We start from the raw sequence: 142,390 nt of genomic DNA on the forward strand, positions 1-142,390 counted from the left end.
CACCACCATTCCCTTTTGGCCGGTAATAATTGTCCTGGGCTCGGGGCGCCTGGGTGGCTCAGTTGGTTAAGCGACTGCCTTCGGCTCAGGTCATGATCCTGGAGTCCCTGGATCGAGTCCCACATCGGGCTCCCTGCTCGGCAGGGAGTCTGCTTCTCCCTCTGACCCTCCCCCCTCTCATGTGCTCTCTCTCATTCTCTCTCTCTCAAATAAATAAATAAATAAAATCTTAAAAAAAAAATAATAATTGTCCTGGGCTCAACCCCTCCTTCGGAAAATGGGAAAACCCAGGTCGGGGGACATTCTGCACCTTCCTTACAGTTACACGGTGGGAATGAGGGTGCCTTGACCAGCATGGGCTGCCCCACAGAGCTAAAAAGCTGCAGGTCTCCCAGAGCCATGCTCATTCCCCAAAGAAGGGTCTGCCCTGTGGTCGCGGGGAAGTGCGCAGTGCCAGGGGTGAAAGCAATGAGGATAAATACAATCTATCGGTATGCTTGTTCAAAGGTTATTTTTGGTGAGGTAAGGTTTAACAATATGAGGAAAAACAAACAGGGTGTATTTCCAAAAAAAACCAGGGACGTTCTCATAATGAACCACGGTATAATGACCAAAATCACAAAATGAACATTGATATAATACAATTGAATAATCTACAAACCTTTATTTAAATTCCAGTTAGTTAGCATACAGTGTACTAGGATAATCTACAAGCCCTAATCAAACGTCACCAATTGCGAGAGGCCAGTTTTTAAGGATTACTTCCCCCGCCCCAGGCCCCCGTCTTGTCTTTCAGGCCTCTGAGAAAAAAGAGACCAGTAGGGGAAGGGAGCTAACATTTTTATTTGTTGTGGTTGTTCTGAACTTTTCTTTTTCTTTTTTTTTTTGTTTTTGTTTTTTAAGGCTTATTCATTTATTTATTATTATTATTATTTTTTAAAGATTTTATTTATTTATTTATTTGACATAGACAGAGATAGCGAGAGCAGGAACACAAGCAGGGGGAGAGGGAGAAGCAGACTCCCTGCCGAGCAGGGAGCCCGATGCGGGACTCGATCCCAGGACCCTGGGACCATGACCTGAGCCGAAGGCAGTCGCTTAACCAACTGAGCCACCCAGGTGCCCCAAGGCTTATTCATTTATTTGAGAGAGAGGAGGGGCAGAGAGAAAGGCAGAGAGAGTCCCAAGCAGATTCCCCCCTCCAAGCTTGGAGCCCGTTGCGGGGCTCGATCTCACGACCCCGAGATCAGGACCTGAGCCAAAACCAAGAGTCAGACACTCAACAAGTTGTACCGCCCCTGGTGCCCTGTTTTGGACTTTTAATCTTCAAATGATTTCAAATTCACAAAAAGCTTTAAAAGTAGTAATATATTTTTAAGTCAAAATCTTGGGTTTGAACTGTTAACATTTCATTGAGATAATTTAAAACTGTATTTTTCTAAGGGTGAGTTCATAATTCTGTACCCATTTAATACATATTTATGAAGTCACTCTGTGTGTCAGTTTTCTAGACCCTGGGGATACACATAGTAAGCTGTTAAACCTCTACCTCAAATCCTACCAGGTTGGAATTTCTTCAGGGTAGACTCAGCTGGTTCTCCTTAAAATCCTATGAGCTGCCCAGATAGTAGTGTCCTTTTTTTTTTTTTTTTGGCTAATTATCTTCACCATTTTCAAATGTACACTTTAATAGTGTGAAGTATTCATATTATTGTGAAACAGATCTCCAGAACTTTTTCATCTTGCAAAACTGAAACTTCGTATCTATTAAGCAATAATTCCCTATTTCTCCCTCCTCCCCAGACGCTGGTCAAGCATCATCCTACTTTGTGTTTCTATGAATTTCACTCCTTTTGATACCTCTTATGAGTGGAATCATACAGTACTTGTCTTTTTGTGATGGGCTGATTTCACTTAGCATAATGTCCTTTGGGTTCATCCACGTTGTAGTAAGTGAGATAGCATTTCTTCCTTTTTAAGGCTGAAGATTATTCCTTTGTCTGGATATATCACATTCTGTTTATCCATTCAATGTCCATGAAGACTTGGGTTGTTTCCACCTTTTAGCTTCTGTGAACAATGCTGCTGTGAACACGGGTATACAAATATGTGTTTGAGACCCTGAGTCCAATTCTTCCATATTTAGACCCAAATGTGGGACTGCTGGAGGGAACTAACAGTATGAAGGGTTTCTAAGTGCTAGGCTTTTGGTACGTGCTACCTTGATTATTCTCTTAATCAAGTCGCCCTTAAACCCAGGCAACTAGAGCTCTTGGTCTGGGTGGCTGCCTTATGAGCCCCCTTCCTAGATGATGAGATCAAGAATCCTAGAGAGTGTAACCACCAAAACCCACATGCCTTCCTTCAGACCACGCTCTGAGTACCTTCCAAAACATCCCCAAAGTCGCTTCCTTGGCCTATACAGACCCCTTCCTCCGTCCACCCTCTCCAGGGTAGGCGGGCTGGTATGCACAACTGTAGACCCAAAGGGGAGCCAACAGCAGCTCTAGCGGGGAGGCATGGGGTAGATCTTCATGCAAACATATGAAGCCCCTCACACTGCAAGACCCAGTATCCTGAATGAAAGGGGGCCTCCATTTGTCCTTTTTCTCTGGACTCTTGCAAATATCAGTAGTTATAATGTTACCACACAAATGAGAACTACTGACAAGGTCTGAAGAACATTTAGTTCCACTATTGTAAACCTGGTTTTAATCGGCTGTTTCTTCTAAAGTCAGTGTTATCACCAGCTGCCCAGTGTAGGAATTTAGTTGGTTGAAGCAGATGAATATGGTTTGTTGCTTAGTAAGGAAGCCTGCACCAGGGTGGAAAACACTGTTATTCATTTGAGTCCAGTCTTTTCCTTTGCATGTGTAACAAGAGGGAGAAAAGACACTGAACTGTCAATGCCACTGGGTAGACACTCAAACAGGCAGTTCAGTAAGTGCAGCTGGGATGCACGACTGGAGGCTCAAAAAGGCAAATGAGCCTGCTGGATGACACAACCACATACATTTGTGGCTGTATGGCTCAGTCCCATAAGCAGCCGAGAAGGGAGGCTTTGTGGGGAGAAGATGAGGTAAAGTCATCTGTATCCTTGGCAAGCCAAAGGATTCCTTTCAGGAATCATCTTCCAACTCAGCTGCTGTGTTTTAGCCATATATTACAGCTCAGTATTGGGCCAGAAACGTGATAGAAGTAAAAGTTGCTTAAGAAGGGTCATAAGCAAGAAGCAGGCCTGGACAGCTGAGAGGCATCCTTCTCTTCCAGGGGTTGTTTCTTCTTCTTCTTCTTCTTCTTTTTTTTTCAGGGGTTGTTTCTTCCAGTACTGGCCAAGTAGACCCATCCCACCCCTGGGGACGGGGGCGGGGGTGGGGGGCTGGGGGGGTGTTAGTGGTGTCAGGCTCCACACTGAATACCTCTGATCTTAGCATTCCTTCACATGCCATTTGGCAAGTCCAAATCTGAAGGCTTCCTCATCACCCTGTCCCCAAACCTGCAGCTTTCCCTGTGCTCCCTGTGTCAGTTCCCTGGCATTATCAACCCACCCCCACCTATCACTCAAGCCTGAATATTCCTCAGCTCCTCCCACATCTCCCCCAAGCCGGTGCACTCTACTCCCTAACCTTTTTTTTTTTTTTTAAAGATTTTATTTATTTATTTGACAGAGAGAGACACAGCGAGAGAGGGAACACAAGCAGGGGGAGTGGGAGGGGGAGAAGCAGGCTTCCCACCGAGCAGGGAGCCCGATGTGGGGCTCGATGTGGGGCTCGATGTGGGGCTCGATGTGGGGCTCGATGTGGGGCTCGATCCCAGGACCCTGGGATCATGACCTGAGCCGAAGGCAGACACTTAACGACTGGGCCACCCAGGCGCCCCTACTCCCTAACCTTTTTCACATGCAGTCAACTCCCTTCCGCCTGTCCCCACTGCAACTACCTATTTCCAGGGCAATTTACCTAAAGGGTCCTGCCTTCAGTCCTCCCCGCCCCCATCATCTCTTTTTAAGTCTCTGCAGCACTCACCTACCAGAGAGATTTTTCTACCATGTGAATACAGTCACGTCCTTCCACTTCTGCTGTTTTTCCACACTACCCCTGATGTGAAAAGAACTTCCAAGCCCCTGCTTTCTCACCCCCACCCCAAGCACCTTCACCTCCCGAACTAGTCAGGGGCTTGCTTGCTTGTTGCTCTCAGGCCCTTTGCCCAAGCTGCTCCTTCAACCTAAAATAGATTCTAGATCTGCCCCTCCATTGCTCTTTGCTCTACTGTCGGTTGTTCAGTTAATAAATATTTACTGAGCATTTACTGCTTTGCCAGACTATGCGCTAAATGCTAAGGTTTTGCAGGGGTAAGAACAAAAAGCCGCCTGGCCACTTGGGGCTTACATCTTGGGGCTTACTGGTACCTCCCCTAACGCAAGGAGAGGGACACCTTCATCTGCCTTCCAGGTGCTTCCAATGCAAAGACCTGTAGGTCCCTTGATTCGGCCCACCTCGTGCTCACTCTTTCCCTAACAGTAACCAAGAGGTGTTAACGGGTGAACACCACGCTCCAGGTACGTTCGGGCCACACTGCGCATGCTCTCTGCGGTCCTGAATGCGAGTTCGCCTGCTGCGCCTCCCCGCGACTGGGAGTGGGAACGTCCGAGGACTCCCGACCCCTTCTGCCTTAATGGTACATCCCACGCGCGTGCGCCCGGGCAGCGGAACCGAGCCGCGGGGGGCGGGGCCTGTAGTGTCCCGTGACGGAAGTGCGGCGGCGTGCGGTTGAGCGGGCTTTTTGGAAGTTGGTTGCGGCGGTGAGGCCGAGGTAACTGTGCGGCGGGGGCGGGGGCGGGGACGGAGGGGGCTTCGCTCGCTGCCCGGGCGTAGGGACTCAGCGCCTTAGGGAGGGAGTGGGTCTGTGAGGACTGGAGGACTGCTGTTGCGAGCTGGCGCTCTGGTGTTTTCTCTGGCCCGTCTCCCGCCGCGTCCCTCGGTTTCCGCGGCTCCCTCCCCCCGGGCGGGCCACCCTCGCCGCCCTCCTGTTCTGCGTCTGAGACATCTCACCCCGTTTCACCTCTGCGGCCCGGTCACGGCCCGCATCGCCAGCCGCTTCGCTTCCAAGTTTGTCTTTACGTGTTGCTCTCGCGGGAGCCGCGGCCCGAAAACCCGCGCGTTTCCCGTCCCTGAGCCGCGCTGGTCTCTGGACGAGAGGTGCTGCGCGCTTCGCAGTCGCCTGGTCGTTCATCTTTGGTTTTCGGCCGAATTTAGCAGATGCGCCCGCTGAGGTAGATTTCAGCGTGTTCTCCCTCTGGCTGCGAGTCTCCCTCGGTCAGTATGCCCTTTCTGCATTTTCTCGGCCCTCCCCAGCCCCCCCACCCCGCCGAGGCCCTGACGGGGGCGGGGGTAGTAATTAAGAACATGGGATCTTGGGGTCTGGAGCTGAACAGGACTGGGTTTCATTTCTGCCTCTCCTACTACTGGCCTTCTAACCCTTGGGACAACTATGTAATCCCTCCAAATCCCGAAAGGTCTTCATCTGAATTGGAACTAATAACACCTACTTCATAGGGTTGGTATGAGGATCAAATTAGTGAATGTAAAGGGCTGGGGCCCAGGGCCTAGGGAGTTCAGTAATTCATTTGTTCAGCCAATATTTATTGGGCACCTATTACAAGGGGGGTCCTGGGGACGCCTGGGTGGCTCAGTCGGTTGGGAGTCTGCCTTCCGCTGGGGTCATGATCCCAGGGTCGTGGGAGGGAGTCCCAGGTGGGGCTCCTTGTTCGGCGGGGAGTCTGCTTCTCCCTCTGCCTGCCATTACCCCTGCTTGTGTGCTCTCTCTCTCTGACAAAATCTTTTTTTTTTTTTTAAAGATTTTATTTATTTATTTGAGAGTGAGAATGAGAGAGAGTACATGAGAGGGGGGAGGGTCAGAGGGAGAAGCAGACTCCCTGCCGAGCAGGGAGCCCGATGCGGGACTCGATCCCGGGACTCCAGGATCATGACCTGAGCCGAAGGCAGTCGCTTAACCAACTGAGCCACCCAGGCGCCCAAGATTTTATTTATTTATTTGAGAGAGAGAGAATGAGAGACAGAGAGCATGAGAGGGAGGAGGGTCAGAGGGAGAAGCAGACTCCCCGCCGAGCAGGGAGCCCGATGTGGGACTCGATCCCGGGACTCCAGGATCATGACCTGAGCCGAAGGCAGTCGCTTAACCAACTGAGCCACCCAGGCGCCCTCTGACAAAATCTTAAAAACAAAAAAACAAGGGAGGCACTGTGATTAAGTCCTGGAGGTTCGGTGGTAAGCAAGACCAGACATGCCGCCCCCTCCCCCCACCATGGAGTTTATAGTCAAGTGGGAGATACAGTCCTAATCTAGTAATTACAAATGTCATGTTAAAGGTGTAGTGAGGGTAAGAGAAATTACTGTTGCCTTGAAAAGATATAATAGGGGAGTATTTAGGGGCGCCTGGGTGGCTCAGTCAGTTTCTGCTCACGTCCTGATCTCCGGATCCTGGGTAGGGCTGAGTGGGAAGTCATCTTGAGATTCTCTCTCCCTCTCCCCCTGCTCGCTCCCTCTCTTTCTCTCTAAATAAATAATTCTTTAAAAAAAAAAAATAGGGGAACGTTTAACCTAGACTGAGCTTCTGGGGAAGTGTAGATTGAGCTGAGATCTGAAGGATTTGTAGGAATTAAAAGACTAGCGGGCAGGGGATGAAAGGAGGGGTATGTATAGAAGTTTCAGACTGAAAGTTAAGTGTAAGGGCCTGTGGCAGGAGAACTTGGGGGTTCGAAGGACTGAAAGCAAGGAGTATATAGTGATGAAGGGGAGTTAGGTGCTGGCCAGACCCTGCAGGACCTTTTAAACTGACTTCTGGATATTGGACTGATAGGAGAGCAGTGGAAAGGCTCCGAAGAGTTTTAAGGTGAGGATGGAGGTGGAAGGAGTGTAAGCCACATAATCTGGTTTCTGTTTCAAAAACGATTACTTTAGTTGCTGTGTGGGGGCCAAGTTAAAAGCTTTTGTAGTAGTTCAGGTGAGAGATGGTGGTGGCTGTGGAGTGATATGGCAGTAGTGGAGCTGAGAAGTAGATTTGAGAGATGTTTAGGGGCTGACATTGCCAGGACTTGTCAGTGGATGTGAAGGATGAAGGTGAAATTGTGAAGAATGTTCTCCAGGAAAGAAAAAAAAGGATGTCCAGGCGTCTGGTTTCAGTAGCTGCGTGGAGGATGGTACATTTTATGGGGATGGGAAACAAGAAGAAATACAGGAGGGGAACAGGTCTTCGCACCAGTCTGCATTTCCCCCTTCCCATTATATTCCCATAGCTGCGCACTAACTCCTGCCTCCCAATAGGCTTCCATTTCATCTCTTCCTTTCCACGCCCCAGAGTCACCACCCTAATACAGGCCTTTGTGTCTATCGCTAAAATAGCCCTCCATAACTTCTTAGTCTCTCCTCTTTGTCCTTACTCTCTCCCCACTTTAATCTATGTGTTGATGCAAGATTGTTTGCTCAAACACTTCAGTCTGAAACAGGCAGAATCTGAATCAGGCAGATTTTCTTTTGCGCCAAAAATTTTGGTTGTTATCATTTACAGAATAAAATCTAAATCCTTTAATCTGTCATTTAAGATCTTGCACAATTTAGGGGCACCAGGCTGGCTCAGTTGGTAGAGCATGTGACTCTTGGTCTTGGGGTTGTGAGTTCGAGCCCCATGTTGGGTGTAGAGAATACTTAAAAATAAAATCTTGAGGAAAAAAAAAAAGATCTTGTCCAGTTTATTCTCAGCCTGTCTTTCTAGCCTTTGTACTCATTGCTCCCCTACTTGAACTTCGTACCTCTGTCCCTCATTTTCCCTAAATAGGTTTTTCAGATTCTCCTGTGAAGAAGTCCTTTGTTCGTGACATTCTCCTTCTCAGTATCAAGTATACCATCTGGTTATCTTGACTATCTAAATTTAATTTCTAAGTTCAGTTCAAGCTCTCTGCTGGGAAGCCTTCTTGACCTCTAGGCACACATTTATTTCATTAGTCTTGTTAACTTCTCATTTGTTTTTATACCATTTATTTTTTTTTAATTTATTTTTTTAGAGAGAGCAAGAGAGTGTGCACAAGCGAGGGGAGGGGCAGAGGGAGAAGCAGACTCCCCTCTGAGCAGGGAGCCTGATGCAGGACTTGATCTTAGGACCCTGAGATCATGACCTGAGCCAAAGGCAGACTCTTAACCAGCTGAGCCACCCAGGCACCCTGTTTTTATACCATTTAATTGGCACTTTGCATTTACAGTGTTGTTGATTTATTCATTTATCAAATACTACTTTAAGCTTATAATACATATTCTTGTGTATATGTTTGTAATTATTTGATATACTCTTATGTGGCAGCTTTGTTCTAGGCAGTGTGCTAGGTAGATGCTAAAACAATATAAAAATGTGGGCAAAAATTATGAGACTACTTGATTAGAATACAAGTTTCTAATATGGAAATTCCAGGGAATTCTCCCCATTATTTTGGCTTAGATAAGAATCACCTACTCATACTAGGGACGCCTGGGTGGCTCAGTCGTTAAGCATCTGCCTTTGGCTCAGGTCATGATCCCAGGGTCCTGGGATCGAGTCCCACATCGGGCTCCTTGCTCAGTGAGGAGCCTGCTTCTCCCTCTCCCTCTGCTGCTCCCCCTGCTTGTGCTCTCTCTCTCTCTCTCTGACAAATAAATAAATAAAAATCTTTAAAATAAAAAAAAAAAGAATCACCTACTCATACTAATGAGTACCCACTGTTACATGGTCTATAATATGTATGAAATAGTTAACAGGAAAGAAAATAATCATTTAGAGAAAATAATTGTTTACTTCTGGAAGTTTCATCCAGCTCTGATACTTTCCCTACAGTTCCCTGATATGTGCAACAATGGACCAGAAAATAATATCTCTAGCATCAGAAAAAACAGCAGATAGACTGCAGGAATTTCTTCAGACCCTGAAAGAAGATTATGTAAGTATTAGGAAGCATGTTCTCCTAAAACCAAATGTCAAGCATGATGACAAATTCAAAGGACATGTTAGAAAAATTATTCTGCCACTACATCTACCTCCACTCTCCTTAGGAGACAATGATTTATTTGATAACAACTCAGATGTAAAGAAATGAGGAAGAGAAGTAGACAACATTCGTCTACAACTATATAACATTTAAACATTTATGCAACTGTATGTATATAAACAAATTAGTGTACTTTCAAGGTTCTTAGAACAATCCTATTTGAAGAGAATATCCAGACTATAGTTACATGTGAGACATTTTGCCTATTGACATTCCTTTATTAATATTTTCCTTTAAAGAAGATTATAAGCAGTAAAATATTTTTAAGTTATTATTTGAATCTTCTTACTCTCCTGATATACTTCCCTTTTTCCATAATAAGTGATCTCAGCTTATTCAGATTCCTGCATGGAAAGGAATCCCTGCTTAACATTAACTCTAAACATTAATATATATGTCTGAACAAGTTAAGACTTTGAGTGTCATGTTTTTAAAGGAATTTTTGCATGCTTGTATTGTGATCATTGAAGCTAGGTATAATCTAGCTTGTAATCTCTGTTAATATGTGACACTACTGGGAATTGATGCAGGGATGGGCTCAGGCTCTGGTTTTGGTTGGTTGGGTTTTTTTTTGGTTTTTTTTTGTTGTTGTTACACAGGATTGCTTTTGTAGCACCTTTTTGAGAATCCATTGCATGAGTTCAACTTGGATCATTCTATAGACATTTAAGATTCGGTTAAAACTAGCTTTTAATTAATGTATTGATTTAGAATTTGTGTTTTATATGCTTCCAAAAGGAGTTTGAAGAGGCTTTAACATTTTAAGTAAAACTAAGAATTAGAACAAAATTCATGATATAAATAGATGCTGTGAATTACTTCTCTAATTCTTACTTATCCCTAGGAAGGATCCCTCTCTCTTGGTTTTTGTAAAGATAAAATGAGTTAATGCACATAAACCATCTAATATCTAACAGATACTGAGTAAATGTTAGCAAAGTTCCTTCACCAGTATGGACACAGTCTTCTGAACATTTCTGTTAACATTTCCATTTTAAGTTTTATACCTTAAATTGAACACAGGACTTCACATGTTTTCTACCACTAGAGTAGAATGCACTAATGTTTCTCTTATTTCTCCATTAATGCAGAATCAACTTGTTGGCCACAATATCATACTGTTGTCTCATTGCTCTTACAAGCAACCAAAAACCCCAACTCATTTTTGCATATGTTGATATTAGGCTAGTTCCTTCATCTCTGAATTTCTATAGTTAGTTTTTAGAACCCACATACAAAATTTTACCTTTATATCTGTTAATTATCTTTTTAAATTAATTTCATTTTACTCCATCAGGATCTTTTTGTATCTTGATTCTGTTGACCAGTGTATTAGTCGTTTTTTTATATCTTCTACAAATTTGTTAAGTATTCCAGCAATATATACTTCACTTTATTTAATAAAATGTCCAAAGAAGATGTGCTTAAAATAAAAAAGTATAAAACACATAAAGAAGTCCATGGCAAGACAGACGTATCCAGCAATAGGAAAATTCACATTTGAAGATTTAGAGAGACTAGAGGAATCTAAAAGGGACTTTATATTTCACACAAATACTTAATGTGATTTTTAACATTCAAATATATCAATGAAGAAGTAGAATCCATAAAATAAGAAGGGATAGATTTGGGAGACAATCAGAAAACTTCTAGAAATGAAAACCTTGATAGTTAACAGTAGACTAAACACTGCTAAAGAGGAAATCAGTGAAAGTGGAATACAGACCTTGGGATACCTAAACAAAGCAAAGATTGTAAAGAGATGGTAAATATGAAGAGTACTTAAAGTATGTGGGAATGCTTTACTAAGAGAATATATCTTCAGGGTGCCTGGCTAGCTCAGTCAGTAGAGCATGCAACTCTTGATCTTGGGATTGTGAGTTTGGCCCCCACATTGAGTGTAGAGCTTGCTTAAAAAAAATAGATCTTTAAAGAAATATATATATATCTTCTTAAACATGTAAAATGTTCACAAAAAATGATCATTGTGTCATATACTAGAGCACAAAGAAAACGATAGGTCCCATAAGGTAGAAATACATAAACCACCCTCTTTGATCACAACTCAGTAAAAACTAGAAATGAGAAATAAAAAGTAAAAAAGTGCTTTGTTTTGTTTTGTTTGAGAGAGAGAGGAGGGGCAGAGGGAGAGAGAGAAAGAATCTTCGGTAGACTCCCCACTGAGCGTGGAGCCTGATGCAGGGCTTGATCCCCAATCCTGAGATCATGACCTGAGCCAAAATCAAGAGCTGGCACTTAACTGAGCCACCCAGGTACCCCAAAAAGGTTTTCTACCTTGAAATAAAATACCTTCTAAAAAACTTTTTGATAAAAAGAAATATACCAACAGAAATTACAGGACTTCTAAAAAATAATGAGAACACTACACATCAGTCTGTGGAATACTTTTAAAAATCACCTAAGTCAATTAAGAAGAAATAAAATAAATGAATTAAATTATTGAAAGAGCAGTAAACAAAAGAAAGACACAAAGAAGAAACTACTAAAATGAAAGTGGAAACTAATCAAGTAGAGAACAGAAAACCAGTAGATCAAATTAATACATCAAAATCCTGATTCTTTGAAAAAAATAAACAAAACCATTATCTAATCAAGAAAGTAATGTGCTAAACACAAATGTACAAAATAAGAAATGAGAAGGGGGAAATAACCTTTTTCTAAAAGATTTTTATTTGAGAGCATGAGCAGGGGGAGAGGGACAAACAGACTCCTGGAGCCCAAGTCGGGGCTTGATCCCAGGACCCCAAGATCATGACCTGAGCTAAAGTCAGATGCTTAACTGATCGAGCCAACCAGGCGCCCCGGAAATAACTATTAATAAAGAGAAAATGTCAAAAATACTAAGAGACTACTTTGTATACATTTATGCAAATAAATTTGAAAATCTAGAGGAAATGGGTAATTAAGAACACAGAGGTTAATAAAATTGACCCAATTTGAGCTGGAAAGCTTAACCAGATCAATTTATATAGAAGAAAAAGAGTTAAGCAGTTAATTCACAAGAAACACCAGGCTCAGATAATTTCATAGGAGACTTCTACCAAACTCTTAGAAATCAGAGATTAGAGATAGACAGTCTCAATGCTACAGAATTTTTTGACAGCATATATAACACCAAAAAAAAGTACATACATAAGGAAAACTTCTAGATGCTTTTATAAAGCATAACCTTGATACCCTAAACCCGATAAAGATAGCATACAGGAGGGGAGCCTGGGTGGCTGTGTCTCTCCCTGTCAAATAAATAAATAAATAAAATCTTAAAAAAAAAAAAAAACAGCATATGGGATACCTGGGTGGCTCAGTCGGTTGGGCGTCTGCCTTCAGCTCAGGTCATGATCCCAGGATCCTGGGATTGAGTCCCACATCGGGCTCCTTGCTCAGCGGGGAGCTTGCTTCTCCCTCTGCCTGCCGCACACTCTCTCTCTCTCTCTGACAAATAAAATCTTAAAAAAAAAAAAAAAAACAGAAAAAGAAAATTAAAGGGTATTTTCATTTATGAACATTGATGCAAAAATCTTAAATACTAGGGAACAGATTCCAATACCACATGAAAAGAAAATATGTCATGACTAAGTGGAATTGATTCCAGAAATACAAAGTTGGTTCAGTGTTAGAAAGTATATTACTCCAAAGACCCTATGATTATCTTCATAAGTTAGAGAAAGCCTTTGAAAAAATTCACCCATTCCTGGTAAAAACTCTGGGAGAAAATGGGAATGGGGGTCTATTTCCTTAACATGATAAAATGTATGTGTAAATCCTAAAGTCAGCATATTAATGGGAAACCCTAGGGGCATGGTAATGAAACTACAGGAACCAGGCAGCCTACTCTTTCCACTGTGATTTAACATTGTCCTGGTCTGTTAGCCAATGCACTTAAACTAGAGAAAACAATGAAAGGCATAAGAATAGGAAAAAAAGATATAAAACCATCTGTCTTTGCACATGTCATACTAGTATACCTGGAAAACCCTGAAGAATCTGTGATCAAACCATCTACAACAAGAAGTCAGCAAGATAGCAGAATATAAAATTATGTAAAAATAGCATTTCGTACACATAGCAGAAACGAAGTTCATATAGAAAAATAGGCAAGAATAGCTAGGAAAACACTGAAATGGAAGATCTCTGAGGAAGGACCAGCCCTACAAGATACTAAATGTACCAAAAATCCTCTCTAATTCAGTGTGGTATTGGTGCATGAAGAGAAGAACAGATAATGGAATAACAAAGTCTCAAAATAGACCCAACTACATATAAAATTTAGTATATGATAAAGTGGTATTCCAAATAATTGGGGCAAAGATCATATTTAATAAATGGTGTTGGGACAACTAGATAGCCATTTAGGAAAAAAATAGATAAAATTAGATTTATTCTTCATATACTGTTCAAGAATAAGCTCCACACGAATCAGGTCTAAATGTAAAAAAAAAAATCTAGGGTACCTGGGTGGCTTAGTCGTTTAAGTGTCTGATTTCACCTCAGGTCATGATTTCAGGGTCCTAGGATCAAGCCCCGCCCCCTCCTTTTCAGGCTCTGTGCTCAGTGGGGAGTCTGCTTGTCCCTTCCCCCTTGTGTGTGCACTCTCTCTAAATCTTAAATCTAAATATTAGAAGAAAACGGTTGAGATTCCTCTTTTTAATTTCAGTGCAGAGAAGGCTTTTCTAGGACTCAAAATCTAGATACACTAAAAGGTTGATAAATTTACCTACATATAAGTAAAATTTACATGACCAAAAACACCATACGCAGAATCAAAACACAGATGACAAATTGGGAGAAGATATTTGCAACATACCACAGATAAAGGGTTAATATCCCTAATTCATAGATAACTAATAATAATTGAGGGGGGAGGCCAAAAATCCCATAGAAAAAGAGCAAAAGGAATGAAGAGGATAATCACAAAAAGACATAAAAATGGCTGTAAACATAAGAAAAGATGCTTCACTCATAAGAGAAATACTAATTAAAATGAAACTGCTACTATTATCTGTCAGAGTAGGAAAAAAATGAACTCCTTGTCTATACACTCTTGGTGAGATTGGGGAAAGAGTCACTCATACATTGCTGGTAGGAATGCAAAAATGGTAAGACCATGATTAGAATTTGATGCTATCTAACAAAACTACTTAAATATATTTCCCCTCAACCCACTCATCCCACATCTAGGAATACCCTAAAGATGTACCACCAACAATATGAAATTATATTATGCACTATGTTCTTGAATCTGTAAAAAAGAATGAAGTTCACTATGGACTGATAATGATTTCCAGGAGATATTAAGTTAAAAAGGCAAAATGAAAAATGTGTATTATTCTACCTTTTATATAAGAAAGAAGGGAAATAAAGCATACATATATCTGTGTATCCTTACAAAAAAGAAACTCAGGAAGAATTCCATAACTATACTGAAGGTGAGGGGGTAGAAAAAAAGAACTAATCCAAGTATTTGACTATATACCCTCAGTCTTGGGCAGAGGACTGAAGAGAGAAATACAAATAAACCATGAAGTTTTTAAATAGGATTATTTAATGTAGTGATATGTGCAAAGCAATTCTGAAATGATTTTAGATGTATTACAGGGTTCAGCAAATGAGTAAATGTGTTGACATTGGGAAGTCAGCATTTTTACTGTGGTAGAAGGGACAAATATAGGATATAGGAAGGCAAGAAAGAACCCTGTGGGGATAAATTAGAAATGGAAGTGTTGATATGAACTTAATGACTTCTCACATATGTGTACATATATGCATATCTACACATACATGTATATTTGTATGTATTTGCATATACATGCATATATATATATATATATATTTAGCTCTGTTCACTGAAAGGCCTAAGATGTGGCAACAAAGATGCCACAGTAGTAACAAGCACAGCCATGACTTAGATCTTTGGTCTCTAATACTCATTCCCCACTAAAAGGAACCAGGGCTTTTCAGAGAAATGTCTGCTTTCAAGAGTGGGCCATGACAGATACAAGATGAGCCTGGAACATCTTGCTAAGCCAGAAAGTAAAGAAGTGCTCAGAAAAAATGAGGAGGGCATGTCACAAGGACATATGATCTAACTCAGAGGGGTTCTATCACCTAGGTCTGAGGCTATTAGAACATCAAAATAATTAAGTTCAGTTATGAATTATAAGACTTTGAAAAATAAATTTGGGATTCCATACTGATAATAAATAAACTTTAGGGAGAAGGAAGGTCTCTTGCTTACTGTGCTAGCATTAGAAAATCATCATTTTGCAGCTGTCATGATGAAGACTGGATCAGGCAAGAAACCAGTGGATGCTAAATCCAGGGAGAATTTTCTTTTTCTTTCTTTTTTTTTGCTTTTTATTTTGAGCTACTTTTAGACTTACAGAAAAGTTGTGTGTATCCCTCCCATAGCATCTTACATAACCTTAGAATTTTAAGAATCAAGAAATTAACATGGGTACAATACCATTAGCAAACCTAAAGACCCTATTCAGACTCTATATGGTAGTTTTTCCACTGATGTCATTTTTTTCCCCAAGAATCCCACTCAGCATACTACATTGCACTTGTTATTTTTCCCTGATTTTTGCAGTTTGCAACATTCCTCAGTCTGTCTTTGTTTCTTATGATCTTGATAACCCTGAGGAGTATTGATCAGTTATTTTGCTGAATGTCCCTCAGTTGGTGCCTGCCTGGTGTGTCTCATGATTGGACTGAGGTCTCATCCCTGGTAGAAGGACCCCAGAGATGGTGCCTTGCCTTTTTCAAGTGTATTGTATCACTGGGCTCATGATGTCTGTGTCATTCCTGGTGGTATTGACTTTGATAACCTGTAATGGTGGTTGTTGCTGGGCTTTTCCATTATACAAGGGGAAAACTAGCAGGATATGTGCATGGTCAAAGTGTCTCCCTACAAACTGCTCACTGGTTGTAATTATAAAGTGGGAAAATCAAGCAAAACATTTGACTGAGTGACCAGAATTAATATTACCAGTGAGGGATAGATGGACATCACATGCCTCCAGGTGTGATACTATGAGAAGGACACAGTATCACCTGTGTTCTGACTGAGAATGCATAAACTCAGTGTAATCATGAGGAAACATCAGACATTGCAAAATGAGGGCTGTTCTATTTAAAAAAAAAAAAAAAGTCTGTATCTGGACTGTGCCATTAACTTGATAGTTTCAGTCTACCAATTAAAAGAAAAATGTTAAAGCGTTCCAAAGTAACAAGGATACATAATCTTACTTCGTTTACTTTTGTTTTAAAATGCAGTAAATGCAGTAAAAAGCATAAAGTCAAAAAGGAAGAGGAAAGATTATGTAAGTGGAGGGAGGAAGGAGAGCAGAGGACAGAGGGAGTAGAAGAGAACTGTTCGTAGAGTACCTGTATGTTAATTCTCTCCTGTCATCTAATTGAATCCTCCTAACTGTCCTTGGAGGTAGGGAAATGGACACACATACAGTGAAATAACTTGACTGAGATTATGAAACCAGTAAATGGCATGGCCAGAATTCATCATCTGATTCTAGGTCCAGTTTTTTTTTTTTCTTCCCCATGCCATACTGCCTTCTAATGAAACTGAAATTGTTTCAAGAAGAGTCAGGGTTTCAATGTTTATAGCAGCAGTGTCCACAATAGCCAAACTATGGAAAGAGCCCAGATGCCCATCGACAAATGAATAAAGAAGATATGATATATATACTCAATGGAATACTAAGCCATCAAAAAAAGAAAAAGAAAAGAAATCTTGCCATTTGCAACGATGTGGATGGAATTGGAGTATTATGCTAAGCGAAATAAGTCAATCAGGAAAAGACAATTATATGATCTCACTCATGTGGAATTTAAGAAAACAGGATCATGGGGAGGGGGGGAGACAAAATCAGAGAGGGAAACAAACCATAAGAGACTCTTAATCGTAGGAAACAGGGTGGCTGGAGGGGGAAAGGGTAGAGGAATGGGGTAACTGGGTGCTGGACATGAAGGAGGACACATGATGTAATAAGCACTGGGTATTATATAAGACTAATGAATCACTGATCTCTACCTCTGAAACCAATAATATATGTTAATTAATTGAATTTAAATTTAAGGAACCGGAAAAAAACCCCCAAATTTTAGAAATGCCATTGGAAAACCTATAGGATTTTTTTCTGTTTCTTTTGAAAGGCCAAATATGAATTAGAAATTTGTGGTGTATTATTTTATTAAAAAAATAAAAGTTAAAAATGAATTAAAATGAGGATAAAAAATTTTTAAAAAAGTAGAGTCGGGGTTTCTCAGCCTTTGCACTGTTCATGTTTTGGACTGGATAATTCTTTGTCGAGGGGTGTTGTCCTGTGCCTAAAACATCCTGTAGGGTGTTTTAGGAGCATCCCTAGTCCTATCCATTAGATGATCGTAATACCCTTCCAGTTATGACAACTGAAAATGTTTCCAAGCATTGCCCAGTCTACTCTGGGGGTTGGGAGGAGGGACAAATTCAGCGCTGGTTGAGAACTACCCTTCTCTGAGGGGTATGTCAAGGGCTGAGTATTCTGCTGGCAGTTCCAGGTGGAGAAGTCAGGTACTTCCTTATTACCTATTTAAAAAGGGAGATATACAGACTCTAGTCAGAAAGACCAGGCCCATGTAGTTGCGGTAAAAAACTGGGGCCTTGCTATTTGTTTTAACAAGCCCTCTGGGGATTTAGATGCTTAATACCAGATTTTCACCATGTCAAGGGCTGGTGCCACCATCTATCCAGTTAGTTGCTTAAGCCAGAACTATAAGAGTTCTTGATTTCTTTTTCTTCAGCACCACCCCCTTTTCACTTCTAAACCATGTGGGTGGAGGTCTGTCTGAGTCCATTCAGGCTGCTATAATACGACAGGGGCGCTTGGGTGGCTTAGATGGTTAAGCGTCTGCCTTCGACTCAGGTCGTGATCTCCAGGTCCTGGGATCGAGCCCCACGTCGGGCTCCCGGCTCAGTGGGGAGTCGGCTTCTCCCTCTCCCTCTGCCTCTCCCCCTGCTTGTGTGTTCTCTCTCTCTCTAATGAATAAGTAAAATCTTTAAAAAAAAAAAAAGAAAATACGACAGACTGGGTGGCTTATAAAGGAGGAACATTTATTTCTCATGGTTCTGAGGCTAGAAGTCGGAGATGAGAGTGCCAGTATGGTCAGATGAAGGTCCTCTTCTGTCTGGTTTGCACGCTTCATGTTGTATCCTTACATGGTGGAAGGGGCTAGAGAGCTCTGTGGGATCTCTTATAAGGGGACTAATCCCATTCATGCGAGTTCTACCCTCATGACCTAATTATCTCCAAAGGTCCCACCTCCAAATACTGTCACATTAGGCATTAGGATTCCAACATGTGCATTTAGGGGAGGACATAAACATTCAGACTACAGCAAAGTCCTATTAATTCGAGCCCTCAAATATATCTTCAGTCTGCTTTTCTTCATCTTCTTTATTAGTTTGCCAGGGCTGCCGATTATAAAAGTAGCACAAACTGAGTAGCTTAAACAAAAATTTATTTTTATAGTTCTGGAGATTCGAAGTCCAAGATCACAGTGCTGGCAGTGTTAGTTTCTTTGAGGCTGTGAGAATCTCACCTAGCTTCTGGTGGTTTGCTGACAATTTTTGGTGTTCCTTAGCTTCTATCACCCTGCTCTCTGCCTTCATTTTCACACGGCCCACTTGTTGTGCATGTGTCTCTGTGTCCAAGATTCCCCTTATAATGATAGTCCTATTCACACCAACTGTAATGACCTCAACTTAACTAACTACATTGGCAAAACCCTATTTTCAAATAAGGTCACATTCTGAGGTCCTGGGGGTTAGAACCCCAACATGAATGGTGGTGATGGGGGGGTACTTTAAAAGTTCAACCAGTAATATCTCCCCTGCTATTTGGGCTAGGCCACTATCATATCTCACTCTTGAACACTATAGCAGTCTCCTAACATATCCCTGTTTCACTCTTAAGCCTCCCACAAGCCATTCTCTACATAAGGAGCAAGAGTGATTAAAAAAAAAAAAGAGAGAAAGTATCCTATCACTATGCTCTTTTCTCTTTAGTAAGTTCTGTTGTACTTAGACAATTGTAGAGTGAGGATACGAATAAATTTCAGTCTTGACAGCCCTGTATCATGTTAAGTTCTACGCTGCTCTATCTCAATCAGTGATATTTGTGATACCTGAAGTCTCTGAAGGGTATGAACCTGACAGATGATTCATATTGGGAATTTCGGTCATTGGGGTAGAGAAATTGTTGCCAGAAACTTGTAGCTTTTTCTTTCTTTGATTGCAGTTGGCTAATCTCCTTCAGAGTCAGGCAGTGAAAGGAAAAGCTGCTGGAGCACTCCTGCGAGCCATCTTCAAAGGTAATAATTAGTGCCACTTCTACCTGCCCGGGTTTGTTAGATTTGTTTATTTTGGGCGCATATTGCTGCTTTTCTTACTTTTGAAGGCGCACTGAGACTTCCCGTGTTTGGGGGTTTTTACAAAATCAACTAAAGCAGCCGTCTCCTTTCTTAGGGACTCAAATAATTTTACTTAAGGGGATTGAAGTGGGCACTTGAGACTGTATCGCTGCTTTGGGGCCTATAAAGGATGCATTTCATAAAGTGCACTTTGGTTTACTCGTGCTTTTAAAATTGTGGAGAAGAGAACAGCAGTGTTTACTACTTAACCTGTGCTTAACAAGGGTCAAAGGAGCTCTGGGGTTTAATGACTTGGAATATCTCTGTTGACTTCTGTATTACGTTACCACCAACACTGAGTGAGGATGATGATTTCTCCATATCCTTGTCAACCCTTGTTACTGTCTGTCTTTTTCATTGTAGCCATAGTAGGCAGTGTGAAGTGGTATCTCACTATTGTTTTGATAAGCATTTCCCTGATGGCTGATGATGTTGAGCATCCTTTTATGTGCTTACTGGCCATTTCTGTATCTTCTTTGGAGAACTGTCTGTTCAGATCATTTGCACTTTAAAAAATTGGGTTGTCTTTTTATTATTGAGTTGTAATAGTTCTTTATATGTTCTAGATACATGTCCCTTATTAAATATATGGTTTGCAAAAATTTTCTCCCATTCGGAGTTGTTTTTCACTTTTTTGATAGTATGCTTTTAAGCATAAAGTTTTTTGACGTCCATTTTATTTTCTTATAGCTTGTGCTTTGAGTGTTTTATCTAAGAAACTGTTGCTTAGTCCAAAGTCACGAAGATTTAAACCTATGTTTTCAAAGTTTTATAGCCTTAGCTTTTACATTTAGATCTTTGATCCGTTTTGAATTTATTTTTGTATATGGTGTCAGGTAGGAGTCCAACATCATCTTTTCTTGTTTTCAGTAGCACCCTTACTGAAAATCAATCGCCCATAATGTGAGGGTTTATATCTAGACTCACAGTTCTAGTCTCTTAATCTATATGTCTCCTTATGTCGGCACCACACTGTCTTGATTACTATAATATTGTAGTAAGTTATAAAATTGGGAAGTTTAAGTCCTCCAACTTTGTTTTTCTTCTTCAGGATTATTTTGGATATTCTGGGTCCCTTGTGTTTCCATATGAATTTTAAGTCAGCTTGTCAGTTTCTGAAAAAAAAGGAAGCTGGGGTTTTAATAGGGATTGTGTTGAATCTCTTTATGAATTTGACTAGTATTGCTATCTTAGCATAAGTCTTTCGTTACATGAACATGGGATGTCTTTCCATTTACTTAGGTTCTCTTTATTTCTTTCAGTGATATTTTATAGTCTTCAGAATACAAGCCTTATACATACTTTTCTTAAATTTATTTCTAAGTATTTTATTTTTTTGATGCTTTTTTAAATGGAATTTTCTTAATTTAGTCATCTAATTGTTCATTGTTAGTATATAGAAATGCATGGGGCACCTGGGTGGCTCAGTCGGTTAAGTGGCTGCCCTTGGCTCAGGTCATGATCCCAGGGTCCTGGGATCGAGCCCCACGTCAGGCTTCCTGCTCAGTGGAGAGCCTGCTTCTCCCTCTCTCTCTGCCTGCTGCTTGGCCTACTTATGCTCTCTCTCTGTCAAATAAATAAAAACCTTTAAAAAAATGAAAAAAAAAGAAATGCAGTAGACTTTTTTTAAGATTTTATTTTTATTTTTATTTATTTTTTTTTTTTTAAGATTTTATTTATTTATTTGACAGAGAAAGACACAGTGAGAGCAGGATCCCAAGCAGGGGGAGAGGGAGAGAGAGAAACAGGCTTCCCGGGCAGCGGGCAGCCGGATGCGGGGCTCGATCCCAGGACCCTGGGATCATGACCTGAGCCGAAGGCAGACGCTTAACGACTGAGCCACCCAGGCGCCCCAAGATTTTATTTTTAAATTTATTTATTTGGAGGGAGAGAGAATGAGCAGGTGGGGGGAGGGACAGAGGGAGAGAGAGCAAGAATCTCAAGTAGGTTCCATACTTAGCACAGAGCCTTATGCAGGGCTCAATCTCAGGACCCTGAGATAAGATTTTATTTTAAGTAATCTCAAAAGGGGCGCCTGGGTGGCTCAGTCAGTTAAGTGTCTGCCTTTGGTTCAGGTCACGATCCTGGGACCCTGAGATCGAGCCCTGCATCAGGCTCCCTGCTCAGCAGGGAGTCTGCTTCTCCCTCTCCCTCTGCCTGCTGCTCCCCCTGCCTGTGCTCGCTTTCTCTCTGTCAAATAAAGTCTAAAAAAAAAAAAGGTAATCTTTATGCTTAACATCGGACTCAAACTCACAACCCCAGATCAAGAGTCCAATGCTCCACCGACTGAGCCAGCCAGGTACCGCCCTCTAATAATTTATTTTTTGTGGATACCTTAGGGTTTTCTATAAACAAGATTATGTCATTTATGAATAGGGATAATTTTACTTGTTTTTCAAACTAGATACCTTTTCTTTTTTCTTTTTTTTTTTTTTAAGATATTATTCATCAGAGAGAGCACGAGCTGGTGGCGGGGGGGCGTGCAGAGGGAGAAGCAGGAGACGCGGGGCTCATCCCAGGACCCGGGGACCATGACTTGAGCTGAAGGCAGATGTTTAACCAACTGAGCCACCCAGGCGCCCCTGTCCTTCATTTTTGAAGGATAGTTTCTCTGATTGTAGAATTCTTGGTTGACAGTCCTTCTTTTCAGCAGTTTGACTATGTTATCCCATCTCCTTCTGCCTTTCAATGTTGTGGGGGGTTTTTTTGTTTGTTTTTGTTGTTGTTTTTTTTATGAGAAAACAGCTGTTAATTATATTGAATATCCGTTTCCCAGATGACTTGCTCCTCTCTTATTGCTTTTAAGGTTCTCTCTTTGTCTTTGACTTTTTTTTTTAAGTGTACAGTTCAGTGGCCCTAAATACAATAATTACTCTGTCTAGAATTCCAATACTATGTTGAATAGAAGTGGTGAAAGTGGACATCCTTGTATTTTTCATGTTTTATGGAAATGCTTTTAATCTTTAAGAATTGGGTATGATGTTAGTTATGGGTTTTTCACATATGGCCTTTGTTATGATGAGGTGTCTTTGATTTTAACTGCTAATATGTCTAGGTGTACTTCTCTTGTGTTTATCATTGGACTTTATTGAGTTTCTTAAATGTGCAAATTAACGTTCATTAAAATTGGGAAGTTTTTGGCCATTTCTTCTTTTGCCCCTTTCTGTCTTTTGGAACTTTTATTATGTCTGTGTTAGCACTCATGATGATACCCCACAGGTCTTTGAGGCTCTGTTCATTTTTCTTCTCTTTCTTTCTGTCCCTCAGACTGGATAATCTCAGTTGCTCTATCTTTGAGTTCTCTGTTTCTTTCTTCCACCAGGTCAGATCTCCTGTTGAGACCTTGTTGTGATTTTTCAGCTCAATTATTGTACTTCTAATTTCAGAATTTTTATTTACTTATTTACAATTTCTTTTTTTCATATTTATTTGAGAGATAGTGTGAGCATGCATGCATGCACATGAGCGGGGGTGGGGGGGAGCGGGCAGGAGAGAATCCTCAAGCAGACTCCATGCTGAGTGCAGAGCCTGATGAGGGGCTCAGTCTCATGACCCTGAGATCATGACCTGAGCGGAAATCAAGAGTCAGATGCTCAACCAACTGAGCCACAGTGGCGCCCCTGCTTATTTACAATTTCTGTCTCTTTGTTGATAGTCTCTATTTAGGAGACATTTCCTTTAGTTCTTTAGGCATCGATTCCATCTTTGAACATACTGAAAATAGCTGATTTAAAATCTTTGTCTAGTAATCTAACATCTAGTCTCTGTCAGGGACAGTTTCTAGTTCTCTTTTTTCTTGTATATGGCCCATACTTTTGGGACATTTTAAATGATATTTTGTGGGAATTCTGGACATCAGATATCATTTTCCTCTCCCAGGATTGTTGATGGTTTTCATTATTTTGTCAGTTTTCTTACTGCTTTTATGGAGGAGAGGATTTTCTGAGGTCTTTATTATTCTGCCATTCCTGCTGACATTACTCAGTTATGTTTTGAAGTGGAGTATATTAAAGACATTTAATTTGGGTTACTGGACCCAAAAAGGCTCTAAGGTATATTAGAAGGTATTTCTCCGGGGCGCCTGCGTAGCTCAGTTGGTTAAGCAACTGCCTTCAGCTCAGGTCATGATCCCAGGGTCCTGGGATGGAGCCCTGCATCGGGCTCCTTGCTCAGCAGGGAGCCGGCTTCTCCCTCTCCCTCTGCCTGCTACTCCGCCTGCTTTTGTGCTCTGTCAGATAAATAAAGAATCCTTAAAAAAAAAAAAAAGTTATTTCTCCTTTTGGTACTATGAACTTGTTTTAAAAATTAATGATGTAAGTGGAAGAAGAAAAGATGACATTTCTCATCTGCCTAATTTAAGTACTTTTGTAAAGCTACTAAATATTGCTGTTCTGAACATTCTAGTAATCAGTAGTTTGATAATTCTACTTCTATATTAAACTATAGAGCTGCTTGTTTTTCCTGTTTGCCCTTCAACGTTTTAAGATTTCTTCCTTTATTCTTTTTTTGTTTCTGTACCACTCGTTTAAAACAATAAGGTTCCCCCTGCTCTGAGGAAGCTGGAGCTCTTAGGAGACTTAAGATATACATTTGTTGTATCCACTTAGTGGAATCAGGGGATTTGCAAAAAGAAGTAGCATCTGAGATCATAGGATTACTAATGCTAGAGGTAAGTTGGAAAAGAAAAACTTTTTTGGTTTTGGGTAGATTTGGGGGTGGGGGTTGTAATTTGTTGAGGGAGGGTAAACTTAAATGTGCCAAACCTAGCATAGTTCCTATTTATGAATAAGAACTACTGTTAAAAAAAAACAGAATAGGGCGCCTGGGTGGTTCAGTTGTTAGCGTCTGCCTTCGGCTCAGGTCATGATCCCAGGGTCCTGGGATCGAGTCCCACATCAGGCTTCCTGCCCGGCAGGAAGCCTGTTTCTCTCTCTCCCACTCCCCCTGCTTGTGATCCTGCTCTCGCTATCTCTGTCTCTGTCAAATAAATAAATAAAATCTAAAAAAAAAAAAAAAAAAAAATGATGGATGGGCCATAAACCCATGTTTATGTTAATTTCTGATACTGTGGACATCTGATATCTTTGAAGAGTATTTGAAAACATTGGAGAACTGATGGAGGATTCTGACCTTTGAAATCTTTTACAATTATAAGTTTGTACCAGAGCAGGATCCCTTCTAGGACCAGTTCAGTGTTTCAGTGCCAGTTCTATTAATTCAGCAAGAGGCACTATTTTGTGGAAAGAGATACCAAACATCTATTCTGCTTAACATTTTCTTTATCCCATGAATTTTTAGGCTCACAATTTTCCAGGATCATTACTGCTTGAATTAGCCAAGGAGTTTATTAGTGCTATCAAAGAGGGCAGCTTAACCAATGGAAAGTCTTTGGAGTTATTACCCATTATTCTCACTGCCCTTGTTGCCAACAAGGAAAATCTGGATTATGAGAAAGGTAATTTTCTTCCAGTTTTAGTGGCTTTTTTGCTCATTACTTAATCAAATTTATTTCTCAGTGTATTTTGCATTTCTAGGTGAACTGAGTGGGGAAGAATGTAAGAAGCAGTTGATTAACACCCTGTGTTCTGGCAGGTAAGTCTTATTAATGTGTAGCACTTTCTCAGATGTACAAGTGGCCAAAAAAAGGATTACAGTTTATTTTAGGAATTTGTATCACAAAGTCTTTAGCCTTTTTTTTTTTTTTGGTTATAATGTACAACTGTAAAACCATTTATGTAGTCCGCGATGAATTTTTGAGAGATTACTTACTATATTTTCTGTTCTAAGACTACATATAGTTTCTGTTTACTTGACTGTTCATCTTAACACAGTTTCGTCCTCTAGCATTAATTTGGAGTCCCAAGGTCCTTAAGGCTGAGAAGTCATCCTGCTGCTATATCTTTTATATTTTTTTATTTTTATTTTATTTATTTATTTATTTAAAGATTTATTTGAGAGAGCGAATGAGAAAGAGAGAGTACATGAGAGGGGGGAGGGTCAGAGGGAGAAGCAAACTCCCTGCTGAGCGGGGAGCCCGATGCGGGACTCGATCCTGGGACTCCAGGATCTGACCTGAGCTGCAAGCAGTTGCTTAACCAACTAAGCCACCCAGGCGCCCCTTATATTTTTTTTTAAAATGAGTAGGATATTTAAGTAATGGTTGTATCTTTAAGCCAGACATATGGAAATCTACCTTAAGGAAAGACTCCAGCATAATAAGAAAATCCTCATACATGAACATGTTCAACCCAGAAAATTGTGACTTATGCGTACAATAATAGAGAAATGTAAGTTAAGGTATGTAACCTATGTAAGTTAAGGTAGAGCCACTCCATGAAATTTAAACCCATTAAAAGTGAAATATATAAAACCATCAAAGATGAAAAATCCTTACTAGTCAGTGAAATAAAGAGAATACTAAGTTGTGTAATACAATGATTACATTTGGGTACATTTTTTTTTTAAAGATTTTATTTATTTATTTGAGAGAGAGAATGAGAGAGAGAGAGCATGAGAGGGGGGAGGGTCAGAGGGAGAAGCAGACTCCCTGCTGAGCAGGGAGCCCAACATTTGGGTACATTAAAAAGAAACAGAAGGAAGCACCCAGGATTACCTAAATCAGAAATAACAGCTTTGGGCGCCTGGGTGGCTCAGTCGTTAAGCGTCTGCCTTTGGCTCAGGTCATGATCCCAGGGTCCTGGGATCGAGCCCCACATCGGGCTCCCGGCTCGGCAAGAAGCCTGCTTCTCCCTCTCCCATTCCCCCTGCTTGTGTTACTGCTCTCGCTATCTGTCTCTCTGTCAAATAAATAAATAAAAAATCTTTAAAAAAAAAAAAAAGAAATAACAGCTTTTATGGTTCTTTACATAAGATCCTTAACATACATAATTTTAAGTATGTATCAGCTCACATGTGCTTATCCATTTATTCATTTGTTTTTAAATTTAAGAAAAATTTTTTTAAAGATTTTATTTTTGGGACACCTGGGTGGCTCAGTCAGTTGGGCAGCTGCCTTCGGCTCAGGTCATGGTCCCGGGGTCCTGGGATCAAGTCCCACATCAGGCTCCTTGCTCAGCAGGGAGCCTGCTTCTCCCTCTGCCTCTGCCTCTCCCCCTGCTTGTGCTCTGTCTCTCTCTCTCTGACAAATAAATAAAATCCTTAAAAAAAAAAAAATTTTTTTAATCTCTATACCCAACATGGGGGTCAAACTCAACCCTGAGATCAAGAATCACATGCTTCTCCGACTGATCCAGCCAGGCACCCCTCATTTGTTTTTAATACATTGAAGAGTTTATTCCATACACATTGTAATATACCTTGCATTTTTCATTTAACACATCTGTTCATGTCAGTATACACAACTCTACATCATTCTTTTTAATAGTTCCGTACTGTTCTGTTATAAATGGCTAATCTCCAGTTGTTAAGAGTGGTGTTTTTCCCAATAAATAATATATGGTTATTTGGTTTTTTGCTGTCATAAAAAGTGTTGCAATGAACATCCTTATGTATCTAGGTGACTTTTTTTTTTTATTCTTATGTTAACCCCCATACATTACATCATTAGTTTTAGATGAAGTGTTCCATGATTCATTGTTTGTGCATAACACCCAGTGCTCCATGCAGAATGTGCCCTCCTCAATACCCACCACCAGGCTAACCCATTCTCCCACCCCCCTCCCCTCTAGAACCCTCAGTTTGTTTTTCAGAGTCCATCGTCTCTCATGGTTCGTCTACCCCTCCGATTTCCCCCGCTTCATTCTTCCCCTCCCGCTACCTTCTTCTTCCTTTTTTTTTTCTTAACATATATTGCATTATTTGTTTCAGAGGTACAGATCTGAGATTCAACAGTCTTGTACAATTCACAGCGCTTACCAGAGCACATACCTTCCCCAGTGTCTTATCACCCAGTCACCCCATCCTTCCCACCCCACCCCCCACTCCAGCAACCCTCAGTTTGTTTCCTGCAATTAAGAATTCCTCATATCAGTGAGATCATATGATACATGTCTTTCTCTGTTTGACTTATTTCGCTCAACATAATACCCTCCAGTTCCATCCACGTCGTTGCAAATGGCAAGATCTCATCCCTTTGGATGGCTGCATAATATTCCATTGTATATATATACCACCTCTTCTTTATCCATTCATCTGTCGTTGGACATCTTGGCTCTTTCCCCAGTTTGGCTATTGTGGACATTGCTGCTATAAACATCGGGGTGCACGTACCCTTTCGGATCCCTACATTTGTATCTTTGGGGTAAATACCCAGTAGTGCAATTGTTGGATCGTATGGTAGCTCTATTTTCAACTTTTTGAGGAACCTCCATACAGTTTTCCAGAGTGGCTGCACCAGCTTGCATTCCCACCAACAGTGTAGGAGGGTTCCCCTTTCTCCGCATCCCCACCAACATCTGTCTTTTCCTGACTTGTTAATTTTAGCCATTCTGACTGGTGTGAGGTGGTATCTCTAGGTGACTTTTTATAAGCATGTACTTGGGATATATTTCTAATACTGTAGAAATTAGGGGGGTTTCTGGTTATGTGCATTTTTAAACTTGATAAGTATTGCCAGCTTGTCTTTAAAGAAGGTTTATACCAGTATACTCTCTAAAATAGTATGTGGGGGGCGCCTGGGTGGCTCAGATGGTTAAGTGTCTGCCTTCGGCTCAGGTCATGATCCCAGGGTCCTGGGATCGAGTCCCACATCGGGCTCCCTGCTCCTTGGGAGCCTGCTTCTCCCTCTACCTCTCTCTCTCTGTCTCTCATGAATAAATAAATAAAATCTTTAAAAAAATAAATAAATAAAATAGTATGTGGAGAGCTTTTGTTTCCCAAAATTGCCAGCATTGACTATCATCAGACTTTGATTTTTGCAGTTTTATAGGTTAAGAGCTGTTATTTCATTGATTCTTTGATCTTGTTTTCCAGTGGTACCAAATCAAACTTGAAATGGCCTTAATTTTTTCCCTCCTTATTAATTTTACAAAGTAATACGCAAATAAGTTAAATTGAGATATTCTTTGTCCTTTTCTTTAACCAGATGGGATCAGCAATATGTAATCCAACTCACCTCCATGTTCAAGTAAGCATCATTATTCCCTTTCCTCGTTTTACCCTGCTGTGTGAACTTGCCTGCTAGAAATTGAAATTTAGCAAGCTCAAACACTACTGTCCTCCAAGTAAGAGTATTGGTGCCTCTCTTTTCTGTTATAGGATTTTCTCCCCTCCTTTTTACTTTAATTGCTTATTTAAACTATAACTATGAACTATATTTAAACTGTATTATTTAAACTATAACTATATAAACTATGATTTTTTTCCAATATGACTTTGCTTATGTAAGGCTTTGGCCCCCTTTAAGGTTCTCTGTTAGATAAAAACCAAAGAGGCAGTTATAATATTCTAATATCTCCCGAATTAGACCATAGCTCTGGCCTTGAGAGTCTTTGATTCACAGGGATGTCCCTCTGACTGCGGAAGAGGTGGAATTTGTGGTGGAAAAAGTGTTGAGGATGTTCTCCAAGTTGAATCTTCAAGAAATACCACCTCTGGTCTATCAGCTTCTGGTTCTCTCCTCAAAGGTATAAAAAAAATATATATATATATATATATTAAACCTTAGTGGAATGATCAGTTAGGGCCATTCAGCTTATTCATACTCTTGATTTACATACTAAGGCATAGATGCTTTCATTTCATGTCTGATGATATGATGGATAAAAGGGTCATACTCCTCAGCCAAGGAAAGCATACATGACTCTTGTACTCCCACAGTCTGGGGTGGGGGGGGGCGTGCAGGGGGAAGCAGAAGGGATAAAGATCTCACAAAAGGGTGGACTATCAGTCCCTTAACTTAAGTCTGACACTAAGATGCATTTCAAACCCAATCTCAACATGAAAAAGTGTTCTGTAAATGCTTAGTGTGGCTTTAGGTTGTAATTTACCTATTTAGGTTCCTATTTGAGAATCCTCTAAGCTGAAAAGTACTTTTAAGTTCAACTTGGTGATCTTGATCTTTATGGTGAGACCTTACCTATTCTGTATTTTTTCAGGGAAACAGGAGGAGAGCTTTGGAAGGAATCATAACTTTCTTCAACGAGCTAGATAAGCATCACAATGAGGAACAGAGTGGTGATGAGTGAGTAGTACAGTACAGAAATAAAATCATTTTGACAGATGTATCTTCTTACGTGTGTTTTACTTCCTTGTTAATTAACCTTTCAGTCCCTGCCTTCACCTTAGCACAGAACTTCCCTAGTCCTCTCTGAGCTGCTCGGTACTAAAGCATCCTCTTCACCTCCCTCATGTGTAGCTCTCCTGGAGAATAGCCATAATTGTTGTGTAAGGTGTGAGTTTATAAGCTGTTTATGAAGTGTCTACTCTGTGCCAGGAACTCTTTGGCCCTGGGACTATAGTGATGAACCAGTCAGACAAGGTCCCTGCTCTCAGAGTTTAAATACTGGTGAGAAGAGAACAGAAAATAAGTAAGAAAAATATTAGAAAGTGCTATGCAGATAACTCAAATAACGTGATAGTGACAGTGTAGCTACTTTAGAGTGGGTGGTCAAGGAAAACCTCTTAGAGAGGGCGCTACTTTAACTAAAGCCTGAATGGTAAGAACTACTATATGCAGATCAGGGAAAAGAACATTCTCAGTTAGTGGAATAGTTAGTACGAATGCAGGACACAGCTTGGCATGTCTGAAAAAGATTTTTTCTAAAGCAAGTATGTGTAGAGTGTTTACCTGTGCTAGGTGCTGTTCTAAGCATGTAAACCTCACAACTACCCTATTTTGCCTCTACTTTATGCATGTGGAAACTGAGGCACAGAGAAATTAAGGAATATCCCAAGGTTATATAGCAGTGGAGCTGAGATTTCGATCAGGGCAGCTTGGCTGCAGGGCTCATGCTGTTAATCTGATTGCAGCCTACCACATCTGTAGGGTAGCTTTTTGTTATGTGGCTTGAGCAAATGATTAGTAGGTGGTCTTATATACTGAGTTAGGAAAGACTGATAGAAAAGCAGGTGTAGGACAAAATAAGCTCAGTTTTAACCATGTTAAGTTTGAGAGGTATATTAGCATCCCATATGGAGGTATTAAGCAGACAGTCTAGAGCTAGAGGGAGAGGTCAGGACTGGAGATAAGAGATTGGAAAGAACTAAAACCATGGGACTGGATAGGGAATCCTAGGGAAATTGTGAAGAAAAAGAAACCCAAGACTGAGTTTAGAGGCATTCCACCATTTAAAGGAAGGATGAGCCAGCCCCCTCCCCCCCAAAAAAGAAAGAAAAATTGGAGAAGAATTCAGTGACAGTACCTCAGAAGAGAAGAGAGTGTTTCAAGAAGGAAGTGGTCAATTGTGTCATATCTGCTGGGTATTAAGGTGGGACTTGATTATTGGTTTTGGCAACATAGAGGTCATTTGTAACCCTTGGAAGAATAGTCAAATGGCATTGAGGGGAGTGGGTAGGGAGGAGACAGAAGCCTGGTTGAATTGGATTTAACTGAGCACATGTAAAGAAGTGGAATTAATGATAATAGACAATTCATGCTTTCAGGAAGTTTTGTTACAAAGAAGCAAGGAATGAGGCAGTAGAATTTACACTTCCTGCCTCCAGTGATGGTATGAGTTCAGCTTGAGTTCATCTGAGTATCTGCACTCTTGTCTCTTGCTCAAACTGTAGCTCATACCTTTCTGTTGAATCTTGTAGGCTGTTGGATCTTGTTACCGTGCCATCAGGTGAACTGCGTCATGTGGAAGGCACCATTATTCTACACATCGTGTTCGCCATCAAACTGGACTGTGAACTAGGCAGAGAACTCCTGAAACACCTAAAGGTAGCCCCAGACTCCTATGGTGACCCAGGAGCTCTTTATGAAACGGGTGTTTCAACTCAGGCCTCTCTGATGCCCGTTAATGACAGGAGACGGAGGGGAAGCATTGTACAGTGGCCCTAGATCTAGAGGATGCCTTTTACTTTGAAAGTAGAAAATACATGTCACCACATTCTTAAGCAAGTTCCATTCTAAAACCATGCTTAAATGTTTGGGTGTTTAAAAAGAAAAAAAAGATGAGGACTGTTCAGGAAACTTAACATTTAATCATAACTCCGTCATCTGTTTCTGACCTCTGTTTCTCCATTTAAGAATTGGCATAGTGCCTATTTCTAGTAGTATATTACGGAGTTTTGTGAAACTAAGTCATTCATCATTAAATATTTGTGAAGTAGTAAGATTAAAATTAGAAGTGTTTTGAGCTCTTTTAAAGAACAGTATTGTACAGGTAAAGGACTGTTTTTTCTTTTGGTTAAGACAGTGACCATCGTTTTTCTTCATTTGCAAAGATCTGTGTTTCCTTTTGTAATTAGAAAATAATCCGTGGGCTCATAATTTAGATCATGTGAAAATCCTTTTCCTCAGCAACCTTTCACACAGTGGTTTTCATTTTCCCATCTACTGACTATTCTTAGCCTTAATCAGTAACTATACTGGGAGTTGCAAAATGGTAGAACTAAGATAAAAAATTTTCTAAGTCTGTTATTCCTTCTACATTATTATTAGCTGGCTTCCGTAAAAAAAGCCTCCCCCTCCTATTTTTTGAATATTGTTATGCACCAACTAACCTTTTTTTAATTCCTTATATTCATTATTCATTACTCCAAATGACCCATATTTGGCCACTTGGATCCTTCGAGTTGGCTCTTGTGTCCTTCTGACATGACCCTTTGAACACTGCTATCCAAGGCTCTCCTTGTACTTGGTTTGCCCCATATGGATACCATTTCTCCAAGGAGCCCTGGGTCCCTTTTGTAGGAAAGGATATTTAAAGATCATGATGTGGAGCTCAACTTTAAAGCTTCTTGATCTCCTCTGTATCTGTTCAGTCTTCTTTTTATTTAGGTTTATAGTAACTACATTATTGATCTTTTCAAAGAACGAGTTTTGTATTTTTTTTTTTAAGATTTTATTTCAGAGAGAGAGAGCCCACGTGCTCGAAAGCATTGGGGGGGGGGGCAGAGAAGCTGACTCCCTGCTGAGCAGAGAATTTGACGAGGGCTTGATCCCAGGACCCTGGGATCATGACCTGAGGTGAAGGCAGATGCTTAACGACTGAGCCACCCAGGCGCCCCACCAGTTTAGTATTTCTTTAGATTTTATTTATTTATTTGACAGGGACACAGCGAGAGAGGGAATACAAGCGGGGGGTGGGAGAGGGAGAAGCAGGCTTCCCGCGGAGCAGGGAGCCCGATGCGGGGTTGGATCCCAGGACCCTGGGATCATGACCTGAGCCGAAGGCAGATGCTTAACAACTGAGCCACCCAGGCACCCCCAGTTTTGTATATCTTGATCTATTCCACTGTATTATTTTTGTTTGTTGGGTTTTTTTTTTTAATTTATTATTTATTTATTGTCTTTTGGGTATCATTTCTTTTAGGCCACAAAGACCTATTTTTTAAACTTTATTGAGATATAATTTTTTTTATTTAAATTCAGTTCAGTTAACATATAGTGTATTATTAGTTTCAGAGGTAGAATTTAGTGATTCATCAGTTGCATATGACACCCAGTGCTCATTACATCAACTGCCCTCCTTAATGCCCATCACCCAGTTACCCCATCCTCCCACCCACTTCCCCTCCAGCATCATTTGTTTCCTAGAGTTAAGAGTCTCTTATGGTTTGCCTCCCTCTCTGTTTTCATCTTATTTTATTTTTCCTTCCCTTCCCTTATGTTCATCTGTTTTGTTTCTTAAATTCCATATATGAGTGAAATCATACGGTATTTGTCCTTCTCTGAGATAAAATTTACATAACATAAAATTTATCCACTTTAAGTTTACAGTTGAGTGATTTTTCATAAGTTTACCTCGTTGTGCAACCATCACCATAATCCAGGTTTAGAACATTTTCATCACCCTGTAAAATCCCTCATGCCCATTTATAGTAAATTCACATTCTCAGACCCAGGCAACCACTCATCTACTGTCTCTGTAGATTTACCTTTGCTAGACAGTTCATATAAATGGCATTATACAATATGTGATCTTTTGTGTATGGCTTCTTTCATTTAGCATGATGTTTTCAAAGTTATCCATGTGTTGTAGCGCATGTCAGTATTTCATTCTTTTTTCTTGTTTCATAGTATTCCACTGTGTGGATCTATCAGTTGGTTTAGCTGTTCACCAGTTGATGGACGTTTGAATTGTTTCCACTTGGGGGCTATTATGAATAATACTGTTGTGAACATTCACATGCAGGTCTTTGTGTGGACATATGTTTCACTTCTCTTAGATAGATACCTACAAGTGGAATTTCTGGGTTATGTGATAAATGTATATTTACATTTTTAAGAAACTACCAAAGTGGCTACATCATTTTACACTCCCACCAGCACTGTATGAGGGTTCGTTTCTCTACATCCTCGCCAACATTTGTTATTGTCCGTCTTTTTTATCATAGCTGTTTCAGTGTGTTTGAAACAGTATTTCACTGAGGTTTTGCTTTTCAGTCCCTTAATGATTGATAGTTGAGCACTTTTTCATGTGCTGATTAGCTGTTCTGATATCTTCTCTGGGGAAACGTCTCTTTAAATCTTTTGCCCTTTTTTTGATTGCACGTCTTACGGAGTATTAGGAATTCTTTATATATTCTGAGTATAAGTCCTTTATCATGTACACAGTTGGCAAGTATTTCTTCCAGTCTGTGGCTCATCTTTCTATCCTCTTAATGGTGTCTTTTGAAGCACAAATGTTTGAATTTTTATCAAGTCCAGTTTATCAATTTTTTCTTGTATAAATTATGGTTTTGGTATTATATCTGAGTAATCTTTGCCTCATCCAGGGTTTTAAAGATTTTCCAATATGTTTTATGTTTAAGTTTCATACTTTTAGGTCTTAAGCGTAAGTTTTGATCCATTTACGGACCTGTTTTCAATAGGTTATGTTATACTTTTAAGATGTAAATAATAACTCCTTTTTGGTTTCTCTGTAGGCAGGACAGCAAGGAGATTTCAGTAATAACATATGTCCCTTCAGCATTGCCCTCCTGCTCTCTGTAACAAGAATACAAAGATTTGAGGAACAGGTATTTATTAATGACCTTTTGGTTCTGTAGTTGATAAAGAGCACAAGAGCCCTTTTTTAGCCCATTCCGCTAGCAGGAAATTCCTCTGTAAGGCATGTAGGCCCATGCTGTTTTCTGGGGGCTGCCTGGAGACTCGTTCAGGTACTTCGTGTATGTCTTTACTTCCTATGGTGTGGTAAGCCAGATGGTGAGTGGGAAGAAGGGTAGAAACATACCACACAGTCCAGGTGGCAAGAATGGGAAGTTTAGCTGGGAATTCACCAGCAGTTTTATTATGTTGCAGTTTTCTAAGAAATTATCCCTGATTGAGTTGAAATTAATGAGAACAATGTAGTTGTAAGGATGGAAATATAAAATCCTTTACCGTTTTTTTTCATATGTGTTCCCTGATTGTGGGTAATATTAACATTGATGTTAGCCCTCTTCTTCTCTCTCTTTTTTTTTTTTTTCCTTTTTTTAAGAGAATGAGGGGGTAGGGAGAGGGAGAGAATCTTTTTTTTAAGATTTTATTTATTTGAGAGCAAGAGTGAGAAAAAGCACAAGTAGGAAGAGGAGCAGCGGGTGAGGAAGAAGCAGAATCCCCGCTGAGCAGGGAGCCCGATGGGGGCTCGATCTCAGGACCCTGGGATCATGACCTGGACCGAAGGCAGATGCTTAACTGACTGAGCCACCCAGGTGCCACAGAGCAAGAGAATCTTAAGCCGACTCCATGCTGGGCGTGGAGCCCGATGTGGGGCTCGATCTCACAACCCTGAGACCATGACCTGAGCCAAAATCAAGAGTTGGACACTTAACCAACTGAGCCACCCAGGCGCTCCTGCCCTTTTTCTCTCTTAAGGAATGCCTGCCTGTCTTCAAGTCTTAAGTGCCCACTGAAAGTCACGATTTTTGTATCATACTCATCTAGTAAAACAGCTGTCTTAGGAATGCGAGTGTATGGCAGCAAATAAGAACAGTTAACAGAGTTAAGATTCTGTTGCATGGGCTATCATTTTTTGCTTCATTTTCCTGTTTCTTTCGTTATATTAGGTGTTTGACCTTTTAAAAGCTTCAGTTGTAAAAAGCTTTAAGGATCTTCAGCTTCTCCAAGGCTCAAAATTTCTTCAGAATCTAGTGCCTCATAGGTCTTGTGTTTCAACCATGATCTTGGAAGTCGTAAAGAATAGGTGAGTTCATAAAAAAAAAAAAAAAAAGAATAGGTGAGTTCACGAACCAAACCCCAGTAGGTTCATAAATTATTTAGTGTTAGAAAATGCAGTATGATGCTGTACTTGGGGCTCATCAGAAAATTGATGACTATGGCTGTTGACTTCGCATATTGCTGTTTAATCCCTTGAAATTGGTCACACGAGCTTTTCCTATATCGAAAAATCCTTAAATCCCAAGGCTTGATTTCTTGGCCACCTTGATAGCAAGAATACAAAGCTAAAGTGGGTGCCTTTGATCCTGTCATGATATTATACCTTTCTTGGCCTGAGTCTTCATTGACTTTTTAGGTGAGTAAAAAAACGTTAAAAGTTTTACTTACTTTTAACTGTTGAAGTTTGGGGCTGATGGATAAAATTGAATCAGCAGTTTTAGACAAATCCATTTTATTTCTTTTTAATTTTTAAAATTATTTATTTATTTGAGAGAGAGCACGAGTCGGGGAGAATGGCAGAGGGGCAGAAGCAGATTCCATGCCAAGCAGGGAGTCTGATGCAGGGCTTGATCCCAGGACCCTGAGATCATGACCTGAGCTGAAGGCAGATGTTCAACTGACTGAGCCACCCAGGCGCCCCTAGAAAAACCCATTTTAAACCAAATTGAAAAGATTGGTAACCACACTGGTTTTTATTTTAATTTCAAGTTACACATTAGCTATTGTAACTGTCTTTACTGTGTCATGTTTGCTTTGTGGATTAAATGTTTTAAAGCTTTAAAATTTAAGCCATAATTTGATGTAAATCTCATTCCACACCCTGGAATTCTGATTTAGATTCAATTTACATGAGGTTGACACATAAGGCAAATTTCAGACTAGAATCCTTTGTTTCTGAGTGGTTTACCCATTGATAGGCTTTTTTTTTTTTTTTTTATTCATGAGAGAGCGAGAGAGAAAGGCAGAGGGAGAAGCAGGCTCCCAAGGAGCAGGGAGCCCAATGCGGGACTCGATCCCAGGACCCTGAGATCATGACCTGAGCCGAAGGCAGACGCTTAACCATCTGAGCCACCCAGGCACTCCCATTGATAGGCTTTAAAGCTCCTGTATCTCCTCTGTATCTGGTTATTCTTTCTCCTGAGGTTTATAGTTGTATCTCCTGTATTTTCCCAACCCAGTGTCTTCAGTTTGGACTAAAGATACAGGCATATTAGCTAGCCAGGAAATTCATGGAAAGCTGCCCTTCTGGAAGTCCCAGGCAGCCAAAGGACCTGGAGTCCTATCTCCGTCTGTAATTAGGGTGGAGTGGGCTGTTAACACCAGGTAGGACCAAAACCTCAGCAGGGAGGGATTTGGAGAATATTACTAGACTCCCTAAAATAACCAACTGGTTAGTTATACATGCTTTCCCTAGTCAGTTAACCTCTAAATAATTTTATGTTGTATGTGATTAAATTTTTGGACCCCACTTACCACATTTTAATGGTATTTTATTGTATTTAGACTTAGACTTGCCTGTTAGTGTGTAGAGTTAATGTAGTAACGTTGATTTTTCACATTTCTGCTGTAACACAGTATAGTCCTGAAAAACCTTCTGTTTTTTAAAATCACTCTAAAAATGACAGTATTTGTGGGGAAGATAGGGCTGAGAAGACGTATATATTTGACATTATAACCAGAGCACTGAGATTATTTTTAATTGAGATATAACTGACCTATAGCATTATGTTAGTTTTAGGTGTACAACATAATGATTCAATGTTTGTATCATAAAATGATCACCACAGTAAGTCTAGTTAATATCCAATGTGTTTTTTTTAAGTATAATCGACATGCAATGTTATATTAGTTTCAGGTGTACAGCATATTGATTTGACAATTATGCACATTGCTCAGTGCTCACCATCTGTCACCATACGTTATTATTATTATAGACTATTCCCTGTACTATTCTTTTCATCTCTGTGACTTACTTATTTTATAACTGGAATTTCCTCTTAATCCCCTTTATCTATTTCTCCATAGCCAAGATATGAAAGCAACCCAAGTGTTCATCAATAGAAGAATGGATAAAGAAGATATGATACATACACACACACACTAAAATATCACTCAGCCATAAAAAAGAATGACATTTGATATATTCTTTTTGCATATATTCTTTTTTTTTTTTTTCCTAAGATTTATTTATTTTAGAGAGCACATGAGGGGGAGAGAGAGAGAAAGTCTTTTTTGTTGTTGTTCTGTTTCGCTTTGAGGGACAGAAAGTGTTAAGAAAACTCCACACTGAGTGTGGAGCCCGACTCAGGGCTTGATATCACGACCTAAGCCAAAATCAAGAGCTAGAAGCTTAACTGACTGAGCCACCCAGGCGCCCCTCCTAGATATTCTTAATATAAAAGTTCTGCTACAGTAATATGGGACTTAACCTTAAACAAGTTGTGGTAACCTGGAAAGGCACAGTACGGGAGTATTGAAGCTGAATTCTGGAGACTAGAACCAAATGCACAAATATTGGGGAGAACCACACAATAAACACTTCAAAGATACCAGTTTGCATGTGGCCTAAGCCAAAAGGAAGAAAATAGGCTGGGGTGCCTGGGTGGCTCACTCAGTTAAGCGTCTGCCTTCAGCTTGGGTCATGATCCCGGGTCCTGGGATTGAGCCCCACCTCAGGCTCAGCAGGGAGTCTGCTGCTTCTCCCTCTGCCTCTCCCCTGGCTTGTGTACTCGTTCTCAAATAAATAAATAAAATCTTAAAAAAGAAAACAACAGGCTAAAGGGCATCATGATCAGTAGTACTATATTCCTCTGTGGTTTGCTGTGTTCAGTTCTGTTGATATATTTTGTGTTTACCTGCAGATACTTCAAGGTACAAAACATTAAATGTGCTAGGAAAAAATCACTTGTGAACCAGTTCAACTTCCGGGTTATATTTACTCCCCCAGTTAACAATCATGTCTGAGCTCTTTCCTGTAACTGTTACAGATAGACATTTTCTAGCAAATGGACTGTCTCCTTTCTCCAAGATTAGAACCTTAGTACACATATTATTTCTCCACTTTCTTCTTGCTAAGATTGTTATTAACAGTTGCTTAGATTTTGTAGTAAATTTTACTGGTTTCTTTATCTTTTGAATTTGGAAATATGCCATTAGTATATAATTTTTACTATAATCCTTTCTGATATGTTTTATAGATAGTAAACTTTCTGAGTCTTGTCATATCTGGAAATGTCTTGATTTGCCCTCCCTCTGAACAGTAGTTTGACCAAGTAAAAATTTTAAGTTTATAATCATTTTCCATTGTCTTTGCATCTAGAATTACTGGTGAAAAGGCTGATGATTATCTGATTCTTTGTACTGTTGTAGATAATCTGTTATTTTCTTCATGGGAACTTGTAAGACTTCATTTCTATTTTTGATGTTCTGAAATTTAACACAATTTATATAAGTTCCTTTTTAATTCATTCCTGGTTGATACCTGGTGTACCTTTTCATTTGTAAGGATTCGTGTCTTTCTAAACTCTGATTTTCTCCTTATTTTCTTTAATTAATCCCTTCCTTTTTTATCTCCACTCTCTCCTATTAACTGTTGGAATATTTTTGTATCTCGTGTCTCTTAATTTTTCTTTCAAGCTTTTCATACTTTTGTCTTTTTATGTGAAATTCTACAAAAATCCCTTAGTTCTTTTATTTCATTAATTTGTTCTTCAGTCCTGTTTATTTTACTCTTAGGTTTATCTATTGAGTTTCACACTCCAGGAATCATGTTTTTCATTTCTAAAATTGTAGTTGGTTCTTTTTCCCTAAGTCTGTTTTTTGTGTCATGCTGTAATATTCTCATTTAAGGATATTTATTAGACTTTTTAAATCTGCTTCTTTGTGTTCCATTAACCTTTTTCCTCAGGTATTCTCTTCATTGAGTTTTGTTGCTTCTCTTTCAAGGTGGTCTTTTTTCTTATATGTGGTAATTATTGGTTGTCTCCTTGTTATTGCTGGTGTTCCCCGTTAGTCTGAGAGTTCCGTATTGTTGAATACAGTTTGCCTCTGATGTGAAGGTAGTGGTAGGATATGCCAAGCGCTAACCTCCCTAATTGTCCAGCACGTTGCCATACTCCGAGTGCTTCTCTGTGTCTGAGGCCCAAGCTCCTCTCCTCACAGATCCCACCGAAGGACAGCCTCACTGTTACTCATTTCTTCCCACAAACTGGGGGTGCAATGGGCTGTTGCAGAAGAAGGTAGAGAAGGGTGCTGTGTCCCTGACTGTTCATACTGGGGAGTTCCAGCCAGCAGTCACACAGGTGGCCCCAGAGTCCCTTCCAGTTCCCAGCTCGTCTGCCTTTGGTCCCACCCCTTCATTTCGCACCCCGTGGTCTGTGGCTTCATCTTCCATTCTTCACGTTTTAAGGATTCTTTATGATTGCTATTCGGTCAAAAACACCTCTTATTTTTCCACATTATCGTGGATTGTACAAGTGCACTGTATATAGGCGTACACGTACAGATGTGTGTATCTTCTCCGTCATTTGTAGGTTTTGGGGGTGAGAAGAATAGAGCATGTGCTCAGTCTGTTATCTTGATCCCAGATCTCCAAAGGGTGAATATTACTAAAATCTGTTGAAATGTTATGAGAATCTGTTCACAACTGTCTCCTTTATTCTTTAATGTTGTATTACAATTTGTTGCTCTTTAGCAGGTAGAAATAATGATACAGAGGTTATTATAAGCATATCATTTCCTCTACTGTGGGTAACATTAAATGGTATAAAATTACCAAGGATTGGGCGCCTGGGTGGCTCAGTTGGTTGAGCGACTGCCTTCGGCTCAGGTCATGATCCTGGAGTCCCGGGATCGAGTCACACATCGGGCTCCCTGCTCGGCAGGGGGTCTGCTTCTCCTTCTGACGCTCTTCCCTCTCGTGCTCTCTGTCTCATTCTCTCTCTCAAATAAATAAATAAAATCTTTAAAAAATAAAATAAAATCACCAAGGATTCTACTGCTGTGCAAGAGGTTATTTGTAGGTTTGGCTCATGCCTTTGAAACCAAATCATGCATTGATTCGTACTATAAATGTGAATATGATATAAATATGTGAATATATAAATTTGAATATAAATATTCCTGCTATAAACATTTACTGCGAGCCTTCTAAATGTTAGTCGTGTGTAAGGCTGTATGAGTAAAAATATGACTACAAGATGGTCTCCACCATGGAGAAATTCATTCTGGGGAGGGAGGCAAACTTGTGTGTATAGATTATAAGTGTTGTTAGTGTCATGGGGGAAATAAAAGAAGCAACAATTAGCTTCCAGTCATGAAATCTTGAATGGAAATGTGTAATGGTCAGTACATTGAGGTATTCCAGTTTCATCTGTATGTTTTTGAATATTCTGTAGTTTCTGGATTTTTCCCAGTGTTCTGTCAGTGGAAATACTGACAGGAATTCAGAATTCTGACAGATAAGGATGCATGAAAAGAAAAGGTTCATGTGAAGAATGTTGGTGATCCAGGTCAAATTTGGGAAATGTGTAAACATGACAATGAGTACAAAGGTAAGGTATCTTCCTAAGTTTTTCTTTTTAACTAAGCTTTGTTTTCTTGCAGTGTTCATAGTTGGGATCATGTTACTCAGGGTCTGGTGGAACTTGGCTTCATTTTAATGGATTCATATGGGCCAAAGAAGATTCTTGATGGAAAAACTATTGAAACCGGCTCAGGTCTTTCAAAAATACCAAACCAGCATGCATGTAAGCTGGGTGCTAATATCCTGTTGGAAACTTTTAAGGTGAGTCTCTAGTTTGACAACCATTCCCTAATTTGGTAAAATTGTATTATAAACAAGGCATGGCATTTGCTTGGGAGCTTGGAGGACAAGGCAATTTGAGTATGCAGCAGTTTCCAGGAACAGAGGCTGGGATAGTAATTGAAACTACTACAACAAGTAATTGATAGAATATTTGCTTTTTCGTCCTTTATTTATATGAGGTTTTTATTTATTTTAATTTCTTCTTTTTCTGTTCCTTAGAAGTTTGAATATAAATTAGCTTTTCATGATTTACTCTTCTTCCTCCAGTAGTAAATAATTTTTGATCATATTCTGTTTTGGGCCATGCTTTTGGATGCTATTATACAAAAAATAATCTTTTAGATTATTTTTAGATAATGTAGAACCGTAGAACATCAAGCTTGAAGAATCATGCTTCTCGGTTCATTGTTTTTGAAGAAACCAAAATAGTTCTTACATTTTTAAATTCATTACCATATAACGACTGTCATCTCAATCTTAATTTCTGAAACAGCTTTTAAAAACGCATTTCCTTTCAATTAAAACAAAAGCTAGGTTATGTCTGAGGCTAAACAACTTTGCTAATGATTCCTCTATGTCATTTTCTTGACATTGAATTAATGTAGCTACACGCCAAAAGTGTCTGCTGAAAATGTTATTTGGAGGCTAATTTGAATATAAATCTAGTGTTCTGATCCGGAACTATCAAGTGAATGTGTATAATACTCCTTGAGAGTTGTCTGTTAGATGATATAAATGACCCTTTTTAAGAGTAATCTGATTAAAAGAGTGAGAGATTTTAATATTTTTTGTTTTAAGATTAATGCTTTTTTAAAACTAGTGAGGTTCTCTTTGGTTTCACAAAGATGTTGTCTTTGTTAAGGCATCTATAAAGCATATAATTTACTACTAATCTAGTGTTAGTCTGAGGTCTGAAAGAAATTAGTCTGTACCTTAAAGTAATCAAGTTGAGGTAAGAATTTTAATGAAAATTTGAGTGAAAATTCAAAACAGATTTTTTTTTTTTAGGTGACTACTGTGCTTCCAGAAACTGAGGAAGGGTTTGGTGAAGATTTTTCAGATTTCCAGAAATTTTCATGGGCTTTTAAATTTTCAGCTGAAAGTCATACATAGCGTACTGTCAGAAATAAGGGTTTTGGCATGTAATGGATACCTAAGTAGAATTATTCCTGTTTGATGCTGAACCTAACACATAGTAGTACTTTCATGTGAGCTCTCTTGTAGGCTAATAAACATGGTAGTTTGCCCTGCTAATGAATCTTCTGAGCACAGAATAAGGATAGAATTGAGTGATTCTGTCTTTCCAGACGATTCACAGTATATTTGTCTTTGAAATAAACAGTCAAGTTTTACCCATATCCAAACTGTTCCTCATTCTGCCTAACATGAATTGATGCAGTTGTAAGCTGAAGGTCACCATGGAATATTTTATTGACTGTTCTGTTCTTTTTAGATCCATGAGATGATCAGACAAGAAATTCTGGAGCAAGTACTCAACAGGGTTGTTACCAGAGCATCCTCTCCCATCAGTCATTTCTTAGGTATTGAACTGTGAAAGGGTGAAAAGGTGTGAAAGTTCTAAGGAATATTTTCATGTAAATATCATACTGTTTTGGTCCTGGAATTTTTTTTTTTTTTTTTTTTTTTTAATGTGGCGCTTGAACTCAGATGCTGAGATCAAGACCTGAGTTGAGATCAAGAGTCAGACACTTAACTGACTGAGCCACCCAGGCGCCCTGGTCCTGGAAGAAAATTTTTAATGATGCAGTACTTTAATGCAGTATCTTTGATTACGATGTCAATGAGACATAAGTCCATTTACATCGTGGCCGTCAAGAAGGAAAGGAGCATATATAACTAATGAGTAAAACTATCTTGCATCAGCTCTCTCTCTTCTGTTTTACTGTTTCTGTAGTGAGTGTTGTACTTATGCTGCAACTCATTGACCACCCATCTCCTTAACCCTTGACATTCTAGCTCCAGTACTCCTCTCTTTGTATTTTAATACATATTTTCTAACGCCAAATCCACTGGTCTTTTCTCAGCCACCGACTTTCCTAATTTCTGTATCATTCAACACCATTTACAATTTCCCTGAAACTTTCTTAGATAGGTTCTCTGGTAACTAACAGTTTGCTTCGTATCGTGCGTGGGATCAGTTCTTCTCTTCCTCCTTTAGTGGTTCCTTCTAACCTTAAGCATCAAGATTCTGCAAAGTTCAGTCCTTGACACTCTATTCTACTTTTTTTCCTTCTTTACAGCTTTATTGAAGTATAATTGAAGTACAGTAATCTCTACATATTTAAAGTCTAAGAGTTTGATGACTTTTGACATGTGTACAGCTGTGAAACCATCTACACAATGAAGATGAACTATCACCCACAGATGTTTCCTGGTGCCTCTTTGTAATTCTTTCCTCCATCCCACTCTTGCTCCCCACCGCCTATCTCCAGATGAGTCTGCTTTCTGTCTATAATAAATGCCATTTTTTGAATTTTATGTAAATGGAATCCTACTGTATGCACTCCTTTTTTTGTCTGACTTCTTTCACTTAGAATAATTTTTCCATGGTTGTTGCATGGATCAGTAGTTGGTCCCTTTTTATTAGTAGTAGTAATACCTGGTGAGAATATGACCTCAGTTTATTTATTCATTCGCCTGTGGACAGGTTATGTAGGTTGTTTCTGTTTTGGGGCTATTATGAATAAAGCTGCTATGAACATTCATGTTTAAGTCTTTCTGAGGAAATACGCTTTCATTTCTCTTGGGAAAATACCTGGTAGTGGAATGGGTGCATCATATGGTAGATCTATGTTTAATAGTTAAGAAACTGCCAGACTGTTTTCCAAAGTGGTTGTACCATTTTACATTTCTACCAACAGTGTTGCTCGTCACTCCACATTGTGACCAATACTTGGTATGGTTAGTCTTTTTAATTTTAGTCATTCTGATAGGTGCATGATAGTATCTCATTGTGGTTTTCAAATGTCTGTTGAAATCTTTTGTCCATTTTTAAAAATTGAGTTGTTTGCCCCCTTATTACTGAGTTGTAAAAGTTCTTTATATATTCTAAACACAAGTCCTTTGTCAGATATGTGGTTTTTTTTTTTTTTAAGATTATTTATTTATTTATTAGAGAGAACACAGAGAGAGAGTCAGAGGGAGAAGCAGGCTCCTCGCCGAGTGGAGAGCCCAACGTGGGGCTCGATCCCAAAACCCCGAGATCACAACCTGAGCCGAAGGCAGACTCTTAACTGACTGAGCCACCCACACACCCCCGATATGTGTTTTGCAAATATTTTCTCCTCGTCTGCGGTTTGACTTAATGTTTGTAACAGTGTTGTTTGAAGAGCAAGTATTTTTAATTTATCAGTTATCAATTTATCAGTTTCTTTTTATATTTCCTGCTTTTTGTGTCATGTGTTAAAGAATCCTTGCCTACACCGAAAATCACTAAGATTCACTAAGATTTTTTCCTCTGTTTTCTACTAGAAGCTTTATAGTTACAGCTTTTATACTTAGATCTGTGATCCATTTTTGTTAAATTTTATATATGGTGTGAAGTAACCCGAGTCCCCCGACCCTTTGGCTATTCAGTTGCTCCAGCACAATTTTTTAAAAAGATTGTCTTGGCATTACCATGGAATCTTGGAATTACCATGGCATCTTTGCTGAAATCAACCAACCATATATATGTGGGTCTATTTTAGGAATCTGTTCCAATGATCTGTTTATTGTTTTGATTAATATACCTTTATAATAAGTCTTAAATATCAAGTAGTGTAAATCTTTCAACTTTGTTCTTTTTCAAAATAGTTTTGGCTAATCTAGGTGCTTTGCATTTCCAAATAAGTTGTAGAATTAGCTTGTCAATTTTTATAAAAGACCTGCTCAGGTTTTGATTGAGATTTCCTTGAATGTATGGATCAGTTTGGGAGACAATGGGCATCTTAACAATATTGAGTCTTCTAACCCATCCATGAACACAGTACATCTTTCCATTTATTTAGATCTTCTTTAATTTCTTTTAGCAATGTTTGTAGACTTCAGTATGGATCTTGCATATCTTTTGTCAGCTTTATCCCTAAGTATTTCATTTTTTTGATGCTACTGTACGTGATAATTTTTAAAATTTCAATTTCTAATTGTTAATTGTTAGCATGCATGTAGAAATGGTTGCTTTTTTATACTGATCTTATATCCTGCAACATTGCTAAACCCATTTTATTAGTTATAATTGCTTTTTGACAGTTCCTTAGGATTTTCTACATACAAATCATGTCACCTGCAAATCAGAACATTCCTGATATCAGTAATTTGCATCTTCCTTATCAGTTTGGGTTAGAGACTTGTCAGTTTTACTGATTTTTTAAAGAATGAGCTTCTGGTTTGAATTCTCTCCATTGTTTTCTGTTTGCAATTTCATTGATTTCTGCTTATTTCTTCTTTTTTTTTAAATTTGATTTATTTACTTGAGAGAGAGAGAGAAGGAAAAAAAAACACAAGTGGGGGAAGGAGCAGAGGGAGAGGAAGGGGGAAAGAATCTCAAGCAGACTTTGTGCTGAGCTCGGAGCCTGACACAGGGCTTGATCACATGATCCTGAGATCATGACCTGAGCTGAAACCAAGAGTTGGATGCTTAACAGACTGAGCCACCCAAACACCCTTCTGCTTCTTATTTCTTACCTTTTGCTTGCTTTGGGTTTATTTTGCTCTTGTAAGTGGTTGAAAAAAAAATCAAAAAGAATATTTCATGTCCTGTGAAAAATTTAGATTTCAGAGTTCATAAAGTACAGTATTATTGGAATATAGCCAAGCTTAATTATTTATGTGTTTTCTATCTTGCTTTTACGTTATACCAGCAGACTTGAGTAGTTGTCATTTATACAATGTGGCCCATAAAGCCTAAAATAGTTATTATCTGGCCCTTTATAGAAAAAGTGTGCCAACTTGTGGTCTCTTATATTTACCTGGATGTTTACATTGCTTTTTCTTCCTTCCTGATGTTCCAGGTTTCCTTTTGTTTGTGTGAAGGGTTTTAACTAACATTTGTTTAATAAAAACAGGGCTGTTCAGGTTATCTAAATCTTCTAGGTAAACATTGGTAGTTTATGTCTTTCAAGGAATTTAACCATTTCATCTTGATTTATCAAATTTATTGCCATAAAGTCATCAGATTCCTTTTAATGACTCTAGGTTCTATATCGATATACCCATTCTTATTCCTGAGAGCCATGATGTGCATCTTCTTTTTTCTTATCACTGAAGCAAAAGATTTATCACTTTTATTAATCCTAAAAAAACCAGCTTTTGGTTTCACTGAATTTATGTTTTTTTAGTTTCATTTATTTCTGCTCTTTTTTGTTTCCTTTCTACTGCTTGCTTTGGGTTTAAACTGTGCTTTTTTTGGTTAGAAGCTTAGGCCATTAATTTGAGACTTTTTTTTTTTTAATACAAGCATTAAACTATAAATTTCCATCAAAAATTGCCTTAGCTACATCCCATAAATTTTGTCTTTAATTTTCATTCAGGTCCAAATACTTTCTAATTTCCCTTGTGATTTGACCTATATGTTATTTAGAAGTATGTTGTTCAGCTTTTGAATATTTGTAGATTTTCTAGCTATTTTTCTGTTGTTGATTTCTAATTTGTTATAAAACATACTGTCTATGACATGAGTGTTTTTTTAGGCTTATTTATTTATTTAAGTAATCTCTACCCCCAGCACGGAGTCCAAACTCAAAACCCTAAGATTAAGAGTCATATGCTCTTTTTTTTTTTTTTTTAAAGATTTTATTTATTTATTTGACAGAGAGAGACCGTGAGAGAGGGAACACAAGCAGGCAGAGTAGGAGAGGGAGAAGCAGGCTCCCCGCTGAGCAGAGAGCCTGATGCAGGGCTCGATCCCAGGACCCTGGGATCATGACCTGAGCCGAAGGCAGACGCTTAACGACTGAGCCACCCAGGCGCCCCAAGAGTCATATGCTCTTGTGATGGAGTCAGCCAGGCGCTCCTATGACATGAATTTTTAAAAATTCATTGAGACTTGTTTCATTCTCAGAATATGGTCTATTTTGAAAAATGTTCTGTGTGCTTTTGTGAAAAGAATAGGTGCGGTTTCCCATAACTCAAATTAGATGATTGAAGTCTTCTGTATCCTTACAGATTTTCTGTCTACTTCTTAAGAGAGGAGTGTTGAGATCTATGACTTTGTAATTATAGATGTGTCTGCTTCTTCTAGTTCTGTCAGTTCTTGCTTTATGTATCTTAAAACTTTGTTAATAGGGACATAGTCATTTAGGATTGTTATGTCCTCTTGGTTAATTGACCTGTTAATTGTTATGAAATTATCTTTTTTGTTCCTGGGAATATTATTTGTTCTGAAGTCTACTTTGATATTAATAGAACTTCTCCAGTTTTCTTTCTTTCTTTTTTAAGATTTATTTATTTTAGAGAGAGCATTGAGTGGGAGGGGCAGAGGGACAGGGAAAGAGAATCTTAAGCAGGCTCTGCGCTGAGTGCAGAGCTCAATGTAGGGCTCCGTCTCACAACCCTGAGATCACGACCTGAGCCAAAATCAAGAGTCAGATGCTTAACCCACTGTATCACCCAGGCACCCCTCTCCAGTTTTCTTTTGGTCAGTGTTAGCGTGGTATATTTTTTTCATCTTTTTAGTTTTAACTTATTTATATCTTTATAGTTAACATGGGTTTCTTGTAGAAAACATACAATTGTGTCTTTTTTAATCTTTTTTGATCATCTTGTAATTTAAATTGGGGCATGCTGTTTACATTTAATGTGATTTTTAAAAATGTGATTATTATCTGGCTCTTTGTTTTCTGTTTTGTCCATCTGTACTTGGTTCCCTTTTTTCTCCTTTTCTGCCTTCATTTGGGTTGAATTTTTTTTTAATTCCATTTTATCTTGCTAATTTGATTACTTCTACCTCTATTTTATTTTCTTTCAGGTTGCTTTAGCATTTATGGTACATCTTTAATTTACTATAGTTTACCTTTAAGTAGTGGTATACCTCAACAGTATACATCCATTTCTTACCTCTGTTCTTATGATTTGTGCTATTCTCATACATTTTACTTCTCTATTTATTGAATTATGTCTACATGGTTATGTTTGCTTTAAACAGTCAATTGTTTTTCAAGAATTTTTTAAAATAAGAAAATGTCTTTTATTTTTACCCATGCATTTACTATCTCTGGTGCTTTTTCCTTTGTGTAGATCTAGATTTCTTTCTTTCTTTCTTTTTTTAAGAGTTTATTTATTTATTAGCACAAGCAGGGTGAGGGGCAGAAGGAGAAGCAGACGCCCCGCTGAGCAGGGAGCCCGATGCAGACCTTGATCACGAGACTCTGAGATCATGATTCAAGCTGAAGGTAGATGCTTAACTGACTGAGCGACCCAGGTGCCCCTAGGTCCAGATTTCTATCCAATATCATTTTCTGTCTGCCTTTAACTTTTGATCTGCCATTGTTGGATTCTTCTGTATGTCACAAAAAGTTTTCATTTAGTGTTAGTTTTTTGGATTTTTTTGTTTTGATTTTTTTTTAATATTTTATTTATTTATTTGACAGAGAGGGAACAGCAGAAGCAGGGGGAGTGGGAGAGGGACAGGGAGAGGGAGAAGCAGGCTTTCCACGGAACAGGGAGCCCGAAGGAGGGCTCCATCCCAGGACCCTGGGATCATGACCTGAGCCGAAGGCCAATGCCTAACGACTAAGCCACCCAGGCACCTCTACTGTTAGTTCTTTGAAAGGTATTTTTGCTCAGTATAGAATTCCAGATTGACAGGATTTTTTTTTTTTTTTTTTTTTTAAGATTTTATTTATCAATTTGACAGAGGGCAAGACAGGGAACACAAGCAGGGGGACTGGGAGAGGGAGAAAAGCAGGCTTCCCGTGGAGCAGAGAGCATGATGCGGGGCTTGATCCCAGGACTCTGGGATCATGACCTGAGCTGAAGGCAGACGTTTAACGACTGAGCCACCCAGGTGCCCCGACGGTATTTTTTTCTCTTAGTGCTCTAAAAATGTTACTTTTCTTTTGGTTTTCATCATTTCTAATAAAAAGTCAGCTTTCGTTCATACCCTTTTCCTCTCTATATAATTTTTTTATTTTCAGATTTTCTCTTTATCAGTGGTTTTAAGCAATTTAATTATGATGTGCTTTAGTGTAGCTTTCTCCATGTTTCTGGTGGTTGGAGTTTGTCAAGCTTCTTGGATCTGTAGGTTTATGGTTTTCATCGAGTTTGGAATGTTTTGAGATTATTTCTTCAAAAACTTTTTTCTCTCGGGGCGCCTGGGTGGCTCAGTTGGTTAAGCGACTGCCTTCGGCTCAGGTCATGATCCTGGAGTCCCGGGATCGAGTCCCGTATCGGGCTCCCTGCTCGGCAGGGAGTCTGCTTCTCCCTCTGCCCCTCCCCCCTCTCATGTGCTCGCTCTCTCTCTCTCTCATTCTCTCTGTCTCAAATAAATAAATAAAAAATCTTTAAAAAAAACAAAACAAAACACTTTTTTCTCTCATCTCCCTCCCACTAGCACACACTTCCCCCACCCCCACCCCGGCCCCACAGCAGTACTTATGTAGTAGGCTGCTTTACATTGTTACATAGCTCACAGATTTTCATTTTTAGTCTTCTTTAACTGTTTCATTTTAGATAATGTATATTGGTATAACTTCTAGCTCCCAAATCTTTTCTTCTGCAGTGATCTTTTCCTCTGCGATTGATCTCATCCAGTAAATTTTTCATATTTAGACATTTGTATCTTTCTGAGTATAGGAACTTTTATATTATGAGGTGTCTGCGCTGTGGTTCTTGTGAATGTGAACTATTTCCTGTCCTTTGTGACCTCTGAGAATATATCTGCCTGCTCCTTGCTGGTGAGTCTTTCCTTGGCTTATGGTAGCTTCCTTACAGTCATACACCTTCCTTACAGTCATACACCTACCAGCTGACCTACAAAGGGGGCTTCTTGCACATCTCCAGAGCCTTCTTCCCATATAGCTCTTTCCTTTCTAGTACTCTGCCCTGTGAATTCTTGCCACCTTAGCTTTCCTGAATTCCCATCTCCATCCCTTTAAATTGGGAAAACCACTGGACTCGGAGTTTCCCCTCTCTGCTGCTGCCTTGAAACTCTCCAGGCAGTAAGATGGGACAGTCATAAGGCTCACCTTCTGTGTTTCCCTTCTCTCAGGGATCATGGTCCTATACTACTTGTTGTCTGGTATCTGAAAATTATTGTTTAGTGTAATTTGACCTTTTTCATTGTTATTGTTTAAAGTGGGAGGACAGGTCTCCTGGGGGGCTCAGTCAGTTAAGCGTCTGCCTTTGGCTCAGGTCATGATCCCAGGGTCCTGGGATCAAATCCCGCATCAGGCTCCTTGCTCAGCGGGGAGTCTGCTTCTCCCTCTGCCTGCCACTCCCCACGCTTGTGCTCACTCGCCCTCTCTGTCCCTCTGACAAATAAATAAAAATTTAAAAATAAACAAAGAAATAAACTGGGAGGATAAATCGATTCACCATTATTCCATGATGGTGGGAAGCAGAAGTCTGTTACTGCTTTTATACGTTCTCTTCCTTATAGATGTCATGCCTATTTTCATGGCTTCGGTTATTTTTGTGGACTTTGGTGGACATAGCTTCCAAATCTTTATGTCAAGACTGTCTTCTTTCCTGAGTTCAGTGCCTCCATTCCTGTTGGTTATTTCTAGTTAGGTTTTTCTTTTTCCTTTTATTTCAAATGCAATACAGTGTCCTTCAAACAAATTCCCCTTTCAGTTATTTGTATTTCTATTATTTAAAGCCTGGCTTTCCAAGTTCCAGAAGCTGGAATTCCTTTTTGTCTTCTCCAACATACTTAATACCTAAGTTCTCTCTTTTTTTCTCTTACTGTTCATTTTTTCTTCATTTTGTACCCTTCTTCCCCACCCATTGCCTAGCTTGCAGTCTTACAGCCTTGCACTTAGACCATCGCCACAGCTTCCAACTGATGACCCTGCTTTCTCTTCTCTCTGCAGCAACTCAACCTGCATATTGCCACCAGATAAGTATTCCTAAAATACCTCTCTGTGACTCAAAAGTCACCAATACCTTCTTTAATAAATGATTAGCTCTTTATCCTGGCCCTTAAAGTCCTTGACAATTTGATCCATCCTGCCTTTTCAACATTCACTTCACTTATTTATTTTTCTGAATCCTTCACCCTGGCTTCACAGATTTCTCACTGTTTTCTGAATTTGTCCTGTATTTATAAACTTTATGTATTTTGTCTCCTACTTTTCCTTTTACATCTAGTAGGCCTTTCTGGTTCTTGGTGCATCTGAATGTCAGCCTTCTTTCAGAATCCAGCTTAAATTCTTCTCTTTGTTCTCCAAAAGCACACCAACTCATGATAATCTCCTCTTCCTTTGAGCTCCTCTTTAGACTCTCTCTTTAACATTTAAGGAATGTTACATTTGCTAGGAATAATAAACTGTGTTTGGGATTATTAGATATTTGGTGTTGATCTGTTATTTACCTCTTTCATTCTTTCAGAATGTATTTTTCTTGACTCCTAACTAAATTAATATTCTTGAAGGAAGAATGACCATGTTTTATGGTTAAGACTATACTATGTATACACATAATAAAAGTTCATTTATTGATTTACTTTAACTTGGAAATATGAAGATGTATGCTACTTGTCAGTAAAACGGATTTCTTCCCTTCTTTTAGATTAATTTTTATAGTCTTAATATTAGCACAGAACAAAGTTTGTAGTATTCTGGTTACGCTGACCATAGAAAAAGTATATAGGATCAGTAGAAATTTATTTTGCAGTATACTTCGGAAAAGAAACAAAAAAAAAACTTTTTACCATTTCATTTCCCATATTTATTTTCCTTTTACTTGTTAAATCTTTATTGTTTGAGGCAACTCACTATAGATTCTGTTTTTCAGATCTGCTTTCAGATATCATCATGTATGCACCCTTAGTTCTTCAGAGTTGTTCTTCTAAAATCACAGAAACTTTTGACTATTTATCCTTTCTGCCCCTTCAAACTGTACAAGGGCTGCTGAAGGCAGTGCAGGTAAGTCTTCTGACTCCGAAGGAATTTGACAAGACTAAAGTTGAAGTGCCTAATGGAAGTCAGATGTGATTTTTCATAAATATAAATGTCTGAGAAATTTTATATCCCTTGATTCTTAAGCATAGAGTTTTGTATTAAAAGGGCAGGGGCACTGAGCTAGACTCTGTTTCCAAGTTTACACCTTATTCCTGTCACAATTCTCTCTCCTTTGACTCATTTTCAAGTTAGTGAAGTGATTGAAAAGCCCTTAGAAAACTGAGGACAATAGGTTTTTTTCTTTTTTTTTTTTTAAGATTTTATTTATTTATTTGACAGAGAGAATGAGAGAGAGAGCACATGAGAGGGAGGACGGTCAGAGGGAGAAGCAGACTCCCTGCCGAGCAGGGAGCCCGATACGGGACTCGATCCTGGGACTCCAGGATCATGACCTGAGCCGAAGGCAGTCGCTTAACCAACTGAGCCACCCAGGGGCCCCTAGGACAATAGATTTAAAGGCATTAATGATTAGTTTAAATTTAGTATTTCTTTTTTTTTTTTTTTTTTAAAGATTTTATTTATTCATTTGAGACACAGAGATACAGAGAGAGAGAGCATGAGCAGGGAGAGAGGCAGAGGGAGAAGGAGAAGCAGGCTCCCTGCTGAGCCAGGAGCCCGATGTGGGGCTCGATCCCAGGACCCTGGAATCTTGACCTGAGCCGAAGGCAGATGCTTAACCATCTGAGCCACCCAGGCGCCCCTAAATTTAGTATTTCAAAGGATGCTATTGTCCTTATTACTAAGTGTAATAAATATTGAAACATGTATTTAAAAACAGAACTAGATTTCCCTCTATAAGCCTAATTGTAACAGTATTGGGTAGAAATGAGCTAAGGCTAATAAATTTGGGTTGTGTTTTTGTTTTTGGTGTTTTTTTACCCACTTACTCTTTGTCTTTCAGCCCCTTCTCAAAGTCAGCATGTCAGTGAGAGACTCATTGATAGTTGTCCTTCGGAAAGCCATGTTTGCCAGGTATGGAGCATCCCGTGAGACCCTAGCAAGTAATGCCTCCTGACACTACTCACCGTCCTCTCTGCCATCTCCTCGTATAGTCTGTTCACAGTGGTCATGCAGATGTCTGACCCAACAGAACAGCTTCCATCAAGCAAGGCCTTGTGCAGCTTTCTTTCTCTCATTCCGTTTTCAGATTAACCATATAAAGACAGAATTATTACAGTTTTCACCATACAGATCAGGAAACTCTGGCTCAGAGACTTTCCAAAAGTCAAACGGAGGTTGGTGGGGCTAGAATTTGAGCTTGTGATCTCAGGTACGCTGCTAACACCCCTGGAATAATCTTCAGGACAAAGTTCGGTGCCAGTTGGCAACAGTTCTGAAGAGGAAAACACCTTAATTAAAATATTCAGGAAACTTACTCTAGTGAACATCGATCGGAATTGTGGTCTGGTGACTGTAGACCACATGAACTGTTAAGCAGTCTGAGGGCTTTTTTTGGCTTAGCCAATGCGTCCTGACCTCTCTTCCTTTATTTCTTAGTTTATAAGCTAGGGATGATGATGCTACCTCCTAAAAAGTATTATGAGACCAGTAATGGGTAGAAAGCATTTGGTACTTTAAATATGAGATGCTCAATATCACATTGGTTTTTTTTTTTATAGTGCATTCGTGGATATCCAGGGGAACAACTAGTAATTATCCCTCTTCTAGAATTGACAGTTTTTTATTATTGCTTACCCAGAGGCATGTCTGCTAGGCCGAGGTTTGTATGTTGTGGCATCTCCATGAATTAGTCCGGGCCTCAGTGAGATGAGTGTATCATTTTTCTGAATGGAGGGTTTACAAGGCACCAAGCACTAGACTCCTCTGTGAGGAAGGGAAGTAGTCCTTCAGGCATTTGGCCCATTGGATAGCTTCTTAGTACTCCTGTCCTCATTCCCCACATAGAAGAAAGTATAGATAGTGTCATGAGGTTGAGTAGGTAGTGAAACGTCTTCTGAATTCCTCTACCACTAGCTGCCAGGAACAGCTGAAGCTTTATTTTGAGTATTTAAATTCATTTTATTTTGCTCTGTGCTTCATGGCATAGTCTTTCTCTGTATAGAGCTAACTGGACTTTTCTGACCCAGAAGCCTATTCCTGTGAACTTAGTACTGTTTGTTAACTACTTCTCTGTCTATTCCTGAGCTAGCCAGCTTGATGCCCGAAAATCGGCGGTTGCTGGCTTTTTGCTGCTCCTGAAGAACTTTAAGGTTCTGGGCAGCTTGTCGTCTTCTCAGTGCAGTCAGCCCATCGGCGTGAGCCAGGTAAGCAGTGTGCACATGGCACCATGGCGTGTATCGGTGCAGGAGCTGATGGTGTGCAAGCTGTGCTTTCCTCCTCCTGTTCAGGTTGTACAAATGATCCTGAGACTGAGAGTCTGAGTCTAGATGCTCTTATTATCCCCAGTTTTAATAGTTTATTTACTTTGCACATGAACTTTTATCAAGCCTAGTAATCTGAGAAAATAAAACTTTTCACAATTTTTTGGTAATCCGGACTTTGGAGCAATAAAATTGTTTTTATAACTTAAATTATGTACTATATGACTTATAAATAACAAGTTAATGTGACAGTTTTATCAGGAATCCTTTATTGCTCTAGTGTAATTATACAAAACTTCTGTTTATAACATATGGCACAGATTAAATATTAGGAGCACGGGGTATCAGTTTATTGTTATCAGCATCCCCATCTTAAGTATGAGAAGACTAAGGTCCAGGAAGGTTAAATAACTTGCCCAGAGTGATACAAGCAGCAACAGGTAGAGCGGGGATTCGATGGCTCCGTATGACCTACCTCGAGGACAGGCCTGTAGTAATGATTACGAGTCTTGGTCTACAGTTGCTGGATTTATTATGTAAATCAAACAAGGGCTATTCTTTGTCTTGTCCATTTCTAAACTAAAAATTACCCACCTCTAAACCTCTCAGGATTTTGTGGAAGCAAAAAGAGCTAGATTCTGCTAGCTACTGAAGACTTAAAGGAAGCACTTTAGGCCTTTTAAGTAAAACCAAGTATATTATGACTCCTGGATTCTAGAGGCATGAAATCATCTGTGTGCCTTCCTAAGCAGCTGACTTTGTCAAGGAAGACCTTAAGGGATGGACAAGAGTTAATCTTAAAATGCTTGAAAATTGTTACTCTAAACCAGAATAAGAGTGGCACTTATCATAGCCTCGTGATGATTGTAATGTCAGCCTCAGTCCTGGGTTTTGGCATGTGAGGATAGCTAAGTCAAAGTTTCTGACCAAGAACATAGGTTCATTTTACCTCCTTTATGAAAATTAATTTGGTAAAATACATAAAACTGGCCTCTCCTCCTTTCAGGTCCATGTGGATGTTCACAGCCGTTACAATTCTGTTGCCAATGAAACTTTTTGCCTTGAGATCATGGACAGTTTGAGGAGATGCTTAGGCCAGCAGGCTGATGTTCGACTCATGCTTTACAAGGTAAATCAGAATGGAAGGAATGTGTAGTTCACTCTTACTTGAGGCAATTGGGATTGGTAGTTTGTGATGGTTAGCCACAATTCCAAACACCCAGAAGAAAATCAAGATATTAAGCATAAATCACATTGTACAGTTTACACACAATAAACCTATCGTTTAGGGAAAGCTTTGTATCGGTGTAGACTTTACTAGCCAGATTCCCAGCCACCCACCAAGGGTCAGTCTTGTAAGCAGGCTTTACTGAGGATAACAGTCTCAGACCTACTATGTTGACTCTTTTCTGCAGTCATCCATGTGCAAAAAAGAATCTCTGCCCTTATGTAGCTCCAAATTTTAAAAATTAACTTGATATGGATCATAGAGTAATCTGTTAGGATATTAGAGTTCATTTATTCATTAAAGATGTTACATCTCAGTTTGTAAAAACTCTTTTATATATTGCTATTAACATTTTTGGTCATATTCATTGCAAGTGTGTGCCAGATTGCCATTTGCTTGGTGGTGGTGGTGGTGATGATGATGATGATACTTTTAGACCTACAAAAATAGTAATTTTTGGTTCTTTTTTTATCTTTTCCTTTAAGATATGCTATTTTTATGTGTGAAGAGTCCATAGCCTTCCAATGAATATTCACTAATATTGTCTTCTAGTTTTTTATGATTTTGTTTTTTATGTTTAGCTGCTTAGTCCATCTGAAATTTGTCTTGCTATAATATAAAAGGAGTTAACTTTTCTCCAGGTTAACCAGTTGTCCAGATATTATTGCCTTCTTTATGTGTACTAAGTCTGTTTCTGTTTTGTATGTTATTCCTTGATTACATCTATAGATTTTTGTGCCAAGACCAAAGTATCTTTTATCATTATACATTTATAAAAAATTAGGGCTAATTTTCCTTTGTGTCTTTTCTTAAATTATTTTAGGGGGTCAACTCTCATTTGCTTTTTCTCAACGATGAACTGTACAATCTCTTTTCCTGGTTCCAAAAAGAAAGTTCTCCCCAGGATTTTAATTTAAATAGGTTGGCGGGGGGGCAGAGGGAGAGAGAGGATAGGATCTTAAGCAGGCTCTGTGCCCAGCACAGAGCTTGACATGGGGCTTGATCTCACGACCTTGAGATCATGACCTGAGCCAGAGTCAAGGGTCGGATGCTTAACCGACTGAGCCACCCAGGCGCCCTTTCATTTAAGTAGTTTTAAACTAGGACTGGGAAATTTGGGATGGGAAGAAATACCACAGTCATTTACATTAAGGTGCTTAGGGCCAGGAGACACTTTTGAAGCACTGGAAACTAAGTGGACATAAAGCCCTAGAAGAGAAGACTTAATGAAGGATGAGAGAAAAGAATGAAGGTTGGGACATTCTTGACCGTAAAAGAGCAAAGTATTCCAAAGCCTGAAGTGACCTGTTGTTTAAAAATTGTAACAGTTGGGACGCCTGGGTGGCTCAGTTGGTTGGGCGACTGCCTTCGGCTCAGGTCATGATCCTGGAGTCCCGGGATCAAGTCCCGCATCAGGCTCCCTGCTCGGCAGGGAGTCTGCTTCTCCCTCTGACCCTCCCCCCTCTCGTGCTCTCTCTCCCATTCTCTCTCTCAAATGAATAAATAAAATCTAAAAAAAAAAAAAAAGTTAAAAAAAAATTGTAACAGTTATGGTCAGTTTATTAATCCAGTTCTCAGTGATCAGAGATCTCTTTTTAACTCTTTTTAGGCAAATAATCTAAACTTCCTGAATTGTTTCTCCTTCTGCAAATATGGTCTCAATCTTTTTCAAAGAATTGAGAATAGGGTAAAATAAAGTATTGTTTCAAAGTTATGATTGTTCAAATCACTAGTATATCTGTTAAAGAGCTTACTATTTGTTTCCTCTTAGGGTTTCTATGATGTCCTTCGAAGGAACTCTCAGCTGGCTAATTCAATCATGCATACTCTACTTTCACAGGTAATATATGTTTTTTATTTTATGCCTATACAGAACAGATAAGAAAGCATGGAGAGATTGACATTTTCCAAACTTTTCAAAATATAAAATAATTCCCAAATAGTACGCTGGTTGGTACACTGTGAACATGTCTGGGTATGTGATGATGTCCTGATGTTTTATTTTAATTACCACTTATCTGTCCACCCTATTGCCATCATCTTAACAGTTATCCTCCCAGTTAATGGTGTGCACCCTAAGTCAGAAGGACATTTTAAAGAACCTTTTTTTTTTTTTTTTAAGATTTTATTTATTTATTTGAAAGAGAGAGAGCACATGAGAGGGGTTAGGGTCAGAGGGAGAAGCAGACTCCCTGCCGAGCAGGGAGCCCGATGCGGGACTCGATCCAGGGACTCCAGGATCATGACCTGAGCCGAAGGCAGTCGCTCAACCAACTGAGCCACCCAGGCGCCACCTTAAAGAACCATTTGTATAAGGGCTATCAGCAGCTGTGTCTGTTTTACTTCTAGAAGAAAAGAGAGATCTGAAGCAAATGTAGCAAAATATGGGCATGTTAAATCTGGGTTACAGATCCATGGGTGTCTGTTGGTTATTTTCTGTACTTTTCAGTTTAAAAAAAGATTTTATACATTAAGAAATTTTTCATAGGATGATCACAGGGAGAAGAATTCAGCTGGAGAATATTTGGCATAAATAAGACCTTTTACCCTGAACATTTATTCATTAAACATTATTTGAATCTTTTTTTTAAATTGCTTTATTGAGAAATAATTTACATACTATACAATTCACCCATTTAAAGTATACAACTCATTGGTTTTTAGTATTCATAGAATTGTGCAACCGTCAACACAATCAATTTTAGAACATTTCATCGCCTCAGGAAAAAGCCTCACACCCTTTAGTTACCACCCCGTAATTTTCTCATCCTTCTCCCACCCGCCTAACCCTAAGCAACCACTAATCTGCTTTCTGTGTTTATAGATTTGCTTATTGTGGACATTTCATATGAGTGGAATCATACAATATGTGGTCTTTTGTGACTGATGTCTTTCACTTAATGTTCTCACGGTTTATTTATGTTGTTTCATCTATCAGTACTTCATTCCCTTTTATGGCTAAATAATATTTTATTATATGGTATTTGGATCTTTTTATATATTGAGAGTTTGTTGGTTTATAGCCCTCACAGAGCTTCTTCCCAGGTATAATCTGAAATCGGCCCTTATACTCAGAGGGCAGGGAGGGACCAGCAAAAGAGGCAGGCTGCTCCAGGTTGGTAGGTAGCAGCTTTAAGAAGCAAAAGGAACTTACATGTGAGGCTTGTCTTGGGCAGCAGCAAGGCCAGTGCCTCCCTGTGCAGTCAGCTGCCGCATCCACAGAGGGTTAAATAGAGGCCTTAACTGGGCTTAGTCACATGTACTGTGTCGATGTTCTCGGCATCATCACCATCTCAAGGCTGTGTCCTTGGAGCAGCCTCTGGGAGCAGGACGGCAAGGAGAACCCACATTCCAAGGACGGGAGGGGAGGGTAAGGACCTCCGATCCCCCAGGTCCGGCTCCTGGGTAAACTGGTGGTCACATCTTCTGGGTAACTTCCCTCACAGAGTTCAGGATGCAGTTATGTACTGATAATAACAACAATACCATACTGTATTACAGAGAGGGCCAAGTGTGTATGAGGCACTATAAGGTGGGTGATCTCATTTGATCCTACAAAACCCTGTGAAATAAAAATTATCTCCATTTTAGAATCTGAAAGGTTAAGTAATTTGGCCGAGATCACATAGGTAGGAAGTGGCAGAGCTGGGATTTGAACTCAGATCTTCCTGGCTGAAGAGCCCAAGCATGAAAATCCTCACGTAAAAAGCACTAGATTAAAAACAAGGAGAATCTTGGGGTACCTGGGTGGCTCAGATGGTTAAGCATCTGCCTTAGGCTCAGGTTGTGATCTCCAGGTCCTGGGATCAAGCCCCATGTCAGACTCCCTGCTCAGCGGGGAATCTGCTTCTCCCTCTCCCTCTGCCTCTCCCCGTGCTTGGGCTCGTTCTCTCTCAAATGAATGAATGAATGAATGAGTAAGTAAGTAAAATAAATAAATAAATAAAAACAAGGAGAATCTTATCTTTTCAGCAAATGATGTTAAATGATGTTGTGTAAACTGGATGTTCACATTCTGAAAATGAATTTGGATTCTTACCTTACACGGTATACAAAAATTAACCCAGTATGGATCAAAGACCAAAACATTAAGAGCTAAAATTATAAACCTCCTAAAATATAAGGGAAAGGCTTCATGACATTGGATTTGTTAATGACTTCTTGGACATTAACCAGAAGAACAGGTAACAAAAGAACACCAAAATTAAAAACTTTTGTGCAAAGAACACTATTTACAGAGTGAAAAGGCAATCCACAGAGTGGGAGAAAATACTTATAAATCATATATCCAATAAGGGATTAATATCTAGGATATACAAAGAATTCCTACAAATCAACAACAACAAAAACAACCCAATTAAAAAATGGGCAAAGGACTTGAATAGACATTCATCCAAAATATGTATATACACAAATAGCCAATAAACACATGAAAAGATGCTCAACATTACTAATAATTAGGAAAAAGCAAATCACAGCCACAGTGAGATACCACTTCATACCCATTAGGCTGTCTACCATCAAAGTGAAAAATGGTGGGCGCCTGGGTGGCTCAGTTGGTTAAGCGACTGCCTTCGGCTCAGGTCATGGTCCTGGAGTCCCGGGATCGAGTCCCGCATCGGGCTCCCTGCTCGGCAGGGAGTCTGCTTCTCCCTCTGACCCTCCCCCCTCTCATGCTCTATCTCATTCTCTCTCTCAAATAAATAAATAAAATCTTTAAAAAAAAAAAAAAAGGTGAAAAATGGTGGTGTGTATACAGAAATTGCAACCCTTGTGCATTAATGGTGGTAAGGTAAAATGGTACAGCTGCTGTGGAAAAAAGTATGGCAGTCCTTTAAAAAAAATTAAGCACAATTACCATTTGATCCAGCATTTCCCCTTCGGGTATATACCCAAAAGAAGTGAAAGCAGGGATCTTGCATTTTTAATCCAGTATGACACCCCTCCTTTAGATGGGAATGTCTAGTCAATTCACATTTAATGTAATTATTGTTATGGTTGGATTTAGGTCTATTTTGCTGTTTAATTGTTTTACTGACTTTTTACCTATATTTTAAATATTTTTAAATTTTTTTTAAAGATTTACTTTAGAGAGAGCACGCACATGAGAAAGCAAGTTGGGGGAGGGGCAGGGGGAGAGCATCTTCAAGCAGACTTCCTGCTGAGCACGGAGCCCAACATGGGACTCCACCCCACAACACATGAGATCATGACCTGAGCCGAAACCAGGAGTCAGACGCTCAATGCACTGAGCTACCCAAGTGCCCCTTTTGTTGTATTTTAATTCATTTTTATTTATTTATTTTCCCCCCTTTTGTTGTATTTTTAATTTTGCTCTGGAGATTACAGTGTGTGTCTTTAATTTATTACTATATATTTAGGTTAATACTGACATACTTCCAGTAAAATATAGGAACTTTGATCCATCCTCCTGCCTTTATGGTATTGTCATACATGTTACATCTATCTATGTTAAAATCCCAGCAAGATGGTGTTATATTTTGTTTTAAACGGTTATATGTATGTCTTCTATAGAAATTAAGAAAAAAAAGTGTACAGACGCAATCTTTTATACATACCAACATTTTTGTCCATTGCCAAAGCTCTTCATGTGGATTCAGGTTTACCATCTTCAGTAACTTCTGTTCAGCCTGAGGAACTTTTGTTTAGTATTTCTGTTGTGCAGGTCTGCTAGCAGTAACTTCTCAGTTTTCATCTATATAGAGATACATCATTTTGCCTTCATTTATGAAGGCAAGTTTCACTGGAAGTAGAATTCGTAGTTGACAGTTTCTTCTTTAGGTACTTTGAGTATATCATTCCAGTGTCTTTTGGTTTCCATTGTTTCTCAAGGAGCTGATTCCTGAGTGAACCAATTATTGTGTCTTTGGTTTCTGTATTTTCTATGTCATTTTTCTCTTATTCCTTTGAAGATTTTTCTCCTTGTCTTAGGGTTTTAAGAGTTTGACTTATGTTTACATGTGATTTTTGTGTGTGTGTTTCTATTTGAGTTCATTAAGCTTCATGGGATCTATAAGTTGATGCTTTTCACCAAATTGAAGAAACGTTCACTCATTATCGCATCAAATATTTTTTCTGTCCCCTCTCCCTTCATTCTGGGACTTCAGTTGTATATATATATATTGGAATGCCTGATTTTGTTCCACAGATCTTTGAGATTTGATTCATTTTTCTTGAATACTTTTTACCCTTCATATTTGATATTTTCTCATAATCTATCTTCCAAGTTTACTTATTCTTTCTACTGCCATCTCAGATCTGTTGTTTTACTCTTGAATGTGTCTTAAATATTAGCAAATGCGTTTTTGTATCTATTGAAATGACCATGTGATTTTTCTCCTTTAATGTGTTACTGTGGTGAATTGTATTATTTGATCTTCTAAACCAGCGTTGCCCTCCCAAGATAAACTCAAATTAATTACAATATATTACCTTTTTTGTACATTATTGGATTCAGCTTACTAATATTTCATTTAGAATTTTTACATATATGTTTATAAGGGAATGGCCTGTAATTTTTATTTCTCATACTGAACTTCTTGGTTTAATATGAGCTTAATGATTATTAACATTAATGATTGGGATTAAATTAAATTAAATTAAATTAAAATGATTGGGAAATGTTCCCTCTTTTTCCAGTTCATATAAAATTTGAAATTAGTTATTTCTCTTTTTCCTTCTCTTCCCTTGCTTGGAAGGTATGTACTATGTTTCTTTAATCCAAACTTTAAATTTTTGGCTTTTGATTCTTCAGACCACACAAGTGGTGTGAATTCTAGCCCAAACTACATTTGGAGATTAGCTTATGGTTAGAAATTCCCAGGGGAGGCTTTTTGCCTTTTCCATACAGAAGATTTATTTTTTGTTTTGTTTTGTTTTGTTTTTCCATAAGGGATATCTCCTTTTGAGAATTCCAGCTTTGTGTGAGGTTCTCCGATTCAGCCTTCACCCCATGAGGGCCCTAGGGTTTGTCTTCAGGTCCATGAGCCCTACAACTATAGTTCTAGGCCTCCAGAATTGGCAGGTGCTGGCAGAAGAAACACCAGTTTCAGAGTTCATCTGCTCATGTAGTTGCTAGATTCAGGCTTTATGACATTTTCTAATATAATGAGATGTCTGAGGACTTCTCTTACTTTCCCATCATCTTAGCTATCTATTTAAAGTTTTTAATACATTTTTTAAATTGTTCTCTACCAGGAGGGTTTCTCTAGACCCCTTGTCTACCACTTTGCTAAAAATGGAAGTTCTTTTCTCTCCCTTTCCCCCCACTTTTGTATGCCATTGCTCTGTTACAGTTCTGCTGAAGAAGCTGCATTTGAAGTTAAGATTTGAGATGTGTAGAAATTATTGGAAGGTACTATACTATTTATTAAAAGCTTTCCATTGGGCCTCAAGCCTGATCCTATATAAAACTTATAACCTGTTAACTATAGTGTACCCTTCAAACTGTAATAATCAGCTCATCAACATTCACACACTTAACAAGCATAAAAAATTGATGAAAGCATAGAGCAGTGCTTCCCAACTCAGGTTAGTATGTAGACCAGTAAACTTGTGCAGACTCCAAAGGTAAAAAAGAGAAAAATAATAGCTAATGTTTCTTGAGCTCTACGTAGTGGTAGTGGGGTTTTTTTTAGCACTTTACATGTATTAGCATGTTCAGTCCTTATACAGCCTTATTTGTTTAGAGTAATAATAATCTCATCAGAGATGAGGAACCAAGGCATGGATGCCTTTACCAAAATTATTAATAGGTGGTCGTACTGGGACTTAGGCTCAGCCATCCTGACTCTAGAGCCTATATTTAACTATCAAGCTACACTAAAAACGCTGATTCCTTATGCACATTTAGGAATTGGTGTGAGAGAGTATGATGTGTTTTGGGGAGTTAGTAGAAATGGAGTAAGAAAGAATATCTCAACGTGATGTCTGAAGCAAGGGTAAAGGATGTGCACGAGCCCAAGCAACACAAATTTTGCCGCGTTGTTCTTTGGACACTTGGGAAATACGTCTTAGAAGATATCAGACATTAAAGGTGCCATTAGTTTGACCAATTAAAGAAGTGAAAAGCATTCATGAGCTGTGGTATCTTTTTTTCGTTATCATATATAGTTAAAACAGTTCTATGAACCAGAACCTGATATGCTGCCACCTCTGAAATTAGAAGCCTGTATTTTGACCCAAGGAGATCAGATCTCTCTACAAGAACCACTGGTGAGTCTTTTATTCCTTCTATAACCATTATTTTTACTGTTAAGTAGAAACATCAACCCTGTTGACAGAGTCAGTCTTTGGGAAGAGATATCTTTCCTGAAAGCACTCTTCTGGTACTCGCAATGAAACTTTACTCTTAAATCTTCCCTCCTTTTCTTTTCTGATCCATCATCACATTGGATCTGTTGGTAAGATATCTCCATGTCAGCACTTTACTAAATCAAGGCATCCATCACTCCCCCCAGGGAGTATTTTGTCTCCCACTTATGGCTCTTTGACTATATAATATGCTAAAATAGGCTTTGGAATGGGGAAGAGAGGTCACCCAGTAGCAGATGAACCTGCTAAGGGAACCTGCCTTATTAGTCTGAGGGGAGTATGTGATTTATGCTAAGCTAGAATTGGCATTCTTGAACCTTCAGGGGAACTAGGACAGGTGGTTTTTCTATTCTTGTGCTCTAGCCTCAGGAAGAGAGGATAAAAACTGAAACTTCACCATCCCAAGTAACTTAGAGCTCATGACAGGGGAGGGAAGTGGTCTTTTAAGTGTCAGATCCTGCCTTCATAAATGGGCCTTCTTGTGCCATGAGACGGAGATGCTCTGTTGGTCTCCCATAGATACCCTCAACGTAAGCCTCTCTTTATTTTTTTTTAAATATTTTATTTATTTCTTTTTGCCAGAGAGCGAGCGTACGAGGCAGCTTGAGCTGAGGGAGAGGCAGACTCCCTGCTGAGCAGGGAGCCCAATGTAGGCCTTGATCCCAGGACCCTGGATCATGACCTGAGCCCAAGGCAGACGCTTAACCGACTGAGCCACCCAGGCGCCCCAGCCCCTATCTTTAAAACAGCCTCTGGGACTCGAATCAGAATTTAACTTCACAACCTCCATGGTGTGGCCACAAGGCAGAAGTAGCACATTCTGATGTTGCATTCTGAGGTGTCTGGTACTTACAAAGCCAGTTTTTGGGAAAGGTCAGGAAAGAATGCCGTTGTTGGTTCAATTAATTTTTTCCAGTTTTGCTAATTCAGGTTGACTTAATTCGTGATGCTAATGAATAACTTATTTTAGCCTTGTAGGTAAGAATTATTTGTTGATTATCAACAGCCTCATAGATTGTCCCTTAAACACTCAAAAATGTTTACTATTGTCTTCTACAGGATCATCTGCTGTGTTGTGTCCAGCACTGTTTGGTCTGGTATAAGAGTAGAGTGATGCCCCTACAGCAGGAAGAAGAGGAGGAAGAAGAGTTCTACAAAGACTTAGAGGATATGTTGGAGTCTATTACTAGTAGAATGATTAAGAGTGAACTAGAGGACTTTGAATTGGTAATTGCTAAGTCTCAGCTGTATTGAATGATGTAGGTTTTTAATAGCTTATTAATTTTTTAAAGATTTCATTTTTAAGTAATCTCTACACCCAGTGTGGGGCTCAGACTCACAACCCTGAGATCAAGAGTCACTCGCTCCACTGATTGAGCCAGCCAGGCACCCCAATAGCTCATTAATTTTTATCTTGTGTCTTTCAGGATAAATCGGCAGATTTTTCTCAGAGCAGTGGTGTTGGCATCAAAAATAATATCTGTGCTTCTCTTGTGATGGGAATTTGTGAGGTTCTAATAGAATATAATTTCTCCATAAGTAATTTTAGGTAAGGTATTGCTATGACTCTTTGCAATTTGATGAATACTTCCATTTTGTGTTTTTTTGTTTTTTGTTTCTTAACTCTAACAGTGCACTAGGCACTGGACAGACCACAGGCCGTGACGCTGTCTCTTAGGTGGACATCTAGCCTAAGACCAGACTGTGCTCTTTCTACCAGAGAACACCAAACATATATCACAGGGGTAGCAGGCTTTCATTTATAACAAATTCCCAAACACTGAACTCAAGAAGTACTGATTTCAATAGAGAAATTTTGTTTGGTTGGTAGTATTGGACTTTCATGCTCTGCATTGACTGGTATAAATAAGAGAGAAAAAAAATAACATAGATGGATTAGAGTCATCTGGAAGTTAATGCAAATTCATTCATTTATAATGTGTTTAAAATAGAACACCTAAAGAAACATTGTGATGTCCTTATTATTGGGTGTGAAAGTTAAACCACAATATTCTGATGCTTGTCCTTTGTGGTCTCTTTCCTTTTATACAGTAAGAACAAGTTTGAGGAGGTTCTGAACTTATTTATGTGTTACAAGAAACTCTCTGACATCCTTAATGAAAAAGCTGGTAAAGGCAAAACTAAAATGGCCAACAAAATGGATAGTTTTTGGTCCATGAAATTTGTGTCTGATCTTCTCACTGCTCTTTTCAGGTAAGTTTATAACAGAGCACTTAAAGACATCTGTGCAGTAAAGATAGTAACAGGTTCACTAGTATTATCTAGTTTGGATTCACAATTCTTTTTTAAAGATTTTATTTATTTATTTGAGAGAGAGAATGAGACAGAGAGAGCATGAGAGGGGGGAAGGTCAGAGGGAGAAGCAGGCTCCCTGCTGAGCAGGGAGCCCGATGCGGGACTCGATCCCAGGACTCCAGGATCATGACCTGAGCCAAAGGCAGTCGCTTAACCATCTGAGCCACCCAGGCGCCCTGGATTCACAATTCTTAATATATATATATATAATAAGAAGTAAGTCAGGAGGTTTGTAAGTTTCTTGACATGAAAGCTGGATAATCCTAGGTAGGCACTTTAAAGAACTACCTTGAATTATTAATAGAGAAAACTCAGAAACAGTGGACTACTGAAGAAAAGAATGGATTGCAATAAGGCATTGTAGGAAAATCTACCTAAGTAGCTTGAACACTGTTATAACAGATAAAAAGGGAAGAAAGAAAAACCTGAATTGAAAACGTAGGAATAACAGCAATAAAAAAACATAGGAAACTCAGACTGACATTTAAATCTTATCAAAGTAAAGGGATTGGGGAGGGGAGGAAAGGAGATCACACTGAGAATGAGGGCTGTAAAAGGGAGCTGAGGCAGTGATAGCGGCTGCCTGGTGGCTGTCGTTAAGAGCATTACTAGGTCCTGTTCTTCTAAACAGTCCCCAGAAAACCTAATTCCAGATCCCAGGAGCAGTAGTGGACTCTCTTCTCTTTCCCCCTCTGTCTCTCTAGGGACAGTACCCAAAATCATGAAGAGAGCCTTTGTGTTCTGAGGTCCAGCAATGAGTTCATGCGCCACGCGGTGAGTGTAGCTCTGCAGAAGGTACAGCAGCTCAAGGAAACAGGGCATGTGAGTGGTCCTGATGGCCAAAACCCAGAGAAGGTCTTTCAGAATCTCTGTGATATAACTCGGTAAGTCACTCTCACCCTCAGAAACCTGTTCCACTTGCTGTGGAATCTCCAAGAGGGGAAGCTGGGCGTGGGGAGGGAGGCAGTTTGAAGTTGGGCATGCCTTAAGAGTAAAAGTGCACTCACTACTATTGAGTCTTTTTTTCTAGTCCTGCTTTGATGTGGAATGTTAGGTAGATAGAAAATGTTATTCTATTACCAGGAATAAAGAGCAATATTACTAATGACTAATTCATCAACAGGTAGACATAACAACTTTAACTGTATATGCACCTAACAACAAAGCACCAAAATACTTGAAGTAAAAATTGATAGAACTGAAGGAGAAATAAACAATTTATCCCCTCTCAGAAATCACTAGAGAACTGGTAGGTAGAATATCAGGAAGGACATAGAAGACTTGAGCCACGCTTGTCATCCAGCTTAACTTAACGGGTATTTATACAATATTTAACAGTAGTTTCAGAATGCACATTTTTTTAATGTGCACATGGTGTATTCATCAAAATGGACCATATTTTGGACGATAAAACAAACTAAACACATTTTTAAAATAGAAATCAGTATGTTCTCTGAGCACAACGGAATTAAACAAGAAAGCAGTAACAAAAATATTTTTAATTTTTAATATTTATTTTTTTCTTTAAATAAAGATTTTATTCATTTATTTGACGGAGAGAGACACAGCGAGAAAGGAAACACAAACGGGGAGGGGTGGAAGAGGGAGAAGCAGGCAGGCTTCCTGCCGAGCAGGGAGCCCGATGCGGGACTCGATCCCAGGACTCTGAGATCATGACCTGAGCCGAAGGCAGAGGCTTAAACGACTGAGCCACCCAGGCGCCCCTAATATTTTTTTTTTTAAAAACAACTGGATTATCCTTGTATGTTTGGAAATTAAATGCATTTCTAAATAACTCATAGTCTAAGAGGAAGTCAGAAATCAGAAAATACTTTGAACAGAATGAAAATGAACACACTACATTTCCAAAATTTGTATGATTCAGCTAAAGCAGTGCTTAGGTAGAAATTTGTAACTGTCAGTGGTTTATATTAGAAGAAAAATATCAAATCTCTAAGCTTACACATTAAGAAAAGAAAAAAAGATTAAAATGAAAGTAGATAGAAGGAAGGAAGTAATAAAGACAAAATAGAATCATTGAAAAAAGAAACAACAGAGAAAAATGAATGAAACCAGAAGCTGATTCTTTGAGATCAGTAAATGCAATAAATTGTAACTAGACTGATGAGGACAAGAGAGAGGACACAAATTGCAAATATCAGATATGAGGCAGAGAAGATAATCACTACTAGACTGCAAAAATTGATAATAATAGAATGCTAACAACTTTATGCCAATAAATTGGATTAAATGGACAAATTTTTTGAAACTCAGGAAGAAATAGGTAAGCTGAATAATCCTGTGCCTACTTAAAGAAATTGAGAGGCGCCTGGCTGGCTAGTCAGTGGAGCATGTGACTCTTGATCTTGGGGTTTGTAAGTTCAAGCCCCACATTGGGTGTAGAGATTGCTTAAAATCAAAATATTTTAGGACGCCTGGGTGGCTCAGTCGGTTAAGCATCTGCCTTCGGCTCAGGTCGTAATTCCAGGGTCCTGGTATCGAGTCCCACATTGGGCTCCTTGCTCAGCGGGGAGCCTGCTTCTCCCTCTGCCACTCCGCATGCTTGTGTGTGCGTGTGCTCTCTCTCTCTCTCTCTCTCCCCCACCTCCCCCCATCGAATAAAATCTTTACCAAAAAAATTAAAATCTTAAAAAAAAAAAATTGAATTTGTGGTTCAAAATTTTCCCTCAAAGAAAACTCCATACCTATATGTCTAATTGGTGAATTTTGCCAAACATTTAAGGAAGAAATAATACAGGGCGCCTGGGTGGCTCAGTCGGTTAAGCATCTGACTCTTGATTTCGGCTCAGGTCATGGTCTCAGGGTCATGGGATCAAGCCCTGCATCAGGCTCTGTGCTAGACGTGTAGCCTGCTTAAAATTCTCCCTCTCCCGCCCACTAAAAGAAAGAGAGAGAGAGAGAAAGAATACCAATTTATGCAGCTCTTCCAGAAAACAGAATAGGAGGAAACGTGTCCTGACTCATTTTATGATGCTAGTATTACTGTAATGCCAAACCCAAAGACATGATAAGAAAACTACTGACCAATTTCCTTTATGAATATAGATGTAAAAAATATTAGCAAATAAGCCCAACAGTTTGTAAGAAGGATGATATAATTAAGTGGAATATTTTCTCAGGAATGCAAAGTTGGCTCAAAATTTATGAATCAGTCATAATTCATCATATCAACAGACTAAAGGAAAACACCCTATCATCTCAGTCGGTGCAGAAAATTCGACATAAATTCGTGATCAAATCTCTCAGGACACTAGGAATAAAAGAGAACTTTATCAGTCCAGTAAAGGGAATATGTCAGCACCATACTTAATGATTCAGTGGACTGAATGCTTTTCCCCCTGTGCTCTCACCATTGCTATTCAACATTATACTGGAGACATAGCCAGTGCAGTAAGACAGGAAAAAGAAAGAAAAGGCATCCAGATTGGGAAGGAAGAAATAATAGTGTCTTCAGGGATATTATAATTGTATACATAAGAAATTCCAAAGACATTTTTTAAAAGCTACTAGATATATTAAACAAGCAATTTAGCAAGGCTGCAGGAAACAAGGGCAGTATTTTTTAAATTGTATTTTTATTGACATGCTAGCAGTGAACATTTGGAAATTGAAGTTTGAAAACAGAACCACTTGGGGCACCTGGGTGGCTTAGTCGTTAAGCGTCTGCCTTCGGGTCAGGTCATGATCCCAGGGTCCTGGGATCGAGCCCCGCATCAGGCTCCCTGCTCCGCAGGAAGCCTGCTTCTCCCTCTCCCACTCCCCCTGCTTGTGTTCCCTCTCTCGCTGTGTCTCTGTCAAATAAATAAAATCTTAAAAAAAAAAAAAACAGCATCACAAAATGTGAACTTCTTGGTGATAAATCTAACACGTAAGATTTATGTGATGAAAACTAATAAAACATATGAGCAAAGAAGACCCAAGTAAATGTAAAGATACGCAGTGTCCACAGATTCGAAGGTTCAGTATCGTCAAGGTGTTAATTCTTCGCAGATTGACCCATAGATTCAACACAATCCTATCAAGCTTTATGTTAGTAATTGACAAGATGATTCTAGAATTTATGTGAAAATGTAAGACCTAGAATAACTAAAACAGGTTTGAAATAAAAGAACCAAGATAGAGGACTCACTACCTGGTATCAGGTCATATCAAGTTACTTTATTTAAGATAGTGTGGTATTGGCAGAATCATTGGAGCAGAATAGATCAGAAATAGATCCCACAAATATGGTCATTGATTTTTGACAAAGGTAGTGAGGTAATTTAATGGAGAAAGAAAATTCTTTCAACAACAGTTGGACATCCATTGTTTTAAAAAATGAACCTTTATTCATTCCACATGTCTTAAAAAATTAACTTGAAATGGGTCAAAGACGTAAAACCAAAACTTGTAAAACATCTAGTGGAAAACAGAAAAATCTCTGTGATCTTGTTTTCGGTAAAGATTTCTTGGGACACCAGAAGCACAAGCTATATTTAAAAAAAAAGAAATTTAACTCTTTGAAAAACACTCTTAAGAAGATTAAAAGACAAGTCACAGCTGAGGAGGAAATATTTGCAAAGCACATGCCTGATGAGGGACTGGTAACCAGAGTATATAAAGAACTCTCAAGTTTAATTAAGTTTAAAACAGCAAATAACCAAATTTAAAAACGGGCAAAATTTATGAACAGATACTTGACCAAAGAAGATCTATAGATGGCAAATAAGGACACAAAAGGATGGTCAACATAATAAGTTCATAAACTTTAAAAAATAATAAAAAGATTGACAATACCAAAATGTCATGGTTGTGGAGGAATTTGAAATTTTTTTTTTTTTTTTTTAAGATTTTATTTATTTATTCATCAGAGGCAGAGGGAGAAGCAGGCTCCCTGCGGAGCAGAGAGCCCGATGTGGGACTTGATCCCAGGACTCTGGGATCATGACCTGAGCTGAAGGCAGACGCTTAACCGACTGAGCCACCCAGGTGTCCCAAGGAATTTGAACTCTCATACACTGTTGATGGAAATGTAAAAAGGAACAACCCTTTGAGAAAACATTTTGGTATTCAAAAGTTAAACACACACCTACCATATGATCTACACATTTCAGTCTTAGGTATTTACCCAAAAGAAATGAAAGCATATATCCATATGAAGGTTTGTGATTTGCAACTTTATCTATAATAGAATTTGGAAACAACCCAAACATCTGTATCCAGTTGAATGGAGAAACTGGTACATCGATACAATGGAATGCTACTTAGCAATAAAATGGGATAAACTACCCATACATGCAGCAACATAGGTGAATCTCAGAAGCATATGCTAAATTAACAGAGCCAGACTCAGAAGGGCTACATACTGAATGCTAGCATTTTTATATGCTATTTTGTAAATAGTAATAGGGACAGGGATCAGATCAGTGATTGTTTGGAAAATTGGGGGGAGAAAATCCAGAACAGCGTAAGGGAACTTTTGGGATGACAAATATCTTGATTGTGGAGATGATTATACAACTGTATGTTTGTCCAGATTCATTGAAATGTACATGTACGGGGTATGAATTTTACAGCATATAAAATTGAAAATCACTTTTCTGGGGCACCCGGCTGGCTCAGTCAGTAGAGCCTGTGACTCTGGATCTCGGGGTCATGAGTTCCAGCCCCACGTTGGTTGTAGAGATTACTTAAAAAAATCTTTTCATGAATAATGACTTTTCTTCTTTTCAGGGTCTTACTTTGGAGATACATTTCCATTCCTACTTCAGTGGAAGATTTAGGAAAGAAAGAAAAAGGAAAGAGCATCTCATTGCTGTGCTTGGAGGGTTTGCAGAAGATATTCAGTGCTGTGCAACAGTTCTATCAGCCCAAGATTCACCACTTTCTCAGGGCTCTGGGTGAGCATTTCAGCTTTGATAAATTGGCTTGTCTGGGTTTCTCTTTCTTAACCAAACCTCTTGATTCTATTTACTCATCTACCAGAGGACACCTGAGAGCAGTCCTGTTGTTGCTAAGGAGTGACATCTAGTGGATTCAGAATTGGCATTTACTGGCTTTTACACGTGACCACAAATAATGACTGGAAATTGAAAGATAGTGCTAAGAAACTGCAGAATGTTAGGAATACATTTAAATCTGCCCCCAGTCTTTTTTTGGCTTTCTAAAAATTTAGCTTAATATTAAAAGGCCAAAAAAGCATAGTGAGTCAGTCCATTTCAAAGATCACATTCTTTTCCTTTCCTAGATGTCCCAGATAATGAGGGAGAAGAGGTGGAAGGCAGTGTCAGTCACAGAGCAGCGTTCCAGATCCGGCAGTTTCAGGTAGGAAGCCTTGGCACGCTGCCCTGCTTGCCTGAGGGCCCCTAGAGGGACTGTCAGCTCGGCCAGCTGGTGGGAGCGGGGAGACGGCGAGCAAGTGGGACAGGATTTCTGGGTCATCGTCCAAGCAACAGGACGTAGCTCTACTGGGTGGAAGGTAATGCATTTAAAAGGATTCTAGGGAGGATGGGTGTTGAGCCACCCCAACCTGCAGCACTGTTGCTTCCAAGAATCACGGTTTGAGTTGATACGAAGAGATAGCCAGGAGCGCATTAAGTTATGGAGTGTGTGTCTTTGGTTCGTGTGTGTGGTATAGTTTGGCTTTGTCGGATTGCATAAAGACTGGACAGTGAAGCCTGTTAGTTTCTAACCAGTTGTTGTCACACTGTCAGGACCTTCTGGCACAGAGGATTTCTTGAACAAATAAATTTAGAGTTCCTACTATGTGCCAGGGACTGTTCTAGGTGTTGGGGATCTAGCAGGAAACAAAGAAACAAAATCCCTACCCTTGGGGAGCTTACATTGAGTGGGGAAAGAGACTGACAGACAAAAGAGAGCGTATTTCAGGTGGTGAGAGAGGAACGGGGCAAGGGAAACAGGGAAAGTGTGTGGGCAGTGCTGGGTCTGGGGCCCCATCTACGCCTAAGGTCAGTGGAGGGGCCTTAGGAGGTGATAAGCCACCCAAAGTTGGGGGCACTGTTCACTCCTAACGTACATTGGGCAGGGGAGAAGGAGTCCATAGTTTTCAAGGAACACTCAGATTTGTGGCCGGGAACAGGGTAGGAAACTACTTGTTTAATCCAGGTTTATGTTCACATTTTGTCCTCTGGAATTTTGATAGCTTTGAATCCTTTCCGTCCCCACCTTAGGAATCTCTGGCTAGATTCTCTTCTCCGTGACAGGAACGTATCTGCTAACGTTTCCATGTGTACCTTCCTTTCCCAGAGGTCCTTGTTGAACTTACTTAGCAGCCAAGAGGAAGACTTTAACAGCAAAGAAGCCCTCCTGCTAGTCACCGTTCTCTCCAACTTGTCCAGGCTGCTGGAGCCGTCCTCCCCTCAGGTAGAAGCACCACTTCTTCAGGCCCACGGGGCAGCCCTCAGCAGGCCAGGAGTATTGCATCTTCAAAGTTCAGTTGACTCTTGAGTAACACAGGCTTGAACTGTGTGGGTCCCCTTATACATGGGTTATCTGTGATCAGTACAGTACTGTAAATATATTTTCTCCTTAGGATTTTCTCAGTAACCTTTTCTTTTCTCTAGCCTACCTTATTGTAAGAATACAGTATGTAATACAGCATACAGAATAAGCGCTAATCGACTGTTGATATGATTGGTAAGGCTTCTGGTCAGCAGTAGGCTATTAGTAGTCACGGTTCTGAGGAGTCAGAAGTTCTACATGGAGTTTTGACTGTGCAGGGGTCAGCGCCCCTAACTAGTTTTCAAGGATGAACTGTATATACCTGAATGTCCTCTTTAAATCTTATCTTTAAGTAATAGAAGGTCTGGAATATGTACCTTCCTCACATGGTGCTTCTACCATGACATAATTACATGCAGCCGTGGAGGGCAAGAACATACTGCTTTTTGTTTGGCCACTGCCCTGACCCTTGTCAGCAGAAAGCACTGTAGAAAAAAGTCTTGTTTATCTTTGGTGTCTTCAACGTTCTTGGTTTGTGTTTTTACTCACTCTTGGTGTTTGCTCTTTTCTAAGATGAAAGTATATTAATTATCAGTAAGGTAGCTGACATTGAGCAGTTGACTTCCTCAGCAAGGTGAGCTGGTACAAAGTTTGGGAGAAATTCAACAAAAGGTTATTAAGTCAGAAAGCAAGACTACAGTCCCAAAGCAGAAAGAACTCTGTGAGATGGGTTGTGTGTATAAGCATGTAGGTATGCACACGTCCGGGGAAATGTGTACCACATGAGCATGAACACACACGGAAGAGAAGGGCCACATTTTGTGGGTCTGTTCCGCTCAGGAGTGATTTCCCTATAGGATGACCAAGAGTGTCCTTGATGCCTAGGGGGTGTGCTACGGCATCTGCTTCCTGATCTGTGAGCAAGACCGGCTCCTCGTGTGAGCCCTTGCCTCAGGGAGAGCTAGTCCTTAGGAGACTGTAGCCCAGGAGCAAGGTGGTGTCAGAGTGCTGAAAAGTGAGCCTGAGCTTCCGGTCCTTGTTCTTGGGAGCCCAGAGAAAGTCCCTCTTGCTAGCCACTCACATCATCCTAGTGCCAAGCCGCTCCTCCCCGCTTCACTTTCTGCTTCATTGTTTCCTGCCCCTGCAGCGAACAGAGCATTGGGAAGGAAACAGCCACAGGGAAGTGGGGCTGGGGGAGGTTTGAGGAAGAATAGATGGATTTGGAAAGGCTCATATATACAGGAAAATATTTTCATTCAAAATTCATTATCCACCCATCCCTGTAACTTCAGGTAATCGCTTTCAATTTTTTTTTTTAATTTAATTTTGGATGGATAATAAAGTCCTGTGATTTGAAAACCAGAAATGATAAGATTTGCAGTGAATGGTCTCCCTCCTGTCCCTGTCCTCCTCCACCTGTTCAGTTCTTTTCCCCCAAATAATAACCTTTTTTAGTTTCTGATGGATCCTTCAAGAGTTCCTTTATTCCTGCAGAAGCAAATAGGAATATAGATTCTTATTCCCAACCCTGTCTGTGTTCACACAAAAGCTTGTTTGCATCCTGCTTATTACATTTAACACCGTATTCTGGAGACCTTTTTATATCCATTCACAGAGACCTTTCAGAATTAGCCTCTGAATTTATTTTTTACCCCAACAGATCAAAATTTGAGTTTTTACTGGTCATTTTGCACTTAAGCACACTGCATTTCAGTGCCTTTGAGGCTGAAAACCTGTTCCAAAGAACTGCTGAAGCGGCGAGCTTGAGCATGTATCTGGCAGCGCAGGACCCTGCCGTCCCAAGACCTAAAGCCACCTCTCCTTACCTGAGGAAACTCCATCTGGTTGTTTGCCTCTTTTTTGTTTTTTTTCCCTACTCCCTTCTAACCTCCTCTGGCCTTTTGACTCCTCGAAGCTGATTTTGTTGCCTCTACGGCCCAGATCTTACTCTCCTCTCCTGCATCTCTCCATTAGATTAACCTTCTTAAAGATGTCTCCGATGCGGAGAGTGTGTGGCATGGGAAGGGAAAAGGCGCATCAGCCCTAGACCGTGGTGGGACTGGGGAGAGGAAGCTCAGGGGGGCAAGAGCCCAGACGCCAGGACCTTCTGTCCTTAATGCGGGCACAGACTGAGAACTGAGTCATATGTTACTGTATTATGAGAGAAGGATCAGTAATTCTTCTTGTAATTCTGGACTTATTTTTATGCTGTTCTTAGTAGATTACCACTTTGGATCCAGGCACATGTTTTGGCAGGTGATGAGAATTGGAAAGGTCTCTGTAGTCTGACACCTAGATCTGTCTCATGGCATGTTTCTTTAATATCTGAATGCTCTCTAGTTTGTGCAGATGTTATCCTGGACATCGAAGATTTGCAAGGAAAACAACCAGGGTAAGTTTCCTTCTTGTTTCCTTTTAGGCTTTATATAAAATCATCATTCCTGAATAGCATTTAAAAAAGGAAAGGTACTCATTATACAGTCACCAGAGCGACCAGAATGAAAAAGAGCCACGCCCATGGCTGGTAAGCGTGCAGAGTGGTCGGCCCTCCCGTCCAGCACCAGCGGAGGGCTGCGTTCAGGAGCCGCCCGGGAGGACTGTTGGGCAGTGTCTGGTTATGGCCGGGCAGTCCCACTCCAGGCCCCCACAGGCGGCCAGCAGCACTGTTTCTGTAGGCAGGAACACACCTGTGTGTCGGTCAGCAGTGGAGGGGGTTGAAGGAGTGGCGATGCGCACACGCAGCCAAACCCTGAGCAGCAGTGAGGACGGCAAACCACCGATGCACAACATGCAGGAATTGCACAAACATGCCTTTGAACAAAAGCTAGGCACAGAAGGAGTACTTCCTGCATGAGTCCCTTTAGGTCAGGTTCAAAATCGGACACAGCTAGATGTGATGGTAGAAGTCAGGAGAGGCAGGTTCCTTGCTGGGGCGAGTGAGGTAGGAGGGGGTTTCTGGGGTGTGGGTAGCATTCTGTTTCTTGATCTGGGTGCTAGTTCCTCAGCGATAGTGACTGGAGAATAATAGGAAACCTCTGCCTTCATTGGGCCTACGGACAGGAGTGTAGCTTTGTGGGAGAGCTGCCTCGGATGGACTGTGTTCAGCCCTGGGATAGCGTACGTGGGACGTGGCAAGCTGCATTTCTGGTTAGGCCCCCTGTCCCCTGAAGAATGACTGGGTTAGAACTTACCTTTTAATTTTCTTTCCTTCCCACTCTTAGAGGATGCCTCGTTTTGCAAGGGCTTGTTGAATTTGCTCTTCAGCCTCCACGTTTTGTACAAGAGTCCTGCCATCCTGCTGCGTGACTTGTCCCAGGATATCCATGGGCATCTCGGAGACATAGACCAGGTACTGCAGCGAGCATTCGCTGCGACACCCTGAGTGGGGAGAGAGGTCGGAGGCCAGCCTTCCTCCAATTGCATCCCCTCTTTCTGCCTCCTCAGGATGTAGAGGTGGAGAAAACAGACCACTTTGCGATAGTGAATTTGAGAACAGCTGCCCCTACTGTTTGTGTAAGTGTGGACCCCCGAGCCGTGGGAAATGGCCTCGTCACTCCTTCCATTTTATTCCCTGTGAAGAGCACACTGTAGTGGCTCGTGTGCTGGGGCCTGTAGCCCACCCGCGGGTGGCCACGGTGGTTCTGTTAAGCCAGCAGCTACGCACAGGGAACCATGCCAGGCATTCTTCTCTTTCACAGTTACTTGTTCTCAGTCAGGCTGAGAAAGTCCTAGAAGAAGTGGACTGGCTGATCACCAAGCTTAAGGGACAAGTGAGCCAAGAAATTGTATCAGGTAAGATGCATTCAGGGTGGAATGGAGAGAGTCCACCAAAATCCAGATTGGACGGTTGCATAAACGTGCAGCTCGATTTGAGTCAGTTTGAGCCGGATTTCCAGTGTGATGGACAAAGTAGATGGTAGTGTGGCTTATGATGCAATGGCTGTTGATTGACTCTGCATGATGAATTACATGCTGGTTGTCCCTACAGATTTCCCGTTTAATCGCAGCTAGTGGATTTCTAAATCTCCTTCACTTTAACTAGAAAAAATACGGTCAGTTGGTTTGAATGTGCAATTTCATTTCCCTTCAGACGAGGCCTCTTCTCAGGCAACCCTACCAAATCATCCCATCGAGAAAGCCATCATCGTACAGCTGGGAACTCTGCTCACCTTTTTCCATGAGCTGGTGCAGACGGCCCTGCCATCGGGCAGCTGTGTGGACATCTTGTTAAAGGACCTTTGCAAAATGTACACCATTCTCACAGCACTTGTCAGATATGTGAGTATCTGAGAGATGACCCGAGTCACTTCTGCCACAATGCCCCAGCCAGCTGGAGACTCGGCCCGGGCAGCAGCTCACCGCAGTGGAGTGCCCCTGTGCAGAGCTCTTGCCTGCCCCTGTGCGTGCAGGTGGTGGTTTGATTCTGGTGTGGTCAGTAGGTGGCAGGTGTCTCCACAGGCCAGGAAAAAAAAAAGCATTTGGTGACATAATTCTAAATCTGCTTTTAGAGGGCCCCCCCCCCTTTTTTTGGCATATGAATATGTGGCATCTAATTGAGAGCAAATGCCTCTTCGAATGCTAAGTCTTAATCCAATCTACAGCTATGGAATTCAATACGATGCCTTATTGCACACAGAATTATACAATTTCAAACCAGTCTGGGCACCGAAGAGGTGTTTAGACCTTATTTTGTTCCTTTAACAAGTAGGCGTTAAATGCCTTACAGGTCAGGTACATGGGTGGGAGAAAGGTTCTTATTTTTAAATACAAGGCGTACTCTGCCCTGAGTTTGAGTTAATGCTCCCTAGTATCTGTGAACAAGGAACTCTTCTCTTGCACTTGGAATAGTTTTGGTCCTCAGCAGACATTCAGAAGGTGGTAGGCACTGGGTGACATAATCCCGATTCTAGCGGTGATCCGTATTAAATACTTAGAAGGGCCTAGACGACCCAAGAAAGACGGCAGACCGCCGGGTGGCGTCCCCAAACACCAGCGCAGCCGTCTCTGAGAAGGGGCAGCTCTGGCCGCGCAGTGTGGCTCCTAAACTTGCGTACTGGAAATGCTGAAAGCCTCTTCTCTTTACTGGCATTTTTTAAAGGAAAAACAGCAAAGTCATTGGTTTTCTAGATGTAGGGGCCATCGGCCTGAAGAGCTTTTAAAGCAGTAAGCTGAACAAGTCAGACACGGAAGCCCTTTATTGTCTGTTGCCTTGGAGGCTCAGGAGCTTTGAGGAGGCGACGGAGGAAGCCTGGTGTCTAGGGTTCTCTGTGAATGTGCTGGCTTGTTTCCTTTTCCCCCTCCACGTAGCAGTGAGTCCCACCCCCTAGCTTGCTGCCTCACCTGTAGGTGTCGGGACGTTGATGGAGGATGTGGGCTAAATCTGGGAATCTTTGGTTAGTATCTCCAGGTGTGTCAGAGCTCCGGAGGAATTCCCAAAAATATGGAGAAGTTGGTGAGTTGAAAATTCCTTTCCTAGGAATGGGGGAAGCCTTCTATTCCTCAAGTTACATTGGTTTCCTTCTCTTTTGCTGCAGGTGAAACTGTCCGGTTCTCATCTGACCCCCCTATGCTATTCTTTCATTTCTTACATACAGGTAAGTGATTCAGAGTCAATACCAAAATAGATCTTCCAGGAAGAAAGGACTCCTTGTGTCCCCAGGGGACTGCTTGATCCCGTGAGCCCAGTGTCCATGCAGTTTCTTCCCTCCTTACCATAAGCCAAAGGTGCATTTGGATGCAATGCTTGCATTTGGAGCAGGGTAGGAACACACGTGCTGGGGCCGCGACTTGGTTCGTTTCTGGGTGATTCTAAATCCGTGCCATGGGCCATCCTTTGGCGTGTGAGGAAAGTAGCAGTGAGCACATAAAGGGCTGAGGTCAGATGGTGCTGTGTATGTGGGAGCACCAGCCCTTTCAAGGAGCAGAGGGCAGCTGGGCTGTTCTTGTCAGGTGCCCAGACCCCTTTTCTTCTCTTCCTAAGTTAATTAAGTAATGGGTTCTTTCAGGATTAGGAGAAATTTTAAATGTCATTGAGTCACAAACACCACCAGGTTCTTGTCATACCTGACGACTGTTACTGTTGACTTAAACCAGGGATTTTAGGCCTCTGCATTATTGACATCTCTTGAGCCAGATAATTCCTTGATGTGGGGTCTCTTCCGTGCATTCTGGGTTATTTAGCAGCATCCCTGGCCTCTACCTACCCGATGCCAGGAGCAGCCCTCCAGTTGTTACAACGGAAAATGTCTCTACAAATTGCCAAATGTCTCAAAAGGGCAAAATCATCCCCAGTTGAGAACCTCTGGCTTAAACACATGAAGACCCATGGTCTCCCAAGGCCGCTTAGTCTAGTCACAAGTCAGATGAGAAGAGTATTGCAGGGCGGTTACTAATCTTCAGAGAACCAAGCAGATGTGCACTAATGGGTCAACCCCAGCCAAGACCCCAACTCCAGAACCAGTTGTTACAGCAGTGGATTGGAACCACTTTTGTAGCGATGCCCCATTTGCTTTCTGCCTCTGTGTTGTGCACGGGCACATCTTCCTGTCAGTAACCCCTTCATTCTGTGCTTCCTCCCCTCCCCGGTGAATCCGTGACCGAGTGGCCGGTCATCTGGGTTTGGCCAGAGGAGTTCTGAGTCGTGTGCTGATAGTTGAGGTTGTGTCACCTTGCCTTTTTTGTACCAGGTTTGTGATCTGGGTCAGGCCTCCTGTCTGGCCACAGGGTATGGCCTACTGTCACCAAGCTGTTGCTTCTGGCCCTCTCCTTTAACCCCACCTGCGTGCTTGCTCAGCATGTTCACAAAGGTGCCATCCTGTCAGACACATCTCTTGTCTGAATAGAGGATGTATCCCTCCATTCCTCAGGTCAGGTTTGGAGTTCCCCATCTCCAGTGGGGTCCCATTTCACAGAGTACCCTGTATAGACCGAGACGGTCCTCATAAAAAAGGATTCTGTGAGAAGTGCTTGTACATATTTCTCATCTTAGAGACTTATGGTACCCGTGAGCATAGTAAAGTTGCCGAGAGGTCCAAGAATAATTAAATATGTTCGTAGTAGTTTTCAAATCTGTTCAAGAACTTTTCTTTTTTAATAACAAGTGCTGTTTGGCAGAATAGCGGTCCAAAGAGTACAGCTTGGGAACCATCTTCATCTCATCAGAGCAGCGAACATGCAGAGAACCCTCACCTGGCTCTCCACGACGCTGGCCTGGTGTCATGTCAGGCTTTTCTCACTCAGCCCCTCATTCCTCCTCACCACCCCTCGTGATCGGTAGTTGCCCCACGGAAGAGATGGGAAAGGAGGAGGTGAATGCAAAGAACAGAGCGCTAGCTCAGAGGCAAAGACTTGAACCTGGGTAGTTTGACCCAACAGCAGGGGTCAGCAAACTTTTCCTCTAGAAAGCCAGAGAGTAAACGTTGCAGGCCGTGGGCAGTCGCACTGTCCACCTCTCCCATCGCACAGAGCCCGTGTGCAACTGCGTGCGACCGCTCTAACGAGACTGCTTGGGGGGAGCAGCAGTGGCTGTGGTTTGCCAGCCCCCGCTCTAGAATGACAGCTGCTGTTAGGCTATTGGAGGGGTTTGAGTTTGTGTTTCTGACCCCATTCTCAAGCATTGTCTTCTGTGAGTCACCAGGCATCTCCCAGACTCTTCCACCCCCCCCGCCCACATTCACAAAAACCAATTTGTGTATTCTCAGGCCGCTCTCCCCCTTCCACATCTACATTTGACTTAAAACTGTACTGACAAGTCAGCTGATCCACAGGCAGACATTTTTCTCTGACCGTGAGATGTGCTTCGTGAGCAACCCTGGGCAAAAACCTATGGTTCCGTTAATTCCAATTCTTATCTAGAAACCAGGATTGCATTTCCCACATCTTTCAGGGAGCTGTTGATTCTCTTACAGCCCCTTCATTTTTTCCCCCACAGCCTTGGCTCTCAGTGGGAAGCAAGCAATGAAAACCAATACTCCCAAAACCCTTAGCATCGTGCTCAGAGCTGTGCACCTTTAAAAGATGCTTCTTGGGATGCTTGGGTGGCTCAGTCAGTTAAGCATCTGCCTTCGGCTCAGGTCATGATCTCAGAGTCCTGGGATCGAGCCCTTCATTGGGCTCCCTGCTCCGTGGGAAGCCTGCTTCTCCTTCTCTCTCTGCCTTTTCCCTCTGCTTGTGCTCTCTTTCCCTCTCTCTCAAATAAATAAAATCTTTAAAAAAAATAAATAAAAGATGCCTCTTGTGGCTAGGATTTTAGTCATCCTGAATCAGCAGGAATGGGCAATGGACAGGGATTGATTTAAGGAGTTTCAACAGGGTCCCATCTTGGGTCTCACCTCTGGAGACACCTCGCTTCCCGCTTGGCCACATTGAGTTCTGTCTACAGCTGCCTCCCTGCCCATCTCTTAAAAGGGCCTCACCCTCTACCCTGTGTTCCAGGGCTAAAGGTAGACTTCTGCACACCAGCCCCTCTGGAATCCCTGCCATTTCTCAGGTTCTAGAACGTGCCACGTGGATTAAGCCTCCTGCCTCTCATATGGTTCCAGTGGTACGACTCTCCCCATTTTCAGGTCTCTGTTTTTCATTCTTACTTGTGCCATGGGGCAGGGGTGTTCATTCTTAGCAGACACAGACGCCCCTTCAGGTAAAAGTGCCTGTTTTGTGTAGCCACATGTGGTGCAGGTCTTGACTCTCTCCTGTTTTATCCTTGGTTCCCTTATTCTTTCTCCAGGAGCTCTTTATTCTGCGACATTTAAAACATAAGGAAGTGTTCCTATGCCCTTTAAACCTTTCTCAAGCACGTAACCACAGGGCACATAAGACATGGCTGAGGTCTGCCCCTAAGTGGCAAGACGGGAGGCCCTGGGAGCAGCCTCTCCAGCTTCCTCTCCTTCACGGAAACCCTTTGAGCCAACTGCGCAGTTGGGAAATCCCTGTTCCTCCCGCCATCCTGACAGCCCCCATGGTCATCATCCTCTGGCCTGGTGTAAGAACAGTCGGTCCTGCCCTCACTTCCATGGGCTTAGTTGTAAGAGCAAAATTGTAAGCCTCCCAACAACAAAACCTCCAAAATATCTGAGGATCATAAAGTGTCACAAAATGTTCCCCATCTTCCAGCATCTGCCACTGGTTCTCTCTCTGCCCAGACTTGGTCCCCTCACCAGCCCCCCATATTCTGCTGTAATTACCTTCTTAGAAAATTTCCACCAGCGTCTTCAGACATGAGAGAACTTGTTTCTGTGTCTTTAGAACAAGAAGAGTCAGAGCCTGAAATGTGCAGGAGAGAAGAAGGGGAAAGCCGGGGCTGTTGCCACAGCCATGGTAAGCAGCCGCCGACCGGGAAACACAGCCGTGCTGGGGAACCGTGACAACAGGCGGTGACAGAAGCCAGTCACCAGGAGCCCACGCGAGGAGGGATTCCATGTATGGGACAGGTCCAGGACAGGCAGGTCTAGACAGACAGAATGTAGATGAGTGGTTGTCCAGAGCTGGGGGTCCCTCCTGAAACGGGTACGCGATTCCTGCAGGGGATGAAAATGCCCTGAACTTGCTCGTGGAGGTGGTTGCACAACTCTCGATGTACTGAGCACTGGACTGTGCAGTGTAGATGGGTCACCTCTGGGCTATGTGCATTGTAGCTCATTAACGCTCTGAGAAAAACGTACGTGTGTGTGTGTGGTGGTTTCTCAGCTCACAGATTGTTCAGAGGGCCACACACTTTATTTAGGAAGCACCTGAAAATCTTAAGCTCTGTCTTTAAAAAATGGCAATGGCTAAGGATTCTCATCGGGAAGGAGTTGTTTTAGGAAGAGTTAATGAGCCCAGAAGATGCTCCCTAAAGGACACACAAGGGGCGGGTGCAGGGACGAGAGCGCTCTAGGGCGCTGCTGGCAAGGGTGCCCGTCCGCAGCATCAGGGGGCAGTTGGGCCGTAACTGCTGAATTTCAGGAGTTCCGCACTCGTGCGCTTTCCAGCAGTTGTGTTTGCCCGGAGTGGAGACTAAAGGCCCACGTACAGGACAGTCCTAAGCAATGTTGTTTGTAAAAGCGAAGTACTGGAAAAACCAAGATGCCCATCAAGTGGACTGGCTAAATGGGTTTTATAGTGCATTATATCGTAGGACACAGGCATGAGAAAAATACAAAGGTAAATGTTCAGATATAGAATTATCTCCAAGGTAATGTTCCCATCACATCCTCATTTGTGGCCTTTATTAAAAAAACAAAACAAAAAACATTGACTGTATATAGTTTGTTTGGGAGGACTTAGGAATTAGAGTCCGACTGGGAGAAAGAATCCCAACAGTGAGAAGGTCACATAGGCCAGAAGGGGGAGACAGAGCTGGTGCAGAGTGAGCTTCCAGTGTTCGAGTATCAGTCAGGTTAGGGCGGCAACTGGATTTCTACAAGTAGCCCTTCTTTCAGCCAGTCTGCGGAACGGTGAATACAGAGGAATTCTCAACAGGAGGATTCAGTGCTGTCTTTACCATCCTTTGATGAGATTTAACTGCCAGAAATCTTAGATTACCAGAACATAAGGAATCCTGCATTTGACTGGCAGACAGACTAGCTTTTTCCTGCCAAGCCCAGAGCAGTTCTGCTACTGACTGCTTTGGAGGACAACTTCAAAAACCTCCGAACCTGGAGTTGAGGTCTTCTCTTCTTTGCCCTGTAGGCCAGAGTTCTTCGAGAAACCAAGCCAATCCCTAATCTCATCTTCGCCATTGAACAGTATGAAAAATTCCTCATCCACCTTTCAAAGAAGTCCAAGGTAAACACACGCTGTTCTTTTCTACCAATTTTTTACCTGGGAGGGGCCATGGCACACTGAAGCCGCACAGGGCCGTGGGGAAGAAACTAGGACCCTTTCCGCTCTTTGTGATCTGATGGCCTGAGTTCAGACATCACGTAGGAACTATGGAAAAACAGGTCAAGTGCGTGTGCGTGCTTTAAAGAACTGAAGGGTCTGTCAAAAGCAGTTGAGGCTGTCCCTAATGGGACCTCTTCTAGCCAGAGAATGTGCCCACGCCTACAATTCTGTCGTAGGTGAACCTGATGCAGCACATGAAGCTCAGCACCTCACGAGATTTCAAGATCAAAGGAAACATCCTGGACATGGTTCTTCGAGAGGATGAGGACGACGAACACGAAGAGGTCAGTGCCTGCTTCCGACCGGAGCATGGGAAGCCGGCTGCCCTTCTGACTGGTTGGGGGCAGCCTCGCCGGGAGCAGCACAGAGGAGGGGGGGGGGGCCCCCCCCCCCCCCCCCAGAAAAGCTAAGGAGGTCAGGCCGGGAGTCAGGCACGGCTGAGACTAAGGCCTCTAGATTTTATTTTTATTCTTATGTTAATCCCCATACATTACATCATTAGTTCTAGATGAAGTGTTCCATGATTCATTGTTTGTGCATAACACCCAGTGCTCCGTGCAGAACGTGCCCTCCTCAATACCCATCACCAGGCTAACCCATCCTCCCACCCCCCTCCCCTCTAGATTTTAGACCACACAATTACCCACATGGCTGCCATGTGGGGTAGACCTTTCCAGAAAGGGGGTGAGGACACAAGTTCTCAGTTTGGGTCTTCCCCGTGCCCTTTTGAACCATGAGAAAATGACTAGTTGGTGAAAGCTCTCTCCGTGCGGCCACCTGGCTCGCATGTGGCTTCCTCCACTGTCTGCCCCCCTCCCCCGCACCGCTCCCCGGCCTCCTGTGCCCTGTAGTTGGGGTGTGCTCTGCGACCACCCAGGGAGCTCCCAGACGCTTCAGCAGCTCAGCTGTGTCCAAGATGGAAGTTTACTAAGACATCCTCATTTCTGGCTTCTCAAAAGTGTGAAGCTCCCATTCTAGGCCGTCCTTTGCCCGGTCCCGTCACCGAGCTGGCAGGGGGCTCACAGAGGGCACAGAGGCGCCTGTCCTCTCACCCCCTGCCTCTGCCCCAAGGAAGGGCCTCAGCGCTGGCTGCTCGGCCCCTTGGGAGGCCTCCCTTTTCTTCCACAGACAGAACCACCTCCTAGGAGTGGGAAGGAGGAGAAAGCAGGACTACCACAGGCTTTGATGAGAAGATAAAGGATTTTTGTTTTTATTTCCACTGCCTCTGAGCAGGCTTATCACATTGGAGCGTTACTTCTCTCCCCCGCTAGGGCACTGCATCAGAGCACGAGGGACAGAACAAAGAACCAGCCAAGAAGAAAAGGAAAAAAGAAATGAAATGCCTGAGTTAATGTGAACTTTGGGGCTTCTGCTTTCTTTTGACCCGACAAGCAACAGTGCCCCCTTGTCCTAGCGCCTGCACTGCTGTTGGCAGCTTGGCTCTGAACCCGCTGAACTCCACTGCACCTTCCCTCGGAGGCCGTCGTTCTTGGCAGGTCCTGCTACTGAAGAGGGCTGGCCTCCCGCAAGCCCTTTTGCAAAAAGCACAGCTGCGAGCCTGAGTGTGGGAGCCTGCGCCGCCCCGACCGAGCTCCACGGGAGCAAATCCGGGGCCTGCAGGCAGAGCTACCGTCCAGGCTGGCTTCACGGTTCCAAGGAGCCTTTGGTGAGTTCAATTATCTGGTAAATATCCAGCGCTTCACCTGAAAGAGCGAGCAGAGTGGTTAGCGGTGCCCAGGAGCCAGCAAGGAGCGGGGAGGAAAGCAGGGCAACTGCCAGGGATGGGGAGGTGCTGTTTGGGAGGGTCTGCTGTCTTTCTGTATAAAGTAAGTTTGTCTCAGCTTTTTTCTTTTTAAATGTATCTTTCTGTTTTACTTGTTTGGTATTCAAAGCACAGTTGTTTGTACCTAAGAATGCACTTTGACCTTATACAAGAATTCTTCTTAAAATAAATACTCCCTCTTCAACCACACCAGAAATAGGAGTTCTGGTGTCTTTCTTCCTGTACTGTGAACATCTCGTTCACTTTGGGCTCGGGGCACATTAGCCACCGGAACCAGCCCGCAGCGGCTGTCACAAGCCTCTTGTGGTCCGAGACTACTTTCGAGTCCACCTTACAATCTACACGTAATGAACTCACCCTGGGGAATCCCGTATCTCCTTTCCATCCCAGTTGGGTTGGAAGGGGTTTTACAATCCATGGTCACTTCCTTCCTGAGGCACTGGTCAATATCGACTGTGCTGAAAAAGGCGACTGACTGGGGCAGGTCATTCAGACCCAGCTTGTAGGCAAACATGCACCTGCAAGAGAGACCCGACTCCTCTCAGGCCCGGCCCCTCCCCCCGACAGACCGCCATGCAGTTAGGGGTTCGAAACACACCTTTCCCCCACAAAGTTCAGCCTGCTTTATTGGTGTAAAAAAAAAAAAGCCCTTCCTGAGCCACTCAATATTCAAATACACGAGGCCTCTGTCAGCTCAGTCAGGCATGACCCCCTGGGGAAGTTAGAGAGGGCTGTGGAGACAGTGTTAAGTACCGGGTACGTGATCTACCCCTTAGGACAGAGCTGCTTCCCAGCTAGTTCCGAATGGCAGACGGACATGGAACTGTAATTACTGAATTCAACCATGTAAACTAGGAATCTTACAAGAAAATATAGCTCAACATAGAAAATATTTTTTAAGCCACGTCTGAGTTTCAGCCTACCGCCAGAAAGCATTGTGAACGAGGAATTACAAACTTTTGGCGCATAAGGAAAAACATCTTAATTTTGCAGGAACTGAGAAAAGCTTTCTGTCGTTTGATTTTCAAAACAAAGGTGTGTGTCTAGAGGAGCCCACGATGGCAGCTGCTCTTGGAACACCTCCCTGACCTCACTACCTCCATGATCTAGTCTGGCTTTACAGTCTTTTCAAACCCAAAAAATCTCACTTAAAAGTTGAGGCCAATCTTTTTAGGACCGTTTTTTGTTCCAACTACAGATAAAAACGGAAACCTTCATCGCTAGGGAGAGGCCAGTGCACAGAGCGTGCTCGGCCCAGGAAAGCCCGCAGCGGGGCGGCCCCGGGCCCCGCGTACCTGGTCAGGAGGTTGGTGATCTGCAGGGCCAGGGCTGCGCGGTAGCGGTCGTCCTCCCGCACCAGGTAGCGGACCTCATCGTGGATGCTGATGCAGAAGCGCCCGTCAATGGCAAACTCCTCAAAAAGCCACTTCATGGCCACGAGCATGAGGTGTAAATAGTCCACGGCAGAACTCTGCACCACCCAGTTCACCCGGCTGGTCATGAACTGGAGGAACAGGGGCCGCAGGTCAGAGGGGTTCTGCCACAGCCCGGCTCACCGTGGTGGGGAGGTGGCACGGGAGCCTCACCCCTCCCTGTGACCCCTCTCCCCGGACTCCCAAGGACAGCGAGCTACCTCCCCCCGGACAGCCGAGGGCTCCAGGGCCCGGCTGATGCGGCAGCCCAGCACTGGGGTACGCGGGGTGTCAGACATGGCAATGCTCTCCAGCTTATTGAACATTTCGGACTCTGTGCCCCCCATCCACGCTCGTTCGGCAACCACCTCCCACTTCTTCCAGCGTGACCTGGGCACCAAGACAGAAAAGGGGCGGGGGGCAAGCTTTGCCTTTCAGCGTCTCAGAGCTACAAACGGCATCCCAGCTCTCCCGGGGCCAGCCCGGACCCTCCCTCCATCCGTAATACACAGGTTCTTACTTCCTCGAAGCTTCTCTCTGGATCTTGCGCAGATCCTGCAGGGAAACCCAGCCATCTTTAGTCCTGTCCACGGGGAGGTCCAACTCCCTCACGAGCCACTCGCCCTCATCCGACAGCCGATACCTGGGGGCAGTGTCGCCACCATCATTCCCGTGGGAGTGCCTGTGTGCCTAGCGCCGGGCTCCAGCGTCCCCGGGTACCGGGGCTCATGCCTACCCGCACAGGCTCTACCTCAGAGGGGGAGACAGGCTGAGAGGGGGTAAGTGACATGCCAGGAAGAGGTGAAGCCAGACGGGAACCCAGGCTTCTGTGGGCTGCGCCGTGATAGCCCAGTGAGGGACCAAGTCCAACACAGAAGCCAGCACTGTTAACCAGTGTCCTCGTGCCACAGACACGGAACTGCCCGGTGACTCCCCGGCGTCATGTTTTACTTCAGGAGGCACAAGGGCTCCGACCCCAGAAGGGAGGGACAGGAGGCAATGGGATACTCCGTGAAAGGAAAAGGGCACTTGGAGAAGACGACGTAGAGCCAGGCCAGGCTGACCACCTCAGGTCCCCCCGCCCTCCAACACCAGGCCAGAGCTGCCCCGGGGCTTCCCCTCCCCCCGTGCCCTCGGTCCAGACCCCCATGGGACGCCTTCAAAGGTCTCAGCTAAGGCCCGAACTCCCGTGTCATCACCGCTCTGCTCCCCGCCCACCCCAGCACACAGCTGCACCCCTGCACCATCACTTGCTTACCCTTCAGCCTCTCCCCGGGGGGCCCGCTAGCTACATGTGGCCCCAGTAGAGTGCACCTATGGGAGGTGGAAACGCCCCTCTCCTCCCTCACCCTTGCTTCTGGAGCCCTCCCGGGAGCCCGCCAAGACCCTGAGCGCACACGAGGTGGGACCGCCGCCGGAAACAAGCTGCAGTCGCCAGGGCTCCGCAGCCTGCCGCCCCCGCCCGCTTCCCGCACTTGCTCCCGGGAGGCGTGGGAGCTCACACCCCACACCGCTGTTCGTTCTGTACCGCAGCTGCGAACGTGCTACCGCTTGGTAGCAACACAAAAATCGAGCCTTAACGCTGACGAAAACTGTTCGAGGTTATTCAATACGCAAACGTCACAACCCCAGAGCCAACCATCCTGCAGCCAGGCCAGAGGCCGGGAGAAGGGCCGAGAGAGGGCTCAGGTAATGCGGAAAGGGAAACGGGATGAGGGCGGGAAAGGGGAGCAGAGCAGGCCTAAGGCCCTGGGGGTGAGTGGATGCAGGAGGGCCCCTCACCGGCGAAGGCCCTTGGTGACGGCGTACATCTGCTGGGCCTTCTCGGCTGCCTCCTGCTGGCTGAGCCGATGGTTGAACTGCATTAGCAGGCGCTCAGCGAAGGGCTGCCCCGCCCCGTAGATGCGGCCGTAGTTGAAGATCTTGGCGTGCTCCCGGCTGATGCCCACGGTCGCGGCGGTCTTACTGTGTAGGTCGGTGCCCCTGCTCTTCCTGCCCTGCAGTGTCATCCAGCCAAAGGCCGTGCAGCCTGGGGGAGGGCGGGCGGGGTTGCGGAGGGAGGCAGGTGTGAGAAAGGCGGCTTGGAAACGTCCTGCCGGCAACGCGGCCGCCTCGGCTCTGGCCCGGCCTGGCTCCCGCTCACCGTGCATGCCGGCGAAGTGGGCGTCTCCGAGCACAGCGGCAATCCACAGCTCCTGCGAGTCCACGTCGGCGCCCACGAGCACGTAGCCAGGCGGGGCCTGCACCATGGCCTTCAACTCACTGCCCACTCGGTCAGGCTGCAGAAGACGGAGGTCAGGCCCTACCCAGACGCCCCAGTGAGACTCCTCCCACCCCAGTCGTGCAGCCAGGCTTGGCTGAGGACGCTGGGCCTTTCCTGAGGGGCTGCTTTCAGGAAATGCCAAGAGCTGCCCCAAACTCCACTCCCACGTGTGGCCGGGACGGCCGCCTAGCAGTGGGGGGTGACAGGTCAGGAACCCCTCCCTCCACGCCCGGCCTGACCCCCGGGGCCCCACCTCCACTCCACCACAACTGCACGCATCACGCCTCGTCAGCGTCTGGCTACGAGGAGGGGCTCGGGTCAAGTTTGCGGATGGAACCGAAGAGCTGCGGAGCTAGATCCGAACCGGAGTCCTGCCCGCCCCAGACCCTACGCTCCTTTTCACGCTCCTCGCTGAGCGCCCTCTGCGCCCCGGTTTCTGAGAGACGCAGGAGAGGAAGAGCAGGGACCCGCGGTGCAGAGGGCACGTACCCGGGCGTTGCTGGCGGTCAGCCACGTGGGCTCCACAGCCCGGCGGGTGATGGTGCCGGCGGTCACCACCTGAGGCAAGATGGCCCCATAGCGGCCTTCGTCGTCGTAGTTGGGGTGCCTGGCAGGGTGGGAGAGAGCAGGAGTCTCGGCAGCTTGCTGTGCTCCTAAGGTCCTCCGCCCCCCTCAGTTCCCCTGTCCCCACAACCACTTGGCAGGCCGTACCTGGTCACAGCACGGGGCAGAGCCGACCTGGGCAGCCACACCACCATCTGGGAGCTGTGTGGACGGAGGGGCTGAGGCTTAGGACAGACCCAAGAAGCAGAATCCACCCCCACGCCCAGCTTTGGGGGCTACTGCGCCCCGTCCCGGCCCCGCCTCACCCTCTTCCCACTGACTTCATTCAGGGTGGGCCGTAACATGGCCAAGGCCTGGGGCCCTAGCATCTACCAGCCAGGAGCATAAGAACGCCATCGGAGAACCGGCCAGGCCTCCCACATAGCTTCTGCCCTAACCCAGAGTGTCTGGGAGGAGTCCAGCCTCGGCCACGAGCGCCTCGGCCACGCTTGGGGCGGACCTCAGCAGCCAGGGCAGCGGGGCAGCCCTCCGCCATCGTCAGCCTCGGGTCCCGGGCCAGCTGCCCTCCACGCTCCTCGGCCACATCCAAGGCTCCAGCAGCTCCGCCCTCCAGGCCCTACCACACCCCTTTCTACAGAACCCCAGAAGCTGAGGCTAGGAAGAAAAGGGACTTGCCCGCAGTCATACGGCTCAAGAACCATGAGCAGCCGAGCCCGAGACTGCAGCTGGGCTGTCCCTCCAGGGCAGCATGGGGCGGGGTGTTGGGGCCCCTGGGTGGGAGGTGGGAGAAGGGTCTCAGGGCTGCCGTAACCTGGCCAGGGCACAGACGACATGTCCGCGCCCTCCCACGGTGGCCCACCTGATTCGCTTATGGGCATTCCTCCAGAAAGAAATCATCTTGTTGATTTCCAAGGCACGGGGCCCACTGGCGCCTCCCGGGCCGGCCTGCAGGGTGCCATCCTCCATCTTGGGCAAGAAATCCTTGGCGAAGGGGCTGCCCACATTGTAGTTGCCACCATCCTGAAAGGGCAGAGGAAGTAGGGGCTGGAAGCTGGCGGCAGACCCCTGACGAGGGAACCCATCGAGCCCTGTGCACCTCAGCTCTGCCCACCACTGAGCCCAGAAGCTCGAGCAGAGCAGTCCGGGGCAGACCCGAGGGCAGCACGCATGCGCAGACAGGCGCGCAAACACGCCCGGCTCCCTCCGCAAGGCAGCCGTCCCTCCTGCTCTGTGGGGTGCGTTCCAAGATCCCCAGCAGATGCCTCAGACCACAGAGTGCTGACCCACACGTGCTCGGTTTTCCTACGCGAATGTGTTTATGATAAAACATAAATTACGCACAGCGGGTGGTGGGAAATACCTAATGAAACTGAAGTGTAACAATAAACTGCAATAAAAGTTCCGCAAAAGTGGCTTCTGTCTCTCAAAACATCTCATGTACGGTCTCCGCCCTTCCTGCGCTGACGTGATGCTAAGACGCCTCGGTGAGGGGATGAAGTGAGGTGGGCGACAAGCACGGTGCCAAAGCCCCAGGCAACTGGTGACCTCCCGAGGACACGTCAGCAGGAAGATCATCGGCTCCTGAACTGAGGTGGACCCGGGTAACCGACTGCCATCGGTCAGAACCCATCACGTAACACACATGGTGACAGACACCTGACAGGCCTGGTCATTTAATCGCACCACCACGCCCCTCGCCACCAAACTTTCAGGGGGCAAAGACCCGGAGATGGGGAACTGTCTGGAACCACGCCCTGCCCCACCACGGGCGTGTCGTTCCTGCGCAAGGGTGCTTCTGGGCTGAGTCACTCCGGGGACCCGGGGACCTGGGGCCCCGGCCACCGTGAGGGCAGCGCGGGACAGGCGTGAACCAGGACACACACCTTGTGAGGCAGCTTGAAGAACCAGCAGCCGGGGACGTCCACGTCGTTGTAAGGTCCGTTGCCATGGTGATAGGCTGGCTGGCTGGCTTTGGGGTCACCAGCGGCAGTCTGTGGGGGCCACACACCTAGATGAGGCCCTGCTCCAGCACCTGCATTCGGCGAGGGCCACGGGGTAGGGCATGGGAAAAGGGCCTGAGGCAGCCAACGGCGAGCTGAGAAACGGCACCCTCCTTGGCCTCCAACAAACGCGGGGCCACCCAAGGGCAAGGCAGCGTCTCCCCACCCCCCGTCCCCGGGACCCTGGGAACTGTCTGGCGGGGGGAGAGCTACTTGGGCACAAGAGCAGAGCCCTGCCACCCAGCGCCCGCCCAGCCACCCGAGAGCAGAAGCCCCGCTCACCAGAGCCGGGGGCTGACGGGGGACTGCCGCTCCGCAGCGCTCCGCCCTGGCCTCCGCCTCCGCCTCGGCCTCCAGGCAGCCCAGTTCTTCCACCTGGATGGGCCCACGTGCCCAGGAAGTGAAGCCGGGGGGCCAGCCCGGGGCGAGCCACCCAGTGCCCCCTGCCGCCCCCTCCCCACTCCCGGCCCGGGGCGCCGCCCCCACCCGAGGCCGCCCGTCCTTGGGAGGGAGCAGAACTCCAGAGCCCAGGTTCGGGGCCGCCCTCACCGTTTGCCACATGGCGCCGCCGTCGGTGAGCAGGAACTCCTCCGCCAGGCCCGCGGGCTGCTCCGGCTGCTGCTTCCCCTGTTCCAGACAGTGCCTCCTGTGCAGGGACTCGATGGCTCTGGGCAGAGAACAGCAGGAGCAGCCTGGTCACCGGGGGCCCGCTCCGCGCCAGGCGGCCCGCCGGGCCTCCCGCAAGTCCCTTTGCTTAGGCCTCAGCACCCGCTCAGAGGCAAAGGCCACAGCGCTCCCCCGGGTTTTCAGACAGCGAGTGACAAATGGCAAGCAGAGCACCACACGCCGGTGGCAGGCAAGGGTGCGAGGGCTGGTCTGACCCAAACCTGAGCTCCTCGCCAGCTCGCAGCTGCCGCCTCCCCTGCAAAAGCTCTGGGGGCGGAGGGGCCGCCCCCGCTGGCCCCCGCCCCCCCCTTTGTCCCAAGGGCCCCCACAGAGCCGGGCCTCCCAACCTGGGCCACGTCAGGTGCCATGGCTTGTCCCCAACACCCGCCTGCCCAGAGCTCGGGGTTTAGGATCTCAGACAAGTCAAAGCACTGCCCTAGGCCTTTACTTTGCCAACTGCCCCATGTGGATAACCACTCTCTCCGCGAACACACGAGGGAGCGCTGCGAAAGGTTTCGGATCTCAGAGTAGGACCAGCGCCCAATAAGCTCCACACAAAGGAACACGGCCCATCCCCCCTGCTGCTCCCAGTAGCCCCCGTCCCGCACGCTCCCGAGAAGGGAGCCAAGCCATCGGCCCCAGGGGCAGGGCCTCAGGCCTCCAAGCCCCCGCGGGGCTCGTGCCCCACAAGGGAAGGGCAGCCGTGGAAGAAAGGACTCACACCCAGACTCTCAGACCCCGGCTCGTCCCACTGGCCGGAGCCGGGCCTGGGTTCTCCGCACCAAGCGGAGGGGGTCCCTAGACCCCACCCTTTCCTCCCCTGAGCCTGAGCCTGAGCCTGACCTGGAGGGGCAGGCCGCCCCAGCCGAGGCCGGGGCAGTTTCCGCGGGCGCCTGGGCCAGGTTGTCCTGCCGCCCGGGCACCAGGTAGCCCCAGCCATGCCGCTCCGAGTAGTGCAGAGGGAAGCCATCCCAGGTCATCGCCATGAGTTTCGGAGTGACCCGCATCTGCAGGCTGAGGAGGCTGGGGCCCGGGGTCCACGCAGGGTCATCTAGCCGGGGGCAGAGCTTCCGGTACCACCTACGCCCCGCCAGAGGAGAGCAGTGTTACGTGGTGGGGGGAGGCCAGCATGTGACAGCAAGCCAGGCTCCCTCTCCTGTGACCTCACCCCCCCCCTTCAAAGCCCCGAGGCTTTCTGGTGACCTCAGCCTATAGTCACAGTCTCCTCCCTCTGGGGGTACACCCATGACCCCCATGAAGTCCCCTAGAATAATGCAAGTATCTGAAAAGGAAGATCCTAGGTCAGGCCCACCGGACTAGTCAGAAGCCAGGGCCCACAGGGATGGCGCAGCACTGGGCTCCTTCCCAAGCCCCACTCCGTACAGGGTAACTGGCCAGAGGAGACAGCCGATCTGCCCCACCACTGCTCCAGGGACACACCAGGGCCTTCACAGCCCCATCTCTCACATGCTGTTCACCACGGCCAACCCGAAGATGAGGCAAGTAAAGCACCCAACTTAAGGAGACCACCCTCTCAGGGTCCTGGAAGTGCCAAATCTGCACCCTGCTATTTGCCCTGGCTGCCCCTATTTTCTCCTCTCTGCCAGTCCGTGAGGCTCGAATTAAAAATCCCCTCCTCAAGGAAGCCCTCCCTCATTTCTCCAGGCAGAGTTAGGTATTGCCTCAACCCTGCTCACTCTTCCTTCTCATCATGAATATAAAGACCAGCTGCACGGGGTGGTTTTCATGCCTAGCTCCTCCTAGGAAAGAAACTGTTCCTATCTGTGCCCCAAGCGGCCGCGGTAGGCCCAGCATACAGCAGGCGCTCAGTGCACTTGTACTGAATGAGACCAGTGAGCCGGGGCTCAAGTGAGCAAATGACTGGAAGACAGAACGAACGGCAGCAGGTCAGCAAGGGCCGCCCCCACACCACCCGGTGCTGGGGCCCAGGACAAGGGAGGACAAGGGTAGACTCTGGATATATGAGGGGCTGGGGCTCACCCAGGGTGTCCAGGAAGGTGCTGGGGCCGTTTGGGCAGGACCTCTGCGGTCCCCTTCAGGTGCTCCAAGCAGGCGCGAGCCATGCCATCTCGCTGAACCTCCTCCTCCTCACTGGGGGGGCCAGGGTCTGCAGAGGGTGGGGCAGAACCATCAGGACCAGAAGGGTCTCTCCGGAAGACCTGCCCACAGCCTACCCATCTCTGGAAGGCCGGAGCGACCCCTTCCAACGGCCCCCTGGGTCCCAGGACCTTCCCAGGGACCATCCCTGCCCCACCTCCCGCCCATGTTCCCCACCTTCCTGATCCTCGGGATCCCCAGGGGCCCCAGCCCCCTCGATGGGCAACTTGCTGGCTGCAGGTGGCTCCTTCCTCTTCACCTTCTTTGCCTTCTTCTGCTTAAACTCTTGCAGGTCCCACTCCAGGTCCCAGAGCCAGGGGTCTTCCTTGTACCTACAGAGCCAGGCCACCGGGGCGGGTAAGGCCACGCCTGCCCATACTCACCGGGACCCTACCCCCCAAGGCCTGCCTGCCTCTGTCCGAAGCACAGCAGACAGGCGTCGTTGGCCAGCTCCATCAGCGACTTCTTCATCTCCCGCTGGAGCTCCGCATACGTGCTCTGCGCCTCCGCCACGTACCGCTCCCAGTTGTGGTTGACGGGCAGGTAGGAGACCCCCATCTCCAGCATGCCAGCCAGAGTCACCGGGTGGGGGCACCTGGGGGAGAGGGGGGCAAACACCGGGGTGGTCAAAAATGGCCACAGAAGGCAAGGCCTGGGCCCAAACCCTGAGCCGGTCTGGCGAGCCTCAACCCGACCACACAGGTGGCGGAGCTCGGGCATCGGACCAGGGGCTCGGGCCCTTCGGAGCCATGAGACGCTGGGTAAGGCGCTTCGCCTCGCTAAGCCTCAGTTCCTTTATCTACCAGGTGGCTACAGTATCATCCTGTCCTCAGGGGGAACGTGGCAGTTACAGGTAAAAGTGAAAACAGGAGTCATCTCCTGAGTCACGACTAAGTGCCAGGCACTGTGCTAGATCGCAGACAAACCTCACAACTGGGGTGCTCAAGTGTTCTTTGTGTACGCTTCAGACAAAAACACTGAGGCTCAGAGAAACCAAGTGACCTGCCCAACAGCAAATGAGTTAGGTAGGACAGTCAACACGAACCAGGTCTAGGTGACGCTTGTGACTGGCCACACCGTAAGAGTAACTCCCTAGCAAACCAGGACCAAGATGGATGTGAAGCCCTGGGCTCAGGATCTGGGTACAGAGGGTGCTGAATCACCCAGGACCACGCACATGAGACTCCAGCACAGCCCTCCCTCCCCTCCAGGGCCTCCGTAGAAACCCAGAGTCCAGGACCCAGGTGGCCACCACTCCACTCAATGGCTCCATTCTTTCAACCCAGAAAGGCTAAGGTCCGCAGGCTGAGAAAGAGCCGGCACCACCTTCTGACAAGAGGACCCAGGTACCAGGACCCTGCGGATCCCCTGGGGTTCCCATCGGGGCTCCCCCTCACCTCTCCAAGAAGAGCGGTAGCTGCTGCTGGAAGACCTCATAGGTGGCCCACACGTCCTGGGCACAGTACTGCATCAGGTCCTGGCACAGGTGACAGGAAGGCGCTGGGTGGGCAGCCATCCCACTGCCATCGCCGGGCCTCGGGGTCAGGTCGGGCAGCTATGCTCCCTGGGGTCAGCTAGGGGCTGCCACGGCCCAGCCCCCCAGAGCCCCTCTCCAGCACTGTACCTGGAAGTTCTCACGGATGTCCTTCATGCTACCCTTGACAAACAGTTCTCGAGGCTCCTTCTCTAAGGGAGGCCCCCCCACATAGAGGCCGTGCACGTCTGCCAGATTATTGACACTGCTGATGTCCAGCCAGTCCCAGGATGAGATCTGGGGGCCACAGCAAGGGATCCAGATCAGCTCGGCCTCGGGACAGGCAGGCTGGTTAAGGCAGTCCCAAGCGCCCCACTCCTCCAGCCTCCCGCAGTGAGCTCTCACCACTGGGCCATTGGCTTTGCGTGGGGACTTCTGGCCTCGCTGCGTGGGGTGCCGGGCCTTGCGCTTGCCCTGCTTGGCTGCCATCCACAGACTGCGCTGGAAGCCGCTGAGCCCTGAGATGGCCATGTGCATGCTCATGGTGTCCAGGAAGCGCATGCGGGAGCCCTGAAGAGGAGAGAGGCTGGAGCTGAGGCCACTCGGCACTGCTTTAGTGGTGTCACCCCCCAGCCCCACCTCAGCCTCCTCTCATCACACGGCCATCCAACACTAAAGACTCAGGCTTGCTCACGCTTAGCCCTCCGGCCGTGACAGGCTCACCCCCCCACATCCTAGCCACCCTCGAAGGGACAGGCCCGGCTCAATCCCAACACACAAGTCCTTCCCAGCATCCAGCAACAGCTCCGAGGGCTGCCTTGGGAACACAGGGGCCAAATCAAGGCCTTCTGAGCTCCCGCGCTTGGCCTCCACCCCAGCCCTGCCGCTCAAGCTCTGTAGCCCTGTTCAGGTCAACAAGGCTGCCCTCCTCTGGCCTGCCTTTCTGCTGGGGTGGTTATGAGGATGCACTGTTCAAACCTCCCCAGCAATCCTGCCAGGTGGCTTCTGCTAGCTCCCCCTTTTTGCAAATAAGGACCTGAGGCTCAGGGACGTGAAGGTGCTTACGCTGCTTGTCTCTGGCTGGGGCAGGATGTGAGCCCAGGCTGTGCGGCTCAAAGCCTCCACAGACCCACGCTAAGCTCTAAAACTGCACACGGAGAGAAGGGGTAGGAGTACTCCTTGACAACTCAGGTCCTGTACCAGGCAAGTCCTGGGGAATGAACAGCTGGGCACAGGGACCAGGGGCGGGGCAGGACCGGTCAACAGGGGGCCCCCGCAGCTGCTACAAAGACGAGGGCAACGCGGACCGGGAAAAGCTATGCCTTCCCTAGCCCCTGGGATCAGCTCTTAGGCCACCCCCTGCCAGAAGCCACACTGGCCCCAGGAACCTTACCTGGATCAGGTACTGCTCCCTGATATGGGCTCGATCAAAGCACACGTTGTGCCCCACCACCAACTGCTCCCGCCAACCGCGCCGGGTGGGGCCGCCGGCAGCGGCAGGGGCCTCCAGGGGAATGAGGTCAGCCGGCGACAGCTGGCTGGTCCAAGAGTAACGCTCTTCCACCAGCCGCCGGCTGCACCAAGAATACCTGAGGGAGGCGAGAGGCAGCCGGGCTCGGCACAGAGGCGGCACACGTCCGCTCCGCAACACCCGCCGCACGCCTACCGCCGCGAGCCGGCTCCCGCGCTAGCAGCTGGGACCGAGCGAGACCTGGGGGTGCTCCCGACCCTCACAGAGCCGGAGAGCGGGTGGGCCCCGGGCGAGGGAGGGCACAAGAGCGCCTTTACTTTTCCCTTCCACAGGTAAAAGTGGGAGCGGAACGCCACGGCGCTGGGTGTCCTACCCGGGCACCCGGCCGGGACCCCGCCAAGGTGTCTGCTGGGTCCAGCGTTCAGTCTGGGCTGTTTACGGGCACTGTCTACCCCTCGGGTCTATAAGCACCAAACAGCAGGTGTTCAAAACGCTAGTAAGGGAGACAGACAATTACAACCGCATCCAAAGTGGAAAGTTTTTTTTTTTCTGGTTGAAAGTGGCAAAAAAAAAAGAAAAGAAAAAGACAAATGCTGCACATGTACAGGATGAATCATCGAACGGCTGGAAAGATTCTGAAGGACAAAGAGCACATCACGCACCTTGGAACAGGTGCTGGGCCTCTCTGAGCCGCCCCGGGAGAGCCGAGGGCAAGCGCGGGCCTGGAGGGGCCGGCCACCCACGGGCTGGGGCGGGCCGGGAGGGCAGAGGAAGAGCGCTGCCTGCAGGCGCCTAACCCCGACTCCGGGAAAAGGCTGAAGGGCGCTCAAGATCCATGAGGATGAGGGTGGGGAAATGGCCACTGAGGAAAAGCCCACAGTGAACCGCAGATGACGCCAAAGGGTAAGAGCCACTCAGCATCAGGGGGAGTGACGAGGCCGCATGTGGCCGCCACAGCTGGGCAGGAGCTTCCGGGCAACCCTGCGGGGGGGGGGGGGGGCATTTGCCTCCAGAGTTTCAACAAACACAACAGTGGTTTCCACAGGGGAGGGGGCTCCCGGCAGAAAACAGTTCCTCATTTGAAACCTGCTAACGTCTAACTCACACTCCAAATGATGGCGACACACTCGGGGGCTCAGGCTGCAACCGCCTCCCCCTCCAGAGCCCTTACAAACAACACCGAAGAGGCTGGAAAATGTCAAATGTTTGAGGCTATGGTGACGGCAGGAACTGCAGGTGCAATAAGAAGGCCAGACTGGTGTCAAGATCCAGGTCTGTAGCTGCACAGAACCGTCTTACTACACGTTTGTGATAAACAAGCCAACATGCAAACACGCTTGGAACGTTCAAGAAGGTTCAGGCCAATGCCATTAACTCTCTACACCTGTCCCGTGAATCTCAGACAAACGTTGGCACCTGTGTGACGTCCCCCCCTAGTGTGACGACCACAGTCCTCAGCCACAGCCTTTGGGAAGCTGCTCTGTGGGATGTCTATGCTGCACCCCCCGCCCCCCCACCCCTGCTCCGAAATTTCAGGCTGGCCTGGAACGTGAGGTTACACAGCCACAGGACTGCTCGGAGGGCCCCATCCGGTATCCCCGCACCCACTCCCCACCCCCCACCCCGGTCAGGCTTCCGGGAGGAAGGCCCTCGGGGGAGCCCAGGCCTCGGCAGGGACTCCTGAGCAGTGCTGCCAGGACCAGTGGCAGGAACGGAATGAGGATGAGAGGATGGGGAAGACAGGGAGAGGGAGGAGGAGGAGGGAGAAAAGGGGACTTGAGGTAAAATGGCCAAAAATGACTGAGAGATCAAAAAGCAAGTCTTTCTTGTCACTCGCTTCCTAATTTCCCTTCGGCCACCACAGCCTGCTGTCTCTTCTCAATGGGGGGGCGGGACTCCCTCTATTCGGACCATCCAGTCACATAGTAAGCACTGAGGTTCTCAACTGGAACTAAATCAATGCGGAATCTGGTTGTGCTCTTGTCAGCCATTAATGCCTACCTTATCTATTTAGCCATGTTTTCACCATTTTCAACTGCATATTTAACATTTCGCAGCTTTCTTTACAAAGATGTAGCTTCCAATAGGAATAAAGAAACTGCTAACTTTTGTGCTGGCCATGCCTGAAAGCATTAGGGTTGTAAATAGTATTTTAATCCTGGAATGAAGAATAAAAAAGGGGAGAAACAGGACTGCCATCATTGTTTGAAAAAGAAACGTGGGTAGCACTTAGAAAGTCACTTAAAAAGGAGAGAGAGAGATTTGGATATACCTTTTGGGGACCAAGATGCCTGTTTGGGAGGCTGGGGGCAGGAAGCAATGTCTCTCAACCTGCTACCTCGGGGTGGGAGTGTGTGGCGACGTGGCAGGGATACTGGGTCTGGCATTTAAGGGAGCGGCTGGGGACGCTGAATGTCTTGTACCGTCTGGGACAGTCCCGCAAAAGGGAGATTTCTCCTGCCCACGATCACCAACAGTGTCCCCAAATAGAAACACTGTTCAAATGTCTTGGGCTAACTTCTCAGGAAGCTATCAGGGGAGGGGGAAAGGCCCCGAATCACGGTGGCCTCCAGTGGTCTCCCCTAGGATCCCCAGTGCAAGCTACTGTTGTTCTCCAATAGCCCCTATCACCACCTGCCATTTGCTTGGGTGTTTGTTCACTGCCTGGATCTTCCCACCAGAAAGTAAGCTCTGTGAAAGCTGGGGTCAAGCCTACTTCAGTTCACCACGGAATCCGCAGTCCCTAGAAAAGCACCCGCAAGGCATGTAGGGGGAGCTCAGTAAATGTTCCCTGACCCGAACTATTAAGCTGGGCTCCCCACCTGGGCTGAGTCCCCTGAGCCCGGCCCCTACTTACCAGGCCGAGGGGGATATGGCCACCGCCAATGTGGGGCAAGTTCCCTCTGCCAAGCAGACCTCCACGTCGAACACCAGGGCCCGCTCCTCGGGGATGGCCACGGGTACGGCCTCCCCCGCGGGGCCGTACCGGGTCCAGCCCTCCGCCCAGGCCCAGCTCGGGGGCCGGGGGGGCAGCTGGGCCTGCAATAACGAGTTGGCCGCCTCCAGGTAGGGCAGGCTCTGCTTCTGGGCCAGGAGGCGGAAGTGCTGGTCCAGGCTGCCCCCGTAGAGGGGCGGCAGGCGCAGCTCCACGTCCGGCAAGGGCGTGGTCGGCTGCCCCCAGAGCCCGTGCTCCTGCAGGTGCTCGACGCTGCGGCGCACCGCGGCCTCGCCGGGCGTCTCCGCGCCGCGCCCGAAGATTTGCTCGTGAAGCCCTCTCGAGAGCATCTGGATGTGCAACGGGTTGTACCGCTGCTGCGCGCCCTCCGAGGATGGCACCTGCGGCGGCGGCGGCGGCGGCTGCCCGTCGCTGGGGACGGGGGCGGGGCCGCAGCTGGAGCCCCAGCGCCCCGGAGCTGGAACCGGCCCTGGCCCGACGGTGGTGGCGCCGGCCACCCTCTTCCAGAGCAGGCGGCTCATGGTTGGTGCAGGGAGCCCCCCGCTGGGAGTCAGGACACCTGGCTTTGGGCTCCAGCTTGGCTGCTTCACTGGCCGAAAGACGTGGAGGGAGACACGTCCTGTCTCTGCTTTCCAGTCAGTGAAATGGGTCTCACCATGCCTGCCTTCCACCCACAAATCCTGAAGGAGACAGACGATATCAAGCGTTATTTCTCAGATGTGCGTTACGTGTTCGTGACGAGCCGTCACTCCTCGAGCACTTACTGCGTCCCAGGCAGCGTGCCAGGAGCTTTTAGGGACATTTTCTCAGTGAAGCCCCAAACCACCACCGGAACTGCCAACACCCCTCCTGAGGACACTGAGGTTCAAGCAGGTGCATCAGTGAACTTGGGGGAAGAGGAGGCAGCGGTTAAGAGCGACGGTCCCGGAGGAGGACGCGGCGGGTTTGAATCCCGGCTCTGGCTGTTAGGAGATGCGTGACCTTGGGCGAGCTCCCTAAGGCCCCAGTCGCCTGCTCCGTAAAATGGGGTTACGGACTCTGTCACACGGGACCGCTGCTCGGGTGACTCAGGGCGAACAAGTCGCGACACCCGACCGACCCGCGGCAAACGCTCGCCAAACGGTGGCTGCCAGCACCGCGACCGGCGCGGCCCGAGGGCCTAGCGCCGCCAGGGGCCAGCCCCCGGATTCGAACCCGCAGGGAGGGCCGCCGGCCCCCGGGGCCCCCACCCACGCGCGGGCCGTGGCCCCGCCGGCCCAGGGCGCCCGGCCGCCCGCCGGTGCCCGTGCCCGTGCCCGGCGGCGGCGCCGCGGTGCGCCCTGGGACGAGCCTCCGCCCAGCTCCGGGCCTCGCTCCCCGACTGGAGAGGGAGGGGCCGCGCCGCCGCTCGGCGACCCGGCCTCCCCCCCCCGCCCCCGGGCCGAACCCGCCGGAAACCTCGGTCCGTCCGGTGCTTCCCGGGCCGCGGCTCCCGACCCCAGGCCGACGGAGCGGCGTCTCCCTCCGCGCGGCCTACGCAGCCTCGGGGTGGCGTGTGGCCTCCACCCGCCCAGTCCGCCTCGCTGGCAGCCGCAACTTCCCGTCTGCGCCCCGCTCCGTCCCGCGGCTACCCGAGAGGCAGGCGGGAGACTCCCGGCGCTACCAATAGGAGGGCCGCGAGTGGACCGGCCCGCCCGCAGGGGGGAGAGGGGGACTTCCGGGTGGGCTGTCCCTGCGAAACTCTGGGAGCCAAAGTCCAACCTCCCCTGCCCAAGAAACAAGTGGATTGGTCCCAGGCAAGCCGGTGGGCGGTAATGATACTTTTCAGATTGTCCAGAGAGCACCAGGCGTCGGGCGGCCGCGTGGCCTAATGGATAAGGCGTCTGACTTCGGATCAGAAGATTGCAGGTTCGAGTCCTGCCGCGGTCGCAGAGGGTATGCCATCCTTTTTGGTCCACTCCTCCCTAAAAAGGTAGCGTCGGGACCTTAGGAAGTGTTGTCTCGGGTTTCCACCCCACACTGAGATCTGGCAACTCCCGCCCAGCGCGTCCCTGTGAAGTTACTCGCCTACCTGTCCCAGGCGCGGGGGCGCATTTCTAAATCGCACCAGCCGCGCATACCCCGCACGCAGGTGGAGGAGAGTGGAAAGCGAGGGGCATTCTTTACGGAAATCCCGGTGCACAATCGATTGGTATGTGGGAATGACAGGGGTTCGCAGCTAGAAGGGAGCCGCGTCCTCCCCCAGCCCCGGGCTCCCCGTCTTCATCCTGGGCAATCCTGGTGGGTAAACATGCTGCCTTTCGTGGAACCCGAATCTGCACACCGGTCGCCGGCCCCCGCCCGAGCGCCTGCGGCTCCCGCCGGCCGGGGGAACCTTCCGGTCTTTGCGGTCTCCCGCCTCTGTATCCACCTCCTCTTGCTCCAGGGGCCGCAGCCGCTCTGCTTCCCGTGCTCCTTGGTCCGTGGTTGATAAACTGTAAAGTACCTGGAGGAATAAGGCCCACGTGATAACAAGAGCCTGAGGGTTGGAGCTCAGGGAGCCAGCTGCGCGGGTTTGAGGTCAAGATAGATCGCAGGTCGACCTGAGCTCGCAGAGCTGATTAGGGACCAAATTCAGGCCTCGCTAAAAGTCGGTCACCACCTTCCAGCCTGTGCTTGTGTCGGGACACCTTGAACTTACTTGACAAACTGACTTTGGTATTTTTCAAGGGTAGGGTGGGGAGATACCCAGGCAAACACACTCCTGGTGCGGCGGCTGATGCGGCCCCGCAGGCCCCCCACCCCCCTGTTGCCCCCAGAGGAGCGGCGAGAAGCCCCAGGCCAAGGCTTGGGAAGGCAACACTGAGCCTCGATTTTCCATACATTTCCCCTTTATTTTTCATATACTGTTCTAGGTGTATTTAATACACACATAAATGGTTTATTTTGTTTTTCTTTTGGCAAAAAAAAATGTATATATATATATGATCAACTGAAAATCCACTGTATCATAATCTATTTGTTGTTGGGTTTGTTTGTTGTTGTTGTTTTTCACTTAATCTTATACTGTTCACATTTTTGCAAAATGCCAGAGGATCTCAGCTTAAATCAGGGAGTCCCTGAGTGTGGAAAATGCTTGCCTTATTTCTCCTAATCTCCTAGTGAAATGTAGCTTCTCCTTCAATTGTGAGGTTAGGTGAAGTCCTAGGAGCAGTACCTGAGACTTTGTTCCCAATAGCAATCACAGATCTTTTCATAACACATTCCAGTTGCTGCAGACTTTTCAAAATATTGCTTGCACTCAACTGTCCTTCAAAATAACAGTGTCACTGCTAGATCTTGTCATTTAATTAATTAGAAATACATAGTACCTATTCTTTCTAATATTTCATTATCTTTTGTTTCCTTTGTAATCCTGTGTTCTGTGCATTTAAAAACATTCTCAGAAGGTGTCTATGGCACAAAAAAAAAAAGAAAAAGAAAAAAAAAAGTTAAGAACGGACCCCTGGCCCAACCAAATGTCATTTCCAGGGGATACTGTTTGTTGGGTCTGCCTGGTATCCACTGGGAGAACAACCCTCCCCTTAGGTTCAGTGCTGGAAATATCCATCAAGATGCCTGCCCCTCTCACATGGCTAGTTCAAGCCAGTCTGGTGCCCTCACCCCAGAATTAAAATCTTCAGCAAAGACAAAATTGGTCTTCATGGATTTCTGACCAGGGAGGGTACCCAGAGGCATGAGCCCTTCCTGCTGAGCTGCACCGTTTCTAGGATTCTGAGCCCAGTTCCTCCACCTTCCCTCTCTCCTTTTTTGGGAGCTCTCTCACATCCTTCTAGAAAAGTCTGTCCTGCTGGTAATACCTGAGAAACCAGATACATTTTCCCACAATTTCCTGGACTTCTCTTCCCACACAGCAAAGGACAAAGTTCATTAGAAGCCCCTTCCTAATGAAAACACTCTGTACTTTCTTGCAAAGCATGTACCTCAGATGTAACAAACGCTGATTTTTGAAAAATCTCCCCTTCCACTACTGCTGTAAATTTCCGTGAAGACCAACTTGTGTCTCCTTGTATGTCCTATTCCAGGGCCTGGCTGGAGCTTAGTAATAACAACCAGCACTTAGTAGATGCCAGGTCCTGTTCTAAAGGCTGACACAGTCAACTAAATTAATCCTCACACTGACCCTAGGGTAGACGTACTGACCCTTTTAGTGGTGGGGCAACTGAGGCACAGAGAGGTGAAGTAGTGTGCCTAAAGCCCTACAGCTGGGATTTGAACCCAGGGAGACCTGCTTTATCGCAAGGAGCTCGATAACTGAATAATACAGTGAATACCCGCTGACCTTGAAAGCTGGGAACCCCTGCTCCAAGGTTGGGTGCCAGGCACCGAGCTGATGCTAAGGATGCGGGTTGGTGCAGACTCTACATCACTACTGTTGACAGAGGGACTCCCTCTGAGGGAGGGACTCCTCCAGGTCCCTCTAGTGAGCTTACTTCCTGGTGACCCTTTTCTGTACTGTTTGCTAAGCCCAGCTTCCGCAGTTTCTGTCTCCGAGAAAAAAATCTCTCTCTTCCTTTTTATGAAGAGCAGAACCACTTCCAAATGAGCCAGGCTAAACACCTAGGGTACCGTCTTGTTTAATCCCCCTGATAACCTTATTGGTACTACTGGTACATAGGTACTATCATTAATTCCATTTTGCAGAGGAGAAGAGGAAGGCTCTCATAACAAGTATGAAGTTGGGGCGCCTGGGTGGCTCAGTCATTAAGTGTCTGCCTTCGGCTCAGGTCAGGATCCCAGGGTCCTGGGATCGAGCCCCGCATCCAGCTCCCTGCTCCGTGGGAAGCCTGCTTCTCCCTCTCCCACTCCCCCTGCTTGTGTTCCCTCTCTCGCTGTGTCTCTCTCTGTCAAATAAATAAATAAAATCTTAAAAAAAAAAAACAAGTGTGAAGTTGACTCACTCACCCAAAAACCACACAGTGAGTAGGGGGCCTGGATCAGAACCCAAGCACTTCTACGATTCCAAAGCCACCAGGCACTTCATCAAGCCCCCTAAGCAAGAAAAGCAAGTTTGGGGAGACAGAAAGCCACCCCTGATCATTGGTTTGCCACCACCCCACACCAGAGTGATTGGGGTAAGACCCCAGGTCACAGGAATAGCGGCCCCTCTGATATTTGTCAGAAAGCAGCATGCTTTTCATGAGACTTCCTCCTTTGTGCTTGACCAATGGGAACCCCCCCCCAAGGGAGTTGAGCAAGGGGACCAGGATGAGGAAAAGGGAGGGGGGTTGTCTTTTAACTAAACAGTATTCACTCTGCAGTTCATTAGGTTCCTCGTCTGTAAACGGGGCAATTAGAGCACCAACCCCATGGAGTCGCTGTGAGGGTCAAATGAGTTCTATGTGGAAAGTATTGAGAGTAATTACTCACAGATCGTAAGGTAGGATCATTCTGTGTCAGCACCTTCATAAAAGCTGTGCCGGGACTGAGCATTTCTGGGGCATTTGTAGATGGTTATTTGAAATAACCAGACCTGTCTGACCAGGCTTCAGAAGGTAGAAGGCACCAATCTCTTCGGAGCTGTTTCTAGCAGAAACATATGGGAAAGGGAGGGCTTCTTCGGGGTCAGCTCATGACATGCTGGGTCTCCATCTACCACCTATGGGACCAAACTGGCATGTCTATGAAATTCAGGATGAGAGTTAATATATGTTATCACAATATGCTTCTTAGTTCAGGGGGATACTTGGTTCTGTCAGACCTGGGTAGTTTAGGTCCGGAAAAAAGGAAATGGATGGAAGTGTAAACCATTGTTTCTGTGGATGAGACGCTCCCTGACAGGAAGAGACTGTGCCCCATCCATTTTTGCATCCCTAGCATGGAACTGATCATGGAGAGGCAGACGCTTGTTGTCCCCACCGCCAGTGTCCCTCCCTGGCTCCCGGCCAAGGGCTGAGGAGCCCTCGTTCCCCCGGAGCCAGACATGGGGTTTATTAACTGAGCTGAGCCAATCAGGCATTCCACCAAAAAATGAACAGTATTTCCTTCATATCATCAAATAGCCGTGGATGTTGAAATTTCCAATGGCAAGAGCCCCTTTTTGCTTTAGCTAGTTTGGGTTGGATTTTCTGTCACTTGTGATGGAAAGAGCTCTCACTGATTAAGTGCTCGTTAAATATTTGCTGAACAAATGATTGAGCTTTTTTTTTTTTTTTTCATGTCTTTAGCTAAATTTCACTGAAGTAAATTTCCTTGAGAGGAGACTAGGCTATACAGAAGATTCTTAATTTGCAAAGCGCTCTGCGGTTTGCAGTTTGCAAACCCTCGTGATTCTGCCTTATGTCCACCACTATGATACCAGAGGTAAAATACAGGTAAGTATTTTAAAAGAAAGCTTGAGGGGCACCTGGGTGGCTCAGTTGGTTAGGCGTCTGCCTTTAGCTCGGGTTGTGATCCCAGGGGCCTAGGATCGAGTCCCACATTGGGCTCCCTGCTCAGCGGGGAGCCTGCTTCTCCCTCTCCCTCTGCCCTTCCCCGCCCACCCCCACCCCCACTCGTGCTCTCTGTCTCTCTCTCAAACAAATAAAATCTTTAAAAAAATAAAAAGAAAAAACAACTTGATATATTTCTACCATACATTGAAAACTATTGCATTGTACGTATAATTTTAATACATACAACTAACCACATATTATTGTATCATACATAATTGACATATCAAATACACATTGAATATATCACACATTTTAACTTCACATATAAAATTTCAAAATCACAAATACCAGTACGAAATTCAAGCAGTTTACAGAAATCCATGCCCGAAAACCTGAAAATAATCTCCTCCATCAGAAGCATGAAACTGTATGAACAGGACATAGAACGGAGATACTCGGTTAATGACTCTTAGTTTCAGATAAAGTTCTGGGTCAATAAGACAATTTCATTTTTAAAAGTTTGATGTTAATCAGCCTCAAGAATCTCAATCCACATGTGTATGTCACCAGGAAGGCAAAAGATACTGAACAGCCTTCTCTGACCCACTTCCGCATATTTACACATGTGTCACATTCTCAACAAGTGGCAATTTCTGAAATGGACGTTTCTACAAACTACTGAAAAAAAGTCCCCATAAGGGTGGACATGTGCCCAAGAGGACCCATCCTGGGGGCCATGTCATCAGTGTAGGCTGTCCTTCCAGACAGAAGGGCAGAACCCTCAGTTCTTGAGGGATGAAACATCCACGGGCTCTGAGCCCTGGCCAGGGCCCTGTGACCTGTTTTGCCAGGGGCAAAATTGCAAATCCCATGTCCTTACCTATTAGATCCCAGCCAGGGCCAGCCTGGCGAGCAATGCCCTTTGTGGGATGAGCAAGGGGGCTCCGTTGGAGATGGTGATTATGTTTCTTTCTTTCTTTCTTCTTCTTTTTTTTTCAGTAAATAGGTTTCTTGAGAATTGTTTATCACAAAAGATTTTAAGCTCAAAACATAGGCTGTAGGATAAAAAGAAATGCATATCTCTCTCTGCAGAGACATTTCCTTTAAGGAGTACATTGGGCTAACCTCTAAGCACCAAGAACTTTCATAGAAATGGTCTTACTCTCCTGTTAAAAGGGGACAGACTACACCCCATCCCAGGAACAAAAAAAGATTTAAGGAATTAAATCATTAACTCACGTGGGGAAAAATGAAAGCCAGACTCCGACAACAGGTGTTTCCATGTAGGGAGGGGAACATCTCCAGCATCCTATATCTGGAAGAAAGTAGCTACCTTGCTTTGGCATTTAATTGCAAGGGTTTCGAGAGAAGATTCTGCCTTTTATCCTTCAGGGGAAATGACAAACAGGTTTGGTAATTGGAAAGTACCATTCAATTTGGATTGGTCTGGTTATTTATTTATTCCTGCTTTGTTCCAGAAAGACTTTCAGGTGGCAGAGCTTAGTGGTGACCACATAATCAATTGCTGTCTGAGCATAAAGCAGGGCTGCGGCTCAGATTGGCATCTGGTGGGGTCAGCAGCCATGGGGGCCTGCCAAGAGACTCACCAGGGCCTGCCACACTGTGCTCCCCAGGAACCTGGCTGTGCTCCCCTAGCCACAGCTGGCTGGACCCGGGAAAGGTACCTGAGCCAAGGGAGCCACAGACCAACCAGGTTTAAGAGAGACTGGATGTCAAGGAAGTGGGCTCAGCCGGTAGGGGTGATCCAAACCTGATGGCGACATTGCATCCTGTTTCAGGAAGCGTGAGAAGGCGCCGTGGCCATTCTGGCTGTGAAGACCAGAAGCCTGGCCCCTAGAGCCCCCGCTGCATCCACACCAGCTCTCTCCACATCGCTCGGAGCGCTGCACGGATGCGGAGTCTGCAGTTCCAGGCGTAGCCGTGACTGTAGCAGGGGTGGTCGCTTTGCTAGAGGGCTAGTTCTGGAAGTTGTTCTGAAGCCCAGCTGAGAGCCCACCCTCCAGCCCTTCCAAAGATTTTTAGGTACCTAATTTCCTGTTCTGAGTCTCTTTCATATTACAGTGTCTGGAAAGGTCTCTGTTTTCTGAAACCAAACATTGCTGGACGCCGGGACCCTCCCCTGGGCTCCCATCGCCCTGTGGTATGGATCCCATGTCTCCTCCCCGCCAGCCGAGGGTGCCCTTACACCCCAGCACCTACCACAGCGCCCGCACAAAGGAGGTGCCCAATCCACATGTACTGCGTGAACCGGTGACCCTGCCCAGTGGCAATAAAATCTTTCACCTCTGCATCTGTCGAATCTTTCAGATTTCAGAGCAGGAACGAGGAAAACAGTCTGGTTATTTCGAAAAGCAAAAAGATCTGCGATGCAGGGCTTTACCCACGTGGGTGAGGACGGTTGGGAGGGCTGGAGGGGCGGCCGCCAGCAGGTGACTTACTTCAAGGTCACACCACCACCACAGCTGTGATCTGGAGCCTGAGTCTAGAGGAAAGGAGGCTGCCGTTACCACGGCTACCACTGTGGCTGCCACCACAATGCAAAGCCGGGGGACCGGAGGATGACATCCCGAGTTGGGCTGTGACAACAGTCTTGTCAGCCAGAGCTTGCTGGTCTATGCCAAGACCACAGAAAGGTGGTCCCTGCCTCTCTCCGGCCTTTCAGATCTCTCCTGTGTATCCAGAGGCAGGATATCAATCCCAACCAGAACCCTAGCTGCAAGGGCATCTGGGAAATGTAGTTCTTAGCCTTCTACCCCCTGTAATTCTTAGGGGAACAGAAAAGAGGATGGGGATGGAGGCCAAGTTCCAGCAGACACGATCTAGCAGACACACCTGGACCATTGTATTTGCACCTCTCCTATCACATGTGTCGTCTTCGGCCTGGCCCAGAACCTGGGAGTATGCACATGGCTCCCAGAATCGAGGGAAGGGGCTGGTTCCTCATCACCTTGGACCTCCTGAGACAGGCACAGCGTCTGTGCATCCATCAATGTTTCGGGACAAGTTCTCCACCCATTTCTGTGGGTTCCCAGGGATTAGGATCCAGGAGAGGGGCTGCCCAGCTCCCCTTAAAAACTGCCAGCAAGCCACCACCACTCCCTTACCCCTACTCCCAGGAATCAAGAGGCCAAGGGGAGGAGCTGCTGAGCACCAAGGCCTGGGACCGGAACCCCCTCAGCTCAGGACCAGCAGCATCTTGGAAAGCAGAGGGCACGGGCTGCAGGAGATCAGGCCTGGACTGGGCAGAGGGAGGAAGCTGGGCACCCTGCTGGTGAAGCCTGGTGCCTCCAGACAAGCGGTGTGCCCAGTGTGGGGGGGCCTGGGAACAGCATATTACTGCCGGAGTCCACAGGAAGAGAAGACAGGGGTCAGCTCTCCCTCTTTGGGTTTGCTGAGAGGCTCCATGGCCCCCAGATGGAAGCAAAGGCCATTGAAGTGTGACTAGCAGGGACCTGAGGAGGCCTATGTCCCTATGTCAGAGAGAACATCATGGCTTCCCTGACCTGCCAACCTGGGGCTCCTCACCCCTCAGCTATAAGTTGGTGGAATTTGGCTGTTCTGGCTCATCCTCACTCAGTGCCTCAGGAGTGAGTCAGCGTGTGTTGGGTCCCCTCAGTAACCCATACCTGGCAGAGGGCAGACCCGGCCCACCCAGTCAAGGTTCTCTAGCCTTCTACCAGTCCTGGGTCTGATAGGCTATGAAGAGACGGGGGAGGCAGGAGAACACAGAGAATCTAAGATCCAGCGGGTGGGGGCAGAAAGGGGAGTGAGGGCCTTGTGGTAGCTGCTGACGCACTCCAGCTCTGGTCAGGAATGGCAGAGAGTCCCCAGGGCCTCCCCCAGGGCATAACTGGGAGCACAGGGTTGGGGAGGGGAGGCTGGGTCCAGCAGGGAGCAAGCGCCCCCAAGGCCGGATGGGTGCAGCTGACGCTGGCTCTCAGCCAACTCCTGGCCTCACCTCCACCCTGGAAGTCCTAAGGGGGGTGCCAAGGCTCCATCCCTTCCAGAAATACAAGAAATGGACACCATGATGCCTCCAGGGGGCGAAGACACAGATTCCTCAGTTCAATTCTGTTGTAGCTTTTGAATTGTGATTTGTGAACTTCTTACCTGTTCAAAAATAACGTATTAAGCTAAAACTTCATTAAAAAAAAAAACAACAAAACAGTGATTTTTTCCCTCTCCAAATATAGTTGACACACTTTCAGGGGGCGGGGGGCACTCAGGTCACTATGATTCCTCTGGCAGGCCTGCTGCTCCCCGCCCACCCCAATATGCACCCCCGCCTCCCACGGGTGGCCCCGAAAAGAACCACAGCTGCCACTCCGGTTGCAAGGACTGATCTAAGGGGTGGCAGGTGATCCAAACGGGGGGCCCATCAGTCTGTTTGCTTGGGATTTTTTTTTTTAGATTATTTATTTACTTATTTATTTTTAAGAGAGAGAAAGAGAGAGAGCACGTGCACAGACACATGAGCAGGGTGGGGGGGCAGGGGGGCAGAGGGAGAAGCAGACTCAACACTGAGCAGGGAGCCCGATGTGCGGGACTCGATCCCAGGACCCTGGGATCATGACCTGAGCCGAAGGCAGACGCTTAGCCGACTGAGCCACCCAGGGGCCCCAGGTAGCTAGAAGAGGGGGTCAGGTCTCAAGTAATTAAAGCTGCCGCAGCCGAGCACCTATGGTGTGGAGAAAGCTGGTCTGATCCGCAGAAAGGAAGGAGAAGGGCCAGACAAGACCCCAATGACATCAGGTTCCCGATGTCCCTTCTCTTGCTGCAGTTTGACAATATGAGCCAATAAATTCCCCGTTTGTCTGCCAAAACTGTTTTGAATCAGGTTTCTGGTGCTTGTAGCCAAAAGAATTCTAAGGGATTAGCCTTCCCTTCTGTAAAAGAAAGGGGCTGATGGGTTGGGCCTGTCGGGGTGCCAAAGTCCTTGCACCGCCCCCGCCCCGTGCCCTGGAGTGAGCCTGGCTCTGGCCTTGCTATGACTGCCCCAACCCAGGGGCAGAGGGACCTCAATATAGACCATTCCTCTCAATGTCAGGCAGACTAGCTCAGTCTTGGAACACTGCAATCAGGAGGTTGGGCCAAAGGAAGGTAAGGCACTTGGTCAGCTTCTCTGGCCCTGACTTTACCGGCCCTGTGGCTGGGCCAGCCAGCTCAGGGGAAGTGGGCACACAACCAAAGCCTCCTCTGAGTAGGGAATCAGCACACATCACGGTGGCTAAACCTTACAAACTCCCTAGGAGGCCATTACTTTCCCATTCTAGAGATGAGGACACTGAGACCCAGGGAGATCCACTATGATTTGCTTGAGGTCACATAGCTTGGACAGGTGGAGCCAGGATTCAAACTCATTTCCTTCCGAGACCTCCACTTGGCTGCGCTGCGGGCTCTGCCACTCTTTGGGGATACTTACACCCTCGAGGTTTCTAGCCAGACCCCCCTGGAAGGGAGAAGAAAATCCACTCTCTTCCCGTGGCTTGGCCACCAGGCAACAAGGTGACGCTCTGCCTTCTTGTTTCAGCTCTCACACCGCCAACAAGTGTCCCTTTGGCAGTTTACTCGGGACCATGTTTCTCATATCTTGATGCTTTCTGTGGGTGATTTTGCTGCTTAAAATGACCCCCAAGCATGGTGCTGAAGTGCTATGTGGTGTGGCTAAGCCCAAGGCTGTGAGGTGCCTTACAGAGCAAATATAGAATAGATAAGCTTCATCCAGGCATGAGTCATCATGCTGCTGACCCAGAGTTCAACGTTAATGAACCAGCAATATCCATTAAATAAGATGTCATTAGGTAGAAACACATATAAAAGGAGCTTATGTAGTTATGTATTGATCCAATGATAAAGCTGTTGTGACCAGAGGCTCACAGGAACCTAACCCTGTATTGCCCTAGGAGCAAGAGTTCAGCATTTGCTAATTCGGTGCTCTCCATGACTTTTTCTCCAGCATGACTATCGTGAATAAGGAGAATGGACTGTCCATTCTTCTGGAGGGATGACTGTGATACTCAGTTCAATGAACATTGAAGGTTGCAGAGCACTGGGTATAGGATGATCCCACCTTTGTTAAAAACAAAACCAAAAACCAACCAGCCAAAAAAATTGAGCAAAGTTATCTATATATTTAATTTTGAGCGTTTATCTTTTTTTAATTTAAATTCAATTAACATATAGTGCATTATTCGTTTCAGAGGTAGAGTTCAGTGATTAATCAGTCTTATATAATACCCATTGCTCATTCCAACGTGGGTCCTCCTTAATGTCCATCACCTAGTTAACCCATCCCCCCCCTCCCCTCCCTCAAGCCTGTTTGTTTCCTATGATTAAGAGTCTCTTGCGGGGCGCCTGGGTGGCTCAGTCGGTTGGGCATCTGCTTTCGGCTCAGGTCATGATCTCGGGTCCTGGGATCTCAGGTCCAGAGGCGTTGGGCTCCTTGCTCAGCGGGGAATCTGCTTCTCCCTCTCCCTCTGCTCCTCCCCTCCCCACCCCCGCTCATGCTCTCTCTCTCTCTCAAATAAATAAATAAAATCTTGAAAAAAAAACAAAAAGAGTCTCTTGGGACACCTGGGTGGCTCAGTATGTTAACTGTCTGCCTCTGGCTTGGTTCATGATCCCGGGGTCCTGGGACCAAGTCCTGCAAGGAGCCTGCTTCTCCCTCTGCCTGCCCCTCCCCTTGCTTGTGCTCTCTCTCTCTGACAAATAAATAAAATCTTAAAAAAAAAAGTCTCTTATGGTTTGTCTCCCTCTCCAATTTCATCTTGTTTTATTTTTCCCTCCCTTCCCCTATGATCCTGTTTTGCTTCTTAAATTCCACATATGAGTGAGATCATATAATTGTCTTTCTCTGATTGACTTATTTCACTTAGCATCATACCCTCTAGTTCCATGCACGTCATTGCAAATACATATATATTTTTTAAAGCCCTCCATGTGTGTGTTCTGGGTTTGTTGGATCATGGAGAACACAGTGGAGAGAGCAACCCGGCTTCCCTGGGTGGAACCCGGGTGAGCAAGGGGAGGGAGGATGACGAGGTCTTTTCTCTCTCCATGGCCATGTATTGCTATGAGAGGCGGGTATCGCTTTTGTCATTTTTAGAAGTTTCATCCAACAGAAAGAAACAGCAGGAGCTGCTGCCTGCTGGAGGCTTTCTTTCTGGGTGGCACCACCCGTGGGTACAGATGGAGTGACTGTGACAGTAGGGATCCTCACTCGAGCCCCTGGCCCCAGCCCTCACCCTCAGGATTCCCCTGGGGACATCCCACCTGGGTTAAAGGATGAGTGGCACAGTGTGAGCCCCAGGGGGCCCCCAGCAGGCACCCTGAGAGTCCGGCTTCTCTCCTGGACAGATCGAGGGGAACTTTGAAGGGTGGACACGGTGAGGGGTTCAAAGCTGGGTTCTTGGGGTGCCTGACTGGCTCAGTCGGTGGAGCATGTGACTCTTGATCTCCTGGCGGTGAGTTCAAGCCCCACGTTGGGCATAGAGATTACTTCATAAAGAAAGATTTTTTTAAAAAATTAATTAATTAATTAATCAAAGCTGGGTTCTTAGCACTGTGTGACCTTTGATGAGTCACTTAAGCTCTCCTGGACTCAGTTTCCTCATCTGTAAGGTGGGGAATACCAATGGTACCTATGCATCAAAATCAAAGCAAACTGCTTGGCAAATACCTGGCCCCTCGTTAAGGACCCTATAACGGTTGCTATTATTATCGTTATATCAGAATTTATAAACTTTCAGAAGGTTCCTGTGATATTGAGATTTATAAGAAATACTGTATATATTTGGTCCAGGGTTCATTCAGCTCACAACCGTCCAAAACCCTTGGAATTTCCTGAACGACAAGGGCAATGGGAGCATCTTTTGTTACAGTATTTGGTCTCTGGTCTCAGTTCCTGAGATCACTTCAGAACCATAAAGGTGAACCAAGTGTCTTGTCATTCATAACAAGACCCTTTCAAGCACAGCTGAGCTTAAGCTAATGAGATGACTTTTGGAAATCCCCTAAGATGGGTGAGGCGCTGGTTGCCAGGGGAACCGACCACAAAGAGAGGGGTGGAACTTTCTGTCCCACCCCCTGATTTCCCGAGAGGGGAGAGGATTGGAGGTTGAATCAGTTACCAGTGGGAAACGATTTAATCAATCTTGCCTGTGTACTGAATCTGATGTAAGAAAATGAAATCGTCGGGGCGCCTGGGTGGCTCAGTCATTGGGCGTCTGCCTTTGGCTTAGGTCATGATCCCAGGATCCTGGGATCGAGCCCCGCATCAGGCTCCCTGTTCCGTGGGAGGCCTGCTTCTTCCTCTCCACACCCCCTACTTGTGTTCCCGCTCTCTCTGTGTCTCTCTCTGTCAAATAAATAAATAAAATCTTAAAAAATAAAAAAAAAATAAAATCATAAAAACCCAAAAGGCAGGTGTTCAGAGAGCTTCCAGGATGGTGAACCAGAACTCTTCCTTGTGCCACTGTGTGGGATCCCAAACCCCCCAGGGACAGAAGGTACTTTGTTCTGGATCTCACCCTATATATATCTTCATCTGACTGTTGATACATAGCTTTCTTTTTTCTTTTTTTAAGCTTTTATTTGTCAGAGAGAGAGAGAGACAGAGAGAGAGAGCACAAGCGGGGGAGCGGCAGAGGGAGAGAGAGAAGCAGGCTCCCCGCTGAGCAGAGAGCCTGACATGGGGTTTGATTCCAGGACCCTGGGATCATGACCTGAGCTGAGGGCAGACGCTTAACTGACTGAGCCACCCAGTGTCCCTGATACATAGTTTTTAACATCCTTTGTAATAAGCCAGCCATTTAGTGAATACACTATGAGCTGTTCTTACAGATTAATCGAACCTAAGGAGGGGGTCATGGGAACCTCTGATTTACAGCCAAATGGTCAGAAGCACAGGTAACAATCTGGACTTGCGATTGGCATCCAAGGTGGGGGCAGTCTTGTGGGACGGAGCCCTTAACCTGTAGGACTGGTTGCTGTCTCCAGGTAGACAGTGTCAGAATTGAGTTGAACTGTAGGAGACCCAGCTGGTGTTGGAGAATTGGTGGTGGCGTGGGGAAAAACCCCTACACACGTCAGAATGGGTGATGCGAATCCAAGTTGGTAGGATAGTGGTATGGAACTGTAGTTCCTGAAGGTAACGTGAAAGTAGCCTTCTGGCTGCAAATCCTAGGAGTTTCCCAGGCCAGCCCAGATGGACTGTCTGAATCCTATTTATTTATTTATTTTTAAAGATTTTATTTATTTATTAGAGAGAGAGAGTGAGCATGAGCAGGGGGAGGAGCAGAGGGAGAGGGAGAAGCAGACTCCCTGCTGAGCAAGGAGCCCGACTCGGGGCTCGATCCCGGACCCTGGGATCATGACCTGAGCTGACGTCAGATGCCTAACTGACTGAGTCACCCAGGTGCCCTCGAATCCCATTTAGACCCATGCTGGACCTCACCACTACCCCTCACACTGATAAAAAGAATTCAAACCTTCTATGAACTCATCACCCAGAGATAGTCACTAACATTTTGGTGGGTGTTCATCATGATGTGGCTATATTCATAATTCTCACCCACACACCTGATCCCCCTGATCTGTGCCATAAAATCCCTCAAGATCTAGAACCAGCCTGTCTCTAGAACAAAGAGGCTTTGGCCCTGATCTGTGCCATAAAATCCCTCAAGATCTAGAACCAGCCTGTCTCTAGAACAAAGAGGCTTTGGACAGGTGAACATAGACGCTTAGGGAGACGGGCATTATGACCCACTCTAGCTTGGCATGAGATGGTGTCCACTGTTGTTCTCAGAGCAGGGACGGTACAGGAGAAATGCAAAAGAACAGAGCTTCCCTCCGCAACCAGGCTGTGATCAGGGCCAGTGTCGGCCTGGAGCGGTCCCAGTGTCCAGGGCAAACATAGGACTCGATGGTTTACAAGAAGCCAGTGGCAAATTCTGGAGCGTGTGTGGGGGTGGGGACAGGCATGTATGGATGAGGACAGGACAGTATGTCCACGATGGAGCAAGGGGCCACATCAGACTTCAGGGAAGGGTGGTGGTGGAAACTGGGGGAGGGGAGGGGGGGGGTCAAGAAAACCCTGGTGACCCAGTGGCCAGGTAAGACCATACACCTTGGGACATGGAGGGGATGATCTTTGCATTATGATAATCCCTGAGCCCCAAATCCACACCAGCCCTGACAGGCTGGAGTCCGCCAGTCAAGATGGGAAATGGGGTTGGGATGTAGCCCATCTGCTGGGGCTGAACTGTGTCCACCCAAAATTCATATGTTGAAGTCCTAACCCCCAGTACCTCAGATTGTGGTTGAATTTGGAGAAAGGATCTTTAAAGAAATGATTAAGTCAAAATGGAGACATTAGGGTGGGCCCTCATCCGATCTGACTGGTGTCCTTCTAAGAGGAGGATATTAGGGGGGACGCCTGGCTGGCTCAGTTGGTGGAGCAGCTGACTCTTGATCTCCAGGTTGTAAGTTCAAGTTTTTTTTTCTTTTTTAAAGATTTTATTTATTTATTTGAGAGAGAGAGAATGAGAGACAGAGAGCATGAGAGGGAGGAGGGTCAGAGGGAGAAGCAGACTCCCTGCCGAGCAGGGAGCCCGATGAGGGACTCGATCCAGGGACTCCAGGATCATGACCTGAGCCGAAGGCAGTCGCTTAACCAACTGAGCCACCCAGGCGCCCTCAAGTTTTTTTTTCTTAAAAAGAAGAAGGAGGAGAAGAAAGAAGAGGAGGTGATTAGGACACAGACACAAACAGAGGGAAGACCATGTGGAGACACAGGAAGGAGATGAAACAGGACAGCGGCTGCCTCCATTTTGGCCTTGAACTTGCTAGTTGGGCTCTTCTTTCCAGCTGGTCGATTCACTTAGGCAGAAGACCCTAAGGGCAAAGCACCTTGATGGGAACACAAACTACCCCCTCAGGCAACAAGAACTGCCCTGAGCCAGCGAGACCCCGCCCGAGATGGCCTCTGAGATTTGACCTTCACCTCCCACCTTCGTCCCACGTTCTCATTATATAAACCTGGATGTAGTATCTGCGCTTTGGAGACTGACTGTCTTTGAGACGCTGGTCTGCCGTATTCCCGGTATTGATCTCCCTGAAATAAACTCCTTTCCTGGTTCACCGCAACTCATCTCTCTGCTTTGGGATTCTGTCCGTGGTGAGTGGGTGCACCTGGTCTGTCTGGGAGCCCCAGAGCCAGGTGCTCGTGCACCCCTGTGCCCTGGCCACAGAGATGGCCATCAACAAGCCAAGGAGGGTGGTCTCAGAAGGAACCAACCGGTCACACCATGAGAACTGAGAGAAAATAAGCTTCTGTTGTTGATGCCATCGAGTCTGTGGGACTTTCTTATGGCAGCCGAGGCAAACCATCTCTTCCAGAATGTGAGTGCTGACCCTGGCAGAAGGGAATGGCCACTACGTGCCCAGAACTGTGCCAAGCATGGAGGATACAACGTGAATACACTGATGTGGTCCCTGCCAGGGGACACACTGTTCTTAGAGTGTCCGTTCAGATGACTTACCGTAGCAGAAAGTACTTGACCATTTAGTCTTCCTTCATTCTTTGCTTCTGATCCCAATCACTGCTAATCTTTGTGTGACTAGAGAAAACTGCTGGAGGTTATGGGGGGCCTAACTGGCACTGAATGGCTGGGCCCCCCGCCTTTTTACCCCGTTCATTCCTCACCCGGTCCGGTGCCCTCCCCCGTGCATTCGCCCCCTGCTGGGCCCTCAGAGGTAGCTCACCCACTCTTTGGGACCACCAGGTTTCTCAATTTTTTTCTTTGATCACTTTTTTTTTTTTTTTAAGATTTTATTTATTCGACAGAGAGAGAGACAGCGAGAGAGGGAACACAAGCAGGGGGAGCGGGAGAGGGAGAAGCAGGCTTCCCGCCGAGCAGGGAGCCCCATGCGGGGCTCGATCCCACGACCCTGGGATCACGACCTGAGCTGAAGGCAGACGCTTAATGACTGAGCCACCCAGGCGCCCCTTAAAGATTTTATTTTAAAGTAATCTCTACACCCAATGTGGGGCTCAAACTTAACAACCCTGACATGTGCCTCTTGATGATGAGTGAGGGGGGGTAGGGACAGAGGGGGAGAGAGAGGAAGAGGAAAAGAATCCCAAGCAGATTTCCTTGCTGAGCAGGAGCCTGACTCCCGGCTTCATCTCATGACCCATGAGATCATGACCTGAGCCGAAACCAAGAGTCGCACCTCAACCAACTGAGCCACCCAAGGGCTCCTGATCACTTGAACAGACACAAACATATCCTGCTTTCTCAGGACAGCCGTGCACGCGGTTGAGAATCAAGATCTTCTCCATAGTCCCCATTAGAAGAAAAGATTTCATCCATCTCTACTTTCTATAGTTAGATTGCATGAACAATGCAAGGTTCATTTTTCCAAAATGCCAATTATATACCAATATACATATTTTTAGTTTTTCTTTAAATTCCAGTTATTTTGGGGCACCTGGGTGGCTCAGTCGGTTAAATGTCTGCCTTCAGCTCAGGTCATGATCCCAGGGCCCTGGGATCGAGCCCCCTGTCGGGCTCCCTGCTCAGCTGGGAGCCTGCTTCTCCCTCTCCCGCTCTCCCTGCTTGTGTTCTTTCTCTCTGTCAAATAAATAAATAAATAAAATCTTCCCCCCAAAAATTCCAGTTAGTTCATGTACAGTGTAATATTAATTTATACCAATATTAAATGTTTTTTATTTTTATTTTATTTTATTTTATTTTTTTAAAGATTTTATTTATTTATTTGAGAGAGAGAGAACACATGAGAGGGGATAGGGTCAGAGGACAAAGCAGACTCCCTGCCGAGCAGGGAGCCCGATGCGGGACTCGATCCAGGGACTCCAGGATCATGACCTGAGCCGAAGGCAGTCGCTTAACCAACTGAGCCACCCAGGCGCCCTATTTTTATTTTATTTTTTTAGTAGGCTCCACACCCAGGGCAGAGCCCAGCGTGGGGCTTGAACTCATGACTATGAGATCGTGGCCTGAGCCGAGATCAAGAGTTGGACACTCAACCGACTGAGGCGTCCATTTTTTTTAACGGCATTCTTCCTCGCCTACGTGTTCTGATGTGCACCTCCCCCCACTTCCCTTCCCTCTGCAATATGCACCCCTGGGAGGAAGGACCAGGGCCCATAGCAATGGCACCCCTGAAGTTATATAGTACCCCAGCCTACAGCTGTCCATGGCGGCCGTGGCTGTCTCAGCTAAACATGGCCACTCCACATCTGTCAAAGCTGGACCATCAGTGCACGCTGCAGTCACCAAGACCGGAGTCCGCAGAGAGGGAGACAGAGCGCCTGCCAAGCTCCTTCTGAAGCCAGAGCGGGACCTGAAGACTCCTTGTTTCAGGCCTCCGGGAGGTAGCCTCCGGTGGCCTTAGCTGGAAGGGTGACTTCAACCACCGGAAGGTATGGGGAGGCAGCCAAGCCATAAGGGCTTGGCGGAGACAGAAAATTCAGTCCCAAAGGCAAGGAGATGGAGACCAACAACCCATTAAAGGCTAGAATCAGGAGGGAAGGTGTGCAGCCAGGCGCACCGCACACGGGGTTTTGACATGGTTCCTGGAGCCCCAGATGAACTGTGGCCTGAAAGCATCCTTGTCTGGTTCACCCATTCTCTCGACTCTGCTTGCACACCTCCAGTAACAGGAGGCTCACCACCTCAGCAGGCAGCCCATTTCCTGTTTGGGCAGATCAAGTTATTGAAAACCTGTTATTTACACAATGGAGCCTCTCAGACCACACCACAGAGGAGAGGGGGCCACTGCTGGGGTAAAAGCCAGTGGCTGAGGTGGACTGGTCACTGGCATTTGGGCCTTATTCTCAACACTTTCTAGCAATGATCCCATTTGATCCTTTCAATAACCCCCATGAGGAGGGGGCTCCATGACCAGCCCCATTTTACAGATCTGAAGATTCAAGTACATAAAAGATCTCAGAACAAAAGTCGCACAGCAAATAAATGGTGGGTGGAGATGTGAGTCAGGATCGTGAGAATATTGGTCTCAGGCTCAAGGTCCTCAGTGGTGCGGTTGGGGAGCCCCAGCCTCCTTGCTGGCAGGTGGGCGACAGATCAGGGCACACCTCCCTGATGACAGCAGGAAAGGCTCTGGAGTTGGCCCTACTGTCCACTGCCCTGTGGCCTCTGCTGAGCTGCCCAGCTGGGATGTGGGGTGGCAGGCCTGTCCTTAGTGGATCTTTGGGATTGGTTCCTGCCATTGACCTGCATGTCCTTGGGGTTCTGGTTCTCCCCCCACCCCCTCCACCACCCAGGTCCTGCACTGCCCTGGTTTGTCTGGCGCCCTGCCCGGACCCTGCTATGCTGCCATATAGTACCGTGGACCCTTGAACAACATGGGTTTGGACTGCATGGGTTCACTTATACGTGGCTTTTTTTTTTTTCTGATAAACACAGTCCAGTAGTATAAATGTATTTTTTCCTCCTTATGATTGTCTTGATAATGTTTTCTTTTTTCTTCTCTTTATGTTATTGGTAAGGCTTCGAGTCAACAGCAGGCTATTAGTAGTTAAGATTTTGAAGAGTCAAAAGTTTTTTTGTTTTTTTTTTTAAGATTTTATTTATTTATTTATTTATTTGACAGAGTGAGTGAGTGAGTGAGAGAGCACAAGCAGGGGGAGCGGCAGGCAGAGGGAGAGGGAGAAGCAGGCTCTGTGAGGAGCAGGGAGCCTGATGCAGGGCTCGATCCACCCAGGCGCCCCAGAGAGTTAAAAGTTATATGTGTTTTTTGGGGGCACCTGGGTGGCTCAGTCGTTAAGCGTCTGCCTTCGGCTCAGGTCGTGATCCTGGGGTCCTGGGATCGAGCCCCGCATCGGGCTCCCTGCTCGGCGGTGAGTCTGCTCCTCCCTCTCCCACTCCCCCTGCTTGTGTTCCCTCTCTCGCTGTGTCTCTCTCTGTCAAATAAATAAAATCTTTTATAAAAAAAAAAAGTTATATGTGTTTTTTTGGCAGCACAGAGGTCATTGTCCCTAACCCCCATGTTACGTGTGTGTTGCACACGCATGTGTCGGGGGGGTTGCTGTACAGAGAGAGAGAGAGAGTGAGAGAGGGCCAAAGCCAAAGCCAGAGAGAGAGAGAGAATGTTAGCTCTAGAGATCTAGAGATAGAGACATGGGGGCTGACAGGTCTAAAATCTGCAGGGCGGATTGTCAGGCTGGAGACCCAGGGCAGAGTCCATGCTGCAGCCTTGAGCCCAGAGGCAATCCAGAGGTAGAATTCTTCCTCTTCAGGGAACATCAGTCTCTTTCTCTTAAGAGGCCTTAGGCCTTCAACTGGTTGGACGAAGCCCACCCAAATCATGGAGGATCACCTGCTTTCCCCCAAGTCCACCAATTTAAATGTTAATCGCATCTTTAAAAATACCTTCACAGCAACAACTAGACTGATGTTTGAACTTTTTTTTTTTAACTTATTTATTTGACAGAGAGAAACACAGCGAGAGAGGGAACACAAGCAGGGGGAGTGGGGGAGGGAGAAGCAGGCTTCCTGCAGAGCAGGGAGCCCGATGCGGGGCTGGATCCCAGGAACCTGGGATCATGACCTGAGCCGAAGGCAGACGCTTAACGACTGAGCCACCCAGCCGCCCCTAGACTGATGTTTGACTAAGTCATTGGTCTTGATGGCCTAGCCAAGTAGACACATAAAATTAACCACCACAGGGCGGTTCTGGCTTCTGGAGGCACCTCCTGCTCTTCCACCTGCCCTTTCACAAGCCTGCCCTTCAGATGTTCCAGAACAATGGACGAGCATCTCCTTGGTTGTCTCTTTCCAGGCCTCGTGTATTCACACAGCCTGATGACTGAAGTCCCCACTGGCCAGTTTATTCTGTCAGTCAATGCCCCTCTAAATGATGGTGCTGTCTTTGGTCAGCTGCTGCCAAAGCCGACCCCCCAGGGCAAGGCTCTCCATGCTAATGAAGTGCTCCAGGAGAACTGGGAAGGGGGGAAGGGGAAGCAGGTCAGGGAAGAGGCAGAAGCCAAGCAAAAATGGGATTTCCAGCAAGATCTCAGTCTCAGCCTATTCCCATAGAGGACCCTAGAGTATAAGTCATACCTCAGAGGTTGTCCTTGAGGAAAGTGGGCTTTCACACTCCTGCTCAGCTCGTCATTGGTGATGGGCTGCTCAGGTAGCTGACAAAGCTCCAGTTCTCCTAAGGAGATTGCAGGGGCTGGGAGTTGGAAGGATGGATCGAGTAGGAAGGATGGGAGGGAAGCCGGGTGGAGAACCCACGGTGTCCGCCCCAGGACTCACCTGAACGCAATGCCTCAGTATGGTACACAGTTTGGGAGACTAGCAGGAGGCTGAGGCTGTGGGAGGGCGGGAGGGAGCTCTTTCCCTACCATTCCACTGGCATGAGCACCCAGTGTACTGCCTGCAGAGCCATATTTTCAAGAAATGCTTGTGAAATTAACAAAGGAAGGAGCAAAAAGTATACCAGTCAGGCTCCTGCATAGGAAATAGATACTATTCTGATAGTTTAAACAGAAAGGAATCTAACAAAATTTAATTCAGGGAATCTGGCAATTACAAAACTGTGGGAAGGATTGGAGAAGCAGGTGTGGATCGGAGCTGCATGAATGACTCTCAGGATGCTACAAAACTAGCTGACTAGGGGTACCTGGGGGGCTCCGTTGATTCAGCATCCTTCTGTGCTCTCTCTCTAATAAGTAAATAAAATCTTTATTTTTTTTTTAAACATTAACCTTTTGCACTCCAGGGCTCTTTTTTTTTAAAAAAAATAATTATTTGGGGCGCCTGGGTGGCTCAGTTGGTTAAGCGACTGCCTTCCGCTCAGGTCATGATCCCAGGGTCCTGGGATCGAACTCCGCATCGGGCTCCCTGCTCAGCTGGAAGCCTGCTTCTCCCTCGCCCACTCCCCCTATTTGTGTTCCCCCTCATGCTGTCTCTCTCTCTCTCTGTCAATTAAATAAATAAATAAAATCTTTTTTTAAAAAATAATTATTATTTATTTGTTAGAGAGAGAAAGAGAGAGAGAACGAGAACACAAGCAGGGTGAGTGGTAGGCAGAGGAAGAAGCAGGTTCCCCGCTGAGCAAGGAGCCCCATGCGGGATTCGATCCCAGAGCCCCAGGATCATGACCTGAGCCAAAGCCAGAGGCTTAACTGACTGAGCCACCCAGGCATACCATAAATAAAGTCTTAAAAAAAAAGAGAGAGAGAGGTGGTCCATGGAACTGTTGGCTTCACGAACACACTGCTGTGGTTGTGATCCAGGAATCAGAAAGTCACCACCATCAACTGTGAACATGCCTATAGATGCTCAGGCAGCTGAAGACCGAGCACTGGAACATCTTGGGGGAAAAAGCCCCACATCTTCACAACATTGCTCAAAGGCAACTAGAAGATGGTCCCTGCCTCACTTCCCCCCTCCAAGTTGCTTCTAATTAGTGCATTCTAATTCTTATCCAGAATACTAGCTCCGAGGGAGTCTGGATGAGGGAGTTTTAGCTTTCCAGTTTGTGCAGTACCGTGTGGTATTTTATGAGCTTGGTTCACATCCTTGCCATCAAATTGTTGGCTTGTGATAAGCTTGTGGTCTGCAAGGAATCCCATTTTTTTTTTCTCCAAAACCTGCCCCAGGGTACACTGTGTGGGATGTTTATGTGCAATAATTCCAAGATTTTGTTGTAGTCTCCGGAAGAGAGGTGCCAGAATTTGCCATGGGAGTAATGAAAATAAACAGAAACTTGGACGGTCTGTCCGCAGCTTCTTATCTCTAGAAGGGTGCATCAAAGGTTGACTGTGTCTTCTGTGTTAGGAGCTGAGAACATGGAGATGAGTCATGTGGACTCCTTCCCTCTCTCGGCTTGCAGTCACCTGAGGGAAGGAGACAAGTTGAGAGAGACTAACTATGAGTCTGGTAAGTACTGGCTGGTTGGTTTTATGGACATTTGGATTTTTTTTTTTAATTTTTTTTTAAAGATTTTTATTTATTTATTTGAGAGAGAGAATAAGATAGAGAGCATGAGAGGGGGGAGGGTCAGAGGGAGAAGCAGACTCCCTGCTGAGCAGGGAGCCCGATGCGGGACTCGATCCAGGGACTCCAGGATCATGACCTGAGCCGAAGGCAGTCGCTTAACCGACTGAGCCACCCAGGCACCCAAGATTTTATTTATTTATTTGAGAGAGAGAATGAGAGAGAGCACATGAGAGGGGGGAGGGTCAGAGGGAGAAGCAGGCTCCCCGCCGAGCAGGGAGCCCAATGCGGGACTCGATCCTGGGACTCCAGGATCATGACCTGAGCCGAAGGCAGTCGCTTAACCAACTGAGCCACCCAGGCGCCCGACATTTGGATTATTTGAATGGGAAATGGGACAATAGAAAACTATCACTAAGAGGCAGTGGGGGCACCCGGTGGAACATTCAGACTCGGGGTTGTGAGTTCAAGCCCCATGTTGGGTGTAGAGATGACTTAAAAATAAAATCTTTGGGGCGCCTGGGTGGCTCAGTCATTAAGGGTCTGCCTTCGGCTCAGGTCATGGTCCCAGGGTCCTGGGATCGAGCCCCGCATCGGGCTCCCTGCTCGGTGGGAAGCCTGCTTCTCCCTCTCCCACTCCCCCTGCTTGTGTTCCCTCTCTCGCTGTGTCTCTCTCTGTCAAATAAATAAATAAAATCTTTAAAAAATAAAATAAAAAATTTTTAAAAAGATTTTATTTATTTGAGAGAGAGAGAATGAGAGAGAGCAAGCACATGAGAGGGGGGAGGGTCAGAGGGAGAAGCAGACTCCCTGCCGAGCAGGGAGCCCAATGCGGGACTCGATCCTGGGACTCCAGGATCATGACCTGAGCCGAAGGCAGCCGCTTAACCAACTGAGCCACCCAGGCGCCCTAAAATAAAATCTTTAAGGAAAAATAAGAGGCAGTGTAACATAGTGGTAAAGAACTTGGGCTCTGGGTTCTCACCCTGGTTTAGCCACTAGCCGTGACTTGGGGCAAATTACTTAACCTCTCTGTGCCTCAGTTTCCCCATCTGTTGAATGAGGGTAAGAGCATCTGTGGCATAAGGCAGTTGTGAAGATTAATAACAAAGTGCTTAGAGGGTGCCTGGGTCGCTCAGTCGTTAATCGTCTGCCTTCAGCTCAGGTCATGATCCCAGGGTCCTGGGATCGAGTCCCGCATCAGGCTCCCTGCTCAGTGGGAAGCCTGCTTCTCCCTCTCCCTCTGCCTGCTGCTTCCCCTGCTTGTGCTCTCTCTCTCTGTCAAATAAATAAATAAAATCTTAAAAAAAAACAAAAACAAAGTGCTTAGAATGAATGGTGTTTAGTACAATATACCCACCTAGTGAGCGTTAACTGCTAGCAAATTCTCTCTGTGAGTAAATGTGAAAAACATAAATCCTAAGACATTTTAACGTCAATCAATAAACACATTTCGAGGGGCGCCTGGGTGGCTCAGTTGGTTAAGCAACTGCCTTCGGCTCAGGTCATGATCCTGGAGCCCCGGGATCGGGCTCCCTGCTCGGCGGGGAGTCTGCTTCTCCCTCTCATCCTCCCCCTCTCATGCTCTCTGTCTCCCATTCTCTCTCTCAGATAAATAAATAAAAAATCTTTAAAAAAAAAACAAAAAACAACACATTTCGAGCTGGCGGCCAAGTGACAGTGAACTGCGCTTGTTATAATTGCCACACGGTGGCGCCCCTGCTGCCGGCTCAACAGAACCGCCTGCATTATTAGGCCAGTTCCCCAGGAGGGTCGCTTCCATGAGAGGGGCCCCCGCCCCCTGCCGAGACGGGAGGCCGCACAGGGGAGGAGAGCCACGCTTGGGAGGAGGGGGTTTGGGTCAGGGAGCTGGCGGTGGCACAGAACAGAATCCTACTCAAAGCAGGACAATGGAAAGGGGCTTATTGCAAGACTTTCCTGCCAGTGAAGGGGCAGCAGGCATCTGGAAAGTCTCAGGGACTCTCGGGAGCCCTATGGCCTTTTTTCTGCCGGCCTCTCTACCCATCTGCTCCATTCTCAGAGGAGCTTCTCTGCTCCTTTGTCACCTAGGCTGACCACAGTACCCCCTCCATCAGCCCCACTGAAGACCCTCTCCACCCGGGTCTCACTTGGATGCTCAGGACAGACTCTGGTGGGCTCGAACTGGGCCAGAAATTAGCCTGGGTGGGCCAGTGGTCAGTAGTGCTCGGGGGAGGGGAGGATACGGAAGGTACAAACATGACCACCTGGGCCCACCTGGTCTTTAGCTGAAGGAGGGAATAATAGCAGACAGGTCTCGGTCAGAGGTTTCATGGATGACTTTCGCCCAGAATCATAAATACACTCAAGAGAGTGGAGTATTACAGGTAGAGGGTCTGTCAGTGCTCACAAAGGCAGGGAGGGAGTGGTACCAGAATCTGGGCCTTGGGGAAATGGAAGACACCAGGGATGGCAGGAGTATTGGGTTCACAGATGGGTCGGGTCCCAGGGTGGTGGTGGGGGGGAGCTTGTTTGCCCCTGGGGAACTTGGGCCTTTATCCTGAAAGTAGTGGAACCCCACTGAAGGATTTCAGACACAGAAGAGACATCATCAGACTGACATTTTAAGGATTTTATTTATTTATTTATTTTACAGACAGAGAGAGCGAGAGTGGGCACGTGTGAGCAGGGGGAGGGAGAGAGAGGGGCAGAGAATCTTGGGCAGGCTCCACACCCAGTGCAGAGCCCGAGTGGGGGCTCAATCTCCCGACCCTGAGATCATGACCTGAGCCGAAACCGAGATTCGGTGGCTTAAACGACTGAGCCCCCTGGGTGCCCCCAGACTGACGTGTTAGAAGGTTCTATGCCCAGTGGTGTGGATGACATATTGAGTTCTGGGGTGGAGCCCTAGTTAGGATACCTCTGAAATCATTCAGGTGAAAGAGGAGAAATGGGGGTAGGGAGGTGCACACCAGAGGCTGAAACCTGGCTCTAGCAGTGTCTAGGTGTGTGACTTTGAGCAAGTTACTTACGCTGAGTTTTGCCTTCAGAAGGAAGGAGCTCAGCATGTATTTGTTGAATGAATGAATGTCAAGAACCCATCAAAACTTATGACCAGATTGAGAGCAGATCACCATACCTAGGCTGGCAGGGATGCTCCTGCCGCTGGAGGCAAGAGCCTGGGGGAAATCTCAAGGCTCCCAAATCCCTGACCCTGCCTGCATGTCCCGTCATTTCCTAGTGCTCATCTCCCACTCACCCTTGGAACCAGAGATCCTCAGGGTGTGATGAGAAGGGGCTTTTATTTCTTAATTTTCTGAGGTCCTGAAAAAATGAGAGGGACCCCAGCTGAAAGGAAAGCCACAGCTGGGGATGGTAAGGTTGGAAGTAGACTGTCACTGCCCTGGGGGACAGGGTGCACAGCTTGTCCGGCTGCAAGAACCCCGGGGGAGGTCCAGAGCCTGCCCCATCCACCTCAGTCTCCATGGGACCTTCCCGAAGGGGGTGAGGATAGCAGAGTCCCAGTCTCAGGTAGAAGAGGAGATGACTCTAGGCCTGGCGTTGGGCTGCCTCACTCACTGCTGTCCCTACTTCCACGAGTGTCTGGTTCCTCCTAATGGGTGTGAGGGCCCTGCGCGCAGTAGCAGGCGCTCTGCGTGGAGTTTGAGAGGCAAAGAGGAGCCGGGGCGTAAAGAGCTGCCCAGACGTCTTTAGGCTACTGCATCCCTGTCCCCTCTATCCAGACCCCAAACCTTCAGGTACGCGCCAGGACAGAGCTCCCCGGGGCGGGGCGGGGCGGGAGTCCATTCCTCCCGGTCTCGGCAGCCTGAGCCGTGCGCGCCTGCGTCTCCCGGGAACTACCGCCAGAGGGCGCTGTTGGACAGCGCGCACAGCTGCGCTCTGGGGCCGGAGAGCGGCGAGGTCAGGACTGCGGAGGAGAGGACCTGAGACGGGTGGGGAGGACGGAAGGAGGAGGACCTGGGGTGGAAGCCTGGCAGACCCTCAGGGGTTCCTGTGTCCTGCCTTAGCGTAGTCCGACCAGGCCGTGGGCGTGCGCGGGCCTCAGCCTCCCCAGCTTCAGTTCTGGGAACCCGGTGGGAAGGGGTTGGCTGGGAGGCATTGGGCGAGCTACAGGAGAGACGTCAGGGGACACTAGCCTGGCTTTCTCCGCCACCCATCTAGGCCGCGGCCGGGTCCACGAAGTCTCCCCACCGCTAGTTCTCTGCGGTCCTGGCCTGGGGGTCCGAGTCATGGGGGCTCGGGAGCGGGAACGAGGCAGCAGTGGCCACCCTCCCTCCCTGGCCAGCGTTCTTCCCCTGCGCCCCGTACCCTCATCAGCGGCCTTTCTCCGGCGAGGGGCGCCCCCCCCCCCGCCCCTGAGCTCCTCCGCAGCTCGCCCCTGGAGCTTAGCTCCGGGAAAGGCATGGCGGATTCTCGAACTGGACAGGGCGGGCCTGACCAGAGGCCTGAGTGCCCTCTAGGGCGGGGCATCGATGTTCGCCCTGGACTCAGGGACCTCATAATTCCGGAGTAGGAGGGAGAGGATGAGGGCGGCGCGAAGGAACCTTCAGGTGTGAAGAAAAGTTGCATTAGCAGCAACCGACCCTTTCCTGCGCACTCCTTCTGTGCAGGCTGGCCCCTCTGAACCTCGATCTTAAGTAGGTTCAAGCTGAACGCCCAGTCTCTTCTAGGCCTTTCACGGGCTCAGAGGGCATACACCTCCTGGGGGACACTCGCAGAGGCACACCACGGGGCACAGTGTTGGGGCTCCATCCCCAGGTGCGCAGCAAGGGGCTATGTTCCCTGGGGCGCTCACACTGTCGCTGTCTCCCTGAGGCAGGACCGGGTGAGGGAGAGGGAGGTGTTATAGACAGACAGCCTTGGCACCAGCCTTGGCACCAGCCCTGGCACCCTGGGATGCTTTTGTCCTTTTTACAGTGAGGACAACTTGCGGCTGGCACTCCCTGCTGTGCTTTACCCCTAAAACTGGACTGCCTCCTTTCACTCCCCGAGCTCAGGGAAGGCTCGCACCAACTGGAAGCTGGGGTCTGGGCCCTGAGGAAAGAGGAAGGGGACATCCAGGCTGTAGGAGTGCAGCTGGGAGGCTGGAGAAGTCGAAAGGAGGTGTGACTGTTCCCTCAACCTCCATCCTTGAGGTCAGGGCTACTGCCTCCTCAAAAGTGGCTCAGCAGGTCCAAGTGCCAAGGGGCAAACAATAGGATTTGGACAGGACCCTGATGAGGGTGTGCGGGCTGGGACAGAGTCAGCCAAAATCATACTAGGCCTGCACTTGTGGCCCAGTCCCTCCAGCCAGGGTGAGACCCAGATAACCGTCTCTCGGACCAGCAACATTCTGTGTCTCTGCTGCGGCATCCAAAAAAGGCAGCTGAGGGCGGGAGTGGGGAGGATGGGAGGGGGCTGCCGGCGCCCGGTTTGGCGGGCGCCTCAATGGGCCGCAGGGGCCAGAGCAGCGGCCTAATGGATTCAGGCCCTGCCGGGCAGAGGCGCGCCCGCCCGCCCGCTCCCGCTCTCAATAGCGGACAATGGAGTCCCGGGGTGACCTGAACAAAGAATTTGGAAGTAGTTAAACTGCAGAACACGTTCTGGGCCTGGGTGCCTCCTTTCAAAGAGAGCGAAGGGAAAAGAAAAGAAAGCACTGGGGGGTGTGGGGGGGGTGAGAAAATGCCCAGGGGAAAAGTTGGTAGGTCGCCCTAGTTGCCGCCAGCTACCAGACGCCAGGAATTCAATAGGATATGGGGGGAGGGGGGAGAGTGACCCAAGTCTGCCTGACCACAGGGAGAGGCTGAGAAAGTTCTCCTAGAGATGACTGGGGTTCCCCAGCCTCCCATTCCCCCCCCCCACTTCCATTCTGGGCCAGGCTCAGGAGCTGGACTGTCCAGGAAACCTGGGAGAAGCTTCTCTGGGCTTTGGAGGCTAGAATAGGGGTCAATAGGTGGAGAAGGGGAAGGGAGTGTGGGCCCTGCCCTGGTTCCCCAGCAGAGACTGTAAATGCAGTCTCTCTGGGTCTAATACAGGGTTTCTGCGAGGCCCCTCTGTCATTATCTATCTCTCTGGACAGTTTTCCCTTTCTGATCCCTTTCTCAGAATTTGTTTTTGTTTCTCCTTCCCCATCCAGTTTAGACGCCCTGCCCCTCTGCCCGCCCCACCCCATACAAGCAGTAATCTAGATTTTTCTAACGAGAATATTCTTTTTTTTTCTTTTCAAGTCAGGCCTCTAGGTGTAGAAATTAAGGCCAAATATTATCTCTCATATTTTTCTCAACTTTCCAATTTTTCCACAATGAGCACAGTCACAAAATGGGAGAAGGGGAAGACATTTAGAAAAGCAGTGAGTTACACTGACATCGAACTAATTTAGAAAAGGAGAATCTGGAGAGATTATGGAGACCAAAAGAGTGTAAGTAAAATGACAGGAAAAATGGTCAGGCAATGCATTGAGGTGGGGTGTGTGTATTGAGGGGGAGACAAATCCTCTTTCCCTCTTCTAGCCCTTTCCTCAAGTTGATCAGAAAAGAAGGAAGTAGGGAAGAAGAAAAAAGCCGTAGGGGCCACCGCTTTTGGGAAGCGATGCCTCTGGAATCGGGGAGAGCGCGCCCCAGCGAGGCGGCTCCCTCCGGTGGGAGGCGCTCGGTGTGCAAGGGGTTAACAGCGTTGCTCGTGAACTTGGCCTGTCTGGCTGGCTCGTGATGGATGGTGAGACCCGCTGACAAGTTCAGCCGGAGGGACCTCCCCTGCTGTGGCGGCGGGAGAAACACGTAGGCGGAGGGGACCCGGGGCGAGCGGCCGGGACGCGCGGGGAAGACAGTGGTTTGGCGTGGCAGGGCGACAGACAAGGCGCGCTGCTCTGCCTGCCCTCTCGGCTCCCGCATCCCCTTGACCGCCCGCCTCCTCCCCTGGAGCTTTCCTATACCATCCTGGAGCACCAAAGTTTCCCGGAGCTTCGCGCTGTAAGTCCCGCAAGCCCCTGCCCTCCCCTGCGGGTAACACGGAGTGGTGGGGAGCCGGGCGTCGGGAGCCAGCCTCTCAGGAGGCCGAGTTCAGCATTTGGACAGCGGCTCCGGGGCGCAGTCGGCCCAGCGCTTAGAGTTTGCAGGTGCACAGCCTCGGGCGGGTGGGGGAGGGGGAAGGCAGCACAGGGTCTTGGAGAAGCAGGACCAAGCCTGGAGGGTACCCTCGGCTCCGAAAGGGACACCTTTCCCCTAGCTAAAATATTCCTTCCGAGCCTACATGGGGTCCCCGGGACCGGTCAATCCGGCGTGGATATCCTCAGCCTAACTAACACTTGCTTAGAGCAAAAAATAGGCCCCCTTTCAGCCCAGAGAGTAGGCGCCCCCATCTCCTCCGCTCTCCATTCTCCCCAAAGCAGCCTGGATCCCTGAGCTCAGAGCTGCCTGCGAGGCTTCCAACACGCCGTTCGCCACCACCTCCCAGGTTGTTGGTGGCTCTGGACGCGCCTGGCAGCGCGCGTGGGTGGTGGTGGGGGGAACGGAAGGCTTGAATGGCGCCGCGACTCCCCGGGCAAAGCTGGGAGGCACGCGGGGCGGGGGGGGGGGGAGGAAGCGCCGGGGCGCGAGGCTGGGCGCCCCTCGCAGCTTGCCTCCGCCCCCTCCATTCCGCACTGGTTGGGGTGAGGGGAGGGGGGCGGGGGGAGCCGCGCTGACGTCACTGCGGGCCGTGCCCGCCCGAGAAGGCGGCGCTGGGAGCCGCTCAGAGCCCGGAGAAGCCGCGCGCCGCCAGGAGCCCCCGCACCACCGCTGCCGTGCCCGCCTCCCGCGGCTCTCGGCCGTGCGCCCGCCGAGGCAGGGGCTCCTGGAGAGCGGCCGGAGCCGGGCCTGAGCCCGCGACCGCGCCTCATCAGGGGCCGCGGAGCCGCTGTCCCCGCAGCCGCCCCACCCCCGCCGCTGCCTCGCGGGCCCCCGGCCCCCTTCCCGGTCCGTAAGTGCCGCTGCCTGCTGTGTCTCAGTGAGGCTGGGGAGCGGGGGCTAGGGCGCGAGGGCGGTAGCCTCGGCTAGGGCAGCATCAGGGAGCTGGTCTGGACTGGGAGAGGGGGCTGGGGCAGCCCTGCTCGGCCCCCTTGGGCGGCTCGGGCGGCTCGGGGCTGCCCGTCGCTGCCGGGCGAGGTGAGGGGTGCGCTCTTACTGCGGGTGGGAGGCGGGGCTCAGGCTCTGAGGCCTGACCTAACAACCCCAGTAAATCGTCAAGGCCAAGGTCAAGGGTCGTGGGGCAGTGGGAAGCGTCCAGAGGTGAGGACTTTGGGTGTGTAGAAAGGGGAGGGGCGCGGGGTCCGATGGAAGTTGTGGGACTGCAGACAGGTTTACCAGAAAGGAAAGAATGTTTCCGAAGTGAGGTTCCCGGGAGTCTCCGGACCGCCCCCTTCCTCACCTCCGCCCCTGACGCCCTTCTTTCTTCTTATCCCTTCCCTAACAAAAAATAATAACTCAGAAAGTGGCTTCCAAAAAAAAAATATTTTAAGAAATAATGCAACACACAGCACCCACTCTAGACAAGATTTATGGTACGTTTTTTCCCCCTCTGTAATGGGAAGTTGTTGGGAAAGCCTTTCTGCTCTGCTCCTCCCCACCCCCACCCCCTACTCCCTCCATCGCCTCCCCTCCCCGCCCCCGGCACCCCGTGCCTGAGAACAGGCCTCTCGGATCTGTTTGAGGGTGTCTCTGCAGCCTCCTCCAGCCCAGGCTCCAGTGAGCTTGGGAAGAATGAGGGCAGCAGTGAAGGTTGAGGCTGTGGTGAGGGGCTATTTGGGAGAAGGCGGTGGGGGAGAATCCAGGCTGGCCCCCAGCAAAAGCAGGGAAGTAGCCGAAGCTGGGAGAGACTGTGGGGTCAGATCATGGCAGTAGTGCATGCATTCAGAAATACATGGTCTGAGTCCTTGTGACTGGGGATAAATTCAAGTGCTGGGGCTGAAAGGGAACCCCTTTTTGACCCCACTATGTCCTGGAGGAGGCGGATTCTTTAGCTGTAGAGAGGGAGAGACTAGAGTTTGAGGGTCTGGCTTTTAATTAAGGGACAGAGGCCAGAGGGTTAGGCTAGGTGGGCACTGGGGGGGGGGTGACATTCAAGGTTCAGCTGCAGGAGCTGCCATTAGCAATACCATCCGCTGCAGACCCCAGGGGAGGGGTGCTGTTGTGCCCAGGGGAGGGGTGTTTCTGGGTTTCTGCCCAGCCTGGGCCTCCCCAGAGCCCACACCCTGCATGTCTGAGCCTCAGCTTCTGAGAAAAGGGAGACCAGATGTGGGAGCCAGAGAGGACACTACAGCCCAGCAGACCATATGAATATGAAAGTGGGTGTGGAGTCCCCGGGGACCCTGGGTGCAGGAAGCTGGATTCATCTGAGCTGGTTCAGTGCTGGACTTCAGGATCCACACAATAGGGAGACCAGCTTAGTCAAAGCTTGGGCCTGAGGGAGGAACAAGGGAGGGAGGGAACAGTGGGGATAGGACACCCTGGACCTAGCCTAGGTTGTGACTGGTGATACTGTCTTCTAATTAAGGCCCCTTAGGGGTTCAGGAAAGGAAGGCTAGTTCCAGACAAATGTGACAAATGTCAGGTCTCTACTGGAGCTTGGGGAGCTCCATTGGTCTCAGGCTCCCAGCCTCTGGATCAGGGCAAATCTAGTCACAGGATACTGGGTGCCTGCACGAGGCTGGTGGCTAGAGTCAGAACTGCCCACTCTCCTTCCATTTAACCCCTTAATTCACTGTGTCCTGAAAGGGGGGGAGCACACTTCCGTGGGTCATCACGGACCCTGCACTGAGTTGTGTAACCACTAACAGGAAATAGGAACTTGGTCCAAGGCCAGCTTGGACCCCAAGCAGCTGAGGTCACCAGTGGCTACAAGAGTGCTTATATACACGCGTGTGTGCACGGGCAAGCTATCTGCCACCTGCCTTATGTTGGCTGCTAGATGGGTATTTGGGCCAAGTGTGTGTGTGGGGGGGTGCGTTTGTATGAATCTGAGGGGTACAGGGCACACATGTGGCTGCAGCAGGAATGGGCATTTCTATAGATACAGGTATGGAGGTGGGGGGCCGGGATCCTTTCTGCCCTTTGATGGAGGCTTGAATATGAAAAATGGAGTCTCTGGCCCTTGATAGACATGCCTAGGAGGGGAGCCTCCTCTTGAGGAGACACCTGACACTGGGGATCTCTCTCCCTGGTTGCTGTTACTTTTTCCTGGTAGCTGCTGGTGTCCCTGGAGCTCAGGTTTGGGGAGATGATGAGGAAGTTTGGGGGAAATGGCGCTGTGGAGAGAGAGGTCTGGTAGGCGGCTCTCAGCACCGTGGCCAGGGCCCGGCCACCCTCCGTTGGCGCGTTGCAGTCAGCACCCAGCACTCAGGCAGACCCGGTGTCTGCTTTCCCTTGATCTTAGGGCCTGTGCTGCAGACTGTAGGCCAAGGCCAGGGGCTTGGTGTGGGACGAAGTGCATAGAACGTGCAGATGAGAGGGTGATGGGGCCAGTTCTGATGGGGTTCTCTCCACTCTGGTTTGTAATGGGCCTGCCCAGCATCCTGCCACCTTCATCTAGTGGCGCCAGATGAGGTGTGCCTCCACCTGGCATCAACCTGGACCATTTTCTGGCCCCTGCCTAAGTTATGCTAAGCTGTGGAGGCAAGACAGCAGGCCACAGAGACTGCAGCCAGTCCTGACCCACCAGAGCAGCATCCTCCCTGCAGCCTACATCCTCAAGGCCAGATCTCACCGTGGCCTTCTTCATGGGAGTGGTGCTGTGATGGCAGGTGCCGGAGGTGGGGGTGGAGGGATTCCACGACAGTCCCACTCAAGCAGAGCACAGAAGTCCCCGGCCAGCCTCACCTGCTCCCCACCAAGGGACTCAGTTTCCCAAAAAGGGTAGCAGACGTGTGGCCCTGATGACGGTGGCCTCCCGCATTTGAATTGAATCCAAATCGGGCTTTTAATTCTTTCTCCCAGAGCCCCCACCCGCCCTCAGCTTGCCAGTCGGGCCTCCGGCGCCGCTGTGTTACCGTGAGCCTCGCTGAGGAGCCATTTTGTGCAGCATCCTGCTTAAATCACATTCCGAGGGGCTCCTTCCTCGCTCTCTCTACCCCCTTGCTCCCTCTCTCCCTTCCCTCTCCCGCAGGTGAACCTTGCTTCTCCGCCCCTTCCCACCCCCGCAGCCCCACCCTTCCCACCCCGGGTGGCCCAGAAGGACTAGAGCTCTGGAGGCTGCCCCCACACACACCAAGAAGGGGAGACAGAGCGGGTTCCTGGAGCTGCAGGAAGAGGGGAAGCAAGGGGCGCCTCCCAATTATGGTAATCCTTTGGAATTAACTGTCTCGGGCCCAAATTTGGGTGGTTCCTTTCCCAGGGCTGCCGCCAGCCTCTCTGATTCTTCACTGTTGCGGTTCTGTCTGGCTCTTGTTTGCCTTCTGGAAAAAGGGATGTGTATGCAAAATGGGATTTGGAGGGAGATATGTAAATGCCAGGTCTGGTCTGGCACAAGCTCGCTGGGATGGGAGTGGGATGCAGGCTGCCTTGGATTTAGGGTCAGTATGAAAATAGAACAAACCTGAGATACGTGGTAGGGCAGCGGGAACTTGACAAAATCAGGAAATTGACAAAATGGAGATGTGTCATTTTTAGGGAAAAACAGGAGAGAAAAGGATATTTAGAAAAAATCATGAAATCCTTTCCAGACCATCCTCTTTTGCTCTCTTCATTGGAACCCATTCTGCAGGGATTTGCCTGGCTCAGAGTGGTTCAGTGCCCCAGGCCCTCCTAAAATGTACCCTCATAGGTACCTCTGCCCAACCTCATGGTGGTCCTCACGGATGTCAGCACTAGGAGTCCCTGGGCGGAAAAAACCCGTGTGTATTGGGCCACCCAAAGCTGGAAATTCACCTGCCTGTTTTGCTTCCGGATCTCTCCATTATGTCTTGGACTGAATATTTTTCTGGGGGCATCTGAGAGCAAAGAATCACATTTTTTTTCATATTTAATCTTGTGCATCCTGAGGATGACTGGCAGGGGAAGGTGAATCCCAGCACCCAAGGCTGAAGGGTAGCCACAGCCGTAAGGAGGAGGCGGGTGATGGCCGGGGTGAGCAAGAAGCAGCTGCACATATGGGCCACTCACCTCTGGAAGGCTGCAAGGGGGGCCTCCAGGTCTGCTGTCAGGCTCAGTTGGGGGTGATTCGGGGAGATCCGGCGCGGCAGCCCCTTTTCCCTGTTGACCCACTTGCTGTGAGTAGGTCAGATGTGTGCTGAGAGCCCTAGGAGGAGGGCTGAGGCACGGCTTTGTGTTTTCATTTTTTGGCGGAACATGAATTTAATCAGCAGCCTAGTTCGGGCCCAGGACCTCTCCAAGCGGCCGGACACAATCGGTTGTACATTCCTAGACGCTTCAAGAGAGGAGGGACCCAGCAGCCTGGTACTGGGCACCAGGGCCAGGCCCGAGTGTAACATAGCTCTGGAACACTATGGGTGGGACACGGACCCTCGCGCTTAGTTCCTCCCTCCACTCTCAGGTTCCGTGCTGGAAGGTGCTGGGCGTGGGGAGAAGAAGAGGAAAGTTAAAGGTGAACCGGCACCTACCCACGGCTCTAGGCCTCCTAAGTGCGCACTTGGCCGCCCTGGAGAGACCTTTACCACGCCCCACCACGTGTGTCCCCAGACCTCATCACCGGAGCTCCCTAACTCTGACGGTTCGCGGTGGCTGCCAGGCTCCCTGGCACTTGGGGAAGGCGGAGGAGTTTGGGGGCAAGGCCAGACGGGGCGCACCCAGGACCTACACTGCTTTTGACGGCAGCGTAGGCGCTCTCTCGGCCTCGGGGAAGGAAAGCCGTGAACGCCGAGGCCATTGTAAGGCTGGGTGGTGCGGAGCGCGGGAAGGGGGCTGGGATTTGAATGAGAGCCTGTGATTGGCCGATCCCTGGACTGACGTCACTTCCCCGCGGGGCGATTAGCGTGCGAGAGGAGGGCTGGCGGTCCAGTGCGCTGGGGGCGGCCGCGGCGCCCGGGGCTGCCGAAGCGCAGCGCGCGGGTGTCCTCAGTGCGCCCCGGGACGCCGTCGGAGCGGGCTGCCGGCGCCGGTGCCCGGACGCGCAGAACGGGGAGCCGGCGAGGAACGCGCTAGGAGGGCGAAGGAGGGAGAGAGGGAGGGAATGGGCGGGGGCTGCCTGCTTCAGCTGTGGGAGTCAGTGTGTCTGTGTGTCTGTCGGTCCCCTCTGGCTCTCCGCGTGCGCCTGGGGCTCCGGGAGCGGTGCCCGCTCGGGTTCCCGCGCCCAGAGGGCAGCGGCACGTGGGGCCCACGGCGCGGCAGCGGCGGTGGCGAAGGGAGGCCCGTTTCTCTCTTTGGTTATCTAGCTGTATGAGTGCCACAGAGCCGTCATAAAGCTAGATAACCGAAAGTAGAAATGACTCTCACAACTTCTGTGTGCGAGCGCCCGCCCCGCTGGCCGCCCCGGCCCGCGCGAGCCCGAGGAACCCAGAGGAGCCCAGTGCCCGCCCAGCGGACTCCAGCCCGGCGGAGCGGCCGCGCCCGGACCAGGTACCTGACCTCGGCTCTCTCTCCAGGGACACTTTCCGTACCCTGGAGGAACTTGCCAGCTTTTCCCCTACTCCTCCTCTTTCCCTGCCCCCACTCCATCCCCCAGCGCCGAAGCTAGAACCCCAAAGTGGAGAAGACCGGGGGAAGGGAGGGGGTTGGGGTTGCAGAGGGGTCGCTGGCGGGGAAGGCACCAGCCTTCGCCTTCACCCCATAAATCAGGCTGGAACAATCCTCTCCCGGAGCTGCGGACGGGGATTTTGGGATGCAAATGCGGTGGGAGAGAGACAGCGGCCGGTAGGGGGGTGGGGGTGGGGGGGATTGAGGGGGTGGGCAGAGGGCTGCCCCGCCGCTAACAAAGCGGCCTTTATCGAATTATTCGACGAGTCAGCTCCTGAGCATCATTAGCATACGGCTTGGGGGTTGCCGGAGCTTCGCCCCTCGGTGAGGTCAAGTTCTTGATAATTTGATCACTTTTCACGGGCTCTGGCAGCTGCCTTTGTGTGCAGTTGGGGGGTCTGTGTGCAGCGTGAAGCGGAGCAGAACTGGCGAGGAGTACGCTCAATGGCTAGGGGCCGGGGCGGGGGCCTCCCTCCCGGACGGGCCGACCCTGCCCTGCATACAAACCAAGCGCCGGCGGCTGGGCGGGAGGGACCGTGCCCAACCCCGCGCCACCTCTGCACCAGCCCTGGCCAGGCCACTCCCGCCTGCGCCTCCCCAACTTCCCTGAGTGGTTAAGGTGCAGGCAGGCTCCCCGCGTCACTCCCTCCCAACCCGCGCCCCCCCCCCCCCATAAGATGTATTACGATGTCTAGCAAATAAAAAAGCAATTGGGGGAAATCTGCATTCCGTTCCCATGGCAACCCAATGCAGCACACCCGGCCACTCAGGCTCCCAGTCCCTCTTAGCTGGGTGTGGGGAGTGGGCCTGCCCCTGATCACTGCATGGGGATCCAGGTTCCACATAGCAAAATAGTGCTGGGGTCCCTCTTGAGGTTCTTACCTACCTCCAGATTACTGTCTTCGCTGACACCTCAGCTTGTCCTGAAGCTCAGGGCTCCTGGAAGCTTGGGGAACCACCTCGGCTCCTGGGGATGAGTGGTTGTGGAGCCAGCCCTGGATCCTACCTTGCTTCAGGGAAGAAAGGATCCAACGTAGATTCAGCCTCCCTCATGGTCTGGAGGATTCTCTAGGTATGTGGGTGTGTGAATGCTGTGATAGGCAGGTTGGAGGGGACTTGAGCCACCACCCAGACATGACCTCCATCCCCTTGTCCGTATATATACCAGGAAATGTGTGGAAGCCTGCAATGACTCCTACCGAGTCACAGAGCTCAGAAGTGCAGAGCTGGGCCCAGGTCACTTTACTCCCCATCTTGGCCCACTTCATCCCCCAGAGCCTCTTCTTCATTTATCAGGCCCATGTTCCCAGCTCCTACCCAGAACCTACCCAAGTCCCCTCATATAAAAATCTTTTCCCACTCTTATTCCTTCAAGCCTCACCCCCTGCCTTTTTATGGCCTTTGCATAACACAATTGTTTTGAAAATAGGTTAAATGTGTAAAAGGGGAAAATTCAAATAACATGAAAGGGAAATCCATTGGTCCCGGGAGGAGGAGCTTCGAGGCTGAGGTGGATGGTGGAGGGGGACTGTCCACTGTACCACCTTTTGAATTTCAACCATGTGGATGTGTTAGCGATTGAAAATAAGAATGAAATAAGAAAACAAAAGAACAGACAGGAAAGTCAGTTGCTCTCCTTGGTCCCCAGTTCCTGTCCCCAGAGAAAATCACCAGGTAGAAGGTTTTCATGGATCCTGTGTGTCCCACCCTACCCCCCACTTTTAAAAGCCAGTCTCCCTTTTTCCTGCCAAGAAGCTGGGAAGGGTGGTGAGCGTGATTCAGGATCCACCAGGCCACTGGCTGCACACCCAGGGCTGCCCCTCCTTTCCAAGCGCACCTGGGAGCCTACGCTCCGATCCTGACCTCATTTCGGAAGAAACCAGAGCAGCTCTTCCCACCCCTTCGCCCTGTGCTCCCTGCCTGCCTTGCTGGCCAGCTGGCCCTGGGCCCCAGGGCTTCGATCTTCCTTTCCCACCATCCCCAGCCCTTTGCTATTTTGCAAGAACGAGTCCTGCTAGTAGCCCAGTGGCTTTGCAGCCTCCCAGCTGTGTCTATGCAGTTCAAATGAGTTTTCTGTTTTTATTTTTAAACAGCAGGGTCCCAAACCGTCTGGGCAGTCCTGAAATCTGGGTCCGGGGGAGGAGGCGTCTGCGCAGGGGAGAATGCGGTTTTCTTTCCGTTTTCTACGAAAATCCGTTGATGCAAACCTCCCAGATCAGGGGAAGGATCGCGGCGATGGGGCTTCAGCGGGCAGAGTGCACTGGAATCTTAAGTCTCCCGGACCCGCCCTACACCCACCAGAACCGGCCTTCAGAGAGAGGCCAACCCTTCCGATTTCGGCCTCCGGGTATGAGTGCCTTCCCCTAAAAAGCCATGTTCAA

The 142,390-nt window shown here is 46.7% G+C and overlaps 2 protein-coding genes and 1 non-coding gene across 6 annotated transcripts; 2 read left to right on the forward strand and 1 right to left on the reverse strand.

The window, feature by feature from the left end:
* Nucleotides 1-4,721: 4,721 nt before the first annotated feature.
* On the forward strand, nucleotides 4,722-86,785 carry FANCI (FA complementation group I). 4 transcript variants are annotated; one of them, XM_035024115.1, is made up of 38 exons: nucleotides 4,722-4,812; nucleotides 8,881-8,983; nucleotides 19,408-19,480; nucleotides 24,118-24,248; nucleotides 24,878-25,034; nucleotides 25,114-25,171; nucleotides 28,623-28,664; nucleotides 29,040-29,163; nucleotides 29,635-29,720; nucleotides 31,295-31,421; nucleotides 34,574-34,666; nucleotides 35,696-35,832; nucleotides 41,412-41,592; nucleotides 43,067-43,154; nucleotides 52,567-52,697; nucleotides 53,635-53,705; nucleotides 54,883-54,997; nucleotides 56,061-56,183; nucleotides 58,054-58,122; nucleotides 64,416-64,517; nucleotides 65,676-65,843; nucleotides 66,044-66,165; nucleotides 66,669-66,830; nucleotides 67,637-67,816; nucleotides 72,666-72,832; nucleotides 73,180-73,256; nucleotides 74,199-74,315; nucleotides 76,734-76,785; nucleotides 77,615-77,742; nucleotides 77,838-77,906; nucleotides 78,092-78,185; nucleotides 78,484-78,671; nucleotides 79,792-79,845; nucleotides 79,928-79,987; nucleotides 83,637-83,708; nucleotides 85,062-85,157; nucleotides 85,433-85,540; nucleotides 86,528-86,785. In XM_035024115.1, the coding sequence occupies exons 2-38, from the start codon at nucleotides 8,900-8,902 to the stop codon at nucleotides 86,606-86,608; spliced, it is 3,987 nt and encodes a 1,328-aa protein (XP_034880006.1). In that variant the 5' UTR covers nucleotides 4,722-4,812; nucleotides 8,881-8,899; the 3' UTR covers nucleotides 86,609-86,785. The 4 variants fall into 4 exon arrangements, with proteins under 4 accessions (XP_034880006.1, XP_034880008.1, XP_034880007.1 ...); XM_035024116.1 differs by lacking the exon at nucleotides 4,722-4,812 and adding an exon at nucleotides 4,860-5,315; XM_035024117.1 differs by lacking the exon at nucleotides 67,637-67,816.
* Nucleotides 86,438-102,484, reverse strand: POLG (DNA polymerase gamma, catalytic subunit). Its single transcript, XM_035024119.1, has 22 exons — nucleotides 101,865-102,484; nucleotides 98,930-99,125; nucleotides 97,942-98,106; nucleotides 97,687-97,833; nucleotides 97,460-97,539; nucleotides 96,475-96,657; nucleotides 96,240-96,394; nucleotides 95,946-96,072; nucleotides 94,788-95,024; nucleotides 93,828-93,945; nucleotides 93,561-93,653; nucleotides 93,162-93,269; nucleotides 92,138-92,298; nucleotides 91,426-91,479; nucleotides 91,204-91,321; nucleotides 90,595-90,730; nucleotides 90,234-90,480; nucleotides 88,972-89,094; nucleotides 88,673-88,841; nucleotides 88,335-88,543; nucleotides 87,397-87,557; nucleotides 86,438-86,959 (listed from the first exon to the last, which is right to left on the reverse strand). The coding sequence occupies exons 1-22, from the start codon at nucleotides 102,482-102,484 to the stop codon at nucleotides 86,901-86,903; spliced, it is 3,666 nt and encodes a 1,221-aa protein (XP_034880010.1). The 3' UTR covers nucleotides 86,438-86,900.
* A 1,314-nt stretch (nucleotides 102,485-103,798) lies between these two features.
* TRNAR-UCG lies at nucleotides 103,799-103,871 on the forward strand. The gene has a single exon. It is a non-coding gene; the product is annotated as a tRNA-Arg (tRNA).
* The last annotated feature ends 38,519 nt before the right edge of the window (nucleotides 103,872-142,390 follow it).

The sequence above is a fragment of the Mirounga leonina genome, unplaced genomic scaffold (assembly GCF_011800145.1).
Source record: "Mirounga leonina isolate KUSES-001 unplaced genomic scaffold, KU_Mleo_1.0 Mir_178, whole genome shotgun sequence".
Taxonomy (NCBI): Eukaryota; Metazoa; Chordata; class Mammalia; order Carnivora; family Phocidae; genus Mirounga; species Mirounga leonina.

Coding starts and splice junctions, on each gene's coding strand:
- FANCI (XM_035024115.1), top strand. CDS start 8,900: ATGGACCAGAAAATAATATCTCTAGCATCAGAAAAAACAGCAGATAGA. Junction 65,844..66,043: donor AACTAGAGGACTTTGAATTG/GTAATTGCTAAG, acceptor TGTGTCTTTCAG/GATAAATCGGCAGATTTTTC. Junction 79,988..83,636: donor CTTTCATTTCTTACATACAG/GTAAGTGATTCA, acceptor CTGTGTCTTTAG/AACAAGAAGAGTCAGAGCCT.
- POLG (XM_035024119.1), bottom strand. CDS start 102,484: ATGAGCCGCCTGCTCTGGAAGAGGGTGGCCGGCGCCACCACCGTCGGG. Junction 91,322..91,425: donor CTGCCCCGTGCTGTGACCAG/GTACGGCCTGCC, acceptor CCACCCTGCCAG/GCACCCCAACTACGACGACG. Junction 90,731..91,203: donor TGACCGCCAGCAACGCCCGG/GTACGTGCCCTC, acceptor CGTCTTCTGCAG/CCTGACCGAGTGGGCAGTGA.